The sequence below is a fragment of the Canis lupus genome, chromosome 8, assembly GCF_048164855.1.
Source record: "Canis lupus baileyi chromosome 8, mCanLup2.hap1, whole genome shotgun sequence".
NCBI classification, from domain to species: Eukaryota; Metazoa; Chordata; class Mammalia; order Carnivora; family Canidae; genus Canis; species Canis lupus.
Window position 1 is genome coordinate 72,984,241 of NC_132845.1, and position 144,179 is coordinate 73,128,419.

Sequence of the window (144,179 nt, forward strand, 5' to 3'; positions counted from 1 at the left end):
TATCATCTAGAATTTCTTTAACAAGACCCTATGGGATTTCTATCCCCTAAATCCTTACACACTTCAAAATGGTTTTTCCCTCATAACAGCTTTATTTAGTTATAATTAATAGACCATACAATTCACTTAATTTGTACAATTCAATGGTTTTTTTTTATATTGACACTTGTGTAACTATCACTACAACCAAATTTAGAACATTTGGATTGAACATTATCAATCCAAAAAGGAAGGTTGTACACATCAGTAGCCACCCTCTGTTCTCCTCACCTACCTCCCTGGCCCTTATCAAAAAAGAATGTATTTTCTGTCTATGTAGACTTACCTATTGTGGATGTTTCATAATGAAATCATATAATATGTAGTCCTCTGTGACTGGCTTATTTTCCTGGACATATTGTTTGCAAGGCTCATTCACATTGTGGTATTTCATTCCTTTTATGCTGAATAGTATTCCATTATACGGATACGCCATATTTTGCTTAGTCATTTATCCATTGGTGGGTATTAAATAGTCATTCCACTTTGAGTTGTTCTGAAAAATGCTGCTAGGAACACTCACGTACAGTCTTGAGTGTGCACTCTTGTATGTGTGGATATACACTTTCATTTGTCTTTGGTATATACCAAGGAGTGGAATTGCTGGTCATATGGTAATACCAGGTTACATCCCCACCACCAATGTCTCCACATCTTCACCAACACTTATTATGTAACCTCCTCATGGTTGACATCCTAGTGGCTATGAAGTGGTACGTCATCGTGGTTGTGATTTGTATTTCGCTGGAGGCTGATGATGTTGAATACCTTTTTAGGGGCTTCATGGCCATTTGTATCTCTTCTCTGGAGAAATGTCTACTCATATCCTTTGCTTATTTCTTAAACTATGTTATTCATCATTTTATTATTCTATCTTTAGTGTTCTTTATATATTCTAGTGATAATTGTCTTGTGAGATAAATTATTTCCAAATGTTCTCTACCATTTATGGGTTGTCTTTTCACTCTCTTTTAAAGCATAAAACTTTTTAATTTGGATAAAGTCCAGTTTATTTTTCTTTGTGTTGCATGTGCTTTTGATGACATATCTAAGAAATTCTTACCTAATCCAAAATCACAAAGACTTATTTCTATGTTTTCTTACAAGAATTTTATAATTACAAAGTTATTACTTTTAAGTCTTTGATCCATCTTGAGTTAATTGTTGTATATGATATGAAGTAGGGGTCCAACTTCATTTTTTTGCATGTGAACATCCTGTTTTCCCAACACCATTTGTTCAAAAGACTAGTCTTTCTGCCATTGAATTGTTTTAGTACCTTTGTCAAAAATCAATTCCTTGTAATGTGAGGACATATTTTTAGACCTTCAGTTCTAGTTCATTGATCTATATGTCTATCCTATGCCAGTACTAAAATGGTTTCCTTTTGGCTTTACACTTGAACAAAAGTTTTTCTAGGGGTATCATTTCTTACCTTGAAAAATTTTGAGTATAGTTCAACTACACCTAGCACTAAATACGGAGAAAGGCTAAGGCCCATCCAGTGATTATTATCTTCAGAGCCAATGCCTAAAGGATTATTTGTCTAAATGTTCACTACTTTTTAGAATACATCTTGATGCTGAGAGCCTCATGTCAGGTTTTCCTGAGAGCATGTTGTGCTTTCATTACATGGATATGATATTTATTACGTGGAGAGGTTTCTTAAATGCTAAATCTTAAAACACATTATTCTAATTTAAGTATTTCCATCTCTTGGGGGTGACAATTATGACAGATTGGAACTTTTTTGTCTTTACTCTCTACATAGATATGTATAAACAGACGATAGGTAGATAGAAGAGAGATGGATGGATGGATAGAGAGTAAATAGGTAAGATATAGACAATACAGTAGATAGATGGTATAGATATTATAAACATACACTTAAAGAATATATATGTATATCATTTGGTTCTGGTTTTATGTAAATTTCTGTTTCATTTTGCTTGCTTCTCTCAACTCTTTCCTCCATAATAATGACCATGCTTCTCACCACACTATAATTCCCGTCTGTCCTGTCTCTAATGTGGCTTGTAAATTTCTGTTTTTATTTTTCTCTTCTGCTTCCTCCTTACTGGCTTCTTTCTGCCAGCTTATGTTTCATCTCATCCTGTTGCCTTGCCCTATATTCTCTGTGCGCTTATATTTCCGCCTCAAGCTTTATTTTTTTAAAAAATGTTCCCTCAACATCTTCTTTCATGAATGAAACTACAGTGACACTCTTCCTCTGTTCAAAGACTGTTTTTCCTCTAGGCGTTTCTCATGTGCTATTTTCTCGTGCTGCTTACCTCCTGTCTTCTTGTTCAGTATTCATAAGGTTCCAGTCTCGATCCCTTTTCGAGTACACTTTGTCTTTGATTGAAGCGAGTTTTTTTCTGGACATACCATGTGTGTAAGGATTTTGTGTTGGGAGGGTGGGGGTGGCGCCATGACTCAGGCCTAAAAGAATCCTCCCCTCTATCCCATGAAGCTGTCGGGGCTCTTGGGCGCCAGGTGAGCAGACCCCGACTCCCTTCAGCGGGTGGAGGCATGCTCCCAGTGCGTTCCTCTTGCCCCATCCTGCCTACTGACTTCTTCCTGCAGTTGCTGTGCACCTGCCCCCGTGTTGATCATTGCTGCGTGTTCCCGAGCACATCCAGAAAGAGAGTCTAACAAAACAGCATCTGTGCTCTCTGAGATGCTGTGCTACGGGGTGCTTTTATCCTACTTGTAGTCTCGTTGTTAACAAAACTGTATATTCTTTCCATAATCAGCAAGTGCGTCATATTAAAAACAGAAGGTTCATATGGCTGCAGGGGGATGAAAGGACCTGGGTGAGTAGGGAGCTGGATATACCAGCCAATCCCTCTGAAGTGTACCACACTAATAGCTAATGACAGGGCAACTGAGGGGGCCGTAGGGTGAGGACCTGGCAAGGTAAGATGGGTCACTACAGTTAAACAAATCACCAGGTCAAGCAGGAAAAAAACCCTGAAACAAGGCCAGGCAGAGGGGAAGTCTTATACATCCAGATTATTATTACAACCAGAGAACTCCCACCTTGGAGGAAACTAAGGCTCAGAGAGGTTGGGTCAATTGCCCAAAGTCCCTCCATCGTGAAAATGCCGATTAAATCATGCTCTTCCAATTCCACATCCCAAGGCTTTTCCTCTCCTTTCTGCCTCCTTATTAGTTCTCTAGCCAGGGTGACTCAGTGTAGGGTATTGCTATTAACTGGGAGTGGGAGCACAAGGGAGGGAAGGAGGCAGCTTGCAGGGAGAGATAATGAGCTCTGTTTTGGACATGATGAGTTATTGTGAGCACAGCACTCACAGCTCTACTGTTGGAATAACATGGAGGCAGAGGCATCATTTCATGTGAAAGCCCACTGTTCCTGTCACCTCACTCCTGTCAGTCAAGCAAGGAAAAAAATAATGTTTCTAGAAACCTGCTGGTGGCTGTCTTTCTCCCAGAATGAAACCACCTAGTACAGATGACACTGGATCTCAAGGAGACGAGGCTCTGACAGCGCCTGCTCTGAGTCATCCGAGGCCCAAATAGCATCGGGATCATCTCTTGGCATCAGGATCATTTCTTGGCATCCATCCGGCTCAGGGCTCTTGAATGGGGCCTTCCAGACACCTTGAAGGTTGGAGGGGGTAGGAGCAGTGACAGCCTTATTGAACCACCCAGGAGCTTCAGAGATTCACCTTCTCCACTGTGGTCTAGGCAATCAGCCTCAGGGGAATTTTACCAGGGTCGTTTTCCCCTTAGGACTGACAAGCACGGCATCCCGAACTTTTATCTGCCTTTGTGCATAGGCCAGTTTGTCAAGACTGACAAGGTGGCGGGGGTGGGGGTGGGGGCAGGTGTCCAACAACAATAACAAAACCACCACCAAAATACATCCAGTCAAACTAACTAATAGCAACTTGGGTGAGATTAAATTTTTGAACAGGAGGTAATTGCTGATTCTCAAACCTATTTTACAAGTGTACCAGTATGAAAAATGAGGCTACCCCATTTTTTTTTTAATCACAAAGGACTGACTTACGTGTGTCAGATTTAGATTCAAATCCAGACTTTACCACTTAGCAGTTCTGTACCCTTTGGAAATAATTTAGTTTCTAAACCTCAACTTTCTCATAATAAAATGGACAGGATAAGCAATCTCATGACATTCTTGCTAGGATTCTATTAAATGCGATAATGTGGACAAAATACCCAGCTGGAGCATAGCCAAGCATAAAATAAATGGCAACTCTCATCAATATTCTTTCACAGAATACAATACGCAATTCCCCACAAAAAAAGTGTACCACGCACATGACTCCAGTGTGATGGTAGCTCATAAGATGTGGCTCCAATGGCGCATTTGGATGTCTGGTTTGATCCTCCTTTACAACAGTGCAGATAAACTCTGTGCTCCGGCATTCATGCAAATGGGACCTTTATCAATACACAGCAGTGACAACGTGTTCCAGTTATGGGTCACCTGCAGAGTGTCGGCAGAAGAGAACAGACACCCTTTTTGTTTTATGTATCAATAGGTCCCCAGCATCGAGTACCTAATAGGGTCTTAATATACATTTTAGATGGAATAAATGAATTGCCTATTTGCCCAACACCATAGGAGTAGCTTTGCAGACTTTGCTTCTTTTAATTCTGGACCCCCGTGAAAACTAACAGAGCCTGTATCTGTCAGGATTGGCTAGGTTATGCTATAGTAACAAATATCCCTCCTGTCTTAGCAGCTTATGAGTTTCTGATTCATTCATTCTACATGTCTAATGATTCAGCTGGCAGCATTGCTCCCCAGTTTCCTCAGCCCCAGATCTAGATAACAGAGCAGCCACCTTTGCCAGTCTCAGGGCACAGAAAAGGAGCAGGGAGACTCACAATCTGGCTGGTGGCTCCCATCCCGAAGTGATGCGGGTTTCTTATGCTCCCCTGTCACTGGCCAAGCGTGCCACCTGGCCCACCTAAAATCAAAGAGGATGCGTTGGAGGTAGTGCAACCTTTGTCAACTGCTTCAGAGAAGCAGGCAATGTTTGGGAATGGTTTCTCCACAAGGGAAATTGAAACTCTTGGTTAAGCAACTAAGCCAGGTGTAAGGAAGTGAATCATGGTCTGTCTGACTCCAGAGCACATTGCGTCCCATTTGTCTTTTTGGTCTGCCTGCTTCTCATGTTTTCATGGAGCCAAATATTTGGTCTCTCCAGGAAATCTGCTTTTCCCTAGATTTAAATAGACTGAGCAAATAGAACCAGGTTGCTAATTCAGATAACTATTAAATTCCGGCGAACTGACTCCTAGGCAGAAAGACTCTCTCCAGAACCCAGGAATAGCTGGTTGTCAAGGCCCCACATGTCACCCAGAAGCTGGCCTTTGTCACTCTGATGTGGCACAGATTTCCAGGCCAAGTGCCAAATGCTGTCAGGATTTGTGGTGGAGACGTCCCTGCAATCCGGGCAGATATTCTACTGGTAATCCAAATCCAGGCCTGCTTTTCCCAAATGGCTTGCTAGTCTAGTTTCCTGAGCAATCACTGCCTTGCAAAAACAAAATGCAGATCTTGTTACTGATGCTCCCATTCCAGAAAACTCATAGAACATCTCTACTTATATAAATGTGACGGAGGAAGAAAGAGCATATACCTCTTTTTCTTTCTAAAACATTGAGTAACTCATTTTTCACCAAGTGACATTTCCAAAAAGAAAAGTTGTTTCAGTTCAACCCTTTTTAATTTTTTTCAGTCATGGAGTCGGAGTTTGGGTTCGATTAGGTAAAAGCACTATGGAAATGTACGTGCAACACCGAGGTCTGGAATCACTAGCCTCCGTGTGTTCAGCCCCTGAAGCCTCATCTGAGCCACTTATGAGAATCTGAGGCTTAGCCACTGCTTTTAGCTTTTTCTCTTCCTAGCCTTCTCTTATTGATGTGTTCAAAGAAAATCAAATGGTCACAAGTGAGACAGAAGAAGATGGAAAAGGTGAAAAAGAAATGTGAATCCATTCAAGACTTAATTCAGTGGCTCTCAACTAGAGGTGCGAATCTGCATCATTTGCACACATTTTATAATATCTATCTGCCCAGGATTCATCCCAAACCAATGAATCAGAGCTCTAGGTATGGCACCCCAGACCCTTCTATTCTCAAAGTCCCAGGGTGTCACTTTAGGGTTGAGAACCACTGAATGAGATCATCAAACTTTGAGTGGTTGAGCCGGTGCCTGTTCCTAACCTCCCTGCCTCCCCTTTATTACTTTACATGTTTTGTTCTCATCAAATGAATGATGCATTTGTAGATGTTATGTTGAGGTAAGGGTATATTTATTATGTTAAACCCTAGAAGCTTCTGGATGCTAATTAAGGTCACTTTCAATGTTTGTTCATAAGTCTGCTAGAATAATAACCCTCACTTGTCAAGCAGTGTGGCCTTATCACATTCCCTGTGATAGGTGTGGGAGGGGATGGTTGTCTCACACGTGACTCCTGCCACATCCAATACCTCTGCCTGGTTCAGCATCTTTATTTGGGTCATCTGCACGGGGTACGGATCTATCCCTCAGCTCTGGATTTTCTGGCTCTGGCAATGCTGCATGCCCCACCCCCACCCACCTCCAGATCCCTGGCTTTGACCTTCCTTGCTGGCTTGCAGGAAAATGATTCTCCCTTTCTTATTGGTTATTCATTTTGGAGCTGAGGGTGCGGGGAGAGGGCATGTAGGTCTCCAAGGCTGAGTTGCACTGAGTGTGAGAGACCCAGCATTCCATGTTACCCCGCAATAATTCTTTCCCTGCTACTCAGGCCCCGACGGTCCATCCAGTTGGACTATCATGCCCGACTCCTTCATTTGTGGCATTTTATCTGTCCTCCTCCCTGCAAGTGAGTTTCTGTAGCTTTTCCATATGTAGGCTATTTCAGGACCTTTCTTAAACCTACATTTTGGATTCCATTCCCATGATGTGGTTTGCCTCCAGGGAAGGCAAGGAGGCAGGATCTTTGCTGAAGATGAAGGTCTCCACAGTGTCAATTCCCCAGACTCACAGGGGTAAAGCTGGTAGCACAGATTGGAAAGTGGATTCATGGGGAGGGCTCTGGCTAGAACTGAGACTAGGATTTTCCTTTGACACTCTTCTCCAAAGGACTCAGTGTCTGGAGAACTTTTCATCGTAGAAGCACCATGGCAACTTTCCCAGGAAAAGGGAACAGTGGAGCAGGAAAGCAGAGTGTTGCCTCCTGCCTCAGTTTCCACTTTGTAACACTTGGTAGCTTTTCATTCTAAACTGAGCTCTGAGATAAATCTGCATATACATAAATTTAAAAGGAAGCTGGGAGAAGCTGTTCTATGGCTTTGCAGATCCAGGGTACCCAAGAGGCAGAGTAAGGTGTGATGGGGAAATACTCTGGAGATGGATCCTCACAAAGGGCTGTGGAGCTGAGTCTCATCCCCAGAGGAGGTGAGGTAAAGGGGGCTTTAAAGCACCATTTAAGGCTTACAAATGTGCTCCTGCTTTCAGGAAACACAGGAGACTGATGTCTGAGAACAGGAACACGGATTGTAGACTGCATCAGATTTCCAACCTGAAAGGTCACAGGTGGAGATGGGAGAGGATGACTGGCCCTTTGCCTTGGTGGTGGTGCCTGGGGTAGATGGCATTGGGACTGGCCAGCAAAGGGTCTGCAGGGACATGGGGAATATGAGTGTTCCGTGGCGCAAACACAGGCGACACTGCACAAAAAGAAACCATGGGGTCATCTTGGGTCCTTTTCCATCAGGCTACCCAGAGGGACGAGGAATCCCAGCAGAAAGAGGTTGGAGAAAAAAAAAAAAAAAAAAAAGAAAGAGGTTGGAGGACCACGGCGGGATGGCCAGGGATGAAGAAAAATGGTAAGTCATGACGTGGGACAGAAACATTCACCCCATGGGCAGCTCTGGTTGTGCAGCTGTTTAGCGCTGCCTTTAGCTCAGGGCCTGATCCTGGAGACCGGGGATCGAGTCCCAGGTCGGGCTCCCTGCATGGAGCCTGCTTCTCCCTCTGCCTGTCTCTGCTTTTCTCTCTCTCGAATAAATAAAATAAAATAAATAAAAGAAAAGAAACATTCACCCCAGTCTCCGGGTCAAGGTAGCCACCCAGTCTTCTAAAGAAGCAACAACTAGAAAATGTGAGCAGACACAAAGCAGAAACCAGATGATGTCAGAACTAGTTCAAAGAACACCTTTCCAGCCCGTCTTTCTCCTGGATGCACAGACACTGCAGCTGTGGAGGCCAAGGGTTCGGGGGAAGAGAAATTTGAATCCACTGGCTCCTGTGCCCCCCTCCTCCTGTAGGCTTCCAGACAAGTCCAGAGTCTCTATTTAAATTATGGTGTGGGCCTTTATTCGAGTTTCTGAATTGATCTGTATTTGTGATTTCAAGCAATATTTAGATGTTCTACTATCTGAGAGTGAGCAGAGAAAGCAAAGACTTGCCTGCCCACTAGGAGAAATATCTAAGATGACCCCATGAGCTAAAGTTTAAAGGGACAGTGAGAGACAATAACATTGTGGTGTGCTCACCGACCTACGTGTCTCCATACAATTTTTGACAGGAATCCGAAGGCAGAAGTCAGCGGAAACCCATATGCTCTGAGCTGTGCTTCTTGATTTGCCTTTTATGAATTTCACATATTATTTTTAAAAAGTAAATCAAGGGGAGGGACTCCAGTCCACGCTTGTACTAGAACTTGGAGGAGTCGATTGGAGGGTTGTAGTGCCCCCAGAGGGACAGGCTCATGAGTCCCAGGAATGAGGTGAAATTCAAGGCCTGGGGGCCCCATTTGGACACACACTTCCTGGTGGTAAAAATCTATACTTTGTATGTGTGGCCTCTGTTGGTTTGCTAACCCCTCAGGAGCTTCCTGGGTATGATCTGAAACCAGCCCCTGTTCTCAGAGAGGAGGGAGAGACCAAAGAAAGAGGCAGGCCACTCCAGATGGGTAGGCGGAAGGTTTTCTAAGCAAGAGGACTTACCTACCAGGCTCATCTTGGGCTCTGCATCAGCCCAGTACCCGAGGGAGTATCTAAGTCAATACTACTGTAGTAACATTGTGTAGTGACAGATGGTACCTACACTTTCGGTGGTGAGCAATTGTTGAATCACCACGTTGGACGTCAGAAACTAATATAATATTATATGTCAGTTATACTTCAATTAAAAATAAAAATTGAAAAAATGTGTAAAGTTTATATAGAAACCTTAACTGGGTTCCGTAGCAGGTGCTCTCAAGGCTGTGGCCCCCTGAGCAGCCTCTGGGAGTGAGAAAGGTGGGCAGGAATGCACATGCCCAGGATGGGACAAGGGGCGAGGAGCTTCCCTCATTGCTTGGGTCCCACTCGTGGGTCAGCCGGTGATCACCTCTTCTGGAAGACTTCGTCCAACAACCTCCAGTAGAGAATCAAACTGTCACTTTAATCAAACTTTCCCAGGAGGCCCCAGGAATCATACAGAGAGCACAGAGGCAGAGCTGGGGGGAAGGTAATGTTCACCTGGAGCTCCACTGTGGAGGATGGCACGGATGCACCAGCCACCTTGAATGCAGCTGCACCCCATCGGGATATTTATGCATTGTAAGTTTCACTGGGTAAACAGGTTGGAAACACAAACACTATTAAAATCTAATCAGTAGAAAACATAGCTAAAGGGCAGATTGACTTCAAGAGCCTCGGTTAAGTATACAAAATTGCAATATGCTTTTGGTTTGTTTCCACCTCTTGCCCAGAGCTAACCCATGGACAATGTCATCCTGTGGTGTCATTTGGGAGACGATTTGACTTACATTGGAAAACAGGTCAATGGTATTGATCTGAAACTTCGTGACACTGCCCGTTGTTACTGATAAGCAGTGTGCGGTCAGACTTCTTTCCGGCGGCTGCCCTTTCAGAACTGTGGGGTGGCAGGCAAGTCTGGCGTGGCACAGTGCCCCAGAATTATGGACTTCTGCTTGGAAGCTTCTACTCCATTAGGAGAGGCTCTTGCTCTTGCAACGGTCTGGGCAACTCTGTGGATGCTGTCTTTCAGCAAGTGGCCTTATGAACTTGGAGGGACCTTGAGATCAGAACCCAGTAGACTTGGTCTGAATTTTGACTGCCACTGACCTAGCACCTAATGGTGCTGATTCTCTACATGGCTGCCTCTAAAGCTTGAAGGCTTGAAGTCTTGTTCTGAGGATTAAATAAGTTTTATATTCGAAAATTTTTTGCACAGTGCTTGGCACATAGCAGGCCTTCAACGGATGATAGCTGATCTTTATAAGTCTATTTTTATAACAACACAATAACTCTGGAAGTTCACTACTAAGATGCCCTATCTCATAAAGAAATAATTTTAAGATTTTATTTATTTATTTATTTATTTATTTATTTATTTGAGAGACAGCATGAACAGGGGAGCAAGGGAAGGAGAGGCAGAGAAAAAGGGAGAAGCAGGCTTTCCACTGAGCAGGAAGCCCGACACAGGGCTCAATCCCAGGACCCTGAGATCAGGACCTGGGCTGAAGGCAGAAGCTTAACCCACTGAGCCACCCAGGTGCCCCTAAATATATCATTCTTGAATAGGAGTCAGTGGTTGTGAGTTGATGGATGATCAATCCCCAAACTACTTAAAGTCCAGGAAGTAAAAAATTGGCAGCATTGTGCAATTAAAGAAAACCTAACATCCAGCCCATTTCAGAATGCTCACGGGATCATATTTCCATAAACACTAAAATTGGAGAAAGATTCTTGAAAGTTCTGTCTCTACTGTTCCACTCCCTTTCACCTGGCAGCCAGCCTTCTTAAATATGCCTCCACTTCTCATCTTCCTTTTGAAAGGTTTGTTGAGTGAGCCACTGACATTTTTAAGGCAACCCTGGAAACACCCGAGTGGGCAAAGCACAGTGTTACTAACAGAGGGTATTAAACAGATAAATTGTGGACTGAGAGAGATAAAATTATATGTGAGTGTAAAGGGAAAGTTGCCGTGAGAGGTTATTTGAAGCATTTCTGTAGAGCCTGCAGCTTTTCAGGTGTCGAGCAAGAAGAGGCTGCAAACAACCAAAATGTTTACTTGGGGTCCCAGGGATTGCCATCCGGGAGACAAAGGGTCGCAGGAAATTGGAAGTGTGCTCAAAACTGCAAGCAGGCAAAACCCGCAAGGTTACACAACTTGTTTGAAAGAATTGTGCTCAGCAATGACAGAGTTAAGCCACCTAATAAACCCTCCTTACCTAAGCTAACAGCTGTTACATTATCTCTATTTCAGTCCAGGCAGAAGGACCTGCTCCAGTAGGTGGGCGAGTTGCAGTTGACAAAAATCAAAAGTCCACATGTTCCAGAGATCGAAACAGGAGATGTGCCTGGTCCAGCTTCCTCAATATCCCCGGGAGCCTATTTTGAATGACTTTTAGCCATGCTTACTTCACTTTGGAATCTCCTTTCGCACAGCACAAGCTTTCCAGCTGGGAGAACACTTTTTTTTTTCCCTCCCTGCAGTTCCTTAAAAATGTTCCTTATGTAATGAGTTAATTCCTCTGCCAAGAGCTCTCAGGAGCAGATACTCACTGCAACAGCTGCCAGCCTCCGTCTTCCAAATCAGTGTCATGATTTTGAGCCCTTCTCCCCTTTGATCGCTCTGTCCTGGAGCCTCCTGAGCTTCTCCACGTCCCTCCTTCTCGCTCTTCCATGTGGGCGCCAACCTGTGTCGACATGGCTGGGGTTTCCGTGGACTCCTGTTGACTCTTAAGCCTGGGGTCCACACCCCAGCCCCAGCTTGATATGTCAACAACCTTTCTCTTCAAAAACTTAAAGGCAGCCCTTTCTGTTTATCCTCATCATACCAGCGTTTCATGACTGTAGCCGTGTTCCAGACTCTGTATCAGAGGTTTTACATTGGAGCGCCAGGGTGGCTCAGCAGGTGAAGCACCTGACTCTTGACCTCAGTTTAGCTCGTGTTCTCAGGGGCATGAATTCAAGCCCTATGTTGGGCTTGGAGCTTACTTTAAAAAAGAAAAGAAAACCATTTTACATTTGTCACCTCATTTAATCTCTAAACCAGGAGTTAGCAAACTGTTTCCATAGAGGGCCAGACAGTGACTCTTTTCGGTTTTAGGAGCTCTGTGGCGGCTACTTACCTGTGTCACCTTAGCACAAAAATAACCATAGACAGTAGGTAAACAAAGCATGGCTTCGTGCCAATAAAACTTTATTTAGATAAATGTTCAGCAGCATAGTCTTGGCAGACAAGACTCCTCTAAATGACCCTTTGAAGTAGGCATGGTCTAGAACACTCTAGAACGAGAAGACTTGTTCTACAATGGAAAACATGAAGCATAGAGAAAAGATTAAGCAAATTTCCAAAGATCATGCTGGTTGTATGTGGCCAGCCAGAGTGTTTTTGATTCCAGCACCCATGTACACACCACATGGAAATCTCTGCAAATAATGAAGACATGCACCTCAAGAAGAGAGAGAAGGAAGACAGATGCTCTCCCCCACAACCTGCCCCTTCGGCATTATTACAGGCTTCTCCCTAGGATCTCTTCAGCTCCACACTAGCCTCTATTTTTTCCTCATGGGATGGAATCCTGCTCAGGGCAGCTAATTAATTGCTCTTGGTGCTCTGACATGGGTGTCAGACTGTTGCTAGCTATTCTGCATTGAAATGCAACTTCCAGAAAGTTTTCCAATAAACACAACAGCTTTTTCATACTTTGCCTGGAAGTTGAGTAATAATTTTTATTTTTTAAAAGATTTTATTTACTTATTTGAGAGAGAGAGCACAAGCAGGGGGAGCAGCAGGCAGAGGGAGAGGGAGAAGCAGGCTCCCCCACTGAGCAGGGAGCCTGACACGGGGCTCGATCCCCAGGATCATGACCTGAGCTAAAGGCGGACACAACCACCTGAGCCACCCAGGTGCTGCAGTAATATGTTTTAGTGCATATGTTAATGGCATTTAGGAATTTAAGAAATTCTGAGTGTATGTGCATGTGTGTCTGCATATACACAACAGACATGGAGCTTAGTCCTGGGAATGCACTATAAAATAATGAAAACTTCAGACCTTGTTCCTGCCTTGGTGAAATACCATCTAGACATATGTGATTGACTCCATGTTGCTTAGATCTATGCAGTTTGGCCCTTGTCTGCATTACGTGGATTGACCCTCACAACCTGAACGAGGCATCAGTTACCCCATTTTAATGGTAAGATCAGGCTGGGAGATGCAGAGACCTGGCACACAGTGACGACTTTGATGGTGGAGCGGTCTTTGGCTTGGGGCTTCTGACCCCTGCCCTGTGCCCCATCCAGCACACCTTGCAGCTCTGCTTCTCCCAGAGCCATGCTCTGCACCATTCGGCTTTACTCCTGCACCCCCAGCTGGCAGTGTCTTTGTCTGAACTTTATATAACCTGGCTCCTTTCCAGGCCCTCTGGCAGCCTTCCCAGTTCTTGGTTTCTATCTGCCCAGCATCTCCCAGGTTCCCTTCTGAAGCTCTTATCCTTCTCTGGCAGCCAAATGCCCTCTATTTTATTTTCTCCCTAGGGCACACTCATAGGATGGAGAAAAGCCGAGAGATTGTTCACTTTCTTAACAGGAGCTGCTTTCAATTCAGCCACAGCTGCTACACGTTTCAGAAGTAAGATGGATCCCAAGACAGATGGCTCAGCAGCGACTATTTTAAGCCCGAGAGTCACAAGAACAGATCCAAAATAACTCAGTCCAGCAGGGGTCAAACACAGAGCAGAGCTGCTGGCTTTGGAGAAAGCGTGACCCCAGGTTTTTGGAGTCACCAAGTGAGTCAGCCCTGGTGTTTTCTAGTTAATAAGACTTCTTCGGCACAGTTCTTATGCTGATGTTTCAGGACTGAGTCAACTCTATGTTCAGCTGCTGCTCTCAAAAAATCTGCCTCTGTTGGCTTCAAAGCTCTTATTTGAATATTTGTTACTGCTACTGAGATTCCTACCAGGGGAAACTCTGTTCCCCTGTGTATCAGTCAGCTAATTGTAACAATGATGCTGTGTAAGATTCTAGCAATGATTATTTATTCCCTTTCATGTGCCTGAACTTGGCTGGGGTTCAGCTGATCTGGACTCAGCCTAGTTAATCTTGGCTTCAGGTTGCAAATTTGCTTCTGCTGCAACACCCACCTTTCATCCTTGTTGGGCCAGAGGGTAGAAATGCAAGAGGAAAAGTCTCACTATCTCACTATGCTTGCTTGTTTCAAGCCTTCGTTTGCATATGTCTGCTGAGAATCACATTAGCCAGAGCACTTCATGTGGACAAGCCCAATATCAGTGAGGTAGGAAAAGACCCCACAGATGATGGAGCAGGGAGGGCCTGTGAGGTCACAGGTGTGGCTAGGAGAGTGAAGAATTAGGAGCAACATTGGTACCCATTACCCTTGGGCTGCAGAGCACTTGGCAAAGAGGGCTGTATAGAGGGGCAGCAGAGAAACCTGGTGATCTTTCCCTGTTGAGCAGCTATGGCTGCTCATTTTCCTTATCACTCAAGAGTCAGAGTGGAGTCAGAGCCATGACAGATTGCCTGACTTCTCCCTTTGGGATGGCCTTAAACTATCTCTGCCCTCTTTTGTAAAGACTGGCCTTCTGACCCTTGAGTGGGCTGCCTGATGCTGTTGAAGGAACATTTTAATAGATTTGGTAAGTCCAGAGATACAAACAGGATGAGTGAGTAATTGGAGAGCCTGTGTGGTACAGTCGGTTAAGCATCTGACTCATGCTTTCAGCTTAGGTCATGATATTGGGTTCATGAAATCAAGCCCCGTGTCGGGCTCCATGCTCAGCACAGCCTGCTTGAGATTTTCCCTCTCCCTCTGCCCCTCCTGCTTGTGCCCTCATTCTCAGTCTCTCATCAATCAGTCAATCAATCAATCAATCAATCAATCAATCAATCTTTAAAAACAAATGATGGGTAAATAGAGGGTGATTTAAAGTCTTGAGTTCATTTATTTGCGTACGTCTTTCCCTGCACATAAAAGAATCTTGAGTTTCAATGACTATACCAGAGAAGTGGGCTTCCAGGAGCTTGCTGGAGATGACAGCACATTCAAGGTGAAGCTATCTTGCATTTGAGGCCATTATAACGGGTGCAGGCTGGCAATGGGGGCAGACATTCTATGTATAGTATTTTCACATATAAAGAGCATATAACACTAGTCAGTGGCATTGATAGAATCACACAGAGCTTCTCACTGCGCCTACCCCTGTCCAGCACACTGAGCCTTGGTGAAAGGGGCATTTGGCTTCAGAGTCACGGGGGCAATAATGTAATGCCATCTGCCTTCCATTACTCCCTATGCCACTGCCCTCCTTTACACGTTTATGGCATCTGTCACTGTATGACATGCATTTGTGTATTCACTTATTGATTGCCTGGCTCTTCCACTGCTCCTCATGGGCAAAAACTCCATTCATCTCGTTCAGGATTATATCCCCAGAACCTAGACTCTGACATGTAGTATTAGTCAAAAAAGAGTTCAATTAGACATTTGTGAAATAAATAAATAGTCTTGCCTCATTGTGTGAAACAGAGTATTCATTTCCTCCCTTCCTTCTTTCTCTCTTTCCTTTTTTCCTTCTATCTGTCCTTCCTCTGGATGTATGTTGAAGGCCCCATCTAAGACTCTACTTCATCTTTCCCAATGTGCACTGTAAACTTCCTTTTAGCTATATCAACATTTAGGGCCAACTAGTGATTTTAGAGGAAACAAATCAGTCTTGGCTCATGGAGGCCCGACCTTTGGAAACTCAGATGTGAAGACATTAAGGTCTCAGGAAGAAGGGGATCACCATTCTATCTATAGATCTGTCTATCTATTTATCTATCTAATTATAGATTTTATTTATTTCTTCGAGAGAGTGAGAGAGAGAGAGCATGAGCAAGAGGAGGGACAGAAGGAGAAGCAGACTCCCTGCTGAGCAAGGTACCTGCCATGGGGATCAATCCTGGGACCCTGGGATCATGATCTGAGCCAAAGGCAGCCGCTTAACTGCCTGAACCACCCAGGCCCCCCTGGATATTGAGAAATTGTCTCTCTTTTCCTTCATAGAGAAATATTGGAAGTGAGTGAAGAGCAGAGGCTTAGCTCTCCCAAATGCCAGCATGGTACACAGAGCAATGGCCCCTCCGTGATACCCACAGTCTAATCACATTCAGATCCTGTAAATATGTTAGATCACATGGCAAAGAGGGAAATAAGGTTGCAAATGGAATTAAGTTTTCTAATCAGTTGACCTTGAGATAAGGAGATTATCTGGATTATGTGAGTGGGCCCAAAGTTAAAAATTGGGTGGATCCAATTGATAAAAAATAAAGGATTTTGATGGGAAAGAAAGAGGCAGAAGATCAGTGTCAGAATGACATTGTGTGAGGATGATTCAACTAGCCATCTCTGGCTTTCAAGATGGGAGAAGGCCCTTAGCCTCAGAATGTGGAAGCCGGAAAAGGCAAGAAAACCGATCTTCCTCTAAAAACCTCCAGAAATGTACATTGTTTTTTAAACTTAATGTAAGTTTTGAAGGAAAAGTTTTAAATTCTGATGTAGGTCAATTTTTTTTTTTGTTTTGGCACTTGTGTTTTTGGTATTAAATACATGAAGGCTTTGTCTATCCCAAAGTCATGAAGATGTATTCCTTTATTTTCTTCTAAGAATTTTATAGTTTTAGTTCTTTTTTTTTAATTTATTTTTTATTGGTGTTCAATTTACTAACATACAGAATAACCCCCAGTGCCCATCACCCATTCACTCCCACCCCCCGCCCTCCTCCCCTTCCACCACCCCTAGTTCGTTTCCCAGAGTTAGCAGTCTTTATGTTCTGTCTCCCTTTCTGATATTTCCCACACAATATGATACCACTTTATACCCTCCACAGCTATTAAAATAAAAAAGATAGACAATAACAAATGTTGTTAATTAAGGATCTAGAGAAATTGAAGCCCTCAACATTCCTAGATGGAATAAAATGGTGCAATCACTTTGGAAAACAGGCCAAACATTAAACACAGAGTTACATATAATCCAGCAATCCTATTCCTAGGAATTTACTCAAGAAAATTAAAAACATATGTCCCCACAAAAACTTGTAAACTAATGTTCCCAGCATTTATAATTGCCAAAAAGTGAAGACAATTCAAATGTCCACCAACTGATATGGATAAATAAAACGTGATTTCTTCATACAAGGGAATGTCATCTGACAATGAAAATATATGAAGTACTGATACACGCTACAACATGGATGAATCTTTAATACATGGAAAGAAGCCAGTTTCATGTGATTCAATTTATATGAAATGTCCAGAATAGGCAAATCCCTAGAGTCAGAAAGTAGATTGGTAGTTACCAGAATCTGGAAAGGGGTTGGAGGAAAATGGGAAGTGATTACTAATGGGAGCAAGATTTGTTTTTGGTTTAATGAGAATGTTCTAACACCTGATTGTGATGATGGATGCACAACCCTGAATATACTAAAATTATTGAACTGTATTAAGTGGGGGGGACATTTTATGTACATGATTTATATCTCAATAAGGCTTCCTTTTTAAGGAAGAAGAAACTAAAAAAGAAAGAATGCACCCTTAAAAAAAAAAAAAACTGAGCTAAGAAGTAGAACAAACCTGAAGAATTATTATGTTAGAGGGTATTGTTGTGCCCCTGGAATGTAAGAGACCGTCCTGATGAACCGTCAATATATTTAATTTTAGAAAAAAAATAAAAAAAAATAAAAAATAAAAAAAATAAAAACCTCCAGAAATGAACGCATCCCTGTTGGCACCCTGATTTTAGTCCTTTTTGGACCTAATGGCCTCTAGAACTCTGAGATAATGATTTTGCACTGTTTTCAGCCACTATGTTTTTATGGTTTTAATTTTTTTACAACAGCAATAGGAAACTAATATGCCGGTTTACTGATGGGATGAAATTTTAATCTTTAAAACCAAGGGGACTGAACTCGATGGCACCAACAATTTTTCCGGTTCTAATTTCCTCTCATTAGAAAACTCTTCATTTCTGTAAACTGTCAAGGAGGCATAACAGGGAAAGGACTGGAAGTTGGAGTCAGGCCGAGCCAGGGTGACTTGTGTTCCTTAGCTCATTCCGAGCCTGTTTGCTCACTGGGAACACCATCATCCCCTTCCCATGGGCATGGTGTAGAGGTCATCAACCATGGCTCAGGCCTTTTTACCTGTTTCTCTTGCTGCTTCCTGTCAGTCTTCCTTTCTGTAATAAAGGTAGAGGGATCATGGTACACACATATGGGACAGAAAAGACACTGGCTTAAGCTTAGCTGAAGGAACCTCTGTGGGTTTGGTTGTTGGCTTTGTGGGCTTCACACTATCTCTATCATGTCTACTTCTTGTTGTCCTTTCTGTGTCAGAACAGGGTGGTCAAGGAACATCCCTCTGGGCCAGACTGTAAGACTCTGACTTCCTCCAACTGTAGTTTCTACTTCAAAAAGTGCTCCATATACAGGCAGGGGTGATGGCTGGGATCCTTGGGGAGACACTGATTCAGGAGAGAGTCCAAGGCTCTCACCTTGGAACCGTAGGCAAATATACTCAATGGGGTTGTATCTATTGCAAGGCTCCTGGTTGGGATCTGAACAGAAGAATATAAGGAGAGGAGGTAATTCACACTGAACAAGGAGGGAGTTTGGAAGGTTACAAACCTTCAGGGTAACCTCAGTCAGAGGCAAATGACCAATCGACCACAGGGTTCAATTTGATGAACTACAGGGAAAGACTCCCAGGGCACCTGGGTGGCTCGGTGGATGAACATCTGACTTTGGCTCAGGTCGCAATCCTGGGGTCCTGGGATCGAGTCCCACATCGGGCTCCCTGCATGGAGCCTGCTTCTCCTTCTGCCTGTATCTCTGCCTCTCTCTGTGTCTCTCATGAATAAATAAAATCTTAAAAAAAAAAAAAGACTCCCATTCCAAGTGATTCCTAACTCTCTGTGCTCACACTATTTTTTATTTATTTTAAATTTTTATTTATTTATTAAAGATTTTTTCTTTATTTATTCATGAGAGACACACACACACAGAGAGGCAGAGACATAGCCCGATGTGGGACTATATCCTGGGACCCTGGGATCTTGCCCTGGGCCGAAGGCAGGCACCAAACCATTGAGCCACCCAGGCATCCTTCACTCTATTTTCTTTAAAGTACTTTTTATAAAAGTTAAAATTTTTAAAGTTCATTTTCCTTTTTTTTAAAGGTTTTGTTTTTTTATTCATGAGAGACACAGAGAGAGAGGCAGAGACACAGGCAGAGGGAGAAGCAGGCTCCCTGCAGGGAGTCCAAAATGGAAATCGATCCCCAGACTGGGGGATCACACCCTGAGTCGAAGGCAGGCACTAAACCGCTGAGCCACTTAGGCATCCCTAAAGTTCATTTTCCATCCAAAACTAATTTATATTTTTTGTAGGTACTTTACACTATCTAAAGTTGTTCTGTACTTTTATTTAACAGACAATAAAGGCTGATATTTTATATTAGAGATCAAATTTAACATGAGAATACTGCACATACTTCCGAAAAGGTGGCCCAGCTAGCTCAACCCATTAAATAGTTGGGATGTTATCCTTGCTGAGAGCTAGAAACTTGGGAGGGCAGATGCATGCAGATTCTCCAAAAAATGAGGAAGTTTGACATACAGGATGAAGGAAAAGGGGGTTGCAGAGCTGGGGGGACAGAAAGAAGACCCCTCTGGGGGCCAGGGGCTCTCTCAGCCAGCTTTTCCATTAAGGAGCCAAGTCCACCTCTCTCTGACTGTGGCAGAAATTATACCACTTACATTCCCCAGGCCTCAAGAGACTTGCCACTTCATCTCTTGCCATTCTTGGGAAGCCTGCAGCCATCACTGTGGGAATCAGTCAGGGTTAACCTGCTGACTGACACGAGTGTGTGGCTCAGTTCCTCTGACCCCTAGCCAATCACCAGCCAACCACGTCATGCAACTGAAGCCTTCTATTGTCTGCTCACCGTAAACATGAAGTGAGCCCAACCCACAGCCACAGAAGTGCCCAGCCGCACTCAGCCCAAAATGCCAGCCCATGTGAGCTATAAATGATGGAGGACTTTATTTTAAAGATTTTGTTTATTTATTCATGAGAGACACACAGAGAGAGGCAGAGGGAGAAGGCAGAGGGAGAAGCAGGCTCCCCATGGGAAGCATGATGTGAGACTTGATCCCAAGACCCCTGAACCAAAGGTAGGAGCTTAACCAACTGAGCCACCCAGGTGTCCCTAAATGATGGAGTTTTAAGCCACCAATTTGGAGGCTTAGTTTTTTAATACGGCAAAAGCTAATTGATTAACTTGCGACTGCAGAAGGAAACCTGGAATTTTTGGGGTTTTACTTACAAGGACATTGTCAAGGACACTCAATGGTTAACTGAAGTTCTCCCAGGGGCCTCGTTTAGAGCTGGGAGAGGAAAGCTGTGCTGGCTGAGTGTCTGGCCCAGGGTGGAGGGAAGCTGTTTGAAATTCCAATTCATTCTCTCCTACTGGTGGACAACAATGACCCTGTGCTCTTAGCAAACTGTGCTTTTTTTCATTAGAGTAGTCACTGAAACGGTAGAAAAATCAACACGGCCTCAAGTGATGGCTTTGCTCATTGTTCACTGCTGAAAGAGGTTTCGCCTTAGAATATACAGGCTGAATATCCCAATCTGAATTCTCTGATTAGAAGAGAATGTCTCCCCACCAACAGCCCCACCCCACCCAGCACTGTGCCAGCAACGTTGGGCACCGCCCTGGAGACAGTGAGTGTTATTGGCTGGCGAGCCTGGAAAGAGATTTTTCTGAAGCAGAGACCCTGGCTCTCCATTTCTAGATGCAGGTTCTTGTGTCATTGCTTCTTTTTTGGAAATAGAGCTCCCATTGACATCAAAAAGAATCTTTCTCAAAGTGTGGAGAAACCGCAGGGCGGGCAGCGGGGTTCTCCCAGCGGCAGAGAATCAGCTCCTGATGCATTGACTGGAGATCAAATTGGGTTAAATGCCCCCTTCCAAGCAAGCCTGGAAAATTCTCCAACACGAGGTCTTTCATGCGTTAGACCTCGAATGAAGGGCAAGCCTCAAAGCCTGGCCTAGTTCTAAAATTAGATCAGTAATTTTATCCGAGAATGCAAGCGCACAGTGAATACTTCTGGTTTTCCTTCTCGTCTCATGCCCGAGTGGGGAGGATTAGGGCTACATTTGTGCCTTGACAATTTTGAGAAGGTGTCATGTGGATATTTCTCAGTGAAAAGAGCAAAAGTAATAGGAGACCAGCTTAAAATGTCAAGTCACATTATTGGCAGACACCTAAGGTGATCTTTGCTGCTTTTTCCCTGCTCTTAATTCAAGCAACATTACATGTGCTATGACAACAGAGAGCAGTTTGGAACAGACTGCTTGATCTCCGCGAGCTGGCTGCCGCAAGGACAATCTGAATGGTCCTTCATGCATTTTATCATCCTTAAAGGGGTGCTTATTCTCTGGGGGTCGCTTTATATGCTCTAAGAGCCATAGCAACAGAGAAGGAGTGAAAGGCTCTTGGTGTGCTTAGAGTTGATTTTAAATATTTTAAAAGTTAAATGAATATATGCATATGTATGCGCGCGCACACACACACACACACACACACACACACAAACACACACACCCCAAAACTCCACATTCTAAAATATCAGCTGCCTTTCTTTGGGGATTGAATTATTTCAGCCCATCCTATCAAATGTGGAAAAGAAGGTCTAACTGGGGGGCGCCTGGGTGGCCCAGTCAGTTGAGTGTCTGACTCTTGGTTTTGGCTCAGGTCATGATCTCAAGGTCGTGAGATCGAGCCCCGAGTTGGGCTCCACACTCAGCGTGGAGTCTGCTTGAGATTCTTGCTCCCTCTCCCTTTGCCCCTCCCCCTCTACTCTCTCTCAGATAAATAAATAAATCTTTTTTTAAAAGGTCTAATTGGCAATCATCTATCTATCTATCTATCTATATTAATTTAATAAAAAAGAGCAAAGTAATTAGTGGTTAGGTTATAAACACAGTGTGTTAAGGTCTCAGGGAGAACAAGCAGGACTCGCTCACCCAGCTCTGGAATTCAAAGGCCCCCCTGAAGGGGCACGGGACTGGCCAAGCCAGCAGACTGAATGGCCACATTGGGAGAGGCCAGCAACTCTGTAGTGATTTTTCAGTAGAGTCGCTGCAGAATGCAGATGTTTCGATGAAGATTTTCAGAACAATCCACGTGCTCTTGAGGCGAATCTTGGACTTACCTGTCTCCCTTATAACCTGAAAAGCAAGGCACGGGGGTTTGATTGAATTGCCTAGTAATTCTGTCATGAACTGCACTGCTTTTTTCTCCCTTGAACACATTACTGATGGTAACAAGGGAGTTATTTTCAATCAAAGCATGCTCCAACGAAAAAGATTTCTCCTAACATTGTGATCCCTTCCTCTGAAATCCATTTCAGATTGGCGGATAAAATGTGATTATATTTACACTTCCCTGACACAATTCAGGCAGCAAAATAACAGCCTGCCGGAGACATTTTTCTCCTTCATATTTAGATCTGTCAGTGCTGTAGTGGTGGGGGAACGGGGAGGGGTGCCAGAGGCAGCTGGGGTTGGCGATATGGTTTCGTTGGCTCACAAATAGAGACGTCCTGGGCACTGCGTGTCTATCTCTTTCTCCCTCGTCTCAGAGTTCCTTGAACACCATCCTGAATAGCGTTCAGAGTGATGATACAGCGTGCTAATCAATAGTGCTCTATGCAAATCAAATTTCTCATTTTTGCCTTGACACAGCCCATAAATTATTTCAACATAATACGTTAATTGGTTCACACTCATTAGGGGACGTACGATGTATGACTCACCAGTTTCCATGTAAGTCAGTTGCAATTTGTATTAAAAAAATCTAGGCTTCCAGATTGCGAGGTTAGAGTGGAGGATGGGACAGTGTAGAACAGGAGAGTCTTGAGGTGAGGGGAATCTTAATTCCTGTTCTCGACCTGCAGGGATTTACCGTATATAGTATTAGCCAACTCATTCAACTTCTTTGAGCCCAAGTGTCCTCATCTGTACAATGAGTGGGTTGATTTAGGGGGTAATCAGGATTTTATGTATGTGAACCCCCTGCCTATAGTCCCCAGAGTGGCAATGTCAAGCTTGTGTCCCAGTCTCCACACTCGGGCAAAAATGGACATTCCATTTCAACAAGATTATAAAGATCATCAGGGATCTCACAGACATCACTCACCCTGGACCCTTCCTGAGGAACCATGTTTCTAACTAAATGCAACACTGTCCCTCTTGAATCCAGAGAGGAAGGTGACCCTCCTCTTTCTCAGGTCTTCTCTGAGCTCTGGATCTGTGGTGGATATTGTGATCTAGGAATAAAGGCCTTCTTGGCTCCACAGCTGGGAGCGCTGCCAGCAGATAGCAGCAATTGGCTACCTTTGGGGATTCCCTTAGCAGCAGAGAGCAGAGCCCATAGCCCCTTCCTGGAACAGGCTGCATCCAGTGACAGATGGATATGGAGGAGTGAAAGCTGGGGCTTCTCACCTCAACCTGGGACAGCTCAGAAGGGTCATTCCATCTTGAGAAATCCCCAGAAGGTTGACCGAGACTTCCGCAGACACTACATCGAAGTTCAATGTCTTCCTCTGCCCAGTGTTGCTTCTCTCCCTCCCTTCCCAGAGCACTCACTAATAAACTTATTACCTGCTGAGCTCCATCTCAGGGGCTGCATCCAAAGGAGGCCAATCTGTACCGTGATAAAATGTGTTTCCTCTAGGACCGAAAATTTAGATATCTTCCATCAGCCATACAATGTGGATCCCAGACCCAAGTTCAGTAGCCAACCTTCGAAAACTAGGAGATATTTCACCAACCTACAGATTTCTTTGGAAAATGTTGGAGGTCTCTGAATGTTGAGACAAACACAGCAATAAGCTGAGGCTGAGTAGCCTTGTACCCCTGAGATGGGACCTATCTCTTCTCCCCTATTTGCTATGCCCCCTGCAATGCCCTATTGCTCTCCAGTGTGAAGCTGACTGCAATGATATTTTTGGTGCCAAGTTAGTGACTCCTTTTCTCACCTTCTTCCAGATTGGTAATTTCTCTTTTTATCTGCTGATGCTTGGACACATGGAGTCCAAAGTATCTTGAAAGCACCTATAGTTTGTAGTTTGGTGGACTCTTGCTGTGTCCTCTAGTAAGTATATCTACTTTGGGGGCTAGCCTACAGAAGCCAGAATTTCAGGAATAGAAAATACAAAGTCTCCCAGGGGCTCAGTGGTTGTGATGATAATTAGGAGCAAATTGGCTTCTACCCCATTGTTCCTAGACCCATACAGTCTTCTTATGGAACACAGTTATCAAATAAAGGTCTCTGATTTAATTGTGAATGTATATTTTTAAGGATACCTTCTATGCTTTCCAAGTATTCCTTTCAAGATGGTTGTTCAGCTGTGCATTTAGAAGTCTATTAAGCATTCTTTGAGGCCATTTCTTTCAGGATGGCATAGAATATCATATGACCGTGATAGACAGTATGCCCTTGCTCAAATCTTTACTATCAAGTGGGCCCCTGGCCGAATGCTATGTTGTGTAGGATTCTATCTATGAACCAGGCATTTGTAAGTTCTGTGGAAAAAAACAAAACAAAACCGAATTGCTTGTCTAGACACATAGCCCTATAAGGTGGAACTCCTGGCCCTTCATGGATGGAGGGGGCCTAATGTAGCTAGGTTGCTAACAATGGTCTGCTGGTCTCATTGAGGAAGATTTCTTTATTGGCAGTGGTATGCTGGGGTCAGCTTGTACCAGCTACCGGAAGTTACTTGTGTACATCTTTTCCAACTCTGTGTGAAGGGACATCATATTGGTAGCTTGAAATTTGCCATGGTAGAGTATTTATATCACTGAAATTGGAAAACACCACAAATGAGAGCCACTTATTAAACACTTCCCAGCATATCACTGCTTATCACTAAACTGCTATACACACTGCAGAATTAATTCTAACCCTCACCCCAACTAGGCATTTTTGTTGGCTTAAATCTAAATCAGTGAAGGTTTCTATTTCTACTTATAATGGGCATCTTCTCTTAGAACTATCATCTCACTGAAAGCAACTATGAATTTTTGATGAAATCCAGAAGCAAGCACATTTGAAATGTCTTTTTGATGGCATCAGTGCACAACCAAGGCAACCATGTCTTGAGAAACCATATGAACAGTGCTTTCCCTTGCTTAGGGAATTTGCTGAGTCCCAGCCTGGAGCCTATATGGCCATCAGGAAACATCAGACTAGAGCTTTTAGCACTATCATGGGGATGGGATAGAAATGAGAGTTCAGGGCTCCAAAGGCTTCCAGGATTTGAGAAATCAAAATCCTGGACAAAAGAGCCTACAGAGACATTCTGTGCCGCTTTTTTACCTCATGGTATTTGCTGAATCCAGAGTTGAGCTGGACAAAAAGCCGATAAATAAAGCAGAAAATGGAAACTTACGGCGGAGGTGGGGGGAATCTATAAGCAGAGCTTTTAGTCTCTTGAGGTGCTAGGAATACAAAATTGAACTTCAGAGAGAGCCAGGAAGTTGGCTAAACCTTCATGGGTGAATTTATTTGAGACCCATAAAAGGCTATGCTCCAGGAGTCAGTATGGACCAAAAATAGACAAGCCCATATGGAACCTTAAATCTAGTCCTGAATCATCTTGGCCCCTGAGTAGATGGAGATTGTCCCTGAGAGTCAGGAAAATTTTAAATTCTTTCTGGAAGAATATAAAATTATCCATTAGCCTACAATTTTTTATGCAACATGTCTGGCATTCAATAAAAAAATCATCATGCATGCCAGGAGACAGGAGCAGGTGTCCAAAAGCCAAGAGAAAAAGCAAAACAGAAGAAAGAAACAGACCTATAGGTGATATACATTTTAAGGTGAGGACATTGACTATGATGAATATGTTTAAGAAAACAGATAAGGTGGAAAATTTCAACAGGGAATTAGAACATATAAAAATAACCAATTAGAAATTCTAGAACAAAAAAATAGTAATGGCTAAAATTAAAAATTGATGACTTAATGGTGGATTTGACACAGCAGAGGAAGGAACTCACAGATTGGAAAGTAATATATACAAAAAAATACAAAGTGGTCACAAAGAGAAATAATACTGACAAGTAGAGAAAAGAACACATAGGGCATGTAAGGCATGATCTGTAGGCTAACATGCTTAGAATTAGATTCCTGGGAGGAGGAAAAGCTAGAATGAGACAGAAGCACTATTTTCAGCACATTGGCTAAAAAATTCCCCAAATTGACAAAGGGCACTAAGCCACACATTCAAAAAGCTTAACTGCTCCTTACAAGCATAAATACAAAGAATGTCTTACTAGGCACATCATAATAAAACTCCTGAAAACCATATTGAGACTCTTGAAAAAAGTCATTGACAAAAATACAGATTGCCTTCAAAGGCACAATAATAGTTTTTTAAAAGCTTAAGAGCTGGGTTTTTTTTCTACAGAAATAATGTAAACCAGAAAACAATAAAATGTGCCTATCAAGGTGCCCCTTCCAAAATTATTTCTAACCTAGAATTATATATCCAGTGAGAATATCCTTCAATAGCAAAAGTGATATAAAAACATTTTCAGACAAGCAAATATTGACAACATGTGTGCCCAGTAAAAGTTCACTAAAGAAAATTCTAGAAAGAGTTTCTTAGGCAGATATTAAATGATCCATATAGACGCATAATTATGTAGCAAATTGGTAAAAAACAAAAACAAAAACAAAAACAAAAAAAAAAAAAAAAAAACCAACCCTGGAAAGAGTATGTCAGAAGACTGAATATTTTGTATATCTCTTATATGTAGAATCTTCAAAAGCCAAATCCTGCAGAAACAGGGAATAGAATGGTGGTCACCAGAAGTTAGAGCAACTAGGGATATGTTATTAAAGGGAACAACACTGCACCTGGAAGATGAGTAAGTTCTGGAGATCTAATGCACAGCATAGTGATAATAGTCAACAATGCTGTACTACATAACTCACAACTGCTAAGAAGACACAGATCTTAAATGTGTTCACCACAAAGAGGAAGTAATAATTGCATGAGGTGTTGGAGATGCTGGCTAAAGCTGCAATGGTAATCATGTCACAACATATAAACATATGAAATCAATACTTTGTATACCTTAAACTTACATAGTGCTGTATGTCAATTCTATCTCACTTTCAAAAATACAATTGATACGAGCACAAGTTAAGATCAAATCCAGACCAATGGAATACCATACACATTAGTCACCTGATCTATGGTAAATATGCTACTGCAGAATTCCTTTTTATATATAAATGTTAATTTTTAATGTAATCTCTATGTCTAACGTGGGGCTCAAACTTATGGCCCCAAGACCAAGAGCTGCATGCGCTATCAACTGAGCCAGTCAGGTGCCCTGCCCAAATGACAAATGATGAAAAGTTGCTCAACACTACTGGTTGACGGGGAGAACTATGTTAGAACTATAAGATACCATGACAAACAAACAAATACAAAAGTAGCGTGGCTAAAGTTAAGAGGAAAAAGTTGGCCATGCTACACATTGGTAAGATTGTGGAGCGACTAGAATTTTCATAGTCTGCTGGTGAGAGCATGGTTTGGTACTAACCACTTTGGAAAACTTCCAATCACATATGGTGAAGAAGGTAGGGCAAAGGTGAAGGCAGAGGTGGCAGGAGGTTTAGTCGTGGCTCTTATTGTGTAGATGCCAAACTATTGGGACTAGGGAAACAGCCTCAAAGTCTTTCTCCCCTAGCTCAAACGTGGGGTTTGGTAAACTTCAGTAATTAATCTTACAAAGAAGCCTCCGATTTTCTGGGAATTACCGTTCTCCGTTTGAATCTTCTTATGCCAACTACAGACATATGACCTTCCAAGAGATCTTTTTAATATACTTTTCTTTCCACAAAAACATGAGATGGAATCTACTTGATACCAAAGCAGTGGCTAACTTAATTTTTATTTATTTATTGGTTTATTTTTAAATTTCTTTATTTCTAATGTATGTATGTATGTATGTATGTATGTATGTATTATTTTTTTAAGCAATGACTTACTTTAGCCAGTTCTGGCTGCTTCTCTAAGTACTGAGGTCCCGGGATGCCTGAGTAGCTCGACTGTTGAGTGTATGCCTTCAGCTCAGGTCATGATCCCAGGTCCTAGGATCGAGTCCCGCATCAGGTTCCCCACAGGGAGAACTACATAACTCACAATTGCTAAGAAGCAATTGGAATTAGACTAGCAGTTCCTAACCTGCCTGAACAAGGATACGTAAGATGATGGCCTCCCTACCTAAACCCATCATGATGTCTTTGGCTGTGGTTGCTGGTTTCTCCTTTTTGCCTGTGAGGATAGAGGTTCAACTCTGAATGTCAGCAGGATACCTAACAATCTTGTTAGCTCCACATTCCAGTGGCCCACACTGGACGGTGCTTCTGCAATAACCACCAGCTATTGTTGGTTGTTCCCTACATAGGCCCCAAAAGATGTTCCGTACCACAGGTAGGTACTTCTGAGCAGAAGATCGTGACAACCCCACTCAACTTCCTATAAATACATTCCTCGTGGACCCCCCCCTCCAAACTTGGCCATCCCACATTAAACTGAACTCACTATATCCCCAGATTTTGTGATTCGTGCTATCTGACTTAACAGGCTCACCACATTTGTGGCCTTCTCCTTCCAGGGTATTTCTGGTATGTGATATGATTCATGGAAAAACTAAAAAAATCTGTCAAACCAGTTGTTGGAATTCATGTGTACTTGTCTGACAGAAATTTAACATTTCAAAGGCTTTAGGGAAAATTGTGTCAGGACAAAGGATACTTAGAATAATAGATGTACAACATCTCTGTTCAGCGCAGCCTTCCTTGGTTATTAGATCTGTAAGTTGTTACTTAAAGATGCATTTTTCAGTTTGATTTTGTTTAAACATTGCCTCTGAAAATTACATTTCCAGAGGCCACAGGACAGTCCATACAACTTAAATAAATTGGGCATATTTGAATCGATAAATAAATGCATAAATAAATAGAGTGTCCACCCACTCCAGTCCCCTGTGCATGGAATATTCTTGGGGAAAGGTCTAAGAAAATCTTGAGAATTACCACAAGACAGCAGAAAAAATCCTTCTGGAGCAAGGTGAAGTGGGACACCCACCTACCCATGAGATGAGTCAAACACATCTCCAAGGTACGGGGCAGGGAATTTTGTGGTGGAGATTTTGAAATCCAATGGATAGATTAGTTATTTTTTTAAAGACTATTTTTAGAGCTATTTTAGGTTTACAGCAACATGGAGAGGAAGGCACAGAGATTTCCCATTTACTCCCAGCCTTCACCCATGCACAGCATCCCTCATTTGTCAACATCCACCTCTGAGTATTATCTTTGTGGTGATGGATGAGCCTACATGGATACATCACAGTCATCCAACGTCCCCAGTTTACTTTAACGTTCAATCCTGGCGTTGCACATTCTATGGGATTTGACAAAAGAATAAATGACATATAGGGACATGTGGGTGGTGCAGTCAGTTGATCAACTGATTCTTGATTTCAGCTCACTTTGCGATCTTGAGGTTGTGGGATGGAGCTCCTCATCCAGCTCTGTGCTCAGTGCAGAGTCTGCTTCAGATCTCTCTCCTCCTCCCTCCTACTCACTCTCTGTTGCAAATAAATAAATAACATCTTAAAGAAAAAAAATAAATGACACGCATCCACCATTTTGGTACCATACATAATAATTTCACTTCCCTAAAAATCCTCTGTGTTCTGCCTATTGATCTCCTCCTCCCCCCCTCCCACCTCCTGCATTCCATTGGTAATTTTACTGTTTATGTAGTTTTGCCTTGTCCAGAATGTGATATGGTCAGAGTCATATAGCATGTAGCCTTTTCAGCCTGGCTTCTTTCCCTTAGTAATATGCATTTAAGTTTCCTTCATGACTTTTCATGGCTCAACAGCTCATTTCTTTTTCTGGGGAATAATATTGCCTCTTGTGGATGTGCCACAGTTTATTTATCCATTCACCTGCTGAAGGACATCATGGCTGCTTCCAAGTTTTGACAATTATGGGTAAAGCTGCTATAAACATCTGTGTTCAGGCTTTTGTGTGGACAGTTTTCAGCTCCTTTGGGTAAATACCACAGAGTGTAATAGTTCAATCATGTAGTAGGACTATTTTTCGCTTGTAAGAAACTGCCAAACTGTCTTCCAAAGTGGCTGTTCCATTTTGCATCCCCACCAGCATTGAATGAGAGTTCCTGTTGTTCTCCACTCTCACCAGCATTTGGTGCTGTTATTGCTTTGGATTTGGGCTAATAGACGTGTAGGGCTTTCCCATTGTTGTTTTAATTTGTAGCTTCCTGACAGCATATGATGTGGAGCATATTTTCATATGCTTATTTGTCAGATGCATATCTGTCACCCTCTTTGGCCTATTATTTAATTGAGTTGTTTCTTTATTGTTGAATTTTAAGTGTTCTTTGTATATTTTGGGCACCAGGCTTTTTTTTTTTTTTTTTTTTTGGCACCAGGCTTTTAGCAGATGTTATCTTTTGCAAATATTTTCTCCCAGCCTGTGCCTTGTTTTCTTGTTCTCTTAAGCATGTTATTTTCTTGAGTTGATGGGTACAAGTCAATGGGGTTTGTGCATGATTAATTTCATGAAAAATTATAAGTTAAAAAAAAAACCATCAAGTCTTTGAGCACTTGTTTACTAGAGAGACTGGAGACCATAGTGGTTAAGGTTAAGTTTATGTTTGTGCAGCTTGAGCTGGGAATGGGAGCCAGCGACTGCTCTGCGTCAGGCTGCTTGAACTCCAATCCCAGTTATACCACTTAATTGCGAGCAATCTGGGACAAACTACATAACCTTCTCTGCCATAGGTTCCTAACCTGTCAAATAGAAATAATTATATGGTAAGCATATTGAGAGGATACAAAGATGTGTTTGACTAGATGCAAAGCACTAAGAACACTGCTAGCACTTAGAAAGTGCTCAGTCAATGCTGGTCACTATTATTATACACCCATTCCCACTGGGGTATTTTTGAGGATGCAGGAGAAAAAGACATTCCTACTCAGGGCCATCATATTATTACATTGCAAAAGAAGATTAAAATGCAAGATAATAGAAGCAAAGAGTAAAAGTGAGCATAGGCCATTTTTGAAAACATTCCACGTCACCTAAAGTCAAGCAAAATGTCGGGAACATAGTGGTTTCTGAATACATGTTTCATTCTTCCATTTATTACTCAACATAAAGGCTTACCTTCGTGGTAGGTAAGGTAGAGACATCGAGAATGAAACCGTCTAAGATGATTTAATGAAAGAAAGTGGGATGGGCCCAAATCCCAAAGGATTCAGCCAGATTTGGATTAGTAAGGGAAGAGGAGAAAAGCATAGCAGATTGATGAATAGTAGAAAGGGAGGACTGTATTCACCAGACATGGGTAGCCTGGCAGCAGAGGAAATTAGACAGGAAGCGAAGGGCCATATTACTTGAATATGAATGACGTCAGCTGCCAATTTCCAAACCAGATTTTGCATGTAGGAATAACTGCTTATAAGAATCAATTACTAGGCTTCACCTCCCCTTAAATCTGCTTGCTGAGCAGCTGCTTTCAGAATAACCAGGTGGTTGTTGAATTAAATGGTTGGGTTCACCTGGGCATTCAAGATCGCATTCACCCACCCACCGCCATGTAACTTAGTTCTCCTTCCTGGGACATCTGTTAAATCTAGTATTTCACTCTTGGGGCAAATGCAGCAAAAAGGTGATTTGAGATTCTCTTCACTTACCCAGCCTCCGAGGCCCTCTGAGAAGCTTCAGGCAAAGTGTTTAAATGTTGAACCGCCCCCCTACCCTGCCTCCCCCCCCCCCCCGCTGTCCAACTAAATGTTTATTGGTTAAAATTGAATTCAATATACAAGGCATCTGAAAACTGGAGGCAACCATGATGTTCTCCTACAGGAGAAGAGAGAAACCCTGGTACACCTGTACAATAAAGTACCATTCAGAATCAATAGGAACAAGCTAGCAAGTCATAAAAAGACATGATGCAGGGGCAGACCGGGTAGCTCAGCAGTTTAGTGCCGCCTTCTGCCCAGGGCATGATCCTGGATTCTGGAGTCGCTGGATTGAGTCTCGCATCAGGCTCCCTGCATGGAGCCTGCTTCTCCCTCTGCCTGTGTCTCTGCCTCTCTCTTTCTCTGTGTCTCTCATGAATAAATAAAATCTTAAAAAGAAAAAAAGACACGGGGCATCTTAAGTGCATATTGTTAAGTGAAAGAAGCCATCTGAAAAGGCTGCATATGAATGACTTCATCTATATGATGTTCTAGAAAAGATGAAACTACAGAGATTGCAAATGCATCAGGGGCTGCTAGGGGGTTCCGGGGAAGGAAGGAGAGGCTGAAGAGATGAGGCATGTGGGATTTTTGAAGATGGTGAAAGTAGTCTATGTGCTGCTGTAAGGGTGGCTACATGATGCTCAGGAGATATTTGTTAAAACTCACAGAACTTTATGACTTACAGAGTGAACCTTAATGTATGTAAATGAAAGGAGTCATGTAGGAATTCTGGAGCTCCCAGGATGGCGTAAAGAATGTGGCAGCAAAATGTCTAGGTAAATTACAAATGTATGAGGAAAAATCCTGATAAAGGGGATAGGGAGGAAGGGTGCTGACCCAAGTACATTTGAAAGAGTAGACATAATGCCCAGCCTTTAGCGATTCCGTGGGGGTGGCCCAGATGCTGAGCAGAATGTAGGTCCACCCACTCCCCAGCACCTTTAGGAAGACTTTGCAGCTCCCTGGAAAGGAGCCTAGCCTTATAAGTTTGCCAATTAACCTTGGTGCCCTGGGTCCTTTGCCAGATAGTAGGCCTATCTTAAGTGTCATAAGGGTGCAAACTGAGGACAGTTGTCCGGACAGGTTTCGGTTATGGAGAAATCCCTAAACTATGCAGGAGTCCTGGGATTTCTCCCTGTGGCCCCACAATATCTTAGGGTGGCAAATCAAGGCAGAATTCAGCAGAAGTCCCTGGCATCCAAGTGTAAGCGTGTTAATTAGCCCGTGGTGCCTTTCCAGGCCATGCATGCCATTCTATGAATTCAGTTAGTAAGCCAAAAGCAGTGAAGTCACACGTCATCACGTCTGTCACCGAGCTACCAATTATTTTGAAACTTACCTGGGATTTGTTCTAATCATGTATGGTAAGATGACAGACATGCAGACAACTGCCTTGAGAATAGAGTTTATTATCTATGATTCCCGGGGGTGGGGCATGCCTCTCTTCTGTGGGGGCCAGATGAGGAAGCCCCAGGGTCAGTCAGGAGCAGAAAGAGGGAGAGGAAATGGTAGACAAGAGTCTTTATTCTGGGGTGGTGGGAAGTTGTTAGCCCTGGATGTCCTCTGTGGGGCGGGAAGCAAAATGCAGATGTTGGGGTTTGCCATTGGAAGGGTTGGAATGTGATTTCTGTGTGCTCAGGCACCACACCTCAGAGATGGAAGGGACATAAACAATTTTGACTCATGACTTCAAGATGTCAAATTATCAGTTCTGGGTGATCAAGGTTGATTATCACAATGGGATCCTGAAGCAAAATAAGGGTGGGGGGGCATTAGGTAAGAAGTAAGGATATCTGAATAAAGCATGGAATTTAGGTAAACGCAATGAAGCAATTCATTCATGAGTTGTGACAAATGTACCACTCTGACGAAGGGTGTTAAGTCTGGGGGAAATTGGGTATGAAGTATATGGGAACTCTCTGTGCTATCTTTATAACTTTCCTGCAAATCTGCAACTTTTCCAAAGCAAAAGTTTATTTCATAAAACCAACTTTGAGAATAATGTGTACATTTTAGTTCTCTCTTTTAAGCTTCTTTTTTTCCCCCCACCTTAGGTATGTGTACTTCCACAGGAAGACAGAAAGAAGAGTTGGTACTCATCCTCTCTCAACGTTTGTTAATTCATTTTTCAAGTGCTTATTGAGCACCTGGCTGTTTCTGGCCCAGTGCTGGGGCCAGATCAAAAGAAAAAAAAATGCTAGCCCTGCTCTGAAGAAGGACTAGCCCAGTTCAGTGGACACTGTAGATGTAAAATCACCAAAGTGCCACACACTGTGACAAGTACAGTGCCAGGATTGTACGCAAGATGCCATGAGATACTTGAGAAGTGTTTGGAGGACCTGGGGAGAACTTCTCAGCAGAGCCAACATTTAAAGACATCTTGAAGGGTAAGGAGCAATCTGAGAAGATGCAGAGGAGAATTTGCATGAGAACACGTCTAAAGGCAAAGACACAAAGGCAGAAAGTCATGGTGTTTGGGCAGGACATGGAGCCATGGTCAGGAGTGGTAGGAGATGCATCTGGAAAGGAGTATTAGGGCTCTAGCTATTAGGAAACAATAAACATTTGCTGATTAACAGAATGAATAAGTGACCAGAAGCTGAAAGGTCCCCTGTGATTTCTAGAATTTAGATTTTACTGTCTAGGCAACAGAGAGCCACCTCAGGTTTCCAGAGGGGGCATAACCTGACATGTTGGTGCTCTTGCCACTTCAAGTATGGCTCATGGACCACATGGTTCATGCAGCATCAGCATGATGTGAATGTTTGCAAGAGCCAGAGAATCTGAGGTCAGACTCCAGAATCAGAATCCTCATTTCATCAAGAACCCTGGGGTTGGGAGCGCCTGGGGGTGGCTCAGTGGATGAGCGCCTGCCTTCAGCTCAGGGTGTGATCCTGGAGTCCCGGGATCAAATCTCGCATGGGGTTCCCCGCAAAGAGCCTGCTTCTCCCTTGTGTCTCTCATGAATAAATAAATAAAATCTTAAAAAAAAAGAACCCTGGGGGTGATTCGTTTCCATGTTTAGATTCCAGGAGAGCTGCTTTAGAAAGATCACTTTGTTAATAGAGGGGGGATAAATAGTCTGGTTTTGTTGTGTTGTGTTGTATTTTGCTCCACACCAAAAGAGAAAGAAAGAGAGGGAAGGAGGGAGGGAGGGAGGGAAAGAAGGAAGAAACAGTAACACACATAAAAGATGTGAACCAGCACTGTTCTCCCTGTTTTCTTCCACTTAAGTCCTGACTTGTGAAAGAAGCAATGTCTCTGATCCCTTGGGCAGCCTTTGAAAGGGCTACTTGGCAATTGGGGAGGGAGCAGGACCGGCTGGACCACTGGTGGCAGAGCGACCAGGGCAACCATGGAACCCTCATTCCCTCTGCAAACAGAGGAAACAGGCACCGCATTCCCAGGAAAGTGGCTGCTGGGATTGCAGCTGAGGGCAATCCAAGGCTCAGCGGGCTTCCAGGATTCACACTTGTTTTGTGTGGCCAGAACAGACGATGGGACGGCAGGGTAAAAATGTCCCCGGCTCTTACTGGTGCACTGCTGTGTAAAACCCATCCCGCGCTTCTGTCCCCAGCTGCGCACTTGCCCAGGGCAGCCCAAATCTGGATTCGTGCAGAGAAAAAAAATGGGAATGTCCCACTCTGCGCAGGTACGGGCTGCTGCATGGAGTGATGCAGCTCCACCACCTCATCTGTCTACATCGCCTGTGCTGCTAGGCCGTCCTCCTCCCAGGGACACTCACGGTGGTCTATTTGCATTTACCCACAAAGGCTGAATTTCCTTCTGATGAGCTATACAGGATAATGGTATCCTTATGTCTCAGGCTTTTATTTGGGCTGAAAGACCCAACAGAGCCTGATTAGAGCCCTAGGGCCAGTGATTATGTTGGGGGAATAGAGGCAGGGCTGGATTTGGGGTTTTGTTCTCTCCCTCCTCTCACCATTGAGAACAGAGCGCATTCTCCGATAAAGCCTGGCGGCTGCTCCCCTGCTCTGTGCCAGCCATGCTCACACAGCGTTTTCCCTTGAAGCTCCTCACAAGCACACTGGAAGGCCAGCCACTTGTTCCTAGTTTACAGACTGGGACATTGATCCTAGCAGCAGGGCTGGGATTTTGCCCAAGTCCGTGTTTTTTCCCCTGCATCGCTAGTGACAATATTCATTCGAGGTCGAAATCCTTTCACAGCCACCATCCTGGTTCCCTGGAGCAGTATGCTCTGGAACAATCCCCCACCCGGGAGAGTGCCAAGTCTTTCATACTAACACCGATAGCTTACCGTTGCTAGAGCTTTGGGCTTTCTGAACTGTTCATCCCATCTTCTCTCATTTGTGCTCAAGAGCATAAGACCTGCAGGCCTGGAGTAGCATTTCCAACTGTTCCCGGAAAGGGACTGAGCCCTGCACAAGCAACAGCATGGCTTAGCGGGAAGCTTCCTGGGAGAATGGAGGGGCGTTGAGGCACCTTACCTCCCCACCTGTGTGCACAGGCTCCGGCCTTCTCCCAGCAGAAACTGGGATGTGAAGTTTGGGATTGATGGGATGGAATTGGAAGGCTGTGACTGTTGCCTTAGAAAATTTGAAAAAAAAAAAAACATTTTGAAAATGGCTAAGAGAAGGAAGCAGCAGCCTTGGTGTGTGTGTGTGTGTGTGTGTACATGTGTGTGTGTGTGTACATGTGCGTGCCTGTGTGTGTGTGTGTGTGTGTGTGTTTTCCAGAAGGCTGTGAGAAGGAGAGAATCCAGCCTCTGAATAGGTCTCTGGCAAATCTGAGTCACCCCACTAGCTCAGGCAGATGCAGTTAAATATGGAGACAGGAGCCCTGAGCTGCACATCTCATGAGAACCAGAATGGCCAACAAAGTGACCAGCTCCCCAAGGTGCCACTTGCCTAAAGATGTCATGGGCTTTGTGTGCACAGAGTGAGAAAAGTCCATGGGGATTATGATCTTCCAAGACTGAGATTCTCAAATCAATTGGGAAGCAGCTCCCTGCCCTCCCTTGCTCCCCTGGGCCACATGATAAAGGTACAAGGTGTGCAACACAGACCTGAGCGGACAGTTGGTTGGTAGCAAGGTGGAAGCATTGGGGCTGGTGTCACGCTTACCATCTTTGAGCGTCATCTTAAGGGAATCCAGCTGAGATCCTGAAGAGAGTGACTGCCAGGATCTGGCAACCTCGGTGCCACAAGAAACTGAGTAAACAGAACCATTGAGGGCTGAGGACTACAAGGAGATGTGTCACATAGTCATAGGGAGGGCCACACTCCATCCCAGTGTGGCTAGCTGGCCTGGAGGAGCTGCCGGAAGCATGTGGAAGTGACATCCACTCAGCCTCCATGGCGTTGGCAGTCCCTGTGTGACCCATGGGCAAGGATGGGAGGGGGAAGAGGCGGGGTGGCACGGTCCAGCTGCGACACCAGAGCCATTAACAGGCCAGGAGGAAGATGGAGTCCAGCCAAGCAGCTGTAGCTGGAGAACTTCAATGACTCCCAGGATGGGGGGAGGGGGGTTTTCTGAGATGATGCCTGAGGGACCCTACCCACAGGACACCCCAGTTCTTCTCTCTACTTGATTTTATCTTATTCAACCTTTAAAACCCAGCTCCAAGGACACTCCCTGAAGTGTTCTGTTCTAGAAATGGGTCATCCTCCTCCGAACTCCTGGAGCTCCCAAAGCTCTTAACCTTTATTACACACGTTATTTTCCATCTTGTACTTGGGCTGGCTGTGGTCCATTTGCCCCAATTAATTTTTCTAGACCATAGCCACCTGTCCTGTGTTCCTCTGTCCTCTTTACATCCAACATCTCCTTTGAGATCAAGAGACCTCCTCTCCCGAGTCCTCCCTGCAACCCAGGCAGAGTGCTTCACACATCACGGATGGGGTGATTTTATTTTGAAAGAGTGACTGCATGCCTAATGAAGAAGGCAAGAGGGAGCCCAGATCGGGGAGGGAGACAGGGTGCTTTTGAGTCCTTTGGGAAAGGAATCGCTGTGGCTTTGGCTGCACTGCAGCCTCGTTTTCCCAGGAGGGGTTAAGTCTTGCTCACAGTGGGTGAGCCAAGAGATGGAGGGAAGGAGACAGCCAGTGCAGGAACATGAGTCCCTCAGTTCCAAGGGACAAAATGCCCTTGACAGGGGCAGCCTGTGCTGGGGGCCCCGCCCTGGGGATGTGTTATCCCAGCTGCCTTCCCAGGAATTAGAGGCAGAGAAGGCATGGAAAGACTCATGGTGGAGGCTGGTGGGTGAAGGGACAGGAAGCAGGGATGCGGGTGGGGGCGGAGAGGACACCTGGGCTGACTAATTAAAGCCTTTGGTAGCTGGCCCCCACCAGCTCAAGCAGATTATCACTGCTGACTCAGCTCCCTGCCAAGGCCAGAGGCACACTCCCTTTTTTCCTGCTTGATTTGCCTAATGGAAGCTGACAGTGAAGTTCAACCCTGATTGTCAGATTTCAGTAGGAACCTCAAGGGGGGAGAGGAAGGCAGACATTTGAGGAATAAAAATAGCTCACATAATGAGATCCTTTATTTAGCTGAACCACTTTTTAATGACTCACCTCTCCCTCCCTCTTCTCTCTTTCTCTCTCTCTCTCTCTCTCACACACACACATGCACACACATAGTTGTCCACACAAATGTCTGATTTTCAAGTAGAGCTTGCCTAGAGCCCATAGGAAAGAGGCTGTCCGTCCCGGACCGTCGGGGTCTGCAAAAGGGGATGTGATCTCATGGCGGAGCAGGGAGACATTTGTCCACACCCCTCCGACCAGCCTTCCTTTTAGTGATCCATTTTCCAATAGGTGACCTAAGAAATTGGTCTGGCCAGCAAAACCCAATGTGTGGGCTGGCACTCACGGCCTTGGCTGCTTCCTTACCCGTCTGTGCTCTGGTTCTCAGCTGAGGTCTGGAAGGTCTAGTTAACTTCTCAAAATCTGAGCTCCTCCTCATCACAATCAGGCTGACCTCTCGTGCAGAGGAACAAAATGGCACAGGGAAACTTCTAGACACCACCTGTCACACCGCATCTGGCAAGAACGTCAGCGCCTTCTCTCCTCTGACGGGCAGTCTTCTGTGACTTTTATAGGAAGTCACTCAGTAATTGTAAGCTTGGGATTAAAAACAGGAAGCTCTAAAACAGGAAGCTGGGTTTTCATAATGGGAGGTTCTGGGCCACCTGGGTGGCTCAGTGGTTGATCATCTGCCTTTGGCTCGGTCGTGATCCTGGGGTCCGGAATCGAGTCCCGCATCGGTCTCCCCTCAGGGAGCCTGCTTCTCCCCTTGCCTGTGTCTCTGCCTCTCTCTCTCTCTCTCTGTGTCTCTCATGAATAAATAAATGAAATCTTTAAAAGGGGCGCAGTCCCGAGGGTTTGTGAGGGCCGGGCTCCTTTCTGAACACTTCATGCACACAAACTCAGGGAAGCCTCCCCACTCTTGCCCCCCATTTTACAGATGAGGCAGCTGAGGCACAGGATAGTGAAATTTCTTGCCCAAAGTCACCATGGCATTCATCCGTGGTGAACCTAGACTTTGTGAAAGAACTGAAGAAATTGCGAAGGCTCCATAAATATAAGACGTTAGTATCCTGGGTCACATGTGTGTAAAGATTCTTTCATAAGGAGCTAATAACAAATGACAAGAGCAAAATTCTGTGTGGGAGGGACATGGGCCCAGATCCTTAGGCCTCATTGTGCTTTGTCCCCTATATGCCTCCCTCACCCCATGCTGACCAGGAGATGCTGAAGGTCACTCTGCAGTGACCCCCTTGTCCTGAAGGTCCAGCTAAACACAAACCTTCCCACACTAGCTAATGTCTCCAGAACAGGCTTCTAGAGAGCAAGTCTGGATCTACTGCCTGAAGCCAACCCTGCCTCAGGTATCGCTGAACCCTGAGGGGAAAGGCAAGCCAGAAGGTCACTCTAGGAAATTTAAAAATTGACTTGTGGAGTGTTTTTCTGAGTGGTCTTTCCCCCCGTTTGGATATAGACCACACTTTCTGCTCCTCATCTATCAAAATATCTACTGAGAGTTAGTTGCCATTTTTCATGGTGATGCTTTGCCCCCATTTGTCAACATTTCCACCCCGTCTCTGGTTTCACAGAGGACTCACCTGAGGCACAGAGAATTGATGTAAGTTGCCCAGGATAGAGGCAGCCAAGGAAGGCCTGGTGTCCAAAGCCTGAACTCTGTTCACTGTAAAATGCTCCCTCCTTATGTGGTCAACATAGAATACGAGGCATAATGAGGCAGGGAGGAACAAAAGAAGAAAACCCAGTTAGTGACCCCAGGACCTTGGAACTTACTGTTCTGCGTTGACTCCTATATTTTTTAACATGCCCATGTGAGGGAGCCACACAAACCACCACCCCAGATGCCTGTATTTCTCACCTCATACATTTTCCTTAAATTTATCTTCGTGTCTCCACCATAGGAGAATCTTCCGTTTGATTCTGAGGATTCTGCACAGCAACTCAGCCCTGGCCAGCCTGCCCACCTCTCCCTTCCGCTCCTGCAAAAGAATGATCTTCATATACATTCACGTTTGTTGTTGAGCAACAGTCTATAAACCTATGCTCTGCTCATTGCCACGCAAAGCAACAAAATCACGCACTTTTTAAGGTTCTCTGTGCAGCTATTCAAATTAATGTCTAGGGGCACCTGGGTGGCTCATTGGTTAAGGATCTGCCTTTGGCTTAAGGCATGATCCCAGGGTCCTGGGATCGAGTTCCGCCTCGGGCTCCCTGCATGGAGCCTGCTTCTCCCTCTGCCTGTGTCTCTGCCCCTCTCTCTGTGTCTCTCATGAATAAATAAATAAATAAAATCTTTAAAAAATAATTAATTAATATTTAACTACTTTTACAAGGCAGGCATGATTTTTATCAATCCCCAGCTTCCCATCGTTGGTGAACTGTTAATTTGGAACATATGACCAAATAATAACATCCATTGAAGGATTCCCCAACTTTTGCTCACTTCATTTTCCATCTGCTCCATGACCAAGTGACTAGAAAAGTGGCCATCAGGAGGCTGGTGACAAGACAGAAACAGCAAGAGAAATCTGCAATCAATAAAACAAGTGGGACTCCTATCAGCTCCTCACCTGCTTGGCTCATTCACTTCTGATCAACACCTGCCACGGGCTTCTGCTCTCTCCCTGTCAGGGGGACAGACTGACCATCACCAACTCTGCCCATGAGACCCCAGATGAATCCAAATGAAATAAAAAGCATGCCCACCCAAACCGAGGGAAGGGGCATGGGAGTGGGTTACTGTCGTTAGTGGTTGAGAGATCTCAAGACAGTGAAAAAAGATGAAAGCCACATAAAGTGTATTGTTGGGTAAAACAGGAATCTTAGCTCAGAATATCTAAAGAGATGCAGGGGTGCAGAAGTTGGCCTTCTGAGAAGAGCTCAGAATAGACTCCGGACTAGAAGGGGAATAGAGGCTGACAGAGGGAGGAGAAACAGAAGCAAAGAACTTAATTGAACATTTCCTTGTCCTCAGAATGGATATGCCATGAACCCTTCCCTCTATGCTTATACTTAGGGAATGGAAATGAGGGAAGTTCTAGGATGGAATCCAGGAAGCACCTGGATTGAGTTTGAAAAGAGAGTTTGGGAGGATCCAGGGAGAGAAACTGGGTGCTCTAATAGGTGGAATCGTTGACAGATGGGATAATTTCGAGGATTTGGGTGAGACATAATATTGTTTTATCAATAGATAAGAGAGAAGGAGGGAGGAAGGGAGAAAGGGGGGAAGGAAATAAAGGAAGAAGGAAGGGAGGGAGGGGGGTGGAGGGAAGGGGGTGTTCCAAGTGGCGGAAAGAAACTCAGCATCCAAATATAAAGTGAAGTAAAATGTGAATGTTTCTGAGTCATTAATAGAGTTTTCAAAAAAAAGGAGAGAGAAATTCTACTTCATCTACATGTTTGAAACCTTTTCCCTGGAGTGGGCATTATGCTCAAGAAGGAAATGTAGTCCTAGTATACAGAAGTGCTTTGCAGACCAGAAACTTTATATAGTTAGGTTAGGGTGAATTGTTTTTCAAGTTTTAGAATTAGTCTGTAGAAAAAGTAAACAAGTCCTCATTTGGGTTATGGAACACCATGATTGTGTTTTTATCTTGATCACATAAAAGTGATATTGTTGGAGAGTGGTCGGAGAACAGAGTTAGGGATGGAGGAAGAAGAGGCCAGAAGGCCAAACTGACGAAAAGGATCCACTCTGATGGCCTAAAGTCAGGCATCTGCTAAAGTCTATGCAAGAAGAATTAGAGGTTTAAATATAGTATTTGGGGGCACCTGGGTGGCTCAGTGGTTGAGCATCTATCTGCCTTTGGCTCAGGGTGTGATCCGGGGATCCTGGGATCAAGTCCTGCATTGGGCTCCCCTCGGAGCCTGCTTCTCCTCCTGCCTGTGTCTCTGTCTCTCTCTGTCTGTGTCTCTCATGAATAAATAAATAAATAAAATCTTTAAAAAATAAGCAAATAAGTATAGTACTTAAAATTGTCAGCAGAACGGTGAGGAAAAAAATCCAAATCATAAATATCAAATGTCAGGACTGAAGAGGTTCCTACTGTATTCCACAAGGAGTAAATAGAGTGATCCTGGAGGGAGAGGGAGGCAGAGCAAGTGACCAACACGGTTTTCTTTTACATTATCAGGTCAGTGTATCTGCTTTACCATCGACAAATTAGGAAATGTTGCTATAAGCGCTTTATCTGGAGGAGAAACAAAACCAAGGGAAGTTGAAAGTTCTAGCTTCTGTGGTTAAGAATGGGAATCAGAAGACCATTTCCCTTCTGTTCAAGAATTTTTGAACTATTTGTTTTCTTCCCCCATATACATCTAATATTGTGATTAAAACTTAAATGAAAAAAATTAGATCATTCTAGCAAATGAAAAAAAAAATTGAAGAACTATCATTCTCCCCTGGGAAATTGTGACTCACCTCAGGATAACAGATTTATTTGCTTCAGACCAAATGTGAGAATCTTAAATTTTGCACATGACTGGAATTTTTGTAAATTCAGGAAAACGCAGCTGTGACTCTCATGCTTTACTTCTAGCTTCTGTCTCACTGTATGTATGAGTTGCATGCTTTCCTGAAGACCTCCTAATCAAAGGTCTAAGGCACCATGAAGTTAGCTTATCAATAACCCTTCATCTCATCTCCCTCATAAAGCTTATCCAGAGCCCATTGCTTAAGATAAATGTCTTTTCTTTTCTTTTCTTTTGAAACATTGGCAGGGGGAGAAGCAGGCTCCTTGCAGGGAAAACCCTCCCCCCCCAATGCTGGACTAGATCCTAAGGACCCCAGGATCACGACCTGAGCCCAAGGCAGATGCTCAACCACTGAGCCACCCAGGTCCCCAAGAAATTCATTTTCTTGTTTCTGTTCTCTTTCCATGTGTGTTACAGACCTTCAGATAGCATATCAGTTCACCTCATCCAAAGACTTCCCATTCCACCTATCGATTCTGCTCTTTCGTGCTCCCTGCAACTGTCTGCTCCTGACCATTATCTGCCTCATCATTGGCAGGTTCATCTTGTATTCACTGTCTTACTTTTACTTCTTCTGGGACCTGTCAGGTAGTGTCCTTTGAAACTACATTGATGGCAAGGAAGGAAACCAGCTGGGAACTCAAGTAAAAGTTTACCCCTTGCTAGTAGTTGATTGTATGGGAAAAGAATATACATGATCCAGAGAACCAGCATCTATTGAACACTCTCAATACTATGGTAGGTGTTCCATAGGAATGATCCACTAAATTCCCACAAGCAACTCATGATAAAGGAATTGTTTCTTCTCTATTACAGATAAGAAACAACTTCATTAAAAGTTAGGCACCTGTCTTGGCCATACTGTTACTATGGGGGAGTGCCAAGTTTGACCTTAGGTCTATCTGGCTTCCCATGTCTTTTAAAAATATAAATCTGATAGTAATTTCATTGTGGCTGGCTTTCCACATAAGACAACTTACAGTGAATAATAAAATGGGGATCAATATAGCTGTATTCCAACCAGCTGGCTTCTAGGCAGTCGAGAACTTGGAGTTGGTGCCATACGTTGGCATCAGGAAACAATCAGCAGGATTGAGGATCCAGGGATATTGGCTTTCATCTAGGCCCTAAGACCAAATAGCTCTTTGGACTTCAATTTTCTCATTTATAAAATAAATCATTTTTACTGGATGATCATTAAGCTCTCCTCTGACACTGTCGAATCTGTATACTTGAAAGAAATAAGGCTCATTAAAGTTATTGTCTAATTCAGATATCTTGCAAATCACTGTGGTGAATGAGGTGGAAAAATGGATTTTTAAGGTTAAATAGTAAGATAATAATTGAACTAAAAATAAAATCCTCACATTCTAACATTTAACTTGTTACTGCATGGAATGGAGTTAAAGTACTATAGTGTATTTGTCAGCTCTGGGCTGCCATGACAAAAAAAAAAAAAAAAACACAGACTGCATGCTGTAAGCAACAGAAATATATTTCTCATACTTCTGGAAGTTGAGAGAGCTAAGAGCAAGGTGCCAACAAGGTAAATTGTAGGTGACCACTATCTCCCCATGTGCTCATGTAACCTCTTTTTTTTTTTTGTATGTGTGCAAAGAGAAACAGAGAGAGACAGAGCCAGGGAGAGAGAGGGAAGAAAGGGAGAAGGGAGAGGAAGAGAGAGAATGTTATCAGTGTTCTTTTCTTACTGTGACACTAATTCTAATCCTATAGGATCAGAGTCCCACCTTTATGTCCTCATGTAACTTAAATTACTTCCCATCTCCAAAGACAGCCACGTGATAGTGAGGAGGGGTTAGGACTTTAACATATAAATTGTAGGGGGACACAAACATTAAATTCAGAGCATTAGAATCAGGAAACAATGGCCTGAACCTGTGAGAGCTGAATTGCCAAATTATCTCCCTCAAAGAAGAGCAAAGGAAATATCCCAATAAAAGCCTTAAGTTGTAAATAATGCAGAGCAGTGCTTTCTCAAACTTTAGCATGCATAAGCATCACCTAGAGAGCCTGTTTAGATGTATAGTTTAGCTGTGAAATTGGCTCTCAAATTACCTGTGAACAGAGCAGAAAGGAAAACATGCTGGTTGTACACTTTTCATTGTCCATAAGAAATTTGATATAAATCCCTTAGGGGAACTAAGTTTTTGCCATTGATTAATTCTAAAATAAATGTATCATCTCTATGATAATGAGAATAAGTGAATGATGCTTGGAACAAAATCCTGACAGTAAGTAATAAAGCTATTTCTTAGAGCATTTCTCAATATAAGTTGAGGCTATAATGTCAAAACCAACTCAATAAAATCATTATTCTGGGATTATGGATTATAGACTATTTCAAAATAAATGTAAATTTGTTTCTTCCAAATGCATAGAGTAATTAAAATTGGGCCAACAAAACATTGTCTAACAAAAATCCTTGGGGGACCTGCTTTAATGAATAGATAACACATCTTCGATAAGCATGATTTAAAAAAACAAAAAACAAAAACCGAAGGTACTTCTGTAAAGCTTGAAGAGTTGTTTGTCTCCTAAGTAGTTTAATCATTCTCCTGGGGCTTGTGTTTATACAATTAATTTGCTTAGGAACACTTTTTTGTTTTTGTAGGCCAATAGGTTTTACCTAGAAATAGGGATGTTAATGAGAGAAGACAGGCTGTATGTATAAGATTCAGAAATCCTATGTCCTATAACTTTTATATCTATTTTATGCAGCTGGCCTCTGATGCCTGTCTTTATGGTGTGGTTGAAGGGCTGGTTGGTAAAATATCCATAAGAGTTTGCTCAAAGATATGTAAGACAACAGATTACATTGGATGGGGCATAGTTCTCTGATCCCAATGCTTCTCCATAATATCACTTAAAAATGCCTCCACACAAGTGTTTTGTGCTAGCCCGGGCACTGTATATCTCATCTCTTTTCTGAGCCAGAGGAGATGTGCAGATATGAGGGGAAAAAACAAAGAGAAAACAACAAAATTTCATTGTGTTTGATTTATGGATTTGTTCTACTTTGGGAGTCTCAGAGGCGTTCTTTTTTGATAAGGGCCATAACCGATTAGAAAGTAATGAACTATGGAAAAGAGTCCAAAGATACTGAGATTAGATCTCCATTGAACTGAAACTGGTAGGACTTGTATGAAATGTCCTCTTGCTGTCAGCTACACAAAATGTGGTTGCCTCCCTGTTGTCATGTTCTTTACCTTCTAAGAGCTAGGTTAGAGAGCCAGAAACACCAGCAAAAGGAGTGAGCATGCCTTTGTGCTTGGCAGTTATGTTACCTATTTTAAGTAATGTTACCTCTATTAAGCCATGGGAGTGGGGTGTATGGTATTACAACCTTCCCAGGAGCAATATTTATACTTCCTATACTTCAGCTAAATGACTAAATCTAATCTAGTCACTGAGATCAAAAGTGTTCACAGATAATGTTTGCCTCCTCTTGAGGTAGATTCACCATAAAGATTTCTGATGGACTCCAAAAACACACACAGAATCATATTGTCTATCTTTACATCACGATTGTCTTGTTAGGGCATGTCAGTGGAAATCCAGCTCAGAATTAATATGTATCAATCACTTCTAACTTCATCAGTCACACCATAGACAAGTTTATACTTTGGTTTTGTGCTATTATATATACCTGGAAAGACATCTTTTCATCCATCCATTTATTCAAAAAGGCTTCAACTTCATACCGAGATTGAAATAGAGAAACTAAAGCTCATCTTATTTGTTCTAATTATTTATCCTACAGTATTTATTTTGAAAAGATAAGCAGAGTACAGAAATAGTTCTAGTTTTCAGGGGCTCTGGTGGGCAATCCCAGCAACCCTTTTCATATCAATATAATTGATAAACCTCTAGGCAGACTCAGAGTGAGGGAGAGAGAGAGAGAGAAGGAGGGAAGAAGGGAGTAGAGGAAAGAAGAAAGTAAGAGAGAGACAGAAAATCCAAATTATCCATACCAGGAATGAAAGAGGTAATATCACTCCAGATTCTACAGATAATAAAAGGATGTGTCAATAATTTCAGCAATTTAGGTAACAAGGGCCAATTCTTGAAAAAGCACTCAAGAGTAAGTAGATAACCTGAAGAGTCTTGTATCTATTATAGAAATGGAATTTATAGTTTAAATCCTCCTCACAAAGAAAACTCCAGGCCAAGATTACAGCATTGGTAAGTTCCAACAAACATTTAAGGAGGAGATAATTCTAATTCAACACAAACTCTTCCAAAAAATCAAGGAAGGGGGAATACCTCCCCATTCATTCGATGAGGCTAGCATTATACTTACTTCAAATCAGACAAAGACATCCCAAGAAAAGAGACCTGTATACCAATATCCCTTATGAACATTGATGCAAAAATTCAAAACCAAATTTTAGCAAATTAAATTTAAAAATAAAAATAAGACATCATGAGCAAGGAAGGTTATCTCAATAGTACAGTTTTGGTTTAACATTATTAAAGGAATCAAAATCAATTCACCATATTAATAGAGGAAAAAAAGGAAACTCATCTGAACATCTAAATAGATGGAGGGAAAAGCATTAAAAATAAACAGCTTATCTGCATTTAAAATAAACAAACCTCTCAGCACTATAGGAATACAAGGAAATTTCTTCAATCAGATAAAAGGCCTCTAAGAGGAAGCATAGACAAGGATATCTTCTCTCATCACTTCCACGCTGTATGTATTTGGGGTTGTAGCTGGTGCAATCAGGTACAAAAAAAGAGTTAAAAAGCATCCAGATTGGAAAGGAAGAAGTTACCAGTCTTTATTCTCAGACAACCTGATAATCTTTATAGAAAACCCAATGGAATCTACAAAAAGTGCTACTAGATCTAGAAAGTGCAAAGTTGTAGGATCTACAATCAATATACGAAGATAAATTGTATTTCTATACGAGCAATCAGTAATTGAAATTAAAGAAGTAATACCATTTAAAATAGCGTCAAAGTACGAAATATTTAGGAATACATCTGACAAAGTGTGCAGGGCTTGTATATTGACAGCTACATAATATTGCCATGAGAATGTAAAGAAGAAATTGATAAGTGGAGAGTTATGTCATATAAGATCTAGAGCTATAAAGCTTTTAGAACAAAATATAAGAAAAATATTTTTACTTTTGCATTCCATACTTTAGATAGGACACTGAAAGCATGATCCAGTTTTTTATTCTGTATGTTGGTAAATTGAACACCAATAAAGAATAAATTAAAAAAAAATAAATAAAAGAAAAAAATTAGACAAATCGGACTTCATTAAAAACTGAAATCTTTTGCTCTTCCAAAGACACCAATGAAAATGAAAAGACAAGCCATGAACTAGGAGAAAATATTTGTCAATCAAACATGTAATAATACATCATATATATTATTATATATAATAATACATTATATTAAATATATTAATATAATGTTCATATATAAAATGATATTAATATGACATAATTACATATATAAATATATTAAGGATGTAATATATATTATATATTATTCAGACATGCAGATAGAAATATGTACAAATAGGAAAACATTTTAAATAACATTAGCCATTAGTGAAATATAAATTAAACCATGGTAAGATGCCTATTACATTGGTGAAAAAAAATAATGACAATGTCAAGTGCTAATGAGCATGTTGAGGAATTGGAACTCTCATGCACTGCAGGTGGGAATGTAAATGGAACAATTACTTTGGAAAGCAGTTTGGCAGTTTCTTTAAAAGTCAAACATACATTTACCATATGAGCCAGCCATTCCACTCCCAGGTATGAATCCAAGAGAAAAAAAAAGTATGTGTCCTTTCAAACACTTACACATGAATATGCTGTGAAGCTTTATTTGTAATAGCTCAACACTGCAAACAACCCAAATGCCTGCTCAGAGGTGAGTGGATAAACAGAAGGTGGTGTAGTCTCACGATGGAATACTACACAGCACTAAACAGGAATGGGCTCCTGCTAAGGCAGAATCATGGATAAATCAAAATAAGTGTACTGCGTGAATAGTGGTAGATGAAACAAGAGTAAAAATACCAGATAGTGAAAACATCACTCCAATCAACTTGCACTGTCCACACTTTGAGGACTGACCATATCCTATTTTGAGCTAATGAGTGATTTTCTTTTTGAAGTTCTTATTTTAATTCCATCTGGTTAACATACAGTGTTATATTGGTTTCAGGTGTACAATAGAGTGATCCAACACTTCCATACAACACCCTGTGCTCATCACCATAGGTGTGTTCCTTAATCCCCATTACCTATTTCAACCATCCCCCTCTCCCCCTCCCTTCTGGTATCCATCAGTTTGTTCTCTAGAGTTAAGAGTCTGAGCTAAGGAGTCTTTAAAAAACAAACAAACAAACAAGCTAAATTTGTGTTAATCTGGAAAGCCATCAACCCACCTTTGATCCTTTGAACCAGTTGGATGAGTCCATGTATCCTAGCTCCTGCCAGGTGACCAAGCTGAGCCCCCTAGAGCTGCAACACCATAGCCTAGAGCTCATGGCTACTGCATGGACTGGGCCTCCCTTTCAGATGCCCTACTCTCTCCCAAATCCTATTGCCACCAGCTCTCACTTGGAGATCCTGGAGTTACAGCCCTGCTTTCCACCTGGTTTTTGGCTTGGAAATTTGCTTTTGCCCTTGGTTTCTCCCAGCATTTGATGCAAACAGTCCTCAACCAGTCTGAGCTGGCTTACCTCTCTGCCTTCCTTGTTACCAGGTTCCTGATCCTGACCCCTACCATGCAGAGAAAGCCAGCCCTGGGTCTCCTGTGATATCAGGCAGGTAATTAGTTAAGAGTGTATGCACGTTTCATCTGAGTTTGTATTGTCTATCAGGTTGTGTGAAATATATATGTTCATCTCCATGCCTATTTAACACAAAGTCCCTATCTCTAGGGGTAATGTGCCATTTTATCAGTAGTTTTCCATCAAGTGAAGATCATAACATCCTAATATTCTCAGTTCTGTTCCTCAGTTCCCCAGGGAATCCCTTTTCTCAGGTACTAATCTTGGCAGCAGTGCTCATTAATATGATAAGGCTCTCTGGTTTTAAACAGCTCTTCAGACCCAAACAGACCATAATTGAATGGAAGATTTAATTGTTTTTTTCTCAGCAAACAATCAGGCCAGGAGAGCAAGGACACTGCAGACAAAACAGCACCGTTCGACTCTGGAATGAAAGGCGTGTGTTTCCATTCACTAATAGGCAGAAATGTCACTGGATTGCAGAAAGGCTGACTCGGGTCTCAGTTCGGAGGAGAGCACTATTGAATGCTCCCTTCTGGCTGGCAGACAGCTCAGCTGAGTGGCTCTCTCTTCCGCTGTCACTCCTGTTGATTTGCCTTCAAGGTGGTCATTCAGAGGGAAAGAAAAGGCCACAGTTTGCATTTCAGGCCCAAAGATTTAGCTGTGACCCCCATCCAGCCTCAGCTTTCAGCTGCATGGCTCAGTGAAGCTCCAGCAGAAGGGTGGCACACCTTGCCTTACTGTTGTCTTTTGTTCGCATTAAGTAAGATCATCACACAGAGGGATAATAACTGCTTCCCACCCACCCACCTCCCCGCCAAAATCCCACAGCCAGGGGCATGGGTTGGATGCATCGGTAGCTAGCCCAGGATCAGCCAATCCCATATTTCACTACACAACAACTTGGTAAATCATCTTTTTAACCTTATTGAGAGTTGGCATCTCCTCTGCTTTATTACCTTCTGCCTGACTTTGCTCTGTTCCTCCGCTGGCACTCAATTTTCCAACTCTTTGCATTCGAGCTGGAAAACTTTGTAAAACCTGAATTTTCAGCTTTTTTTGCTGTTGTTCTCAGACAATGCGAGAGAGCCTGTCTGTATACGGTATAGATCATGTTTGCTGCCATTTTGAGGGACTTAGAATCATAGAGCAAGTTTATAATATAGTTTCAGGAGAGGCATGCCTCTTGAGCAGGGAGCAGAATGGGAGACTGGACATGTTTCTAGCTATACTGGAATCAGATCTCCATATCTGGAGAGGAAACAAAATCCCAGAATATCACAAGTGCCTAGGTCTGTGGTGGAAGGAGTCAAAACACATCTTAAAGCCAAGTGACCAAAAAAAAAAAAAAAAAAAAGTGACTCTGAACATGCCCAAATTCACTTCTAATAGTGATCATTAATGAAAATAAGATCAATTGCCCCTCTGTAGTCTGGTAGAGATTGCTAGAAGTTTGTACAAAGTTTATGCATTGCTAGAAAACCAATATTCCTTTCTTCATGGATATATTATTCAGAGTCCATGTAGGAAAACAATTACATTTCTGTAACTAGTCTCATTGATACACATAACTTTCTTCTTCACTTCCATTCTACTATCCCTTTGTCTTTATTCAGATTCCAAAGTGGTTAGAGTTCTTGACCTTGTTGATGATATGAAACTTCTTTCCTGATGGGTCTGAATATTGAGTGGTCCTGCCCTTCTTTGATTAGTATAGTTTTCTATTGAGCATGGAACCAAAAAATGGCTTCTCTAGAGAATCCCTAGTTTGAAGAATGATCTGGAATGTCCCTCTTATGTGGCTGCAACCCTAAAAAAAATCAAGATCTATCGGGATCCCTGGGTGGTGCAGCGGTTTGGTGCCTGCCTCTGGCCCAGGGCGCGATCCTGGAGACCCGGGATCGAATCCCACGTTGGGCTCCTGGTGCATGGAGCCTGCTTCTCCATCTGCCTGTGTCTCTGCCTCTCTCTCTCTCTCTCTGTGTGTGTGTGACTATCATAAAAAAAAATTTAAAAAATCAAGATCTATCACTTCAGTCAACAGAATAGCAGCCTTCTTTGTCTATTGGATCAATGGCATAAAGATCCCAAAATGGGGGCACCTGGGTGGCTCAGTCAGCTGGGCATCTGCCTTCAGCTTGGGTTGTGATCCTGAGGTCTTGGAATTGAGTCTTGTGTTGGGCTTCCTGCTCAGCAGGGAGTCTGCTTATCCTCCCTCTGCCCACTTGTGCTCTCTCTCTCTCAAATAAATAAATAAAATCTCTAAAAAGAAAAATCCCCAAATGGCCAGAAGGTCAGCTAAACTTCGTACTTAATGGAACCCTAGGCGTGTACTTTGTTGGAAGTATGGGAATTAAGCCTAGAATGGCAAGGATGGGAAGCAAATATTTGCAAATTGGTCATTTGGTATGTTAATTCCCAGACCCATGTATTAAGGCTATGAGAGAAACAGCACTGTACATAGGTCACTTCTTGAAAGTACACTCTACATCAGGTTTTAAGAGTTCTTTCTCCCAACTGGGACTATAATCAACTCTTAAATAAGCAATTTTCCCATCTATCTGACCAGCTGCTTCAGTGTAATGTGATACATGGTAAGACTAGTAAATTCCATGGGCATGAATCCATTGTCACACTTATTTTGCTGTGAAATAGGTTCTTTCATCAGCAGTAATGTTGTATGGCACACGGCGACTGAAAATAAGGCATTTAATAAGTGCTAGTGCTGGCACAAGCATTGAAAGAAAAGAAGGCATGTATGTATCTATCCTAGTATGAACGAATCACTGCCTTCTTCATGCCAGAAGGAGACTGGAGAAGTTAATTCACCACCATGTAGCTGTCTGGTCACCCTGGACAAAGGCACCAAAGCAGGGCTTAGCCCTGGTCTTTGCTGTTGGAAGTTATACCCTCAGACCACATTGGTGAGCCAATACATAGCCTTTGTCTATGTCCTTCTGGGAACTTTGCACATCTGACTTTGCACACGTGACATCTATAGAATGTGTCATCTTGTCCATGTGATTATTGAGAGCCTCCTCTGCAGTGCACAGCCTTTGCTTGGCATTAACATGGAACACAAATATGTTGACACGCTGCTCATCCAATACCTCTTCCTCAGACTTGTTGTTGCTAGTCTTCCAATTTTGTGCCTTCTGATGCCTGACCAACGAGCCAAACACTTAGCAACTGCACATGAATCAGATACATCCAAATTGCTCATCTCTCAGTCCAATCAGAGTAGAAAAACAACTGCCCAAAGTTTTGCCATTGGGAAAGATTTGCCTGTATCTGTATCTTGACCGAATATTCCTGATCAGAGCTGTAATACCACAGCAGTTCATTTCAGATTGTGGCAGCACATTGTGCAGAGCAATCTGTGAACCAGATCAAGCTTTTTTTTTTTTTTTTTTTTTTTTCAGTAAACCAGTCATCTTTGAAGCCATAGATGTGGATTGAGAGAAAGGAGTGTTTGCAGGAGGGATAGATGAAGTAGGAATTGGGGCCTCCTGTTCATGCATCTTACCTCCCTTTCAGACCTGCTTAACCCCGAGCTCTTTCATAGCATTCTAACTTGATGAGAGATGGTTGCTGTGCATATCCAAAGGTGGTGAGTCAGTTAATAGCCAGTTCATAGTTGGTAGAGTAACAGATGCTTTGGTGCTCTGCCCGGATCTTGACACTCATCATTTCGGTACATGCCAGTAGCGTTCTGCTGTAGTCATCAGCAATTCTCTACTTGACAGCTTTCTGGGCACATGGCACACCAATGTGCAGAGCAGTTAACAGCCCTGGGAACAGCTCTCAGCCAATGACAAATGGGAGGCAGAGAGTCAGTACACCAGCTTCCTCATCCCTTTAGGTAGAATGTTCCAAACAGTCTCCCAAGGGTTTCCAGTGGGATTAACCACTGTGAGTTGCTCACAGTTCAAAACTCATGAATGTGCTCATAGTCCTTTGTTTCTCTTCCCTGCCTCATATCTCTACTACTTTTCTTTACCAGTGCTTTCTGGGATCATCTTTCAAACAAACTATATGTATTCAAGTCTTGTCTCCAGGTATGCTCCCGGGAGAACCCAGGATATGACAGCTCAGATGGCACAGAACTCGATGTCAGGTGCTCAGGTTCTTTTCAAAAATAATCAGGAGCTTTACCTCAGGAAAAGGATATGTAGATGTGAAGGCATCCACGACTTAGCTCTAAAACCTCTATCTGCATGTAGGTAGGAAACCACACTTCCCACCTCCCTTGAAGCTCAGTGTGGAAATGAATCTGAATTCCAGTCAATAGGATGTGAGCAGAGAACTGTGTGCTACTTTTTAGGAGCCTTGCTCATAAGCAACAACAACTCCCATGAGTACTCACCATGCTCTATTTCCTTTCAGGCTACCTGCAGTGGCAATACCTGATTTGTCACTGGGAAGCACATGATAAAGCTAAGAGACTTGTTAGCCTGGGTGACTGTATGGAACACTCCCTTCCTCAGCTTCCTGGGAATGGCACTAAACTGGTATATGGGTAAGTAATGAACTTCTGTGTCCTTGAGCCAATCAAAGCATAGATATTATTCTACCTTCACCAATATATATAAACCTCAAAATATATAAACCTCAGAATTATTATTTTAAGTAGAAAAGATGAGAAACAAAAAATAATGTTTCAGAGAAAATCTTTTTTTAAAAAAGATTTTATTTATTTATTCATGAGAGACACAGAGAGAGAGGCAGAGACACCGGCAGAGGGAGAATCAGGCTCCATGCAGGGAGCCCGATGTGGGACTCGATCCTGGGCTCTAGGATCATACCCTGAGCCAAAGGCAGGTGCTGAACCACTGAGCCACCCAGGGATCACCCTGAGAAACAAAAAAATAATGAGAAGTTTCAAAGAAAATCGAATCACTATAGTAAGCTTGATTTTGTTTGGTCCACATCAAAGCTGCTCAAAAACAAAAGAAAATAGAGAAAACAAATCTATAGAAGTTCATCAAACCTGCATCCAACCAGGGCCCACTGGTCACCCCAGAGTTATGCAAAATCATTTTGCTCTCTCTCAGAACAACTTCCCATGCCATGTAACTTTTGCCCACTTCATCAAGGGGGAAATCTTTGTTCTCTCCTTGAATATTTTCTACTCAATTTGCATTCCTGTTAGGCAAATGCCTTTTCCAATGATCTATAGAGGGTCTCCAAATATTCCACTCCCTCATTTCCCCATTGGGCTGCCCATACCACCATTGAGAGATTCAAATCACAAGTAGGAAGCCTCTCATTAAACAAATGGATTAAAGACAGAATAAATGGAAGTTCCAATTCTTGTAACTGTGAAATAGTTTTTATCTGATTAAATTTCATGCAGAAAACAATGATGAAACTGGGACAAACAAAACAAAACAAAAAAAGCAAAGAGGGATGTTTCTATTGGTACTGGAGAACGATCAAAAGCAGGCAGAAATTGGAATGGATTCAACACTTGAGTGAAAGAAAATGCACTGGGTGAGAGCTATGTTTATATAGCTTTTCCCCTGAGGGCTTCTCCAGTATGCTCAATGTAGGTTGCCTAGAACTCAAACTACTGTATCCAGCCTTTTAGTCTGAAGTATCAGAAGGAAGAATTTGGTGCTTCCAGAGTAGTTGAAAATTTAGGAGAAGAATGTTTAAAAATAAGGAGCTACAGAAAGAGAAGACCCCACATTTACATGTAAACTCCCCTCAAATTCTTGATGTCACTTGAATTATATGTAAATGAGGGGGAAGCAGTGCTGCCAAGACACTCAGCAGAGAGCAGAAACTGGAAAGTTGAAAAACTTGAGCAGAGAGTTCAGTTGTGACCTGCTTGAGGAGTGATAGAGTTCAGAGTTTGAATCCCATCAAGTTACAAAGTACTGGTCAACATGTCAGGTTTCTACTGATTTTCAAGGACAATGCCTTCATGACTCTTTCCCAGAACTAAAGAAAAACTACATCTGACCCACACTAACAAAGGATAAAACAAAACATCTACAAGTTCAAGTTAACTAGCTAGCAATTAGATCACTGGCTAGAACAAAAACTGACTCATTCAAGGAAGATGAGTTTCTGAACATCTACAATATCCAATACACAATAAACAATTAGTGGACATGGAAAAAAAAAACAATTAGTGGACATGGGAAGAACAGTGCAGTGTGATCCAAGAGAAAATTCAGTCCATAGACTAAGATCATAGATAAGTATGTTGTTATTAACAAACAAGGACTTTGAAGCAGTAATTAAATATATGATCAAGAAAGTAAATTAAAAGATAGTTATAATTAGTGATCTGAAGAAGAATACCAACAGAAAAATACGAACTATAAAAAAGAACCAAAATTAAATTCTAGAACTTGAAAAAATAATATTTGAAATGAAAAATTCACCTGATGGGCTAAGTAGCAGATTATATATGGTATAACAAAGTCACTATGAACATGAAAGAGGAAAAAAATGGGAAAAAGTTCAATAAGTTCTCAGGAACATAAAGGACAATATAAAATACTCTAACACAGGTGTAATTGCAGTCCCTAAAGGAGAATTTTTTTAAAGACCAGAAAAATATATGAAGCAATTGTTGACTTTCCAGAATTTGGCAAAAACAATTAACTTATATATCCAAGAAACTCATAGAACCTTCAGCAGGATAAATATAAAGGAAACCATAAGTTGATAATCATATTTACACTGCTGTAAACCAAAGAGAATAAAAAAAAATCAGAGAGACATGACACATGATGTACAGGGGAACAATACTTATTATAAATAACTTCTCTTTTGGAACAATAGGGATCAAGAGACAATGGAATGTCTACCTAGAATTCTGTATCTAGTAAAAATAGTCTTTGAACATGAAAGCAAAATGACATTTCAGATAAACAAAATTTGAGAGAATTCATAGTCAGCAGACCTGATTTTAAAGAAATGCTAAAGACATTTCTTCAGCCTAAAAGTAAGTGAAACTTGATAGAAACTAAATTCTGTAGAAAGGAACGAAGAACATCAGTAATGATAAGTCGAGTCAGTCCTCATTATTCAGGGATTCTGTATTTATGAGTTCACCTATTCACTAAAACTTATGAAGGACATGTGCCAAGTGGTGGAAAATGTGAGTTGTCTGATGTGCATGTTCCCAGCTGCAGTGACACTCTGCTTTCTTGCTTCAGCTCTCATAGTGTAAATAAATGACTTTTTAGTTTTACTTAGTGCCGTATTTTTCAAATATCTGTGCTTTTTGTTGGTGATTTTGCCATTTAAAATGACTCCTTCAAGGGGCACCTGGGTAGCTCAGTCAGTTAAGCCTCCAACTTTTGGTATTGGTTCAGGTCATGATCTCACAGTTGTGGGATCCAGCACCATGTCAGCCTCTGAGCTCAGAGTGGAGCTGCTTCACATTCTCTCTCTCTCTCTCTCCCTCTCACTCACTCACTCTCTCTCTCTCTCAAATAAATAAATAACATATTTAAAATAAAATAAAATAATAAAAGTGGCCCCTTTGGGGCATCCAGGTGACTTAGTTGTCAAATTCTTGATTTCAGCTCAGATCATCATCTCATGCTAATAAGATGGAGCCCTGAGTCCCTGCTTTAGATTCTCCCCTCCCTCTTCCTCTCCTATCCTCGTTCCCTCTCTCTTTAAAATAAATAAATAAATATTTAAAATGGCCTCTTCAGTGTAGTGCTGACGAGCTGTATAGTGTTCTTAAGTGTAAGTGGGCTATGACATGACATGTGTGTGGGTAAGCTTCATTCAGGCATGAGTTACAGTACTGTTGTCCATGAGTTCAATGTTAATGAATCAACAACATATATTTTAACTAAGGTGTCTTTAAACATAAACACACATAAAACAAGGTTAGGTATTGGTCACTTGATGAAAATGTTGTGACCAGAGTCTTGAAGGAACATTACCCTGTATTTCCTATAGAAGTGAGAGCTCAGTATTCACTAACTCACTATTCATAGAACTTGATGGAACATTACTAACAGAGTATCAGCTGTATAGAACATTACCATGAATAATGGGAAGAGGAGTCAATTGTTCCTTATTAGCTTCCTTAAAGACACATGACTAACACAAAAATGTTAATACTGTTTTGTGGGTTTATAAAGTATGTAGATGTAAAATACAAAACATAGGTAAACAGTAAACGGAATCGTATTGTACTGTCGCAGGTTTCTTACATTTTATGTGAAGTGGTATAAAATTAAATCCAAATAGAGTATAATAAGGATGCATATTATAATCCCTAGAGCAACCTCTACAAAATTGATATGAAAAAAATTATAGCTTAAGAGGCTATTAGTGAATTTAAATGGAATATTAAGAGTATTTGATTAGTTCAAAGAGGTCAGGAGAGAAGGAACACAGGAACAAAAATCAGATGGGACAAATATAAAACAGATAGTGAAATGGTTGACCTAAATACAACCATGTATCAGAATACACTAAATGTAAATACATGAAACAGATTGAAACGTAGAGAAATGTCAGACTGTGTTGAAAAAAAAAATGAGTGAATGAACAAACTATCTTGAAAAATGGGTCAAATGGGACTAGTGAATATGTTGTCCTTACTGGAAACCATTTAAAGAACTAGCATCCCCCACCTTCATTCAGTTCACCCAGTGTAATGGTGAGTCTAACCCTATCTGTGGCTTCCAAACTGGGCATATAACCCAAACCTGGACAGTCATAGCATAGTTTATCCCTATCTATAGTGACTGACTAAGAAACAGGCATAGTACCCAAACTCTACTAATGAGTCACAGCCAACACTTTCGCTGGTATGCTGGGGAAGAGAAGTTATTTTTTCACAAGGTTCTAAGCTGATAAAATGTAAACCTGGGACTTCCATTTTTGTCAGTTTAATGATGACAGTAACACAGAAAAAGCAGAATTGAAAAAAACATAAACAGTTTTCTGATGTTATCATTTTAGCCATTTGCGTTCAGGTGTGCCTGTAGCCATATATACTCTGTCTTTTGAGTCATTAAAACAAAAACAAAAAAAACCCTCTTTTAGTTTCTATTATTTTCAACCAAAAGAGACCTGATTAAGATAAGTAGCAAACCAACTATTTTCCAAATAATCCTGAATATTGATTGAAACGAGATATGCCTGTTAAATGAGTTTGTTTTTAATTTCTGACCCATTTTCTTCAACCCTGAGAAATCCTTGCAAACTCATAAACCAGAAATGATATAGAGAGCTGCCTTCAACTTTTCACAATTGATGGATATTGTTCATGAAAACGTTGTGCCCTCGAATTTCCACATGACATGTTAGTAGGCCCCCGAGGGTGTGCTCTCAACCATCATCTATTCCCTCTAGGGTGCTCCCCTTGGAAGAATTCTTTACCTTTTCCCCAGATGATTGGCTCAGTGTCCATGACTATGGGTTTATGTATAGGAATATTAACCTCCTCTTCCCACAGCATGGAAATGCTGTTTACATATACTGAACCTAGAGCTAGGTGGATTTCAAGTAGATCCCTACTTGCCTATCATTGATGAAAGTTTTTATGAAATTAAAAACTAAAGGGATAATCTATGCTGTTCTGTACTTTTAAAATGTCTGATGTTTGGGGGATTTGTATGATTAGAAAGGGAAACTATCCCTTAATTTTCGTGAATTGCCTTCCAAGTAATTGACTTTCTCACATGTCTTTTTTTTCTTAAGATTTTATTTATTTATTCATGAGAGACACAGAGAGATTGGCAGAGACATAGGCAGAGAGAGAAGCAGGCTCCCTGCAGGGAGCCCAGTGCAGGACTGGATCCCAGAACCCAGGATCACGCCCTGAACTGAAGGCATATGTTCAATCGTTTAGCCACCCACATGCCCCTCTCACATGTCTTTAAATGTGACATTTCATCTGTAATGAAAGAATGAGTTTTTAGGGACTTGTAAAACTAACAACTGTTTTTTAGGATCTTCCTCCACAACTATCTACTGTCACACATATAAAGAACAAGTCGGCTGCCAGTGGATTAATAAATGTACACCAACATAGGCATGATATATTGATCAGCACTCAATTCAAGAAGCTGTTGTGGGAGGTAAGTGCAAAATGGCTTAAGTGCTACTTGTTTATTCATACAACATGGTAAATTCTCAATAAATGTCCCATGGATTGAATTGAATATATGCTGGAACAGACTTGTGTGCAAAGCGTACTGGCCTAAAGAGGACGCAGACAGAGCCGGGACAAGGGGGATAAAAATGAGAGCCTAAGGAACAGAAGAACAAAGTACACATGACCCTGAGAGTGGATAGCTCGAAGATGAGCCAGAGATGCCTCACTAGCTTTGCCCTGGTCCTGGCCTTCAGTGTGGGTCATGCATTCCAACCAAGAAGGATGCAGAAAGTATTCTAAGCATAGGGAACAATGTGCACTACAGATCAGAAACATGGAAACAGGTGTAACTAGAGGAGAAAGAAGTAGTCCTTTTAAGTATAGCCAACAATGTGGAAGGGAGAGGGAAGAGGGGTAAAAGATGAGTCTAGAAGAGTGGGCTGTGGCCAAATGGGGAAGGATCTTATGTGCTACACTGAGGACTTGATCATGGAATGTGTCTGATGAGGAAAGGCCACATGTAACTCCATGGTCTCCAGGATGAGCAAGTGGGTGAGTCTGCCCACGAGGAAAGACAAGAGAAAGGGGCAATCAAGAGAGTAAGCTGGTAACATTGAGTTCAGGGCACGTTTGAAAACATTCACCTTGTGTGTTAGCTCAGCCTGCTGTAACAAAAATACTGTAGCCAGGGCAGACATTTATCTTGAACAGCACACATTTATTTCTCATGGTTCTGGAGGCTGAGAAGTCCAAGATCAAGGTACTGGCAGACTTACTTCCTGGTGAGGGCTTTCTTCCTGTCTTTCGGACATCTGCCTTCTCGCTGTGTCCTCATATGGCTTTTGCTTTCCTTGGTGCAGGCACGCTCTCCAAATATCGTAGAACAGAAGAGATAGACGGATGGAGGAAAAGCTTTCTGATCTTTTCATGTAAGGCTAGGAATCTCATTACAGCTCTACCCTTGTGATTTCATAACTACTCCCCAAAATCCCCAGCACTACATACCACCACAATGGGAGTTAGGGTTTCAACATATGTATTTGGGAACACCAAAGGAAACTCAGTCCAGAGGAGCTCGGAGAACTTTTTGATTTCATTGGCAGGAAAACTGGACTCCATTCCTTGGCACTCCATAAATACAGTCAACAGAGCTGTCTCTAATCTATTTTTCACATGTTCACAGCTGGCCACCAGGACTTGATGGGCAAATGAGATCTCACCCGTGACTTGAACCACTTTAGCTCAGGAAATATAAAGGCAATTCCCAGTCTTACTTGGAAAAAAAATAAGCAAGCTTGTCCTGGAAGCCCAGTGCTGACCCCACAGCCCCAGCTGACAATCTTTTGGCTTTGGAAATTTGTGTAAAGTGTCTCCTGGGCCTTACCATTTTTCATAACCTTTATTTTCAAATCAACCCCTAGTTCCTGATCCCCTAGGCCCCTGCTGGAGAAAAGTTGATATATCTTAGAACCAAGGTGTATACATGCAACACTTGCTACTCTACCATATTTGCCAAATGTCAAATTCCCCTGCTGCCTATTTTCAAAACTAACCTTTCATCTCCTCCTCCATCAGTATCCCCCCCAAATGCCCATATTATTATTATTTTGACATCTCTTGGGTCTTCAGATTTAGATGAAGGCATAGCATGGCTCAGGGGTGGTTTCAAAAGCCATAGATCAAAATCCATTTTTTTTTTCATTCCACCTTGTTAGCAGAAAATTACACACACGCATACATACACACGAGAGCACACTTCATTCTCAATTATTATTTTTTATTTATTTATTCCTGAAAGACACTGGAGAGATTGGCAGAGACACAGGAAGAGGGAGAAGGAGGCTCCTCACAGGGAGCCCGATGTGGGACTTGATCCCAGGACCCTGGGATCATGACCTGAGCCAAAGGCAGACGCTCAACCACTGAGCCACCCTGGTGCTCCCATTCTCAATTGTGAATATAACAAGAAGACTCGGCTCTCCCATCCTGGACAGAGTGTATAATTGTAAGAAAACTGGCTTTATGTTCGTAGAGAGGCTTCAGACAGCAGAAGGCACAGGTGCATGTTCCATAAGAGCCTGTTGCTGAATGAGTGAACGATGGATTTACAGGCCCTCCTGGGTATTGAACAAAATGCTCCTCATCTGAATAGCAAAGTGCTCCTACCAGCGGGGCTTCTCTGCTGTCTGGCACAGTGAAGGCCCTGTTCTCTGTGTTAACAGAGGGTTACAGGACAGCAGGTGGGGATGAGGGCTACCCAGAGCCCAGGTGATAGAGCAGTTTCCAGGTGAAGGAACCCCTCGTTCTGACCATTTTGTCCTGAGCACTGACTACAGCAGCCAGCTGGCTGTGGCTCACCCACAAGGACCTTCCTTCATCTCCCACTCAATGCACTCCCCAGGAGGCTGTCTGCAGTCTGGGACCCGGGTCACGAGAAAGGCACTCTCCCCACAGCTGCCATATTATTTACTTGGAAGCTCATAAGATCCAGGATTGCAAATTCCAATTCCGAAATAGCCAGGAAAGCAATTACAGCAGGCCACACTGATGCTCAGTTTTAGAAAAGACATGTTCTCTCCTGATGCATTTGAATGCGCTGTTTCCTCCGTGGACCTCTACTTTGTCACATGCTCCTGCATTCAGTCAACAAACATGGCCAAGTACCCACTCCCCATGAGCCAGCTCTATCTCACAAGTCACTCTCTTCCGTGAAGCCCTCCCTGGCTTGCTCAGCCTGAGTTAACAATTCAGCAGCACTTATTTGCCATTCATTTCAACTGTGTATTTACTGCTTTCACTGCCCACCTCCAGTATGCCATCCTCGAGGGACACTGAGGCACCCAGCATGCCCACTGACCCACAGGAGCACAACAAGCCATCACGTGGTGTTCAAAATCCCACATTGGCTACAAAATCCCACTCTTCAATACCAGAGATTTTTCCAGGATAAATACTACATATTTCTCCCTACAGGGTTCGAGTAATGCACTTAGATTTTTCGGTTGTTTCTTTTTGACACTAGAAATAGCTTCTTGGGACACCTGGGTGGCTCAGTGGTTGAGAATCTGCCTTTGGCTCAGGTTCTGATCCCATGGTCCTGGGATCGAGTTCCGCATCGCGCTCACCACAGGGAGCCTGCTTCTCCCTCGGCCTGTATCCCTGCCTCTCCCTCTCTCTGTGTCTCTCATGGATAAATAAATAAAAGCTTAAAAACAAAAAAAGAAATGGCTTTTTTATGAATAGCTTGGCTGTTGTACACCTGCGTTTAAGGTGGACTTCACACCACAGTCAGGATTATCAGAGAATAATCTCACACGGAGATCTCCGAGTATTGGGTCCCAGAAAGAAAACAGACAGACAAACAACAACAAAACCCCACTTCCTAAGAGTGCTTAGGGGTTAAGTCTGGACTCCATAAGAACTTCAAGGCCCTGAGGACAAGCCAATAGTTCAAAATCTGTGGTCGTTTCTCAGCCAGGTGTTATGCTGGAATATCCTGTGTCCCAGGTTTCTGAAATAAATCATTGCAGTCCCAGCCAAATGTCCTAAATACTACACATTATTAATTAGTATGACTAAAAAGGCCAGCACGGGCCAGCAACATCCCCAAATGGGACAGAGTGTTGAATAACACAGTCAGTGATTTCTAAGGTATCCGGCAAAAATAGGAATGTGCTTGCTTGTAAAACCAGCAAAGTAAGCCTTATTAAGAGGCAGTGCTTTGTTGGTGGTCCTGCAGGTCAAATAGCTAGGCTATCTGCAGACAGACAGCAGAGGGTGAGAAAGAGAGGGGACGAGGGGCAGAGACAGAGACAGAGAAGGGGAGAGAGCTGATGCTAGAGACGCTGCTGGAGGGAGGCTGGGGGCAGAACAGTTCTGTGCTTTCTGCTAATTTATGTCTTTGGTTCCCCACCGATTCCTCCATCGACTGAACCCGGATAAAGTCTGGGAGATGCAGTGTGCAGGCCAGGGCCCACAGACAACGCAGGCTGGGCTGGGGAAGGCGAGGCAGGCTCTGACGTCCCAGAGACCCAGAGCAGGCACAGCGGTTCTGGAGCTGCCACGGCTCCACGGGACCAAGAGGTGAGCATGCAAAGAGCAATGAGTCCCACGCTGTTTTCCAGGGAGCCACTGCCTGTGACTAATGTTAAGCATGTTCCTGAAGGTCTTTATTCACCTCTGTCACATGATAGAAAGTTAACCCCAATACCTTGCAATTCCTCTTTCCCTTCATGGGCAGGTGGGTGTTGATCCCAGCAATTTGCCCCGTGTGTGGGAAGCAGCCTGGATGATCTGAGCCCTCTGGGACTCCTGAGCTGCTGAAACATTGGGTGACCCGTGAGAAGGAATCGCTGAGCCCGGGCCAGCACACACTGTCCCCTGCTGGGCTCATAAGCGCTCCAGTCAGACAGGATCTATGAACAGCTCAGATGACGGTCTACCCAGGAGCAGACACAGTGAGAACCTGTGTCCTGTCTTCCTCCCAGTGTGTGTTAGTGTAAGGGAGACAGAAGAGGAGGAGGGGCTTTAGCTTTAGTTAATATAAAAGACAGAAGACGCTTTCCAGAATCTTCTCCTTGGCAGAATGAGAGGCTAAGAGCCAAGGGCCACAGGTGCTAGGCACACACAAAGCTCCTCGACTGGGCCTTCAGCTCAGGACCCACGGACCCCACATGCTGCAATCACAGAGTCACGGGGCTAAAGTGACTTTCTGTCCAGGAGACAGTCAACTATTAAAGCTGCTTGATTCGGGAGAGCTAGCTGTAAACCTTGGATCTGCCATTTATTTGTTAAGGGTCTTGGAGGCAGGTGACACAAATCTCCTAGAGTCCCAGTGTTCTTGTCTGCAAAGTGCTATTCCTCACTGCATTGCTGGAAGAATTAAATAAATAAGATCTCCGAAATATGAGAATCCTAAATAAATGCATGTACATGTTTCTGTTCCATTTCGAAGAATAAGATTGTGACAGCTACTCTTGATTTGACTTAGCGTAATGATGACCATGATTTCTATAGCTCTCGGGATAGGAGCAAGAGAAATATGTCTCTACTTTTTGATTTAATAAATTGAAGCTTCTGAGCATAGGGAGAGGGAGTGGATGCTGCTTCTGGGATGGGATGGGGGCTGTCAATCTTTTCGGCTTCTCCTGTTCTTTCCTCAAAAGAACATTGCCTTGTTCACAACGGCCTGGGGGAGGGGAGTGGATACGTTGTTGGGTCCCTTATGAGGTGACTTGAAATGAATTTCTACCATTGAACAGGTAGCCAGGTAGCTTCTGGCTGTCTCTCTGGCTGGTCCCCTCCTGCTGATGCCCCCAGAGCACCTGTCTACCAGTTTCCATGGCAGCAGCTATAAGAGTAACAAGCTGGACCACAGGGAGGTGATGGTCACGTGAGATGTCAAAATCTGATCACCTTGAATCCTGCTCCCAACCATTTATTCCTGAGCGTCGCTCTGTAGGCAGAAGCCTAAACCCCTGCTCCTACCTTCCCTGGTGTCCATTTCCCTTTGTCCTTTGTCTTTTTATTTGTCCCTTAAGGCCTCCCCCATGTTATCTGTTCAGTGATATATCTGGAAGATGTTCACTTGATCCATTTCTCCTGTCTTCACCCTAATCCAAGTCACAAACATCTCTCAACTAGAGTGTTGCAGCGGCTTCCTAACTGGTCCATGGGACTCTCCTCCAGCCCCCATCATCCATTCTCCAGGCTGCAGCCAGAGAGAGCTTTTAAAAACACAAATTAGGTAGTGGTATCCCCTTCCTGACTCTCTTTAATGGCTCCCCATTGGTTGGAGGATCAGAAGAAGATTCTCAGTGCAGCTTCCATAGCCTTGTGAGGTATGGCTGACACCTCCCATCATCCGCAGTCAGCCACACCAGCCTTCTGTTCTTTCAGTGTAGAGGTCTTGTCCCTTAGGGCCATGGCATGTGCTGTCCTCACGGCCTGCAAACTCTTCAAAACCTCCCCACCTCTCTTCTTCTTGAGAATGCCTGCCCACCGGATCTCAGCTGAACTGTCTCTTCTACAGGGAGGCCATTTCTTCCAGGACAAGCTCACTGCCGCAGCCAGCCTCTCTAAGACACGCTGGAGTCCCATGTTCTACACTCACCCAGGCTGTTGTTCTTTGTCTTTCAGAGACATTATCATGGTCATAACTACATGGGATCTCTTATAACTAGGTGTGTGTACTTCATGTATTCAGCCAGTCATTCTTTCTGGTTCTCTACCATAACTCCAAAGGCTGAAAAGGGATTGGCACGTGGTAGATCCTTACTTAATATTCACTGGATGAATGAATGAATGAATGATGTTTGGCAAGAACAATTATCTTTTCTGTATCTCAGTTATACATTCTGGAAAGTAGATATCATATTATAATCATCCTTGTTTTCTAAGAGATGTTGTGTGGAAAACTGGAATTCCACACCACCCCAGCTGGACTCAGCCCTCAGCCCAAGGACCAAAGTGCACCTGCCAGCCTGTATGTGGTGTCTATCCTCATCGCAACCTTTTCACCCCCCACAGACAAGCTGGAAACCAACCCCTGGCACAGGTACTCCATGCCTGTTTGGGATCAATTATAAAGACTGATTAATTCCTAAGGATTAGTCCAAGACGTGACTCCCTTTCCTCCCTATTTCTTCTTCTTTGTCCACTCTCCTGGCATGTCCCATGGTCAAGCCTAAAGAAGCATTACCTCAGCAGAAGTTCCAGGATTCCTGTCCAAGTCAGTGGTGGATCTCCTGCTCATTCATATGCTGCCTCCTTATACCCCATGCTGGGGTGTGAGTGCCCCATCCTGCCCATTCCAGCCTTTGGTGTGCTGGCTAATCCTCAGACTCACTCTGGCAAGACCTGGCCAAGCTCAGAGTCTAGAGCACCCCTGCTTCCAGGGCTGCAAAAGAGAGAACTGGATGTACTTCCTTTGGGCAGGCCTGTCCAACCATGGCACCTGTCACAGGAACTCTCTCATAAAACTCTGAAGCCCGATTTTATCCTAATTTATGTGGTGCGAAGGACAACCCTGACCACATTCACTGGGTATTGGGAATAGAAACACGTTTCTTCTTTGCCAGCAAAGGTCTATTTGACTTTTCAACCTGTGGCATTTAAACCTTTGTGTTCCTTTTGTTGTAAGCAATTCTGGAGCTCCAATGCATCCCCTTAAGATGACATCTCTAACTGGAATGGTAGCTTTGCAAATTGATGTGAATGTACTTGGCAGTGTCTTGAGATGCTGAGTTAACAAATCTGTCCTTCCAATCATCTGAATTCAGTGTGATACCTTTTGGCCCAATGTCAACAAACACTGTGAATGCATGTGGTTTTAGAGACGGGAGTTTACCGCAGCTTGTTTAGATGTAGATCAAAAGAAACAGATGTTTGCATTAAGAATTAGACGTGGGATTGTCCTCTGAACATAACTATCCTCTCTTCCCAATGCATGTAATGCTGTTGGATAATCTATATTTCTACATGGCATTCTTTCTGATTTTATAGATTGACTTATCTTAAGGCTATTTTTAATCATGTTGCCCACAGACAATATATGTAATTCTGACTTTCCTTCATGAAACATGATTGAGATCTAGCTTTGTGCCAAGTCCTGTGTTATGTCTTTTGATAAAGAGATAGTGTTACTATCTGTTTCTGTTTCATTTTCTAGTAGAAGAGACTAAAAAGGAAATGAATGTTGACAGTGCATTATGATACATATACAGATCTTTCTCCATTTACAAGGGGGTTACATCCTAGTAAACCCATGGTAGGTTGAAAATATCATAAGTCGAAAATGCATGTAATACACCTAACCTACCAAACATTGTAGCTTAGCCTAGCCAAGCTTAAATGTGCTCAGAGCACTTCCAATAGCCTACAGGTGGGCACAACCATCTCACACAAAATCTATTTTACAATATAATGTTAAGTGTTGCATGTGATGCATTAAAAGCTATCCTGAATGTGGAAAACCTGGATGCCAAACGTTTCTGAGTTACAGAGGATATAGATGCTGGCGTGGCCATTCTGTAGAATAAACTCTCAATATTTAGTGAAATTAGGAACTTGAATGCTCTCTGGCCAGCAATTCCATTTCTGGGCATCTATCTCCCACGGAGATTTTCATACAAGTCCATTGTGGCATTATTTGCGGTTCTGGGGAGTTAGAGGCAAGCCCTTGCACAGATGATAGTATGCAATGAACTAAAGCTGAGATTAACATTACTCTAAACCTGAGACTATAAAAGGGAAGAGACAGAAACAGATTGAAAATTGGGGAAAGGCATTTCAGACAAAGATAATGAGGCTTAAGAGAGAAAGTGTGTTACTTCTTGAATATCTCAAACACTAGCACTTCTGTTGCATTGGGTGTGCCTGGAAGGCAGTGGAAGAAGGGTTGGACAGGTAGGTCGGGGAGAGAATGAAGAGGTCTTGTAATCATGCTAATAAAATACTTTATAGTCAAGCTATATGCAGTTGGGTTATAGATATGCCCATATTTGGATATTTAAGCTAATCACTCAGGTAGCAGTTTGAAAGAAGAGCTAAAAGGAGGTGATGTGTCACGTGCCAAGGGCCAATAGAATCCTATAGTAATAATAAGGAAGTTCTCAATTTTTAGCTACATTTTCCCTTCCATAGATAAGTGAAATGACAATGACTTGTGAAAAGTGACACCACACTTGAACATATTTAGTCATTCATATTTTAAAAATTTATTTTGGGTGGGGGGCGCCTGGGTGGCTCAGTGGTTGAGCACCTGCCTTTGGCTTAGGTTGTGATCCCCGGGTCCTAGGATCAAGTCCTGCATCAGGTTCCCTGCACGGAGCCTGCTTCTCCTTCTGCCTATGTCTCTGCCTCTCTCTGTGTCTCTCATGAATAAATAAATAAAATCTTAAAGAAAAGAAAATTGACACGAAGGTGCCTGGAACCCCAGCTCTGTCAATCTCTTAGGTGCTTCTTCTAATTCTTCTCAGAGAAGTCCCTACCCTCTGAACTCCATTAAACAACTTTGAACTGGCTCAGTGCAGACAGCATCCCAGGACTGACTGGTGGCTTGGTTTTCACCTTTCAGACTGAAAATTTTTCTTCCTCCCACCCACACTTGCTCTGGTTCAAATTCCTCCTCCCTCCTCAGGAAATGGAGGGGAAGAGATGATGCCTTGTCTTGGTAACAGGAAAAGACTCCCAAAGGAAGTCTTTCCTGGGCCTTAACATTAGCAAATCAATCAATGTGTTTTACCACATTAACAAACATCCCTTTTCTGCATTCTGAATGCAGAAAAGGCATTCAACAAAACCCAACATCCACTGCAGATACAAACTCTCAAGAACCTAAGAATAGAGGAAAACTTCCTCAACTTGACAAGAACATTTAAGCAAAACCTGTAGCCACCTTAATTCTTAGTGGTGGAAGGGTGAATGCTTTCCCTGTCAGGGACAGGAAAGAGATGGATTCTCACCAGAGATTGTAACAGTGCAATCAGGGAAAGAGGAAGGAAAGAAGGAAAGAAGGAAGGAAGGAAGGAAGGAAGGAAGGAAGGAAGGAAGGAAGGAAGGAGATAGAGACAGAGACAAAGAGAGAGAAAGAGAGAAAGTAAAGAAAGATTGAAAAAATGAAGTGAAACTACTCTTAATACAGACGACATGATAGTGAAGGGGATCAGAATATGCCACCCCAAAGTATACCACTTTGGTATACAGGTTATTTTGAGCTGAAGGCAAATGAGAACCAACAGACACTGTCTGCGGAAAGGAGCCTTCTTGGAACTTCCTTTACTCGACTAAAACCAGAAACTTCTGAAAAATGAGGCTGCTATAAATTCCCTCTCCAGGGGATTTTTATGGCCATGAAGAAGACAGGAAATTGGCATTGAGATGAATCTGCACAAACAAGCCTAACTAAAATAACCTTTATCTTCCTTGTTTCTCCATATAGTTGATTTCCCACAATTTACAGCTCCTAGAAACCCAAGCTCCCCTTTCCTTTGTCTAGTCACTTCTTACCACACTTTGTTAAAATTGTATGAAAGCTTCAAAGTCCACCTACTTCTTTGGGTTTTCACGTCTGTGTATTTTCCTTGCATATAAAACTAAAGAACATTAAGGAAATTTGTTTTCCTTTTTCCCCATTAATATTCTTTTATCACTTTTTTTTTTAATTCACTGGCCCCAGTTACAGAGCCTAAGGAGGTAGAGGAAAAGCTTTCCCTCTCCTAAGATAAATGATGCAGAGAAGAGGATAAAAATCTCTAAAAACCTAATAAGCAAGATTAGTACGGTTGCAGGATACAAGATCAATATACAAAAGTCATCATAATTCTATGTACTATAAGTGAATAATGAACACCTGAAATTAAAACATCTTTTACAGGGATGCCTGGGGTGTCTCAGCAGTTGAGCGTCTGCCTTCAGCTCAGGTTGTGATCCCGGGGTCCTGGGATTGAGTTCCACATCGAGCTCCCTGCAGGGAGCCTGCTTCTCCCTCTGCCTGTGTCTCTGCCTCTCTCTCTGGGTCTCTCATAAATAAATAAATAATAAAATCTTTAAAAAATAAGTATAAAACATCTTTTACTAAGCATGAAAAAATATTAAATGCTTAAAGAACATATGAGAATAGAAAAGATCCACATACCAAAGAGAACAGAACACTGAGAAAGGTCAAAGAAGAATTGAATACATGGAGAAACTACTGTGTTGGTGGGTCAGAAGATTCAATATTGCTAAGATGTCCATTCTTCCCAAACTGATCTATGCATTCAATGCAATCCCAACTGAAAACTCGGTGAGCCGCTTGTAGAAATTGACAAACTGATTCTAAAATTCATATGGAAAAGCAAAAGCACCCAAAATGGCAAAAAAAAAAAAGTCTGAAAAGGAACTAGAAACCATTACTTGATTTCAATATGTCTTTTAAAGCTACGGTAATCAAGGTCTTACGGCATTCATGTCAAAATAGGTGACCAGATCAATGGGACACAAGAGTCTGGTAATAGGCCCACATTTATATGGAAAAGTGATTTTCAACAAAGGTGCAAAGCAATTCAGTGGGAAAATGATAGTCTTCAACAGATGATATTGGAACAAGTGGATAACCACACACACACACACACACACACACACACACACACACACATCTTGGCATCCTTTTCAGCATACAGAAAAAATAACTTGAGATGGATCATACAACTGAACATCATACCTAAAACTGTATAAGATATAAATGAAAACATCAAAGAAATTCATTGTGAACTTGAGTACCCAAAGACTTCTTAGATATGATACCAAAAATGCCACCTATAAAAGAACAAATTAATACACTGGCTTTGATCAAAATTAAAAAGTTCTGTTCTTCAAAAGACGCTATTAAGAAAAGGCACAGACTGGGAGAAAATATTTGCCAAACATAGATGCGATAAAGTGCTTGCATCCAGAATATGGGAAGAACTCTCGACATTCAATTAAAAGAAAACAAACAAAAAATTGGCAAAAGTTCTGAACAGACACTTCATCAAAGACTATGTAAGGCTGGCAATAAGCATGTGAAAATATGCTCAACATACTAGTCATCAGGGAATGGAAATTAAAACCACAATGTGATACTACTACACACCTAATAAAGCAGCTAAAATTAAAAAGGCTGACTACACTGGTGTTGGCAAGGCTATGGTGGACCCAGAACTTTCTTCACACCTTGCCCATGGAAGGTAAAAAGGCGGAAGCAGTGGTAAAGACAGTTTGATAGTTTCATTAAAAATCAAACATGTACCATATGTTCTAGTCATGCCGTTTCCTAGGTATTTACTTGAAAGATCTTTTAAAAAGTCCACACAAAAACGTTTTTTTGTGTGGCAGCTTTGTTTGCAATAGCCCAAAACAAGAGACAATCCAAATGTCCATGAACGGGCGAAGGGACAAGCAAATTGTCATCCATCCATCCATACAACAGAATTCTAATTAGCAACATACAGGGGTTAACCACTGATAGAAGCACAACAGAAATGGATCTCAAAATAGTTCTACTGATCAAAGAAGTCCGACAAAAGCAAGTGTGTATTGTATAAAATTCCATTTAGATAAAATTCTAGAAAATGCAAAGTATTGCCTTAACTCAGTGAAGGAAAGCAGATCCGTGATTGTCCCGGGGTGAGGGTGGATAGCTGGAGAATATGATGGGATACACACAGACACACCCAATAAAAAAAACTCTTGGCAATGATGGGTCTATTCATTGTCTTGATTGAGGTGATGGTTTACCCAAGCATATTCATATGTCAAAACGTAATATTGTGTACTTTGCTGTTTTAAATATTTTATTTATTTATTTGAAAGAGAGAGAGCATGAACATGAGCAGGGGAGGGAGGGGCAGAGGGAGAAGGAGAAGCCGATTTCCCACTGAGCAGGGAACCCAAAATGGGGTTCAAGGACCCCCCATCAGGACCCCAAGATCATGACCTGAGCCCAAGGCAGACGCTTAACCGACTGAGCCCCGCCAGGGGCCCCAACAGGGGTGTATTTTAAACATCAACAGATAGTTATGTTAACTGTACCTTAACAAAGATGATCAAAATAAGCTTTCTACATTCTAAAAATGGAAAAGTAGTGGTCAGAGAGTACAGGGACCAGCAGGTGGTGGGTGATAAAAACCCAAGGGAAGATAGTGTCTCAGGAAGGAGAGTGGGCAGGAGCTGGAATGCTAATAAGAGAACCAGTCAGAGGAGGAAAGATAGTGTCCTCTTGTGTAAAATGAAGCCAGTAAACATCTCTCTCCCAGGGCTGCTGTGAGGATTAACTTCTGTAAACTCTCTGTAAAATGCAATGACTGTTAATATGCAATCAATAAATATGAGTCATTAGCACTAATGAGATATCCAGGTAGAGCCACGGCAGTCAGGATCATAAAATAATATCCCACAGAGAAGAGGGTAGAAATCAAGGCAGGCTTCGTGAAGGAGGAGTCATTTGATCAAAGGCACAAGCAGTATATGCATCATTATTTAAATTTTCATGTCCCGGTGACCTGCGTGCACAAACACATAAACTCTCTGTGGAATATTCAGCTTTTTATATCTTTTCTCGCCAGCTCATCTCCAGCCACCAGCTCGGTGCTCAACAGTCTTAAGCCTTCAATGAATGAGAGTCACAAAGTCATAGAATTTTAGATTTGCGAGGGACCTCAGAGATCAGCTAGTTCAAATTCCTCATTTTATAAGCAATTGAATTGTATTTTAAAGCAGCCAAGCAAAAAGGAGAGACAGTGGAGTAGAAGGCAGGTTTTTTGACCTCCCAGTAGCCTCAGGCTAACCTCTTAACCTTTGCAGGCTTCAGAGGTGTTTTATATGTAAAACAAGAGCAAAGGTACTGCCTGAAGACAGTAGGCTAAACCCCCATATTTCCCTTCCTTCCTCAAGGTAACAGCATGAATTCTTATATCTTTCTCCTTTTAAAGTTCGAAGAACATTGGAGGTTCGGGACAGAGGTTACTTATCTTATAAATCGTCACACACACACACACACACACACACAATCTACAAAAGAAGATGCACAAAGTCAGCTCCTGCATGCAACTTTGTGGTGATCTTGAGTATGTCAAAGCATGCTCAACCACTTATCTTTTTAACTGCACATCCTCACAAAGAGATCCTGCGATATCAACAAATGAGCCTCTTGTCCTCACCACCACAGAGGACCACACACCCAGAAATGTATCCCGGGTGCGTTTGTAGCATCTCTGATCGTGCACTAAATATTACAGTTAAATCTCACTATTCGAAGCAGTGACATGCTACAAGTGTCCGTGAATGCTGAATTAGCAAGTCCTGAATCACTGCTCCTAGGGTACATACAGAGCTAGGTTCCTATGAGCTTCTGGATACAACATGTCCATCAGCTGATCAATGCATAACTTTGTTTTATATGTGCTTCTGTTTAAACACACCTTAGTTAATACATACTGTGGATTCATGACCTTCAGACAGCGCCGTAACTTGGGCCTTCACCAAGTGCGTTTAACACATCATGACTGTCTCACCTCAGCACTGTGCTTGGGGGCCATTTTATATAACATAATTAACCACCACCACCCCCAAAAGCTCAAAACTGTAAAGAAAATGGCATTGAATAGATTATGAAAAAGATGCTCATTTATTGTGTGTGATCTGACACAAGAAAACAGAGCATCCCCTCGTTCAACCTTGGCTGGAAATGTGTATATTGGGATGAATCACCTTTTTGGCTGCTCTGTGCATATCTGCAAATGACCATGAAAGCACTTTGAATATTGTACTTTGAAAATTCACAAATAAATTTTGAGGGAGTGGGTGAATTTGCAAATGCAGAATCCGTGATTACCGAGGGTAACTCTTGGTACTCAGTAGCATCTTCTCTTGGTACTCAGTAGCATCTTCTGCTTTTAAGCTCTCCCCATACATTGGCTGCAAGGAGCCCAAGAACTGTATTCTTAAGGCTCCCTTGTTAGTTGAATTATTATTGAGATTCTGCCAACAATGGATATGGAAGGTGGGAGAAAAACAGGAACAGTTATAATCCTCAGACATAGGTGGGCAGGGTGTGGGTTTCAGCAGAAGGCTGTGTGCTGTTTTATGAGGTTTTCCATTTTCCTGTGAATTGCCTGCTCTGAGTGGCAGTTTCTTATAGTTTCTCTAATGCCTGATATCTGGGTGATTGGCACCATTGATGATTCCCCTGTTTGTACTCCCACCCACCGCTTTGCCAAAAGTTTTGTGGGGCAACTGCGATATTACGATACATAATAAAATATATATTTCATCTTTGTCCTTGACACAGAGTTCCTGAAACCTTTGTCAGTTCATAAGAGATAAGAACACTAGGACTATCTTTTATTCTATTGAGGTGAGTCTGGGTGAGCTCTGGGTTAGGGGCTGGTCACCAGAAAGACTAACTCAGGATTAGAAGCTTGAAATTTTCAATCCCACCTTCCATTCTCCAGAGAGAGGGGAGAGGGGCTGGAAATGGAATTAATAATTGATAATTGATCATGCCTGTGTGAAAAAGGCTCCATGAAAATTCTAATAGTACTGGGTTCAGAGAGCTTTCAGGTCACTGACCACATCTACACTGGGAGAGTGACATACCCTGTTTCCACAGGACAGAACCTCCTGTGCTCAGGACTCTCCCAGAGCTTGTCCTGTGTATCTCCTCATTTGGTTGTTCTTCTGTGTCCTTTATCACATTCTAAACTGGTAAAAATAAGCTACTGTTCTTGTGAGTTCCATGAACCACTCTAGCAAATAAATCAAATCTGAGAAGGAGGCTCATGGAAACTTGTGACCTATAGGCCATCAGCCAGGAGACAACCTGGGTGTGCAATTGACTTCAGAGAAGGAGGCTGGTCTTATAGGACTGAGCCCTTAACTTGAGGGATCTGATGCTATCTGCAGGTAGATAGTGTCAAAGTTGGAGTAAATTAAAAGATACTTAGCTGCTGTTTCAGAGAATGGCCTGGTAGTAGTAACATGAGAATAAAGAACACAGAAGGGAGGAGGGACTGGGGTTTTATCGTTTAGCACCTAATTCTCTACATTCAATTCCTTCCTGATGATAACATCTTGAGTGCTTTCTGTGTCTTTGCCCAAAATCCCAACCATATTGCTTAGAAAGACTGGAACTTACTGATTTATTTGAAAATAATACATTTGGGGACAAAGGTTCCCACTGATCACCCAAGATGCAAATTCCTCTCTCATGATTTCAGTTTTTTCACCTTGATGGTCGTGTTCTGAAAAGCATGTTGGATGATTTGTGTTATTACATATTCAGGTAAGGCTGACATCAGAATGTTGCTTATTAGGTCCTGGGCATGATGCTAAGCACGGTAGAAAAGTGACCTGATTCTATCATTACCACAACCCAGTGAGGAAGACAATATTAGCTTTTATAAATGAGTCTCATAGAAGTTCAATTCCTTGACCAGGGTCATGAAAATAGCAAATGGTGGAATAGTGGCTGAGTACAAAGTTTCCTATAATGACCTCACTGGTGCTTCTGACAGCTGCATCCTTCCATATGATCCCATATTCCCTCTCTCCCCACCATCACGTCAATCCTCAATCTGCAATTAGTCTTTAATAATCTGGGGAGGGGATTTAATGAAGTCCGATTTTGAGGCTAAAAAAGAATAGTTTGTGTATTTTATATTTTATCTGATGTTCACAATGATAGGGGATCATTTTCTCAATCATGGATACAATAATGAAATGAACATGTGCTGGGTGCAACAACCCTGGCTTGCACATCTTTCCTAGATTAGTCAGAAAATGGTAGTCCCCTTTTCAAATGTACAAAGTGCAGGTGGGTGTGGAGACGGTCTCCCCTGGATAAATCTTTGTAAAGTGCATGATCTCAAACACTTCTTTGCTGACTCTCAATTCTGTATAGGCTCTGGGGTCACATCACTAAAAAGCTCTGAGTTTAATAAACTTACCACCCATTTGACTCTTAACCATCTGAGCAATGCTACAAGCTGAATACCACATATTCATTTAATAAACATTTACGAGCGCCTCCTGCGAAATGGGCTCCATGCTTGTGTAAGTAGATGTGCTCTTGAAGTGGGGGGAAGACCATTTTCGTGGATGGGCATCAACACCTCCTCTTTGCCGTCTGGTCTGCTCCTTTATGGGACTCTTATAATCTTTCATGGGAGACATGGTGAATGAGACTTTGGGCTCTTCCCATCCTAGAATGAATGAGAAACCTATTGTTAGTGTCTTGAATGTTTTCTATCCTCCTAAATTCATCTGCTGAAGCTCCCAGTGAGGCTGTTCTTCGGAGATAGGGCTTTCAAGGAAGTAGTTAAGGTTAAATAATCATAAGGATAGAACCCTGATTCCATAAGATTAGTGTCTTGCTTCCTGGCAGGAGGACTATAGAAGACACTTTCTATTCTCCTCCATGGCTATGCCAGGCTTGGGTTTCCAGGGAGTCAGCCCAGAGTCTAAAAGGAATTCACACAGGAGAAAGGAGCTAAAATGTCTGAGATAGGAGAGGGTGTAGGTAGCTTGTTTTAATTCTAAAGCTTAGAAGATAAGGTTGGGGAAATGACTGTAGCCTCCTCCCCAGTGTCTGGCATTTCTGCACCTTCAGCTCTTCCCACACAACCCTGAGATGTTAGACATGCTGGCCTGATGGCCCCCAATTCTCCCTACTTGTCCACTCACCTACACCACCACCAAAGAGGCCCTGTTGTTTGTCAAAAATGACTCTTCTAAGTGGTACCGGCCACCCTCTACTTCTCCTCCCTATTCTTAAACTCTGTTGTCTTCTTGCTAAATAGTCATTAATTGAATGAACATTTACTGCTTCCCTATAATGTGACATGTTGGAAAAGGGTAACTCCACACAGTTGACCTTGCCATTAACCACCCCACCCCAGGAACTTTGCTTGCTTGCCTTTCTCCTGTGTAGGAAAGTTGGAGTCAAAGTATGAATATCAAATTTATTGACATTTCTACTGGCGGGGCTGGGGGTGGGCAGGGTTCTGATGAGTTTGCCGAGTTGAATGCCATCCTGCCTAAAACACTTAGAGCAGTTTTGGACTTTCCCCAACCAACACCAACAAACCAAAAACTAAAATTTTCAGATTTCTGAGTGGTCAGATTGGGATGGAACATTCCCATGGAATTTTCATTCCTTGGTACTTACTCTTTTGTGTGTGAACCAGGAGCCCCTAGGGTCTACCACATTAGGGGAATCAGTCATGTTATCTGGCCTCAGTTTCCCCAGCTGTTACCAATGTTCTAGAGCTGTGTTGTTCAATATAGTAGCCACTGGCTCCTTATGGCTTAAAAAAATTTTTTTAGAGATTTTTATTTATTTATTAGAGAGAGAGAGAGAGAGAGAGAGAAAGCACAAGTGAGGTGAAGGCAGGCAGAGGGAGAGGGAGAAGCAGGCTCCCCACTGAGCAAGAAGCCCGATCTGGGGCTCCATCCCAGGACTCTGGGATCATGACCTGAGCCAAAGGCAGATGCTTAACAAACTGCACCACCCAGGTCCCCTAAACTAATTATAATTTAATGAAGCTAAAAATCCAGTTCCTCAGCTTCTTTAGCTGCATTTCAAGTGGCTGGCGGTTACTGCATTGGATAGCACAGGCTTAGAATATTTCCCCCATCATAGAAAGGTCCACCTCACAGCACTGAAGCTCTAGCAAGGACCACAGCAGAGATTTGTACAGAGACAAGTTTGTCCAGTGCTTAAGAGCAAGGGTTTGGGCTCTGACAAGCTTGCACCGAAATTGCAACTCTGTCCCACTCATATTAACTGAGTGACCCTGGGGAGTTGCTCACCTTTTCTGAGCTTCAAGGCCCTCCTCATCTGTTGTATGGCAATAAGGGCATTCATAGGGTAAACTGTGAAACTTCCATGAGGCATGAGAGGGAAAGGGCTAAACTCGGACTTCCATACCTGCAGTCTTTGCTCTCATGTAGTTCAGGTGTGTTGTGGAGGAGGAAGAGTGGGTCAGAGGCACCCAAGAGAATGAAACTCAGGGGCTTCCCTGTGCTGCCTGCACAGTGTAAGGTGGATCTGCTGTTGAAGGTCATTTAGGTACGGGTTTGCCCCTCTGGCTGGCTTTCTGGGCAAGTCAGTTTGAGACCTTTCATTTCTGAAAGGTAAACAGCATGGAAGGTCAGGAGCCTGGCACTTCCTCTATGCAGAAGATGCCTGCTGGCAGCAGAGCCAGCAACCTGGGGTTTGTGCAGGACATCCAAGCGAGTATGAAGACATAAAGAAGATGCTATTACATCTAGTGTATGGCTGTAGAGTTTGTATCCTTTTCAAAATATCTGGCTTTTAGGATTCATTAATCATTCATTCAGCCCCCATTTGCTTTCATGTTGGTTGCATGCCTACTTGACGCCAGTGGTAGCTTCTGACCTTGTGCATATGTGAGGGGTGGGAAGGTAGGCGGGTGGGTGGGTGAGTGGAACGGTGGGTAGGTGGTAGGTAGGTCAGATTCTAGATGCTTAAGAACAGGATGAGGATGCGCATAAGAGTCAGCAGACCTAGATTTTGTTCTCTGGATGACTGTACCTTGTCCATGTGGTCCCTGGAATACCATCATTTATTTAGACTTTCTGCTCCATAGGTAGAGACATCTATAAAATGAGGCTGTTCATTTCTGTTCAGCCTATCCCAGGTTTTTATTGAGAATCAAACAAACTTCTGTGCGTGAAGGGCTTTGAAACTGTGGTCTCTCCCTCCAGTAATACCCTTCCACGCCCGCCTTCCCTTTGCCTCTGCTTCTAGATGGTAAGTTCCCTGAAGGCAAGGAAAAGGACTCTTTCACTTGGTACTCTTGCTACTATGTATCCAATACCATCCCTCTTTCTTCCCTACTTAACAGAAGCCCAAGAGGAAACTTGCCAGCTTAATACGACAAAGCCAATCATGACAGCTCTGTCCCCTGCCCAGGTTCCCTTGCACCTAGGAACGGACCAGTGAGTAATTTTGTCTTGACCAATGAGATACAAAGGGGGCATTGGCTGAGAGAAAGTGATGTGGAGAAGTTTTAGGCTTTCTCAATGAAAATATCATTACGGCTGAGTTAGCCTTTCTTTTTTCCTGCCTTGAAATGGAAGCTATGGTTGGAGCTGCAGCAGCCACCTTGAGATCATGAGGAAGGGGCTCAGATATCAGAACTGTCATCCCAAACATCATACAGCCTATTCACTGATACCAATAATTATCTGATACCAGCCTTCTTGATATAAAAGAGAAAGAAAATCCTTCTTTATTCAAGGCAATTTTGTTTGGTTTTCTGTTACTGGGAGAAGACTAGAGTCTTAATTGACATAAAGTTCCAGCTCAGCACCTACCAGTAACTGGTCAATAGCAGGTGCTCAAAGATGTTATTGTAAGAATGACTAGATAAATACCTGAATGAACACGTGAATCATCAATCTTCATGCCCTCTGCAGCACTTAGCCTGGAGCCTGACATCCGATAAGCACATGATAAATATTTGTTGAATTCAATTGCAGAACCCAAAGTTATCATTTAGCACATGGAGGAAAGGAGCCAGAAATACTTCTCTGAACAACTCAATTGCCCTTTTAAATAACACAACAAAAACTGCCGGCTCTCTGAGTTGAAGGAAATACAAAATTGAGAACATCTAGTACCCAAAAGCAGTGCTCCAATTTAGAAAGCCTAAAATAATACCACTCATCACTCTTGTCTCCTGGCAAAGTACAAATTAGTGGCTTGGAAAATTCATCCAAGCTCAAGGGTGACACAGACATTAGCCTAACTAGGAAAAGCCCTTGTGGCCTGCTAGGTCTGCTTTCCAGGTAGGGTTTCTCAGGCTCCACCAAGTCCAGAAAATCACAGGGCACCTCATTTAAAACAATCTCTGCAAAGAGTCAGATACAGCAATGTCAGAAGCACAGAACATTCTCAGTGCAGGCAGAGGCTGCTCCTTGCAGCATCCCTGGCTCCCAGCACCGAGTATAAAGGGGTTGCTAAAGGAGGGGCTGGCATTGCCTCGAATCCCCCCTTGGTCATTCCCCCACTTTTAGCAGAAGAGACTCAGACCCACCTTGCCCTCCATGGAGATGGCTCTGCAGACAGCCTCCTTCCAGGAAAGCATCATGTCTGGTCTGCTTGGGCCTCCAGCAAGAAAGAAGGATGGGAAAAACACCAGGCAGATTACTGAGCATGAATTATTAATTCTTATTAGCATATGAAAATGCTGTCGGTGACAAGCACTGCGAGATATTGCTCATGGCAGCTAGGCCCACGTGCATGGAGCCGGCTAGACTCCTCTGCATGGAAACTAAGCATATGTTCAAATAGAGCAGCAATGATTATGGAGTGGCCACTCTGCCCCAGATGAGGCATTCATCACGTAGGCACAGGGGCAGCACAGTATGGCTGTGCGCGCACATGTGTTGGAGTCAGACAGACAGGATTCTGAGGCCAGCCAAACCGTCTGTTAATTCATTCCTTCTATCATCCAGTTTTCTCATCGATACAATACATTTGATAGTATTTAAGCCCAAGGACAAGATATGGCTATTAAATAAAATAATGTAGATAAAATGCAATGCTGCATGCCTAACCACTTACGTGAATGATACATATGCACACGTGTGCACACTATGCTTATGCAGACACTGCTCTTTACCACGCTCCCCAGAAGAGGAAACCCAGTCTCCGAGGGGAAATAAGCAAGCGACAGAGCTAGCAGCAAGCTGTCAACCGGAGCTGGAGCCGGAGTCAACCCTCCCTGCCATCACAGCCTAGGTTCCCTCTCTGGGACCTCTCACAGGAGGCGGGGGTTTAGCAGAGAATCATGCAGGGAGAATGTCTTACAGATCCAGTGCTCTAGAACATCCCTGCAGTTCTTTCACTCTCCTTCCTTGTCCACAGCCCAAGCCTTCATTCTGGATCTGACACCTGAACTCAGGAATGGCTCACCTCTTCTGGGGGGTCCTCGGGGCAAAGTAGCTAGCTGAGCCAGATCTTGTGGAAATTCAAAAGATCCTCAGGGACTGCTGGCCCAAGCTTCATAAAGACCTAATGAAAATCTGTCAGGAGGTTGAGCACAGGTGCTTATGAACTGCTTTTTCTTTTTCCTTTGTGGCAGTCTTTTATAGGATCCTATGTCTGGAAAGCCCAGGGTCAGAGGCTGGGGCCAGCAGGCTGGGGCAACTACAGCCACAACCAGGCTCTGTGTTCTGATGTGCAGGTGTGAGTTCAGGGAGCATCATAAAAAGATAGAGCACAGATCACTCGGGCAAAGGTCACCTCTGAAATGAATGTGACTGGTGATCACCTGTCAAACAGTAAGAGCATCATTTATACTGTGCACTGTTTGATGAATGGGGGAAAGAGAGAGGTCGGTGGTAAGAGGGATCTAGCATTTATTATGAATGGACTCTCTAAATAAATCTGTGGGTCCTGGTCACTTAATTCCCATCCAACCACCACAACCATCCCCTTATAAGACCTCTGAACCTCTTGAAGATCTTAGACCAAGGAGTCCAGTGTAGCGGACACTTGTAGAGTTTGTGGCTGTGTAATGTCCATTTTGCCTTTGATACTGGCATCCAGATTTCCTTTTGGGAAACTGATTCCCTCCCACGAGATACAGACTGGATAAGCCAAGAAGCAGAGATGTGGCACCTGAGTAGGATCAATCAGACCCTCTGCAACAGGGTGTGAATCTTGAGCAGTGACAATGAGGATGAAGGTGATACATGCTTGGTTATTCCAGTAGCAGTGTTCTGGTGGGACTGTCAAAATCCATGCTACCTACACCCTTGAGTTTCCTTGTTCCTCACTCTTCAATATTCCTGTCATTTCCTGGAGTTCCCCTTCCTCCGAATTATAAGAAATAATAGTAAAGCTGCTAATTACATTAATGCCCATAATCATCTAGAATCACACAATCTCTGTGGATCAATCAGACTGGTTGCTAAGACAGACACTACAATGGACACAAAGAAATGTAGGACGGGAAGCGAGGGTAGTTACAATTGACAGGGACTCAGAAGGAGCAAGACCAGGATACTGATGACCAGGCAGCTGGGGGAAGAAATATGTGAGATGGAACTTTTACATGGGCCAGAGTATTAGAATATTTGTATCCAGTGTAAATGCTCACCAAAAACTACCCCCTTCCCCACTGAGGATGGACAGATGGACTCTTCCTTCAATACCAATCACCTTCCTCTGCAAATACCCAAGTACCAATGAGAGAACCTAGTGACCAAAATGGCAGCTGTGGGACTAAGGATAAAGGGTAGGAAAAAGCTCAACAATATGGACTTCCTCTCACCAAGGACCTCCTGTCACCTGCTGTCACTCTAGAATGACCAGTATGCTGACATCAGTAACAAACTGTGGACATGAGGGAGTAGCACTATGATAAAATCCCTCCAGGAGGTCATCCAGCTGCCTGGTGGCAGGTTAATTACACTAAGCCACTCCTGTCACAGGGGCCTCTGTAATTTGTCCTGTTGGAACAGACCTCCATTCTGGGTTTTTTTGCTTCTCCCTCCTGGCCTGTCAGGCCTCCGCCAGCACCGTCATCTGTCAAGTTACTGAATACGTTATTCACTGTCTCACACAACATTGCTTCTGGCCAAAGAACGTACTCCCCAGGCAGAGAAGAAAGGCAATGAGCTGATGCCTATGCAATCCACTCTTATCATGAATCCTATCAGCCAGGAGCATCTGACTTCACAGCTTGGTGGACTGGCTTGCTGATGGCTCAATCACAGGGCAAGCTGAAGACAATATTTTCAAAGTTGGGGGCTGTCTTTCTGAGGGGTGTGCATCAAAGCCCAGAATATGGTCCAGTTTCTCCTATGGCTGGAGCACGTGAGTCCAGAGACACAGAGGGGAAGGTGGGAAGGGCATTGCTCATGAACATACCCGATGATCCATTTGTAAGTGATTTTCTTCCTGTATACATGATTCTGTCTCTCCTAGGAAAGATAGTGGAATTGGAAGCAGGAAGTGCCACCCAGATATTCCCTGCTACATTTCACTGGGACAAAAGTGGTTCCCCTGCTGGCTGGGACGATTGGCTGAGTAGTAAAGGGAAACTGGGCCCCTGTTACACAGTGGTGAATAGGAAAATACTCAGGGCATCCCTAGGGCAGTCACACCATTCTGACCTGTGACAAAGGTCCATAGGAGATGCCAGTCACTCTATGTGGGCAGGTACACCAAGGGCTCAGAGCCCTCAGGATGCAGAGTTGGGTCTTTGTAACTTGCCCAAGAGCACCCCCATCCCACCATTTTCTGCAGTGCTGGAACAAGGTGGGGGAAAGTGGAATGGATATTGGAAGAGGGAAGCATTATAGATTGATGGGACAGCTGCCATGGCCCCATGAACAGTTCATTCATCGATTCATTCATTCAATAAACATTTATTGAGCGCCTCCTACATGGTAAGCAGTCTCTGGGCCAAGGGGCAAAGTAATGAATGAAACAGACAAAATTCCCTTTCTTCATAGAGTTTATGTAGATAATAAGCCCCATAAATAAACAATATATATTGTGCTCGAATGTAATAGGAAATATGGGTCCAAAAAAAAGCAGAGGAGCAGAACTGTGTGTTGGAGGAGAGTGTAAGTCTTATGGTTGGGACCAGTCTCCCTGAAAAGGTGACATGTGAATAAGGACGTGAAAGGCTTGCAAATGAGCAAGGTGTGTGGAGTCTTCCAAGTAGAAGGGATGACAGGTGCACACATGCTGTGGTGGGGACAAACCAGCCATGTTGGAAGAGTGAAGGGGCCAGAGTGGCTGAAGTAGAGTGAACACAAGGGATGAGGCCACAGGGTCAGGGAAGCATAGAGGCCAGATCATGGATACTCTACTGGCATGATGATGAAGAGTCTGGTTTCTAGCAGAGAGTACTGAAAGCCACTGGGGGTTAAGACAGGATGCTGTCAGGTTCATTCTGGCTGCTGTGTTGAGAATAGACTGTAGCAGGGCAAGAGAAGGGACAGGCACGCTGGTTGGGAGGTTATGGCAGCAATCCTAGCAAGAACCAGTGGTGTTTTCAAGAGGATTTTATAACAAGGAAGGGATACAGAGTGGTTGGATTCCCTATGCACTTTTTAAAGTAAAGCCAATGAGACTTGCAGACAGATTTATACAGAATGAGAAAAAAAGAGGAGGTCTAGGATGTCAAATGTTCAGGTTTATATTTTAAATAATTTCCCTTCTTTTTCCTCTTTTGTTTGCCTCACTTCACATGTAGGTTGGGTAGGTGGTGGTTAAATTAACCATCTACTTCATAGACTGGAAAATATCCAGATGGGCTCACATATAAGCAGAAGTGAGGTAAATATGAATCAGAGATTCTGGACATGGACCTGGAGGCATGATTGATAAGAGTTTAATTTGCTGCTTTTTGGTAAAGGGGTGGGAATGTTTTCAGTTGTATCTGGAATATCAAATTACTTTAAGTGAAGGTGTTTTGAGAAGTGCATGGCAGGGGGTTGGGGGGAAGAGTGGCTATAGACACTGCACTGCAGTGGACACCTGTTTGTTTCTGGCTTTTCAGCACCCATCCTACCTTTCTCCTGCATCCTTCTGGGAAACTTTTCCCAAATTATGGACCTGCGGTCTCTCTTATGGGTAATGAGGATGATGATAGTCCTTGAGACCACATTCCAGGTCTGCAAATTCCAGCTCTGGGAATCTTGGACCAGCCTCCCAGTCTTGAAAATGAGGATTATAATACCTTGGTGAGCCCCAATCTGCAACCTACTGACCCTGGTCTATGTGTGGAGCATTGGTCTGGCTTGCCTTTCCCTCTGGATTGGATTTACTGTTCATTTCCCCAATGGACAAACCCCTCGCCCTGAATCCAGTCTAGTTGCCTGTGGTCTTGTCCTTCTGACCTAATTCCAACCAAAATTTTCCATCCAACCAACATAGTATTAAACCCTTATGTTCTTTATTGGAATTCACTTTCTTGGAAGGATCCTAAAGGATCAGGGCAAATAGAGATATGGAGTCAAAGTTTATGCCTGGAAAGAGTCATACTGGGCAGATAAACATCCTGACAACTGTGAAATCCAGACTGTCGTGAGAGCAAAGTAAGCCTGAGGTGGGTAGCAGAAACCCAAGAATAAGCAAAGGGCTCAAGATCTGGGGAGAACGAGTAGGCAATGTCCAGGATGATGGGCTCATGGGGGCACAATGGGGATACATGCCAGAGGAAGAAGCAGGGAGGTGTTGCTACTGGCTGGCCTTATTCTTCTTAACACTGACTCACATGGATAATCTGGAGCCATTTAAGTGCCCAGACGCAATAAATGCCCGTGATCTCCATTGGAGTTGTTCTCTTGGGTCTAGCATTTTGACAGCCCTCTGATGATAAGACTCATGTTGCCTGAAGCTTCAGAAGCCACATACTCCCTACCCAGATCTTTCAAAACTGCACCTAGACCAAAAGCAGCCATGTTCTTTGCACATGGAGTCTTGAAATCTTGGCATCAAAAGCTAGTGAGACCAGTGTCACCTTGTCCCTGTGCTATAGTGGCCCTAGCTCAGTGCTATCCTCACTGTCCCCTCCCTCATCACCTTGGAAATGAACCATATGGCTGTCAATTTCCTGTCCAGAGTGACTTTCAGAGACGTGCTGGGGAGCATTTTATTGAAGTCGGGAAATTGGAAAGCATCTCAATTTCTCTTGCACCAAGATTTTATTATTTCCTTTGAAGTGAATTTTCAAATACACCAGACAAGTCTCCTCTCAAATGGAAGTATGAAAATGCATGTAAAAATCAAAAAGAAGTTTTTTTTTTTTTTTTTTTTGGCTTCTCCCATTTTGTATCTTCCCTGCACTTGCTTGCCTGTCTCGCATCTGTTAGTGGAAAGCTCACCTCTACGTACCCGAAAGTGGAAGGCCAAACAGAGCGCTGAAACGCCAGAGAGAAAATGACAGTGAGATTTTTAAGGTCTTACTTCATCACCAGTTTTAGCTATTTATCATGCAGGGATGACAGTCATCTTCATGAAATGATGCTTATTTTTATTAACATTTTTTCTATATGCTCCATGATGAACATGTATTACATTTAAAATAAAACAACAAGCTCCTTTAATTTTGTACCATAGGCCTCAGCTATGTAGAATGCAATAAAGAAATAATAAGTTTGGACTTGGAAGTGACGTTTTAGGTCATCAAGAATCCTTTTGTAGCACCTGTGACAGATTAGGATCCTTTCAAAGGAAACTCTTAAATTCTAGTAGGTCAGAGGCAGGAGGATTTTGTTTGGCCATGACTAGCCTTCTGGATCTAATTAGAAAATGTCTCCATGACAGGGTCAGCTCACAGACATTTCCCTGTGCTTGGTATATGGAGGAATGCCGCAGGCGAAGCCAGCGGAGGTCTGGGTCTGATTGAGCCAGGATGACACTCAGCAGCCTCAGCCTCAGTGTCCAGTGACGTCTGGGACAAAAGAACCTGTACTAGACCTAGGATGGGCTCCTCTGTAGTCTGGAAGTCATAATTTGTCCTACACACCTAGCCTAGCTAGCATCTGCAGGCCAAAGCTTGAATCCCGCTCTTATTCCCAGCTACCCTGCTTCATGTCCTAGTCTTTTAAGGGGCTGCGAGACCTTTCTGGAATGCCAGCCCACTGTAATGAGATCTCCATCCCTCCCTGACTCTTGGAGTCTTTTCAGGGCTCAAAGGTGGCCCATTCCTAGAAGCTTGTTGGATCTTGCTGTGAATGAAGAGAATCCACCTAATTTGGACCCACACTACCTGATTTTTCACACACGTCATGTCATAGCTGGTATAGAAGCTCCTGCTACAGGGGTCTGCTCAACCACAGCTGAGCCCACCATCACCTTTAAACACCATGCCTCAACTTCCAAGGCAAATTTCTGACATTGGCTCAGTCTCTGTGACATCTGAGTCCAGACTAGTGTTCAATCCTGGCTGCCCCTCCTCCCTCAGTGGCCACCCATGCCTCGCATGCCGAATGCACACATGAAACTTTTCAGATATGTGCACACAAAATCTGATCTAGCTCAGTCAGCAGCTCTTCAGTATTGACCCCAGGCATAGACATTCCATGCATCTCTTGTTCCATGGATGAACACCTAGGCAGCAAGCCCTCTAAGATTTTGAGGGAGGCTCATTTCTCAGCAATTACAGACCTAATCCCTGCTCAAGAATGAGACAGCTTCCCCTGTGCCTGGAACTGGGACTATTCACCCTCCGGCCAGGACATCAGAATCCAACCTTTGGCAAGGATAGATTGATGCTGTTTCAAGTTCATTTGTTGCTATCAAAGTCCCGACTCAGTCCACCTGTCATCATTTCTTGAGAAGTCAGCATTTCAGCACTGGCCTTGTTACTGTTCACACATATGCTAGAAACTCCATCCTACACAAGAAAGGAAGCTACTCTTCAATTGAAGAAGCAGAGTCCATTTGTGCTGTCATAACTACATCTGGCTCAAAAAAAATGAATGGAAGGTCAGGGCAAAGCTTAGGAACCCTTAATCCCTGATAGATCACCTAAATAATGCTTTCTGTTTAGTTGAGGTGGTTCGGGTGGCAACAGGTCAGGAAACCTCACAAGGGGAGCCTGATGTCTTCGGGAAGAAGAGCTTGCATTCATTCTCCAGAAGAGTGCTGCCATTAAAGTCCCCGTGGAGTCAACATCTTTCCCGCTTTCCACGGTGGGCGTATTTCATTAAACCAGAACTAGAACTTGGCTGTGAACTTGGAGTTCACATACAGGCGTGGAAGCACCGGTTCACCAAGATGGATCTGATGGGCCCGCCCTGTGTGCTCAGGAAACCAGCAGGGCATAGTTAAGGGAAACAGATGCTGTGCAATGTCACCATCTCAGCATCCTGTGGGCTTCCGCACATGGGCACTCACAATGAACACTAGCCATTATCTTGTAGGTAAAATGCTTTCATAGTGGATGCATTATATTATTATCCCTAGCCTCGCCAGTTTATTTGCCTAGTCTTTGTGATAAAATCTCAACATTTTTTTTTATCTGATAAGTTGCCTTTACTCTAATCCATAGTGGCTTGATTGAATGGAGAGCTAATGAAAAGCCAGGGAGTACAATATGATAAAATCAGCTACTCAAAACTCACCAGTGCTAAATACTGTCACAAGTACAAAGATCCTACCTCATCACCCAGCATCCAACGTGCTCTGTGATCTGCCTCTGGCCAACATTCCCAACCATGTCTTCTATACTTGTATTTTGTATTTGAAGCATCTATTATTTTATTGCGCCACACATTTTTTTTTAACTTTATTCTCGGAAATATGCTTCATATTTTATCCCTACCCCTCCTCTTCTTATCCCAAGCCCAGAATGTGGGTTTAGAAGTGATATTCTTATTCTTACAAATTCTATGCTTTTATAAGATCCCCCATTGGCTTCTCTATGGACAGTATCAGTATAGGAGTGGACACTCAACCTGAGCTGAATTCTTGCACCGTTCTTTAGATCTTGACCCAGGATCTGGGAATTGTACTAACAGGGGACCGGCACCATTGTTTCCCTCCAAGAGGAGGCAGATAGTCTAGAAGATTGTAAATGACAAGCTAAGAGATTCAGAGACAGAGGTGGTCACAGTGAGTCCTGGTGATTCTCAAGCTATCTGTCCCTTTTGTTGTTATGATACCTATTCCCCTACTGGCCCCACAACTTTGTGAGCCTTACTGTTAGTTTCCATTTTTACCTGAGCTATGGCAAGTTGATTTTTCAGTCACTCGCAACCAAAATAATTCCAACTAGCACATAGAATATGTGCTTTTTCTACCCATTTGCCTGCCTCTATGGGTCCTGCTTCCTCTGTGAATCCATTCCCTTATCTCTAAGGCACAGAGTCCTACCTTTCTTTCAAGACCAAATTTAAATGCCAAAATCTTAATCAAAAATGGCAGCCAATATTCCCAGCTGAAGTGATCACACTCTCTCTGCTCTACTGCTCTCACCACTTCTTTACATTTGTGATGCTCTGCCTTAGAATGAAATGATGCAGGTATTTGTCTGACCTTACCTCTTATTCTCCATTAATTGCAAAGTTTCCTGAAGCCACAGATTGTATGATCATTGGTTTGTTAATCCCTACCATATTTAGCACTGGACAAGTCATGTGAGAAGAAATACTCACTTAGGTTTTTTTCTTTCTTTCTTTCTTTCTTTCTTTCTTTCTTTCTTTCTTTCTTTCTTTCTTTCTTTCTTTCTTTCTTTTTTTTTTCAGATTGTATCTACACCTGATTCTTCCAGGTCATGGGAGCCAAGTTGTGGAAGTAGTTAAATTTCCTAATCAAGCAAATTCCACCCAACAACACTGTGTTCTAAGCATGAGTTTCAGGCTCCTGGAAAAGGCACTTTCCATATCCCAAGGCTGCTTGACCTACAGCCACTCTTTTTAGTTTTTGCTCAAAATATGCATGCAAGCATTAGCATTGCTGCAGAGCAGCATTACCCCAGGGGACCTCCCTTCCTTTTGAGCCCCTGTGATGTCATGAAATGATGTTGTTGGTGGGCCAACGAAATAGTCCCCCTCACTGACTTTTGAGCCAGGATCACAACATAAGATCAGCGCAGGACCTGGAAAGTAACATGAACCAGCAATCTGCAGGAGCTGCTACCCTAAGGGGTCATCAAGACTGCAGAGCATGAAACATCGCTGCTGGAGATTGAACATAGCCATGTGTTTAATTGTAGTGTTACTTAGTCTTGGAATGGCCCATTCCAATCCACCTTCCGTGTCTATTGGAATATATTTTTTTTTATCTTTCAGGGTACTCTCAAAACCCGTCTCCCTTTAGCTCTCCCTCTGCCTCCTCCCTACCACTGGGAGCATTTCACCTTCTCCTGCCTCTCCACAATACTCCTGTTCCCCGCTCTTAGAGCTTTGAGTGATGAAGGGCAAGCATCTGCTTGGCTTATATTTGTACCGCCCGAGTCTGTCTCCCCGGCTAATGGAAGGCTGGAGCTTGTTCCTTTTGATGTCCTATTTCGCAGCATGGAGCCTGGCACAGATTAGGTTCTCAGTCAATATTTATTGTTGGTATCATCCCATAATTAGATGATGACAACAGGAAATATTTATCTTCTCGCATCTAGGTAAAACTGAACCTGATTAAGCAAGGCAGTTATAGGTGTCTGGGCAACTTCTGTGGCCTTCCAGCGGAGGAAAAATTTATAACTCATCTCAGCAAACACTTATAACACTGGTGCAGTTTGCTCAGTGATGATAAATATGTTGGCATTGTCATTTTGTCTGTCATCTGCTGTTTGTTTCTCTTCCTGGATTGCGGCGTCTCGAGATACACTTATTACCTTTCTTCCTAAAACTCCACTGCATCTAACCTAAGACAATAAGCGGAGTGGACAAGTCATAAATGATTGATTAGTTGATTGACTCCATTAATAAACATTTCCTGGGCTTTCACTGACTGCCAAAGATGCATAAACTGGGATGATTTTCCGTAAGGCTCTTAGTCCAGCGAGGGAGACATTGCATCCAATTGCAGCTTTTTGTTGATGAATGTGAATCACAATGGAGACATTTACAGGCCAATATGGGAACAAAGCAAGGGGTGAGGAATCCTGCCCCAGAAAGTGCTTCACAGAGGAGGTGATATTTGAGCTTCATTTTGCAAGTGTTTGGGCCACCCAGAAGAGAACAGATTTGAGGCTGAGGGTCATAATTAAATGTCATAATTTCATGCCTCCATACGGCATGGCTGTTTGCCCAGCAAAACACTTACACCACAACTGACTGGGTCCTGACCCTGAATCGAGCATGAAGAAGTAGAGACAGCCAGCTACAAAGCATCCACATGCCAGGTTCCAGTCCCAGGGACAGAGCTGCAAGGACAGCTGGCCCCTTTCTGAGCCTTAGTGTTCTCACCTGTAAAGCAGGTGTGATCATCTCATTCCGATGAAAATTCAAGTTTGAAAGTACTTCGAAGCTCTGTGATAGTCCCTACTCATTTTTTTTCTTTCCTTTGCTCTGGTGCAAGTACTCTACTGTTCTTTAAAGTCCATCACTTTATTCCTCTCCTGCAAAGTGTTCATTGCTTTCATGTTGAAAGAAAAGCTACAGCGCCCCTGCTAACCCAAGGAGGAGTGGACGGAGCAGTGGTACAGAAGAAGCAGTTAAAATATAAAATAATAGCAAGGGGCTGGGCTTGCCCCTGACTGCCCATTGGTGCTCTAGTTTTTATAGTCCATTAAAACCTACAATCACTGTAATGTTTATGCATTATTGGGGAGATAAATTGCATAATTTTCATTTTGCAATTTAAATGTAATTATGATCTTACTAATGACTAGAACCTGAATTTGCTAGACTATCAGTTTTTCTAACCCTTGCCAAAATTATAGGTAATTACTTAAGGCTTACAATAATTATAAGTCCATCTCTTAAATAATTAATGTGCACTTTCATGGTACAAAACAGCTAGTAATCAAACGACCTCCGCTTATACCGCAAACCCATGCAATTAGGCCTATTGTGAGGGTCTGCAGAAATAGACCCATTTGTAAGGGGCCCTTCAGTTGGTGAGCTGAAATGCGGGGTTGCTGTGTTTTATAACATCAAATAAGGCAGAGTTCCCCTGGGAAAAATGATCTGCGAAACGGTAGGAATTCAATATTAATCTGCAGGATGCTCGAGTAGTTGGTGGGAGTTAGTCTGAGAAGGGGAAAGAAAGGGAGGAGTGCTTTCCGTGTTGGGCCTGGAGAAATGGGGGATGAGCACAAAGCACCTAAGCATGGTGAGTTTGGGGGGGTATCATCTACCTTTTGGGCTGCCTTTCTCTAGGGGACGTGTCCATTCTGTCATATGACCAATACAGAAGAGCATGCTGGGCTTTGGAAGCACAGGATAAACTAGACAGGTTTTTGGCCATAAGGGATATAATCCACTGATGTGGACAAGCAAACAGAAACTGAGACTGTATTCTGAGAAGTGGCACGATTTCCACCTAGTACTGGCCGATCTAAGAGCACCGAGCCCTGACCAGTGCTTCTCACTGTTTATTATTATCCCACTCACAAAGAGCTTTAAAAATTCTAGAGGGGGGAGTGGGCCAGCAAGAAACCTCCTAAGGGCCTGTATGCCTTCACACACCCACTCCTGGCCCAAGGTTATGCTTCACAGTGAACATGATGACCGTGTCTTAGTCACATTGGCAGATGTTCTTGATTTAGGAAATGTTGGAAAACAAGCTGCTGGAGGCATCTCTTCCTCAATAGTCTGTGTTCTCTGTTTTCCTCCTCAGCTCTTCCTTTTCTTTTTTTTTTTTTTTTTTTTTTTTTTAAATTTTTATTTATTTATGATAGTCACAGAGAGAGAGAGAGGCACAGAGACACAGGCAGAGGGAGAAGCAGGCTCCATGCACCGGGAGCCCGACGTGGGATTCGATCCCGGGTCTCCAGGATCGTGCCCTGGGCCAAAGGCAGGCGCCAAACCGCTGCGCCACCCAGGGATCCCAGCTCTTCCTTTTCTAATTACACTCTGTCCACTCCCGTCTCCTCCAAGAACTTCTCCAAGCACTACAAACCCTTTGACTTTTCCTCTTTGTGCGACAGTTAAGCTTATTTGAAGGGTGTTGTGTTCATTCATTTTTATGTGATCAACTTGGCTGGGCACAGTGCCTAGATATGTAGTCAAACATTATTCTGCATGTTCTACAAGGATGTTTTTTGGAAGAGATTAATATTTAAATCTGTTGCCTTTCCCCATGTGGGTGAGCCTCAACCAATCAGTGGAAGGCCTGAATAGAACAAAGTCTGATCTCCCTTGAGCAAGAGGGAATTCTGGACCAGATGGTCTTTGGATTTGAACTACAATGTCCTCTCTTCCCTGAGTCTTCCACCCTGCAGATTTTGGGACTTGCCAGCCTCCATAGGAGCACAAGCCAATTCATTTTTTTTTTTTAAGATTTTATTTATTTATTCATGAGAGATACAGAGAAAGAGAGAGGCAGAGACACAGGTGGAGGGAGAAGCAGGATCCACACAGGGAGCCTGATACGGGACTCGATCCTGTGACCCTAGTATCATGCCCCAGGCCAAAGGCAGGCGCTAAACTGATGAGCCACCCAGGGATCCCCACAAGCCAATTCTTTAAAATCTCTTCATCTCTTCCTCTCTGTATATATGTATATATATACACACACACATATTTTACACATTTAAATGTTTGTATATATAAATTATTAATAATTATTTATAATTAACAATTCTGTATTATACTAGTTAATATGTGTTTATATATAATTAACATATTATCATATATTATACTATTAATATTTATTAACAATGCACAATATTTTATTATTATGACATGATTATAATATTAATATATTATTATACTGTATTTTAATATTATAGAATTATATATTCACATACATTTCATTGGTTCTGTTTTTTTTTTGGAAAGCCTAATACAGGTGTCTTAGTCTAATGTCAATAAACTTAACTATTAATTATATATATATAATATATATATAATATATATATATAATTATAGTCTCCTGCTCTGGAAAGATGTGGATCTAAGGCCTTGCCCTCAACCACTGGAATCCTCATCCCTCATCCCTTCAATATTGACTAGTATGTGCTTAAAATGATGCCATCCCAGAGGCACATACTCTGCAAAACCAAAACACTATTAAGATTCAAAGCGTGGGCTGAGTAATCAGTTTATTTAGGGGAATAGTGAAAAACAGTGAGGCAGAAAGCCTTGTCCAGTTCCTGCCCAGATGGAGCTGGCTTCATGTACCCATGTTCTCCGAGAATCATGGCATTCTTCAATGTGGCAATGCAATATTTTTTAAAAGATGTATTAATTTATTTGGGGGGGCACATGAAGAGGGAGAGGGGAAGCTGACTCCCCACTGAGTGCAGAGCCCAACCAAGCCTAAACCAAGAGTCAGACACTCAACCGACTGAACCACCCAGGTCTCTACAATGCATCAATTTTTAAGTGTAATATTTTTATCTTACCCATCTCCCAGTGAGTCTATAAAATTCCAGGAGCATAGGGACCAACCATATTTGTAGTTAGCTCAGTGGTTCAATAAATACACGCTTTCTAAATGATTAATCAATTCCATCGTAATGGTTAGGCTGAAAATCTGTGATAATGACATTTCTTTTTAATGATCTAATTCAAGCTACCAACCTACCTCTACAACCACCACAATTTCCCTCTATCCAAACCATTAAAATTCTGGCCAATCTGGCCATAAAATAAGAACCCAGAAGTTTGGTTCAGGAAGGCTTCACCAAGCCCATCTGTTCTGCTTTATGCCTTGCTCATCCATACTCTTGCCTCCCACCAATGGGCTAAGTGGAGTCCAGTCCATGAAGAATGCACCCTCTAAGGGCAAAAGTGACCCAAATTGTGAGTGATCCATGGTCCTATACATGAAGGATACTCTCCCTGAACCATTTCCAGTCAGATCTTCTCCACAGAATAAGGATAATCTTTAAAAACTTCACTGGGGTAGCTGTCCAGTGACGTGAGATTCGAGGGACCTAGCTACAGTCCTATCTTCCACCTCCATGATAAAAGACTTTTCAAATTAGTTAAGACACACCTCTTCTTCATGCCAGAGTAAGGGAGACATACATGAAGACATATTTTGCCCATTTTTTTCTTTCTAAAATTTTTATCTTTCAATCTGTGATTTAAGTAGTATCATGTGTGCCAGAGGGGCTGGTGGGGTGTTATTTGTACTCTCTCCTTTGGATTTCTGATGGAATTTATTCTTTTATGTCCTTGTACTTACCTGCCTCAGGAGCAGAGTATGAGTGCGGAGGGTGGTTGTGGAAGCAGTGATAGTTCTCTTTGATTCTGGATATCCTGGCAATGACAAGGAAGTGAAGGCTGATAAGAGCTGGCACTGGAACCTCAACTCTAGCCTGACAGTAAGAGGACCCTGTGCTTAGCTATGATGACAAAATTAGACCTGAAAGCCTCCTTCTTGGGATGCCCAAGTTGAGAGGCAATCGCTTCACTGAAGCCAAGAAAGTGAAATCCAGGATCCCAGATAGAAGTGACAGACTGTGGGACCCAAACACGGATACTCCACACCCTTGCTTCACCTTCCTCACTCAGTGAATTTATAGAGTTCTTGATGGATGTGGTATGATATGGTGTGGACCCTTTCTCTTAAAACAGCAGCAACAACAACAACAACAATAATATTCACTGATATTCAGGGCCTTAAGGGATTGAATTCCAACCCAAGTCCTCCACTCACTGCTGGGTCCTCCTGTGAATGTCATCTTCTCTCTCCGGCTTCACATATGCACAAGTAGAGTTAAAAGGCTCAAGACTCGGCAGACTTGGATTCTGATATCTGGCTCTTCGCACCAGATACCTCTGGTAAATGGTGAGAGATTTACATTTCTTAACTATAATCAGCAGTTTCGTGAAGACATCGTAGCTTTTGCAGTCGGGAGATGTCATATGTCCTCACCCTGCCATGTTAGGGATTTGTAGGATGTGAGCATGTAGGATTACGTGAAATCTATTTTTTTTTCCTGAAGAAGCCATCCCACACCATCTCAAAATCCCCCAAAGCACCTGTCGTTGTATCCCTGACCTCTTTGGCAAAGACAGCAGCCCTGCAACAGTTGTTCTCAAAGTATGCTTGACAGATTTTATCTTCTCTGACAATAGGGCTCCACACAGGCCTTACTGAAATTTAAGAATCTGTGCAAAGTATCCATATCCACACTATCACCTTCACACCCCATCACCCTCAAGCAAAGGGTCTGACTCAAAGGACAGGAGACTCTGTTGCCAACTACAGCAGGCAATTGTCCTCCAAGATATGCTGAATTTCTCAGCACTCAGCACGTTATTCCCCAGAGGGAATCAGCCCCCCTTGAATCCACAACTTGATGGTATAAGAGACCCTCGGAGCATCTTCTTCTGAAGTCAGAGGAGTGCAAACCAACAGTCTTTGAGTGCTCCAGTCCCACCCAAACTCATAGCAGAGATTGGAAAACCACTAGGTTGGCACGCCCAGTCCTTGAGCCACTGGGAGCCTGCCAAGAACAGGCAGTGGATTCTGGTAGCAGATGGGGGATCCCACTGCAGGAGGCCTTATGTGTGCTCACTGAATTCTGACATCCTCTGTGGATCCTCTGTGGATGATCACTCCACTCTCTCAAACCCAGAGTGCAAGGACACAGATTTCTATATGAAGGAGAGAAAGAAAGCGTGGCAGAAACAATGACTTTGGACTCACATGCATTTGGTTCAAAAATCTAGCTACGATATTCTAGACTCTAAGATCGTGGGCACGTTGCCTAGTATGAGAGATTGGGGTAACTTTCTGGTGCAGTTGTTAAAAGGTGGGAGGGTATGGCACATGGTTTGTGCCTAATGCACATGAGGAATCATAATCACTTCTCTGTGTAGACACTTAGGAGCTCTTTGTAAGTCCTACTTCCCAGCCATCCAACAGGGCTTTCCTTGCCTCTTTTGATGTGCTCTGACAGCTTTGCCATTGCCTTCCATGTAATGCCCACCCTCCACCCAATCAAGACTTTGGTTGATTTAGTCTGGTTGCATCTCAACTCCAGATTCGTCTTTGGATATCACCTTTTAAGTCTCCCTAGACCGCACTCTGAAATGTACAGGTCAGGTGTTCACACCCTCCAGGTTTGGTTCCCAGACTTTAGTCTATTGGGAACTCTAACCACCAGTCTGGCTCCCTCTTTGTAGTAGATTGTTTTTTTGTTTGTTTGTTTTTTTGTTTTGTTTTGTTTTAAGATTTTACTTATTTATTCATGAGACACACAGAGAGAGTGTCAGAGAGACAGGCAGAGAGAAAAACAGGTTCCTCATGGGGAGCTCAATGCAGTTCTTGATCCCAGGATCCTGGGATCACGACCTGAGCCAAAGGCAGGTGCTCAATGAGTGAGCCACCCACGTGCCCCTCTTCTTCTTCTTTTCTAAAAATTGATTAACATATAGTGTATTATTAATTTCAGAGGTAGAGTTTAGTGATTCATCAGTTGTATATAACACCCAGTACTCATTACATCAAGTGTCCTCCTTAACACCCATCACCCAGTTATCCCATTCCTCCCACTCACCTCCCCTCCAGCCTGGCACCCCATTTTTAACCAGACCTTCTCGGGAAGTGTGAGCCTATTTCTTGTACATTTCCCCCTAGCCATGTCTACTGGTCCAAACCAGACACCACCTGTTGTTTGACATCATCCCAAGTATCTGCCCAGCAAGAAGGACTCTGTCTCAAGGGCCCACCAGCTGCAGTTGAAGCGATGTCAATATGGACACTGCTTCCTATAAGCCGGAGCTAAAAACACATATGTGCACTGTTGGTCCCTCTCCCGGGAAACCTTTGGCCAGGTTTAGCCCTATCTTCCCCCCTCTTCTTTAAACCCAAACTGCTGACGTTGTATATGCTATTTGCAAGCCCAGGAGAAATATGGCCTCTCTAGGCTATGTAACTTCTCCGCTATAGCAGCATGAGAAGGCAGTCGTGATTTCTTACTGGGAGAGACCAATTTTAAACCTCCATTGGGTTCTGCAGCAAAGGAGCTGATGATTTCACCAGGCACCTCTATTTATTTTATAAAAGAAGACATAGCAGACCGACTGGGGAAATCTTGTAGAATAGAGCACCATTCATTATATAAATGGATGAGATTATTCTCATGCATACAGCTGGAAAACATGTCTCTTCTGTTCTCTGGTCTGCTACCAGAATTGTAAGCCAAGACACAACATTCTCTGTGAAACCCTTGTGAGAGTCTTCAAAGAGTAAGAAAATATTTCTAGAGACATTGAACTCTAGGGCGTATGCAAGTGAGCCAGTCATTTTAAGCAGTGTCTCTGGGTAGCAAAAATAAAGGACAAGCTTCTCTGCCCAGCCTTTGTGGCCTTCGCCTGGCTAGAGGTGCAAGGAGAATGCAAAACCCCTTTGCCTTGAACTGCAGGCAGCTGAGATACTAAAGATAATTTAGAGAGTGACTTTTTAAAAAATAGATGGATTATCTTCATAGAAGAAATCTGCCTTTCCCAGCCTCCTTTGGAAACCCACTCCCCCACGTAACCGACCCTTCGGCTACGCTCCCTTTTGGGTCACTGTAGTAACTTCTAGTGACCTTGGTAGAGGTCAAGTCTCTCCAGGCTTTGGTTTCCCCTCTCAGGTGCCTCAAGAGGCAGCCCTCATTCTCTTCGTCATCTGGGACTTATGATGGTCACCATGGTGGGCTCCCCAGGGATGCTGATGGTCAGTCAGTAGCAGGTATAGAGTCTCCCAGCACTGCTAGATACAGCGTCAAGAGATCCGGCGGCAGTGAAACCTGCACACCAACTCATTTCCAGGCACCTCTTTCCTCTCTCTTCCCTTCTCTCGCATAGGAGCCCCCACCTTCCTGTCTGCGGCCCAATGAGTAGCTCTTGGTCCAGTGAAACCAAGCATCCCTTCATGGCCTTTAATGATGATTAGATTGGCTAATGATGATGATTAGATGGGCTTGGAATAGCAAGCCAAGTCATTGATTCTCATTTCTGTGTGTCACACACTACGGAATGTGATGGAAGAATTAAGGTTCAATTATGGAATCCCTTTATACTGGGCTCCTTCATGGGTAGTGAGCACTGTGGACAGAGGGTCAGGGTAGGGGGTCATTAACACATGCTGTGTATACACGATGGGCCCAAGTGCTTCCTGGAGCTTCAAATACAGGTTTCCACTTTAGCAGGGAAAAAAAAGTAATTTGTTTCAGAGTTGGATTCTCAGGGCAGTGTTAGAAAAAAAAATTAAAGAAAAGAAAGACAATAGTAGCAGGACTGCTTGTGAGCGAGGCTGGGGAAAGCTGTGACAGGAGGACCTGCAGACCCCACCCCCAACCAGAAGGGGGATGTCACGTTCTACCACATTTAATTAGGTTTAACTCTATATTCAGGTTCTAAATTGTGACATTGAAAACTTGAAACTAGGTGTGAAACATTTCCATTTGTCATAAAAGTGCCAATCTGTATAAGAAACGGAAACACTCCCCGCACTGCCAACCTCCGCCCCCAGAACTCTGCAACTGTCCCTTTAATTAGGCGTTCATTAATAAATCTATCTCATTCTCAAATCCCCACGCACTTGGTACAGTAGTTCATTAGCACAGGAAGAGGCAATTTAGATTTCCTCAGATAATAGCATCTGTCGCTAATCAAATTAAGGCAGGATGTGCAAATGTATCTAACGCTGGACAAGCCAGTGTGGGGTGAGGTGGGGGGGTCACGACAGAAAAGATCATCTTTAAAACTACAGTCCTGCACCCTCAGTGTATGAGGAGGCAGTCCTCATGCCAGCTATCTTGCCTTATTTTTTCAGTGAAAGCACTTTTATTGATCAGAACATCCATGTTGACATGAGGCTCATCTACTCTTGACACCATATCTAAAAGCAGTGGAGTCACTACCAATGGACTCTCTGAAATCCGTTCATTCATATATGTACTGTGTATATCTGAATATTTATGTGTGCATATGTATGTATATACACAATTATATATACCATATTATATATACATTATATTATATAACAATATAGTGTATATATGTATATAATATGTATATTATATTATAATGAAATTATAATAATATTATATTATTATATAATGTATATATACATATATAATATATATGCGTATATATACACTAACATAAATATATACATAATACATACATGTGTATGTGGATATGTGTGCATATGTGCATGTATGTGAATACTTACGTGTGTATATGTATATATATTTCCATAAATATATACAATAATATATACAAATATATACAATGAATATATATGTGTATATGTGTACATATATAATATAATTACATATAATGCAATTAATATATACTAATAGTATATATATATCATAATTAATATTGATTGAGCTTGTGCCAGGCCTTGGGATGTGGAAGGAGGAGAAAGACACAGGGAATGCATTTACAATTCTGTGTCTGTGAACATGAATGCAGGTGGGACCATATGCATGCCCTCTGCCGACTGCCACCAACGTGGGCACTAGAGATCCAGCATGAACAAACCCATGTCCCTGCCCTTGGGGAGCTGATATTCCAGGACTGGTACAGGGATGGGGCAGACCAGCTAGATGCTATGAGGTAGTGATGTTGGTATGGAGACAACAGAGCAGGTAATGAAAGAAACTGAGAGGGGCATGGAGCAAAGAGAGTCCTGATCTTCTTGGAGTGACTAGGACAGGATTCTGAGAAGATGACCTTTGAGCAGAGACCATAATCATCAAGTAAGGGCACGAGCCACAGATCTGAGAGCCATGAAGAAAGACCCTAAAGTCAAGGTTAGGGATAGAACAATGACAGTTTGGTTTTAAAGACTGTGTTCTGGGGCACTTGGGTGGCTCAGTGGTTCAGTGTCTGCTTTGACTCAGGTCATGATCTTTGGGATTTGGGGATCGAGTTCTGCATTGGCTCCCTGCAAGGAGCCTGCTTCTCCCTCCGCCTATGTCTCTGCCTCTCTCTGTATGTCTTTCATGAATAAATAAATAAAATCTTTTAAAAAGAAAAGGAGACTGTGTTCTTACCCCCCATACTATCCTGCCCATCTTGTTTTGCCATTTGAGACAACATGGATGCACCTTGAGGGCATTATGCCCAGTGAAATAAGTCAGACAAAGAAATACACATATTATGTAATATTATGTAATCTCACATGTGGAATCTAAAAAAAACAAAAAGGACTCAAAGATACAAACTAAATGGCAACAGATGGAGGAGGCAGGAGTGGGGGTGAGGGTGAAATGGGTGGAGGACATCAAATGGTACAAACTTCCAGTTATAAAATATATAAGCCCTGGGAGTATAGCATACAGCATGGTGGCTATCACTGATAATACTGTATTTTATATTTGAAAGTTGCTAGGAGAGCCAATCTTCAAAGATCTTATGAACAGGTTCCCATTATAAGAAAAAAAATTTATAACCATGTATGCTGATAGATATTAGCTAGACTTACCATGCTGATCATTTTGCAATGTATCTATTGAATAATTATGTTGTAGACATGAAAATGATAAATTTTATATGTTAATTACAACTTCGTAAAAGAAATTCATGCTCCCAACTGGCAATGTTGCAGTGATATCCCCCTGACCCTCAGGACAGCTTCCAGAAGACCAAAGTCTTTGGGTTTCAGCAAGGGGAGGGTATGATTGCAGAGCTGAAATGTAAAGGGAACCACCCTGAGGTTGGGGGGAACTAGGACAGCGTGGTGACCCTGAACCCTGGTGAAGAGGGTCGCTCCAGCCAGAAGGCGAAGCTGTGCCATGTGCTGCTGAAACCTTGAGTCAAATAACAAAGAGAAGTAACTGGTGGATCCAGCAGAATGAAGATTTTTGCTGACTTTGGCAAGAACAGTTTCTATGGGTGATGAAGACAAAAACCTGACGATGGTCGTGATTTGAAGAGAGACCACGAGACAAGTAAGAGGGGGCAGCAGGTGGAGTCACTGTTGTGAGGAACTTGGCTATGACAGCTGAAGGAGGATGCAGGCCCCAGGGAGAACATTGTTCTTAAAAGATGTGAACTGCTATGATATTGTCATAAGCTGAGAGTAATGGCTCTGGAGAGAAGGAGAAGCTGATGACGATGAGAGCATGATCATTGTGGGGGGCAGGGGCGGCTGTTCCAGTAGCGACACTTGTCTTGGCTATGTGCAATACCATTTCATCCACTTTAAAGAGGGGATGTAGAGAAAGTGTGTAAAACGTAGCCATGTGAGTAGATTACATGGTGGCAAAGTAGGCTAGTGAGTGGTTCTCCCACTGCTTCTGTTTTCTCAGTGAAATATGGAGTCAGACCCATCGGTGGAGCAGGGGGTATGAGAGGTGAGGAGGTATGAGAATAGACCCTGAAAATGTCGCAGGACACCTGGGAGGAACACCTGAGGTTCCACTCGAGAATTGTAGTCATAAATTAAAAAAAGAGAGGTATCCATCTTGTAGGATGGTTTTCTCCAGTCATGTCCAGCAGCTTGGCTCAGGGGAGAGGTTAAAATTTGAGTTGGGGGCAATTAGGATGGTTGGAGGGTGAAGTGGGGGTCGTTAAGGATGTGTGCAAGGGAGGGAAGGTAAGGATGGAGTGTGGACTCTAAACTGGGCCAGGAAGGTAGTGGACACAGAAGCAGCAAAAAAGAAAATTGGCAACGATGATTGGAGGACCCAATGCATCAAAAAAGGAGTGTGGGAAGTGAGTGGGAAACATGGCAGCAGTTGACCTTGGCGACTGGAAATATCCTTGCATCTTAGTAGTGACCCTGAGGCCTGGCATTGTCTTGTCCACATTACCAGGCCTAGTTGAGGATAAGGAATAGACTCAGGACTAATGGAATCCTGGGAAGTTACTGGCCAATGTGGGGAACCCTAGCAGGTTAATTTTGACTCACTTCCACTAAGAACATGTCATAGAAACTAAAATAAGTTAAAGTAGAAATAAGAAATCTGAGTTACATCTCAGGACAAGAGCTTGGTACCAAATGAGAATCCAAAGTGCATCCATAGCAGGGATCATGAAGTTAGAAGTGATTAGAAATTAAGGAGTATATAAGCAGCATGTGGTGTAGACACAACCATGTGTATACCTGTCATTACACAAAGGCCCAGAGAGAGTTTTCTGAATTTACGAGAGTCCCTGCTGGTTCCACATTCAGATGTCTCTGCCCTTGGATCCTCAAGGTAAACAGTATGCCTTCTGATAGCAGTAAGGTATCGATCTCCCATGGATGGTGAACAGTATGCTGGGCTACAGGATCCCAGGTCACTGTCCAGTGGTCAAGGTTACACTGGGCTGTGTAGCTGGTAGGATAGTGATTCTTTCTGAGGGTTCACTTTAGAAACAGACCATCTTCTCCACTTCTCCCAACTCAGTGTTTACAGAGCAATGAGAGAGTCAAGGTGATTTAGCAAAGGAAGGACAGTATTTAGGGGCACTGGGTTCTAGATCCAACTTTGCCACAAAGTAAGCAGCTAGTGAATAATTTAACTTCAGCAGATCCAATCACTGCCACAGAATATTGGCGGACATTATGGTCTAGAACAGTATATTTCAAATATCCATGTGCCTTAAGAATGACCTGGCAAACTTGTTGAAGTATAGGTTCCTTGACCTGGTGACTCTGATTTCGTGTGTCCGGAATGGGACCCGTGCATTTCACTTCTAACCAGCTTGTAGGTGATGCAGAAGCTACACCACACTTTGAGTAGCACTGGTTGAACTGTAATGATGGGAAGAAAAAGAGGAATCAGGAGCACAGTTGGCCAAAGGATACAAAACAAAGAGGAGAAGGCTGAAGAGGATGACCAGGGGAGTCCCCATTTCTTTGTGAAGTTGGGCTTGTGGGAAGGTAGAAACCCTTCCCAAACTCAAGGTAAGGTCGGTTCACGAAGGCCTGGCAACCATATTGATGTTTGGACTACCTCCTCCAGGCAGCAATTCCTGTGAGTAGAAGTGATGACAGGATAAAAACCATATTGCAGGAATATTATCATGGCAGGAGACAGGGTCACAGGAAAGACTGAAGCCATCACAAGGGAGACCAAAATAAAGATTATCATTCACTGAGAAATCAGGGGTAGGGGTGGGATGAAGACCATAGAACAGAAGGAAAGCAAGGGAAGTAGGAAATTGATGTTCAATCTGAGAAATGATACAAAAGAACAGTAGAATTGAATGAAAATTAGCTGTACAGGCAGAAATGAGGAGATGAGCTTTCGAGACGCTGAGGCTTTTTGACCTTCTGGATCTTTTATCTTTGGGACAGGGGCAGAAAAAAATCACCAGAAGTAGATCTTCTTCTATGTCGGCATGGAACGAAGTTTGATGGATTCTTACTTTGAGTGGAAGAATCAGAGACAAACATCAAGAAGTTAATTTGCGAAACACTCTGGTTTATCATCTAACATAATAGTTTTTTAAAGTAACACCCCATAAAATTACTCATTCTACAATTAGTCTGTTTGCTATGGAACATGGTTTTCTGACATGATTATCATATCTACAAACATGACGTATCCTTAGACATCACACTTGTAAAAGTCAGAGATAAACTTGTTTTGTTGTGAGTCGGGAACGTACAGGAAGCGCTCAAGGATGACCTTGTCACTTTTGGTTCTCTTGGGTTTTGGAAGGTTCTGTTCTGGGTTTTATTACTTTGGTTTTGTTTTCTGATGGTGGGATCTGTGAAGGGAGATTCCAAAGTGAATTAAGCATCGCAAAAAGTCGTTTAAAATGGGGTGGGGGTGGAGGACATCGAGGAAGCTAGACCCAAGCACATCTCCTATTTCAATTTTTGAAACTCTCCGGACCTTTGTCAGTTGCGATGGTCAACTATAAATCCACCATCTCCTGGAACACGTCCTCCTACTTTGGACTGAAATAGAGATAATGGAGCATCCATTAGCTAAATAGACAATTGTTTATTTGATGATCAGTTGATATCTTCCAGAACCAATCATAATTCTTTCAGAACAAGTTATACAACCCTGTGGCTTTTGCCTTTATAAGTCTATACTCCCCACATGGAGTTCAGAGCATAATTTCGATTATAGTCCACTCTGTCTCTGAGATTGCCAATCCCTGAGACCCCAAATAAACGTTTTTGGTTGCTGTGTAGGCTCCTCATCTTCTTGATGGACAGACCTGATGTGCATGGTAACTGGCACCAGTGCGGGTAGTGTCTGCTTTGTTTGCTCCCTTTCCTACACCCTTATTCTGACTAATGAGACAGCGAAGTCCGATGGGAAGAGCATTGGCTGGAAGTCCAGAAGACCTTGCTTGGGGGGAATTAATGACGTACCTCAGGTCCTCTCTTAATAAGGCTTCAGAAACTCCCGGGTAGCTTCCAGAGCTGACAACCAATATGTTTGTAGACCTGTCACTGATGTCTTAGTGGATATTCCTTTCTAAACACATCCCCTTTCTCCAGAACACACCAACCTCAGCATGAACTATACAAGACTCCTTCCTGGGGAATGCCAAAGTCCCTCCCTTCCCCTCTCTCCCTTTCCTCCTCTCTCCACTCCCCACCATCTCCCTTTCCCCATCTCTCCTGCAGCTCCCTTATCTCCCCTCCCCCCCCACAGTCTTCCCTCCCCTTCCCTTCTCTTATTTTCTTGTCTTCTCTTCCAGTCTTTTCTCTCTCCTTTCCCTCCATCTTTCCTCATCCCCATACCCCTCTTTCTCTCTCTCCCCCACCATAGATACACTTTTAGGCTTTCTCTTGCTCTCTCCTTCTGCACAAGAAAAATAAATATTATTCATGTACGTGCCTCCCCAAATCCTCCCGTATCTGAAGCTTTCCTTTCTAAATTTTTTTTAATTTTTAATTTATTTATGATAGTCACAGAGAGAAAGAGAGGCAGAGACATAGGCAGAGGGAGAAGCAGGCTCCATGCACCGGGAGCCCGACGTGGGATTCGATCCCGGGTCTCCAGGAAGGCGCCCTGGGCCAAAGGCAGGCGCTAAACCGCTGCGCCACCCAGGGAGCCCTGAAGCTTTCCTTTCTAAATCTGCCCCCAGTAGGTGAAATGCCAACATTTGAGATCCATTCCTTTGCATGAGGACACTCTACAGAAGCCCTTTATAAAAACACACGTCATCCTCCAAAGGGTGATGTCAAAATTAGCAACTGTGAATCCATCAGATATCCTTCAGTCATCTCACTGAGCGCCAATGACTGGGGGTCCAGATGAGAGAAGCAGTGACTCTGAACAGAGCTGGGCTCAGTAGGGTGGGTAGTACTGGACCCTGGCCAGTCACGGCCACAAAGAACTCCTGTTTTCTCTTCTGGAGAGAGGAGACAAGTTCTAAGCCCATCTGTTGTCCATTGTGTAACCCAAAGTCACCTTTTTCTGGGGTCTTTGCTTCTTTGATCGTAAAATACGATGTGGGAAATGGTTGCCATCAAGCTCCAGAAGGATGGCTTCCAGAATACCAGGCAGAGGAGAATAGAGCACGAGGGAAGGGAATAATGTAAGCAAATCTACTTCACAGCTTCTTCCAAGACCAGCCATGTGGAAGTACAAGTTCCTCCCAGAGGGTAAAGAGATGCAGTCTGGATATATGCCTAGGATTCCAACTTAACTGAGTAATGTCTCCTCCACTTTCAAAAGGATCATAATGTGGGTCAAATATTACTGCTCACCCATTTCTAGTGAATGTTCTCAAGGATAGAAGAGCAGGAACACTCCTGTCTCTCCCATGAAAGCACTTCACAATCATTTATTTATTTATTTTTTTGTTAGCTGAAGCCAATCCCATCTAGCCCACCTCGTTTGACTTCTATCACACCTACAGAGCACTTACGCAGAGAGTAGTGGCAGCTATTTATTATCCCAACTCAAGAATCCTAAAGGCTGGGATCCCTGGGTGGCGCAGCGGTTTGGCGCCTGCCTTTGGCCCAGGGCGTGATCCCGGAGACCCCGGATCGAATCCCACATCGGGCTCCTGGTGCATGGAGCCTGCTTCTCCCTCTGCCTGTGTCTCTGCCTCCCTCTCTCTCTCTCTGTAACTATCATAAATAAATAAAAATTAAAAAAAAAAAAAGAATCCTAAAGGCATTCGTCCGTCCAGAGCCTCACCTTAGAGAACTGACATTGACCTTTGGGCTGTTGGCCTCAGGGGACCACATATCCCAAAATATCTAAAGCAAAACAAGCATTATGCTTTGAGACTAATGTGGATGGAATCAGCTTAGGACAAATAAGCTTAAAAAAGAGAGAGAAAGGTTTCTACATCAGGTATTAATGCAGAAAAGCCTGACAAACGTTTGGGGATTTCTTACCCGAGGCCCTTGTGACCCATCTGCCATGATGACCATCACCCGCAAGGTGGTGGGTGGGGAGGCATCACTTCCCTGTCCTGCAGTAGCAGAAGTTCTCCTGAGCCTTGTCATTGGTCCACACAGAGGCATCCTCTCACCCCCTTCCCACTCTTAAGAATGCTTTTCCCCAGTAGGACAATAATTTTCTCATCTCGGCTCTGCAAGACCTCCATTTTATGAGATCTTGGAGGCTCAAAGCAGCTATCTACCATCCAAAACAGCCGGCACGTTCATCCTCAGGACATGATCTCCAGCCCTTTTTCAAACAAGCATTATTACAATCATTTTATAAAACCCAGACAGAGAGAGCTCCCTGGTGTGTCTTTGTGGTGTAGGCCACACACAAGAACCTTGCGTTTCCTCCTCCCTACCCACTCCTGGAGGGAGCCAGGAGGACAAGAAACCCAGTGCCTGCAAGCCACAAGCCAAAGGGAAGGCAGTCAGGAGAGAGCCATAAAGGACAGAGGAAGGGTAGGGGTGGCTGAAATCATGGTCCTCAAAGCTCTGTCCACGTCTTGATCCCCAGAACCCATGAGTGTTTCCTTACTTGGCAAAATCACCTTTGCAGATATAAGTAAACTAAAGAGCCTGAGATGGGGTGATTTTTTTGCATTATCTAGGTGGGCCCTAAATGTGATCATATGTATCCTTGAAAGAAGGAAGTACAGAGATTGCAGACACACACACACACACACACACACGTATGCATGTGGCACACATGTGGGCACACGAAGAGGGGAAGGTAAAGTGACCACAGAGAGAGATCAGAATGATGGGGCCACAAGCCAAGGAATGCTGGCAACCAACCAGAAGCTGGAAGAGGCAAGGGACTGATCCTTCCTTAGTGCCTCCAGGGAGAGCACAGCCCTGCCAGTATCCTGATATTGACACAGTGGAACTGATTTTGGAATTCAGCTTCTAGAACTCAGAGAATACATGTGCCTGGCCTTAAACCACCCAGTGTGTGGTGACTGGGTACAGCAAACACAGGAGGCCAACATAGGTTGTCACTGCAGTGTCCAGGATACAGAGGGGTATGGGGGGTAGAGGACAGGTCAGCCGAGGGTTGAGGGGCTGGAATCCACTGCATCTTACAGGCACTGGCTCTGGGACCAAATAGCAGTGAGTGCCACTCACTGGCTGCACGATGCTGGGCGTCCCAGAGCCTCAGCCCCCAACCTTTGACACCTTTGACAAGAAAGTAATAATATCCCATTTCCAGCATTGTGGTGATGGATCCAAGAGCTAAAATAGAAAAGAAAAATGTCTTACCTATGGCAGGTGCTCATTTGAAAAGTAATGACTATTGAAAAAGCGTGTTCCTGAAGCACCTGGATGACTCAGGTCGTGATCCCGGGGTCCTGGGATCGAGTCCCACATTGGGCTCTGCACAGAGAGCCTGCTTCTCCTCCCTCTGCCGATGTCTCTGCCTCTCTCTCTCTCTCTCTCTCTCTGTCTCTCCTGAATAAATATATAAAATGTTTTTTTTTTAAAGAAAAGATAAAAAATAAAGAGCGTGTTCTCTGATACCCACTTCTACAGGATCAGCTGTGACTCACCTGCAGTGAGTTCTCTGCTCCACACAAATACCCTGGATTCACCCACTGGGGAAACAGGGCCTGCTTTGCCCATGTGCTGCCTCTGGGTAGAGAGAAGGGAACAGCCACTGCACTGTGACATGGGGAGGTACAGGAAATCAGAACAAGAGAGGCCACAAGACACACATGCGTAGCTGCTTGGGGATCCCAGAGATTTTGCAGGAGGGGCATTTTGCACCTTCCTGCTGTGGGGCAAGGTGACACGTCAGGGCCGGAAGACCTGGGAACTCCACCAGGTGAGTACAGTAGGAGCTACATTCTTATTAACGTCGTGTCCTGAATGCGAAGCCAAGCGGGCGTCCACACCCCAGGGTGCTGGACAATGTGTGGGGTGAGTGTCGTTGTTGGTGAAGTCACTGTGTTTGTTCTTGCCCGCTGGGCTGGAACAGCCAGAGCGCTCCGGGCACTAGCCTGCCTGCCTCCATCCAGTCCCCACCAGCCGCCAGCCTTTCCTCCCCTCTGGAGAGGGCCCCTGCTCACCCAACGGAGCCTGCCTCCTGGGCCCTTCTTGGAAATCCTCCCACTCTGCGCCTGTGCCCCTGTGTGACCTTGGCCTTGCAGGGGGGAGACCGTGAGATCAAAGGAATCAAAGCGCTCCTCTCCGCACTTCAATCAGGGAGAGAGGCAATTAAAATATGAATTAATCTAAGTGAGATGAAAATGCAGTTGTAGAACAAGAGCATCTCTATCACCTTGAACCTGCACTGAGCACAGTTTAGCTTCTGTGATTAAAGGCATTTTCATGCCATTAAAAGCCATCCCTTTTAATGTGGCAAACACTGTCAAACTTCCCTGCAGCCTTGGTGGAGACTGCCTTCTCCTCATTTCTGTCCCTTGATCTTTCCAGAGTACTGGGAGCTGATGGGGAGGGGGTGGTGGTGGCTCTTAGGAGGGGACATGGAAGGCTTGGGGGATGATGAAAGTCCAGGATCCTGAGCTACATGGAAAGAGCCATCATCACCTGTGTCCCTTCTTAAACAGGTCTCTACAGAGCTGGGAAACCCCATTCCTGGCTCTCCTTGATCCCTTTGGCCCTTCTGGGTTCCCAACTGTCTCTTTGAAGGGAGGGATAGCTGTAGTATTTACTTCCAGAATTTTCCTTCTGCTTCTCTATTGCCTTAAGGATCCAGGATCCTTAAGGGTTGTCTTAAGGAGGAGCAAGGCTGTGACCCCAGAGGAGAGGATATATGTGAGGGAGTGACTGGCACATTGAGCCATTGGATCTTCCAGGCCAGCCATTCATGCCATGGCCTTGGATTTGCTTACTTCTGTTGACACCCTACATCCGACTTTGGCTTTTTCTCCGATTTCCAGCTGTATATTCTCTTCTTGCTTTCATCCATAGTATTTGTCAGTCTCGGGGTTTGAAGCATGGAACTTAAACAAACTCATCCTGAATCCCCTTTTCCAAAGCAAACTGCCCTGCTCCATCCCGCCCTTGTGGATTGCTGGCCTGTCCTGATCTGAATTTAAGAGGGTCTCTCTCTCTTCCCTTCTCTGACTCTCCTTAGGGACGAACTAGTGGAAATTAGAACCAACAGCAGTGCCTGCTGTAAGAATAACTCGGGAAAGACCACCCATGGAGGTTGGGAGGTGCACTGTAGGTGGGATAGTGGCCCGCGGGAGGTTGGTAGCCTGAATCTGATGGCTAATGCAGCTTCTTCTCTTGCTGTCTCTAGAAACCCCTGCTCAGGCCATGCAAGACACAGGTCCCGAGGACACCTCCGGTTTAGCAAACAAATCATCTCTTACTCCAAGGCCTGTAAAGAGATGCCCAGAAGCTTCATATTCATACACACTTAAAGTACAAAGGGCAGCACTCTGGTCTACACTTGCAAACAGTGTAAGGAGCCCCAACATTTTGAAACGTCCTCAGAGTTGGCCACAGCATTCTGATGTAGACCATGCAAGGCAAAATCCTTTGCATGTTTTGTCTCAGTCTCCCCAACATGCCAAGAAGCAGAAAGTGCCCTACCGTGCTGCCGTGTCACACTTCTTTGGGCCTGCCCCTCTGTAGGCTGCTACTCTTTCAAATTCATTCCCCGTCGATGTGTTTCACCGTAGACAACATCACAGGCAGTTAAACCCAAAGCCCCAGAAAACCCCCGAGCAGCCAACCAGCTTCTTGTTTCCACCCCAGACCCACCCTGCCTGGCCCCTTGGGTCTTCAGGGGGAGACAAGTCTTCTAGGTAGAAGACAGTGCCAGCCGCCAGGAGAGGTCTACGAAGGACCCTCCTCTTTCATCTGGAGGCTTAAGTAGAGTCTCCAAAATTCTTGAAGTTACAACTCGAGGAAGGAGGAGAGTATGGGGCTCCTCGGTGTCCATTCTAATCTGTGTGCCCATGTTCCCACTTGCCCCCTCAGTGCTACTGTATCTTAGTAGGTGCAGGGGGCAGAGGTGCCTTCCTAGGTGCTCTGCTTCCTGCTGCTGGGTTAGAAACCCTAATTCTGCCAACCTCCAGTTTTGCTTTCCACTTAGTGTCTTCGAAGGCCACCACATATAATCATGATTAATGAGCTTCATTGTGATCCCAACTTCATTAGTTGCAGTAGCTATGTGTCCTTAGCTGGAGGATAACAGTGCTGCCTACCTCGAAGGATTTTTTTTCTGCAAATTAAATGAGACAATATATGTAATATGCATATGTATATTATGTAATGTACATAAATGTGAGCTATAATTACTGTTATTGTATTATTGTTACACTCACTGCTACTTTGACCATGACCAGGTCCTCCTCTTGGTAACTGATTTCTTTTATCAGTGTGGGGTCCTATCTCTTGGTTTGGGCTCCCAAGCAGGGTGCCACCCACCCGTTCACCCCTGCAAATGACCCCACCTGCCCCTATTTGGTCTACATGTCACTACTGGTCTCTCTGTCACTGGCCTGGCCACTGCTGCTCACAAACATTATAGCACCTAGTGGTCAGCTGGCTCGAGTCGTGCAATTTTGTGCATTTCTCATCCATTGGCTTTGTGTTTCGGTCCTCTCAGCCCTTCATGACCTGTCAGACTCAGCCTTGGGAAATCACTGCATGAGGAGCCCTGCTTCTTTCTTTAGGACACTGAACTCTGGGAGAGTAGATACTCTGCCTCTGAGATTGGGACCAGAGCTTTAGTTCCCACAGGTTGGGTGGCCTTCTACCCATGTCATAGAAGGGTAGTGGACACAGAAGGACCTGGAATGGAGAACACTATCCTCTCTTTTCTCTAGCTATGAATAGAAAGCCGAAACCTGATCAGTGGCTAGCTTGGAAGGATCTGGCATTCTAGAAGCAGCAAGTGAAATGTGCCAACATCACTGCAATTGATAACTTGCTTATCATTCATCAGGAAACCAAACCTAATCTACATGGATTTCCTGCAACACGAGACTCCAGCCACTGCACCCCACGTGTGCATGTGTGTGTGGATGTGTGTAGACACACGCGTGCACACAAGTACATGCGCAAGTGGGCTATCCGAAAAGGAGGATGCTCCCGTCATCAGTGAGATAGATTGGGGGCCAGAATTGATTTTCCATAGACAAATGCTTTACATTTTGGTAAACCCTTTGTAGCATCTTAGTCAAATTAAACCAAGCCCTCTGAAGTCAGATTTATAGTCCATAGGATTCCACTTAACTGAGACAAGCAATCCAATTTAAGGGCAATTTAAAGAGTATTTCATTTGGAGACAGAACCAATCCTTGTCAAGGCCCTGGAGGTAGCAAGAAATCTTCCTCCTCTCATTTGCTGAGAAGCAAGTGCTGTCCAGGCCATGGGGGCCGAGCAACCCCTGAAGCGCAGTGAGTAGCTCAGTGCAGTAGATTTTATGCCTCATGTTCACTAAAGAGGAACTGATCAAAAAGAGGGGATAGGAAAGAAGGCAGGGCCTACCTCCAGCACTCAGAGCTCCCTAACATAGGAAGGGATGTTCAGTCCAAGTGCACAGATCACTGTGAGATGCTTCCCCAACCCCGGCTGCAGCTCCTATCAGAGCACAAGACTCAGGATCTGAGCACTGGCTGGATTGCCATCCCCATTTGTCCCCCTGAATGGCACCCGTGAGCAAGGTGCAACCTGTGCAACTGTGCACGGCAGCCCTGGGCAAATGACATCAGGAAATTTACATGCACATGTTACTTTCCTTAATGCTCACCACGCTAGGAGGTTTTAATTACGGCCCCCATTTTACAAATACAGATAGCTGGGAGAGAGTAAGCACGATGTTCATACAAATGTAGACTCAGCTGGGATTCTAATCTAGGACTTTGTGATTCTAAATTCCAATCTTTCTCTCCTAATTCACCATGGACTGGGAGTTCAACCACAGGGCTTGAAATTTTTTTCCAGGGAAAAAGGAAAGACTGGAAGTTCTGAGACTCAAATCTTTGGAGGTGCTTTTGAAAAGAGGAAGCAGATATTGTCAGGTTGGCCATCTGGCTTCTGCTACAAGGCTCCTAGTTAGTCATAAGGAACTCAGCTTTGCTGTCTACAAAGTTCTGCCTTACGTAAAGCTGAAACCTTCCTCTCCATGACCCAGACAAATGACAAGATTAGTGCCCATGGATTGCAAGTCCATTTTCCAGAACTCATGGCAAAGCTGAACAGAGAGAGAGAACTGAGACAGCCACTGCTTCCCCTCCCTGTCTTGGTTCTGCTCTGGAAAAATACAGCAAAAGCCCTTTTCTTCCCCATCCTACTGGGTGTGAGCATCAGAGATGAAGCAAGTGCATGACCACACTTGCAACTAAAATGAGGAAATTAAGAAAATATATTGAGTTTTTAGTTTTATAAGTTTCTGTTATCCATTGTCATATATATACAACAGTATATTGTTAACATGTTTACATGCAAGTTTTAACACATTGAGTTTTCAATATATTAATTTTTAAGAAAATTTATTTCATTTCAAGAAATTTTATGCTGAGATTAAAATTCTTTTGGGGCATCTGGGTGGCTCCTTGGTTGAGCGTCTACCTTTAGCTCAAGATGTGATCCCAGGGTTTGGGATAGAGTCCTGCACTGGGGTCCCCGCAGGGAGCCTGCTTCTCTCTGCCTGTGTCTGTGCCTCTCACTCTGTGCCTCTCATGAATAAATAAATAAGTAATCTTAAAAAAAAAAACCTCTTTTACTGTGTTGTTTTTAAAATCCCTTTATTAAAGAAGGTAATCGATAGCTGTGTGTATGTGTGGTTTTATTTTAGCTTATTTGTGTTTTGTAAATCCTGTACTTTGAAGAAAGTTATAGTTGTCAAGTTTTTGTCAGTATCAAAAACATGTGTGTATGTGCGTATGTGTGTGCTTTACACTTACAGGCCTATGATTCTAACATCATAGGAATCATTGTCTTTGACGTACAGAATTAACATTTACTGACTGCCAGCCCTATTATTTTAATACATCACTGAATTCTACTCCAGAAACCAATATTGCATTGTTAGGTTGTTAGGTTCACTAACTAAAATTTAAATTAAAAAAAATAAATTAAAAAAAATATTCACAACAGCCCTGCAAGATTAGCATCTCTGATTCAAGATAATGCCATTTCTCAAAGAATTTGTGCATCTTTTTAAAAAAAGATTTTATTTATTTATTTAATAGAGAAAGAGAGCAGAAGCACAGACAGTGGGAGAGTGAGAAGCAGGCTCCTGAGCAAGAAGCCTAATGTGGGGCTCGATCCCAGGATCTTGAGATCATGACTTGAGCTGAAGGCAGATTCTTAACCCATTGAACCACCCAGGAGCCCCAAATTTGTGCATCTTGTCCAATCTCTCATAGTTATGGAGCTGAAGATCTGAACGCAGGCCCTCATGGTCCCCAAACACCAGCCTCTTTCATTTGTTCTTTTTGTTGTTTTTCACTTGACCACAACCTTAATACCTTCCTTTATTCCTGTAGTTCCACAGTGGGGTACTCAGAGGAAATTTGCTGGCGTCAAATATAATCAGTAAATTTTCATTAATCCTTTCCCTGGGTGTCCGCGATATTAAATATATATGGCTGTAGAAAACATATCTGACCCAGTCGGACAGATGTTTTGGAGTCTGTAATTCAATGCAACCGAAAAAGAGTTACTGGCAAATTAAAATCCCCTTCCATAGGCTTCTTGGTTTGCTTAGATCAGTGATTCTTAAAAATGTTCAGGTCCACTGGAAATTAGACAATTTGCCCACAAAGACAGGCATTTTGTCTTGTTTTATTCACTGCTATCCTTGCTATACCAAGACCATAGTATAAACACTCAACAAATAGCTGTCGAAAGAATGAATAAAAATAGACTCATTTGAGTATCTGATAAAAGCTATGGACTACCTTCCCAGAAAATTGCAGAGAGGCCCATGGGCAACACAACACCATGCATGGCGTTCAGGTTCAGTGACCCCTCAAAGCCTCTCCATGAGACACAAAAGCTTTAGACTATACTCTCATGACGAAATAGCTCTTGACATTTTCTATGATGGAGAAGAGGACGGCCAGTGGGCTCTGGACTCTTTCTTCCATGCTGATGGGCACCTGAGTGGTGTGAGGCCATCCACGCTTTGGATCACTCCTTCTTGACCTATTTGATCTGAACATCCTGGGCCCTTCTGAATCTAGAGTAAGAAGAGGAATAATAGCCACCACTCAATGAGATTTTATAATTTGCCCGGCACTGTGAGATGCATTTTACATATGATTGATCTGATAATCCACCTGTCAACCTTACCAAGTAGATCTTGTTAACCCCATTTTTCATTGTTTAAATTTTTATTTTACCTTTCAATTTATTTTTTATTTATTTTACCTTTTGAGGTACATTGACATACTACAGTAGTTTCAGATGTACACCATAATGAGTTAATATTTGTATGCACTGTAAAATGATCACCACAATAAGTATACTTAACACATCACTGTGTTGCAAAAAGTTGCAAAAAGGTTTTTTGTTTTTCATTTTTCTTGTGATGAGGACTTTTAAGATATGCTCTCAGCAGGGCTCCTGGGTGGCACAGTCCATTAAGTGTGGACTCTTGGTTTCAGCTCAGGTCATGGTCCAGCATCATGAAATCCAGCCCCATGTCTGCAGTCAGCTGAGAATCTGCTTAAGAGTCTCTCTCGGACCCTCGATCCTGGGATCGAGCCCCACATTAGGCTTCTTGCTCAGGAACCTGCTTCTCACTCTCCCACTGTCTGTGCTTCTGCTTTCTCTATTAAATAAATAAATAAAATCTTTTTTTAAAAAGATGCACAAATTCTTTGAGAAATGGCATTATCTTGAATCAGAGATGCTAATCTTGCACCCCCTGCTCACACGTGCTCTCTCTCTCTCAAATAAATAAATCTAAAAAATATATATATACCTGTAGCAACTTTTAAACATGTAATACCATTACTATTATCCATATTCACTGTGCTATACATGATATCCCCATGACTTATTTTATAAATGGATGTTTGTACTTTTAGACTCTCTTCACCCATTTTGCCCTCCCCATCCCCAACAAACCACCAATCTATTCTCTGTTTTTTCCCATTTGTTTTATTTTCTTAGATTTCACATATAATTTACATCACAGAGTATTTGTTTTTCTGTCTTATTTCACTTAGCATAATGCCCTCAAAGTCGATCCATGTAGTCGCAAACAGCAGAATTTCACTCTTTTTTATGGCTGAATAATATTCCTGTGTGTATTTGTGTGTGATCATATTTTCTTTATCCATTCATCCTTCAATGGACACTTAGATTGTTGCTTCCATGACTTGGCTATTGTGAATAATGCTGCAGTGAACATGGGAGTGTAGCTATCTTTTCAAGTTAGTGTTTTCATCTTCTTCAGATAAATACCCAAAGATGAGGGACACCTGGGTGGCTCAGTGGTTGAGTGTTTGCCTTTGTCTTGGGGTGTGATCCTGGGGTTCTGGGATCTAGTCCCTTATCGGGATCCCCACAGGGAGCCTGCTTCTCCCTCTGCCTGTGTCTCTGCCTCTCTCTCTCTCTCTCTCTCTCTGTGTCTCTCATGAATAAATAAATAATATCTTTTAAAAATAAACAAATAAATACCGAGAGGTGGAAATGCTGGATCATAGGTAATTCTAGTTTTAAATTTTTGAGGACCCCACAGACTGTTTTCCATGGCAGCTGTACCAATTTATTCCTCATAAAAGTGTACAAGGGTTCCCTTTTCTCCACATCCTTGCCAAGAATTGTTATTTATCTCTGTTCTTCAGATGGAGAAACTGAGGCCCAGAGAGTTTAAGGTTAAGAAATCTTGTGAAGACCACACAGCTAGAAAATGCTGGCAAAAGATTTAGGCCCTTGTCTACCCAATCCCCAGCCTTTGTTTTTCTTGGCATGCCTGATGACCTTGGTGCTTGCAAGCTGTCCAGAAACTGGAAAAGCTCTAGGTCATCAAGTCTAGGAGGTGGAGAGTACAGATGTGCTCCCTGACTAGACATACAAGCCAAATAAGCAGATAATTGAAAAAAACCAAGTAAGCAAATGAGCTGTTTTAAGGTACAAAATTTGGACCTTAAAGGTGTTACGTTTGTATTTTTTGAATTTTTTTTATCTCTCCTTTTTTCTTTTCTTTTTTTTTCTTTTTTTTTTTTCTTTTTTTTTAGAGAGACCGAGAGCATGAGTGAGGTACGGAGAGGCAGAGGGGAGGGAGAGAGAGAATCATAAGCAGGCTCACTGGGCTCCATCTCATGGCCCTGAGATCATGACCTGAGCTGAAATTAGAGAGTCGGACACTTAACTGATTGAGCTGCCCAAGGTGCCCCTGTTTCTTGGATTTTAAATGTATTTTCACTTGTGCTTTTCTTAAAAGTCCTATATAAAAATTGTAGTTTTAGCTGTGCTCAGAAGAACAAAAGAAAAGCACTACCATCATTTAGGAGGAAGGTGGCCACGGGACAAGTGAGGCCAGTGCAATAAGATTTAATCTCCCACAATTCTGGCTTTTCAGGATGTGTCCAAAATCCAAAGTATGTTGTTCGAAGAGATGCAGTACATTCAGACTCCATGGTCAAGGGGCTCCAACTCAATGGGTGGGGCAAGAGTCAAACTGAGGAGCCTTGTTCCCTATTTGAGCACCTGGGTTCTATATCCTCATTCCTGGGGAGGGAGATGGCCAAAAGCAAGTAAGGTATCAGAGCCCCCATAAAGATGGCTGGGAACAAGACCACAGTTCCATTCTCAATCAGATCTAATATGGAAATCAGATGACATGATTGGGGCACACATGTTGAGGGCTATGGATGGATGCAGCTTCATAGGCTTTCAGCTCCCCAACCAAGTTATGCTAGATACACTAATACACTAACAAAGATGGTAAGACCACTCCTGTTATTGAGATCTGCTTCCTAAGGTGCAACATGTCCTAGTCTGGGCTGGTCAAGAACTGGGCAGAGCTAGGAATTCAGGTTCTGGGCCCCAGGAACTTCCTCTGAGGCAAAGCCTAGGCTGGCAAGGATAAGTAGGTGCACCTGCTTATCAGATCCTTTGTTCTGCACAACCCCAGAGCACTGTTCCTACTGGATTCCATCTGTACCTGAGGCAAGAAAGGGAGATTATTGGAAGATGACAAGAAAGAAGGCTAAAAGGCAAGAGCATTTCACTGGAACATATTTGATAGTCAGACCTTGAAAATCCAGAGCCAGTTGCTTCCATGGCTTGGCAAAATAGTGAAAGTTGAAGAACACCAGGGTCCAATGTGTTTTGTGAACTGGGGTCTCCCGACAGCCATTCTTACAGTTAAGAAGAGTTCCACAGAGATACAAAGGGAGTCCCAAAATAAGATTTGGGTTCAAATTTGACTTGATAGATTGCAGACTTATAAAGTTTTTATTTTTATTATGAAAGATTTCAAACACATACAAAACCAGAGGGCCAACAGTTCAGTGAAGCACCATGTTGTCTCAGGAACCAATAGATTTCTGTCAATCTTGTTTCGTCACCCTACTATATTTTTATTGCAATTTTTAAGAACTTTTTTCTTGATGCCTTCAAATGCATCCCACAGAAGACATCCCAATAGGGACAAGTTGACTCATGTTTAACATAGCCATCATCTTTTTATAGTTGAAAGAGCAAGGAATTTGTGGACAATATAATCTGATCCTTTATTTTCAAGAGAGTGCAATTTTGAGTCATACACATGCAAAGGAGAGAAGGGTCACCACCGGCACACCAAGTAGACTTGAAAAAGTCTTTCTTTCAGTCTGGCAATGCGGGTTTCCTGGGATGTGTTGAATCAAGCTGTATTCCCCAAAGTACTTGGGTCTTTTATATTAGTTTCACTAGGGTAGTTCTGGTTCATACTTGTAGCAGAGCTTGGTAAATGAGAGGCCACCTGAGAAGCAATTAAACTAAACCAGGAAATCTTTCCTGTTCATTTCATCTTGTCCTTAAATAGTTTACACATCAATTGAACTGGGAAGAGCTCATGGTGCTTTATGGTGATTACTCCAGTAGGGGTCAGCGCCTAATGAGTTGGGTACTTATCTGTGACCCCGACAAGATGACTGTAAATGAACAGATAAGAGGACCACTGGGACTCATTCTCAAAGCTGCCCATGGAATGAAGATAACAGAAGCTGATGGAATTAGGTAGACTGAAAAGCAGAGCTGGTGAAGTTAGGTAGTTTGAAACACCTAGGGTATTTTAGTTAGAAAAATAAGGTGCTTGATTTACTCTTGACAAATTACGAGATACCTATTTGACACATTCTTGCTTTTGGTACCACACCTTCCTTGTCTTTCTTCACAGTACCTGGTAAACTTGTGGTTCCTGTCAAGTGATTCTATGGAGGTGGGTATCTTTACTCATTACAGAAGATGTGTGTCAATTTAATGGAACTGACTGCATGTACCTTCACAGCAGCTGACTGAAAAGGGGAAAACAAAACAAAATCTTAGTGGGGCACTGTGTGGCTCAGTCAGTTAGGCATCCGACTCTTGGTTCCCACTCAGGTCTTGATCTCAGGGTCGTGAGATGGAGCCCCACATTAGGCTCTGTGCTCAGTGCAGTCTGCCTGAGATTCTCTTTCTTCCTCTCCCTCACCTCCTCCACCCTGGCTCACTCATGTGCTGTCTCTAAAAATCTTAGTAAAAGTGTGTTTACAGAGTAAATGATAAAATTGTAGCAACACATTGTATGAGATGATCAAAATTCTCAATAATTGGCAAAATAGACACACAATCTCCTCCCCCCGCCCCCATTTACTAGCTATATTATCCAGGTCATTTGGATTTTTTTTCCTGTGAGATGTTAGTATAACAACCAAACAAATCTCAGTGGTTTGCAGCAGCAAATATTAGTTTCAAGTTTATGGGTTGAAGTTTTGCTGTGGCTTGGCTGATCTTAGCTGGGCTCAGCTGGGCTACATTACATCCAGGTTTGCTCCCTGTATTTTCATCCCAACATCTAAGCTTAAGGAGCAACAGCTTCCTGGGGCCTATTTTTCTCATTACAGAAGGCAGATGTTCAATAGGGCTGGTGGAAATTTGATAACTTCTTCAACCCTCAGCTAGTTATCAAAGTAAATTGCATGGTCAAGTTTAAAGACGAGTATCGATGTACACACTCTATAGACTCCAGTGGAAGCTACTACAAAGTCATAGGCCAAGAGGCATGGAAATAGAAATTCCCTTCTGAGAATGAGGAGTTGGGAACACTAATTCAACCTCCCACAACCACCATAAAAACAGCCAATTTCTGCCAAAATTGGCAGAAATCTGTGTTGGTGTCTCGACACAACTTAATCGATCTGCTCACTTGTGGCCATTTTGGTAAGACAGAGTGCTCTCCAGGTCTGGGTAGCCTTATCCTCTGGCTCCTTTGACAATGGCACCAATGATTCTATTTACACGCCATCAGCATGGAATGAGGATGGGATTTTCCTCCTCTGCAACAAAGCATCAATTATGGCTCTCACAGAGAGAAATAAGTCAGGTAGCAAGCACACAAGAGTCACAAAAGCAGCACTACTCAGGCTAAAGTACATTATTTAATAGAAAGGGTGTTATTTTAGTTGAAAAGTTTGAGAATGCAAGGGCTGGACTCCAGTGGCAGTTAATTTTCAAGATAATATTTGCCTCTTCCTGGGTGACTAGAGAGAAGCCAGCAAGTTCTACAGGCTTGACACCAGGGCCAGAGCCATTTCATCTCGTGCTTCATTAACTGGTGCCCGGTTAGAGAGAAGACGTGAGGCAGGTGGACTGTGGGGATGGGCTAGAGTGACAACTTGTGTGCTCGTCTGCTCACCCCAGGTGGCTCATCTTGCCTGAGACGCAGCTCACACACCCAGGTGCCTTCAGCTGCCAGAGCTATAAGAAGACTGAATGGTGCTGACTGGGCATCAGGAAAACTGCTGCAGAGGCATGACGATTGTTGGCCACTGACACTCAGCCTTGGTGTCAGGGTGATGGTACAATGGGGGGTAGACTGAGATCTCATGGAAGGCACAGGCCAGTCCAGAAGACAAGCCTTTCATTAACTAGTTTCAGCTACCTACCAAGTGAAAATCTGAAGCCTCTGTTGCCAGATATTAGAAATTTCCAGGAGAAGCCAGAAATCTAGATGAAATCTAATTTTTTAAATGTTGACAAGGATAATAAATTTAAAAGAAAGGAAGAGAAGAGAAGAAAAAAGAAAGAAAGAAAGAAAGAAAGAAAGAAAGAAAGAAAGAAAGAAAGAAAGAAAGAAAGAAAGAAAGAAGAAGAGAGGGGGGAGGCAGAGAGGAAATCACTTGGCAGTCAAAAAAACGTCCTTCACAAGCCAAGGACAGCCAGGATGGCCAGTCTGTGACTTCAATGTATGAGGTGACACCTGTACCCCTTTGAGAGCTGGAAATAGGGAGACACTGAGGAGGGAACCATACAGCGACTCCCAGCTTCTCCTGAGTCAGACCATCACCCTGTATCCTCATTATTTTGTAAGAAGTGACATGAATCCCATAAATAGCAAACCCGAATTCAAACATAAATACACAAATGCATTTGAAAAGAAAAGCATCCATGATTAAGTAACTATCCACCCTTTGAATTACCCACACTACTCCTCCCAGGAACGGGGAGAACAGAATTTAAAATCAGTATTTAATTTCGGATCCACTAGCACCGTGAGAAGAATGAGCATGAGTTTATGGAGTGTCTAGTGTGGGTCCACACAGCGCTAGGCACTGCGTGGACTATAGGGCAAGGGCAGGCTCTTCACGTCCCGTGGGGACCCCAGTATAAAGGACCATGGGGACAGCTAGCCTTGGCTCCATTCACATTGTCCCCTCCTAGGCTGTGTGCTTCAAACAGGGACCTCATCTCCTAAGCCTGCCCTTCCTTACAGCAAGCTGAGGAGTTCTTAAACATGTAGAATGAATTCATGATAGATCACTACAAGCCCTAGTTTCATACCTGATACAACACCGATGAGAACTTTGTAACATCTCTGTGCCTCAGTTTCTCATCTACATAGAGGAAGAATAATAGTTTCTGGATCAGAAAATTGATAGAAGAGGGTGCCTGGGTGGCTCAGTTGGCGAAGCATCTGCCTTTGGCTCAGGTCATGATCCCAGGGTCCTGGGATTGAACCCCACATCCAGCTCCCTGCTCCGTAGAGAACCTGCTTTTCCCTCTGCCCCTCTGCCCCCATTCATGCTCTCTCTCTTTCAAAAAATAAAATAAAATATTAAAAAAGGAAAAATGATATAAGAAGCAAATGAGATAATGTGCCTACAGTACTTAGAATGTAGCTCAACGTATAGTACTACTCAATATGTATGTATATTGAGTAGCTAAATATATATAAACATAGTAGCTACTTTTTCAATACTTATTACTATTATTATGTAGATTCATTACAGGAGGAAAAATAGATCAACACTGTAATGGTCTTTCACGTCCCAAATAAGATGTTTTTCATCAACAGAATGCTCTTTATAATCCCAGGACCTGGCTGGACCTTTGGCTCACACCTTTCCTGTGGGTGGAAGTAGTAATTAAGTGCTTTGGTTTATAAGAGAGAAAATGAGACCACCTTCTCTCTGGCTCTGCCCTGTGCGGATGGAGGTGGTCACCGTAGAAGCATAGGAATTACTGTGAGCTCAAAAGAGCGGAAGCCGCATGTATGCTGTCTTCTCCCACACCCGGAGGACCAGACCTACGGAAGATGTTCTCTGCGTCCATCCAGACAAGCGCACACACACACAAGATGAATGGACTAAGCAAAGATAGGAGCCAAGAGCGGGAAGGAAGGCAGCCTGGCCTCCCCATATTCCAGCGACCTCCCGCTCCTGTTCTTCTGGAGGCCGGTTCTACACTGGAATTGCAGAAGGGAGGACCCTTGGATGCTCAGTGCATACAGACCCTTGGGAGGAGGAAGAGGAGTTGGTCCGGGAAGAAGGGCAGTCAAGGAAAGAAGAAGAAAAAGAGCTCCGTGATTGTGCGACAGCCTCACTTCTCGGCTTGGAAATTGCGATCTTTGGGAAGGCTGGGCTCCTCATGTCATCAGCCACGTGTCTCGGGAAAAGGCTCAATTTCACTTGGTCCTCAGTTTCCCCATTGACAACAATCCCATTTAATTGTCTGAAAGGTGCTTGGAGATTCCTGCAAAGAGTGGCACTCCATAAAAACAAATGATTCTCATTATCCTGTGGGCTCTGCGCTCCCGGCATCCAGGCAGCTAGTGCAGTCAGTGTCTAGATGTCTGGGATGGATGTGGCCTGGGAGAGCAGTTAAGGAGGAGAGCGCAGGGGAGGCATGCAGGCTGCTAGGGCACCGAGCAGAATGGCAGTTTTCTGGTACTTGCTTAATCGAGAGCCCCTCCTGCTCCTACTCGGGAGGAAAAGCTGGCAAAAAGCTTTGTGTAATATGAACAGAGTCCGCAGAACAGTGAGGGGAGCTATGACACAGGCCTAAGTGGGGCTCAGTCTGGGGGAGGGTTCAGCGGAGACACGGGGATGCCATCTGCTGCCTCCCTTCCATTACCTGGCTGAGAAAGGGCTCCCCATGGTGCACAGCCTGTTCTGGAAGGAAAAGTCTGAGAAACAGCTGTGCTCCACCCTCCTCAGGCAGCCGGTCAGCTCCTTTCCCTGGGCCCCCTGGGAACTGTGTAAGCTGCCCTGCAAGGGGATGGACCCGGGCATGTGGAGGGGTCAGGGCAGGTGGGCTGCCGAGTTGCTAAAGCCTCGGAGAGTCTAACTCCAGAATGCATCTGGGTCAGTGGACAGAAAACGAACAGGAATAAGAGAGGTGATTGCAAATACAGGCACACGCGTGCACACGCACTCCAGGATGCGTGTCTATGCAAACAGGAACACGTGCATGCACCCAGACTGGGAACGCATCTGCATGCAGAGTTGCAGAAGGTTATGGACAAGAAAGGGAGAGAGGAGTTACAGAGCTGTTGAAGTATTTGCAAGGTATTTTGTTATTCAGCCTAAAAAAATTTCAGGAACCAAAAATTTTAAGTTAAACAGACATTTTTAAAATAGTGCCCTCGACCAATGCACTTTGCACATAGTTGAAACTCTATGTTTTTAGAGGGCAGGGAAGGGCAGAGAGAGAGGGAGAGAGAGAATCTTAAGCAGGCTCCACACCCAGTGCAGAGCCCAACTCAGGGCTGATCTCATGTACCTGAGATCACGACCTGAGCCTAAAATGGAAGTTGGACGGTTAATGGACTGAACGACCCAGGCCCCCTGACACTGTGTTTATTGTACGGATAAACGGGGTAAGGAAGAAAGAAAAGAGAGGGGTGGGGGAAGTCTGGCTGATTTCAAAGCGGAAAATATTCTAGATGATATAAGGATGGTCATGACAGTCGAACTGCTCTTCTTTCTACATCTACTAGCCACAAGGTAAGTCCCATCTATAGAAATATTAAAAAACAAAAAAGAAAATATCTAAGAGGAGAAATGCTCTCTTTCTTTTGGGGGGGTGGGGTGGGTGGGGCAGCAGAGTTAGAACCTTTCTCTTGGGCCTTGGCTTCAAGATGTGGCCAAGAAACCCAGCTCCTGTGAGCAGGTCACAGCAGAGGAAGAGGAGCTGGACCGTGGAAGGTAAAGGACCCACAGAAGGAGACTGAACAGGAACCAGAACTCTGGAACCAGCGCACAGACACCTGCCCCAGAGTTCCAGACTGTTTTTATGCCTCTATTATTTTTCTTTGTTTCTCTTTTGCCTTTCTTTGCTGTTTCGTTAGGTTCTTTTTAACATCTCTGGCCACCTCGGCTACACTAAGGAAAACCAGGGAACATTACTGGCATCCACACAAACACACATACACACATCAATGGATTGGGAAGGATGTAGTTCACTCAATGGGGCCGGGGTGGGGGCGGGGGGAGGGATGTGTTGGGGAAGAACTGGGAATCCAGACAGAGCCCCTCCACCTGCAGAGGGAGAAACTTCAGGAAACAGTAATTTGGACAGCTGTGGTTTCCTTCCTTGAGCATTTCCTCCGCCCTAAACAAAGCCTTAAGATTCTGACTTTCCTTTAAATCAGGGTGGCAGTGCTCGGATAAGGAGTCCCAGAAAATAAGAGAGCGTTGGCAAGGAGCTGCAAGGAAACACAAGGCTAGAAAAATAAAATCAACCTCAAAGAGTTGGTGCCACCTGTAGCCCAGCCCACAAGCACCAGCGGCGGAGATGCAGATACAACCAGAAGACGCGCTCCCTCCGACAGCCACAAAGCAGAGGCGACGGTCAGGATGGGGCCCACACGGCCTGTGCCCTTTTGGCAAACATCTCGTGGGAATAACAAGCACAGGAAAAACTGGACAATTATTTTCCAGGAGATGAGGAGTCGAGTCTCTGCCAGCACTGTCTTGGTCCCCGAGGGCCACCCATCTCCACAGCAACCACCACTTGGGGAGAACACTGCCTTCAAGTTAACTATCCCAGGAAGATATTTAGGCAGAGCTATCAACTCTGCACGGGCAGAATGAGCACAGAAGACGAGCCACCGACCTCGCCAGGGTTTCGGGAGGTTGCAGAAATTGGTTCTGTGGTTAGTGCATCAAGGCAGCTGTCAGCACCAATGTGGAACTCCACCTGGGTGACTCTCTGCTGAGTTCCTGCTGGTCCTGTGCCCCGTGAACCCAGGTCCTCGTCCTGGCAATCTGACGGTGATGACAATCATGATAGCAATAGTGACAAGGATGATGGTAAAAGTGGCAGCGATCGTAACAGACACTAACTGCTGAGTCTTCACAAGTGTTTTCTTATTTTGCCTCACACATGCCCTACGAAGTCCATGCTATTCTTGTCTTCCTTTACTGATGAGGGAAGAATGGCAGCCCAGAGAGGTTAAGCAGCCTGACTGGAGTCACAAAGCCAGGAAAAAGGACCTGATATATGAACCCAGCTCTGGGTAACACCAAAGTCACTTTTTTTTTTTTTTTTTTTTTCCCCAGAAGCAAGGATGCTTAAGAAATCAGATTCTGCAACAGACTACCCCAGTTCAATGCTGGCTCAACCCTTCCCAGGTTGGGCAAATCGCTTGATCCATCTGTGCCCAAGTGTCATCATCTGTAAAATAAGAGCAACAATCTCCGCTCCCTCCTGGGACTTTCTGTGAGCATTTAAAGAGTTAATGTATGGAAAGCAGGACGTGGCAAGCTCTCACCTGCTTATAAATGACCTGGGGATCTTGTTAAAATGCACTTTCCGTTTGTTAGGTCTGAGGTGGGGCCTGAGGCTCTGCATTTCTGGGGAGCTCCCAGGTGCCATCAGTGGCAGACCACATGTCCCAGCCAGCAAAGCTGTCAGGCACTTGGACTGGGTTGTGATAATCAATAACGAAGTGTTGGCTGTTACTGTTACTTATTTTAGCCTCCCCCAGCCAGGCCACGTGACTTGTTCTGAGGGTTGTATCCCAGAGCACCCCAAGCCCCTGGGAAGTGCTGGCTCATTCTTCATATGCAAACATAGAGACCGAACAGCCACACAGTTGCAGTCAGCATGGGCAGGCTCCTCCCGTAAACAGCCTTCATCTTCAGTTACCTCCATGAATTACTTAACCACGCACATGAAGATGCTTTGGCCCCCAAAAGAAACCAAGGGGACATGTCTGCTTTTGTTCCTCCTGACCTAAGCAGGAGGGGAACAGGGTGACTGCGTCCACAGTGGGCACAGGGACGTGAGTGGGCAGCAAGACATAATGCACAGGTGTCCCTCTAAGTAAGCTGGGGTGGCTGCCGGCAGGCTGCCCCCACCAGGTGGCCACTTCCCAGTCGTCTCTGCTGCAGCATGGATATACACTTACCCAGGGCGCTCTTTGGCCTTCCTTGGGCCATGTTATTTCCCATAGACTAAGGGTTCTAGAGGTAGAGGGGATAACCCACTGGGAATCTATGACCCTTGACTCTCAAGATCATGATCCAAGAACATTGAGTCCTGGTATTGCCTGCCTCAGTTTCCCATGAATGCTTCCAGGGCTACAGGGTCTCTCCTCTGAGGCCATTTTCTCAAAGGCAGATCTCAACTACAGTGTCCATACAACTGCCCTGCTGTTTGTGGAGTGGGTAGGCACCTGGGAAGATCTTGAACATGACATTAGGGTGTCCACATATGTATCCACAAAGCCCCTCACAGTGCAGATGGAACTGGGGAGGGAAACGTAAGGAGGTCAATGGCCAGGAGCCTAGGGCTCACTCTCCCTGATACCAAGTTCTTGAAAGAAGCCTCGGGAATCCAAGAATTGTAAGTTTATCCAACTCATTAGGAAGCTGTATCTGTCAAGATAGGAAGATTGAAAATATTTAACAGTTCATTAGCTTTCTTTGTGACTTTTACATCTGTAGATGCATGACATATGGGCTTTGGGTTGGACCCTTGTCCTGGAGGCCCAATACCCAGATCTACACTTATCAGCTCATCTGAACATACCAGCTCCCGACTTAGGATAACCCCATTGTTAAATGGGTGGAAAAACAGTAGCTCATGCTTGTTTTAATCTGCATTCTAAATATATTTGGTCATTCATATTTTAAAAGTTTATTTTTTTTGGGGGGTGCCTGTGTGGCTCAGTCCATTAAGCGTCTGCCTTTGGCTCAGGTTATGATCCCAGTGTCCTGGGATGGAACCCCTCATCGGGCTCCCTGCTCAATGGGGGGCCTGCTTCTCCCTCTCCCTCTGCCCCTTCATCCACTTGCATTCACGTGCTCTCATTTGTGCTCTCTCTCTCTCTCTCTCTCAAATCTTCATCCACTTGCATTCACGTGCTCTCATTTGTGCTCTCTCTCTCTCTCTCTCTCAAATGAATAAATAAAATCCTTTAAACTTTTTATTTTTTTTTATTTCAAGTATAATTGAATTTATGTTATATTAGTTTCAGGTATACAAGATAATAATGTGATGAATATATAACAATTCAACAATTCCCTACAATACTCAGTGCTCATCATTCTTAATCCCCTTCACCAAGCTCACACTTCTCCTCACCCACCTCCCTTCTGATGACCACCAGTTTGTTCTCTATATTTGAATCTGATTTTTTATTTTTCTCTTTATTTTTCTCTGTTCATTTGCTTTGTTTTGGGGTCATTCATATTTTCATTTTGTTAATGATTTATATCTTTGTTTATTTACCGGGGCCTCAGTGCTTTTCTTGTAAGTTTGTAAAGACTGTCTCTATATTAAGGATGGTCACCTCCATCTGTGTAACAGCTAATCCTAGAGTTAGGTACATGGTGTCTGTCCAATTCCGATCCCCAAGAATAACTACCTGTCTTTAGGAGGAGCCAAGATGGGCAGAGAGTAAAATAAAGTAGTAAGTGAAGAGCAAGTAAAATCTGAGAGATCTCTGGGGGCCTCACTTGATTATAGACATTAAGAGGGGAGTCACTAATACAACAAGGGAATTGGAACCAATTCAAACCAGGAGGAAGAGAGCAAGGAATAAAGACCACAGTAAGGTACCCTGACAGTCCTGAGAGTGTCAACAAATCCCTGCGCCGGTGATTCATGTAAGGGTCCTGCTCCTGGGCATGTACTGGCAGTCAATACCTGCATGAAGAATTGGATTCTCAAACTAAGCTGGAATCTAGCTCGCCGAATGTCCAAAAGCAGAGCCAACTCCTCCCATAAAATGGCCTCCAATCAACAAGGAGTTGATCTTGTTCAATTCCAACCAGCAAGTCACCACCGCAGGGACCTTCATCCCATTTTCTTCTTCAAACACCTAAGCGGATTCTCTGCATTTCTTTCCGATAGTTGGCCAGTAAATGCTTTAATTACAAGTTGAAAGGAATAAAATAAAATCATCTGGTGGAATGGTTTTAATTAGAATTTAGTGAGTCGGGTAAGCAATTAGTGAATCTATGAATAGAGACTATACACACATATTTGTCTCCATTGAGCTTCACTGATTTAAATGAACATTTGACTCCAATTCCTCAAGTTAAACAAAGGCCATTATAATGGTACTAATACTAATAATGTAGCCTGAGCCAACAGAAAAGATGGTTCAAGCTATCACTTACTCCAGGCCCTCCCTGATCCCAGTGCTGGGACTTCAGGGCAGTGACACCAGCCTTAGTTTTAAGACAGCCATGAAATTCTTAAGATTCTTAAGATTGCTGATTCATTTTAAATTAAGCATAGGGAGAGGAGGGAAGAGTGAAAGAAGAGGAGGGGACTATTGTGTCTGAACACCTGCTGTATGCCAAGTACAGAATAAAGAGGGCATGTTCATCTTCCCCCTCCTCCTTCCTCCATGCACCAGCCTATGCCAGAGGCTTTTATTATAGACACAATAAAAAAAAAAAAAAAAAAAAACCTGCAGACCAGAGATGAAGTCATTTCCCAGCTAGGATGGTATTAAGAGCAGAACACTGGGTAGTCCAAATCCAAAGTTCTGGCACTTTCCAAGGGATTTGGAATCCCTTTGATAGATGATAGATAGATAGATAGATAGATAGATAGATGATAGATATCTTTCAAGTAAAATTATTTTATATATATATATATGAAAGAAAAAATGGAATTCCTCTTGGAATACACCAATTTTTACATCTCAGGTGTGACCTCTCCCTCCAACTTGGAGGTAAGGGCTACGGTTTCTAAGAGTGAACTTGGTTCTTCCCACGGGCCAAGCAAGTGCCATGCCACTGATTCTCAATCTTGACTCTGCACTGGAATCACTGTGGAGCTTCAAAAAAACCTAGTACTGGGCCCCCACCCCTGGAGGTTCTGATCTTACTGGACATGGGCCTTTTGTGAAGTTCCCGGGGTGTTGCTATTTTATGTTCAAGGTTGAGCACCACTGAGCCCCATGCACAGCCTATGTTGAGACAGGGTTGGGGAAGTCCCATTTAAGAGACAAAATGTTTCTACTCTGAGCTTTGCGAGTTTGTGGCCACGATGCTCATCTCAGCACATTGGGATCCAGGAGCCAGGCACAGTCTCATACTGGCATCGTGATCTTGACCTGGCAGGTTAATCTGATCCTTAGTTCTATAAAATGAAGACAAGATCTGGTCAGACTAGCATGAAGATTTAAAAAATAGCATTTCCTAGCATGATTAGCAAATGATATTTGCCAATCAATAGCCGATGATGAGTTGTGTAAATGGTGTAGATCTTGAAGGCAGAGACCATACGTGTGTGAATCTCTCTCCACCTGCAGTACCTGGAATATAGTGTAGACTCAGTTCGTGATGTAGTTAATACTCCATCCCTGAATTTTCCTATAGGAGAGCCCCTGCGGGAGAAGAGTTTATGCTCTAGACCTCTGGAAATGCAGTCAGCATCAGTATATATCCCTCATTAACATCTTGGTCCAGTGTTTCTTTGTTAATAGATCTTCTAGAAAACTAAAGCACATTGGTTTAAGATACATCGTGTGCTATCATCTGCTGGAGTCTCCCTTTTGGAGAAGCACAAAACCGATTAGCATATTCAATCCTTGATTGCAACACTTCTTGGTATTGAATGGAGCTAACATTCTATGGGATTCTTGTCTGGGGAAACTCATCCTCGGTTAAGCCCTGCAGTAAAAAGATATTCACAGGAAAGAGGCCAGGGAAATGGCTAGCCACCTGGGCAAGACCTTGCAAGGCACCTGTCATTTGACACAGCTTGGCAAGCAGCTTTCCAGTTCAGACAATCGGTTTTGTCATTTACCCACAGGTTAGCTTTTTCTAGGAAATGGGGTCACAAATACTAAAAGCAAAAGAAATGTGGTAAGGCATAAAAACTCTTCTGATTTTCCTTAAGTCAATCCCATTGCCCTAGCTCTAGAAACCTCGTCTGTAAAATGAGAACAGTATGGCCAGCTCTTGAGCTAGGCATTATTTTAGAAACTGTGGGAGCCATGGGTGCTCTTGGTGCTTTGGAGCAAATACTTCCCACTCTCTGCCTTTTGGGCACAAGGTAGGATCCTGTGTCGTGGCTCCCTTGGGGCAGGATGGATCCCTACAGCTACCACGTTACAAGCTGTGAATGGTATAGGCTGGGCATAGGCCACTTCTGGGCAAGCAGGGCATTGCTGGCGTGTGCTCTCCAGAGCTTCCTTTCTGTCTAGAATGGCCAGCAGTGACATGCAAGATCAAGGCTGTCCGGCCAGCCCGGGTCCCACAAGAAGCAGAGCCCCGCCTGCCGACTTGTGACCAACGTGTAATGTGAGCAAGAAATTAACTCGCCATGTCTAAGCCACTGAGGTTTAGAAGTGATTGCAGCAGGGTCCAGCTTCACGTATGCAACTCAGGAGTCAAGTGAGAGAACACAAACCAAACACGGTCACGGTTCCTGGCTCCGAGGAGGCATTCTTCCTATTTTAGATGAGGAGTGGGGCGCAGTTTCCTGGATCCCTCGCAGCACACATTTGAACACAGATCGCTCCACCCTGGGCAGCAGGTACAGTCAGGAAACAGATCACAGGGCATCAGTGGGGTGCAGAGCATTATATCCAAAGTAGTTGGAAACATTTGTGTCGCAGGGTTTGTCCTGCCTGCCCTCCCCTCTTCCTCCCTCGCTTCCTTCCTGCTTGCCTCCCTGCCTTTCCCTCGGCTTTTCCCTTCCTTCCTTTTTTCTTTCAATGCATGATGCTCCTAGGAAATGTTTAGTAAACTGAACTGGATTTCATACCCTGGGCATCACCTAATCCTGCTGTTTCTCAGGACAAAGTGAAGAAGGAACACAGAGCAGACACCAAAGACCCCAAACCGCAGTGAGCCTTCCCCATCCTTCCCCATCCTCCTTTCTCCCCCCCGAAACGGTTCTAGATTTAGCGCGTCATCCCATTTTACGTAATTAGCCGCATCTTTGCCTCTGACGTGGGATGACAGCCCAGCCCTTGTTTGCATGAGCTTTACAAACACAAACTGGAAATGTTTCTCATTAGCATGCGCTCGGAGCTTCAGAGAAAGGTGAGCTCCACGGAGTCTGTGCAGCAGCGCTGCTGGCTCATTTGTGCAGACACTTGACCTGTCTGTCTTTCCCACTGGGGACCCATGGCAAACCTTTGTTGTCTTAACAGAAAGCACCGGCTGCTTCCACTGGAGCCAGGATGGGCAAGCCTGCCTCCCTGCCTCGCGCCTTCCTCTACCTGCAGCTGGGGCTGCAGATGTCCACCTGCAGATTCAGCCCACCTGTGGTTACTTCTCTGCGCTAAGGGAGACCCAGAACCAGGGGAGACTGCTCTGGAGTCAGGGCCTGCCCTCCAGCCCCTGCCACATGGGGCTCTGGGAGAGAGTTCCAGCCTCATTTCCTGCCTTGGCTCCAGTTCCAGTCACAGAGTGCCCCCACCTTGTCCTGTGCAACCCCACTCGGTGAGTGGGCCCTGCTCTGTTCTGCTCAGCCCCTCCCGGGGACTGGAATCCCCGCCTTCAACCTTTGCCTCTGTGTGTCCCTCACACCCTAGAGTCTTCAAGGCTGGACTGTAGGGGGCACAGGAGAGGCCCTGTTGACCGAGGTCCCTTCTTGGGCCATCATGTGGTACAATGACCCCAGGACCGGGGCAGGAGGTAGAGCCCGCAGAGGTACATCCTGAGAGATCAGTAACCCTCGGGGGCTCTACCTCTGCTGAACGATAGTAAGCTTCAGTCCCCTCCAAGGGCTCAAAATGAAATCATCTCCAATAGGATAAAGGATTCTCAAGGCAGGTCAGCCTGGAGGCTGTTCCCTTGAGGTCAAAGCTCCCGGCAGGCAGGGGTACCCTCTGCCTTCAAGTGCGATTAGGCCTGGGCTGGGCCGGATGAGGATGCAAAGTGCAGAAATCTGCACGGGGCTTCTCTAACCCTCTCTCTTCTGCTCCAATCATTGTCTGAGTTAGCTAATGGCAGGGTACGGGGACCTCCTACCGAGATTCCATTACCTTGTAATTTTCAGCTTGTTCACTGTTGCAATAAAGCCCCTCTGTCTTATAATTCCCCAGCACTCACGTCTCATCTTCTCAAGAACTGGAGTATAGAAGATGCTTTCTGCTGGGGATTCATTGAGATAAGTTATTGAAGTCAAGCAGAGAGGCAGGCTTCCAGCACTCGGCTATTCATCTCAAAATTTATGTTCATGCTTCCTTTTGAAGGCCTAATGTGATCACAAACAATGTGCTTCCTGTATGTTTAAAAATTCATATGTTTCCTGTACGACGAAGGCAGAGGGGTGAGGAAACCCCCCACCCCCACCCCACCCCACCCCTACAGACACCAAGGGCTCATTAGCAATAAATAGGAAGCTTGGAACAGCTGACTTGATTTTGATGTAATTTCTATGGGACCGAGATGCTACAGTTGCTCAAAGCCACTCGGTGGGGAGGAGTAACCATGTCTACAATGTCTACACATACTCATTAGCCTGGCCCCAGAGGGTGGCCCTGGGATCCATCTACCAGATGATCTCTTTCTTTCTTGAAAACTGCTGCTCCCTCCCAAATCTTGTTCTGTGGTCTCTGTGATACGGCCCTCCTCTCCCCTTTGTGGACGCTGTCCTGAGCCTTAGCCAGGCCACCTTGATGGTCTTCCTGCAACACCCACCCCCTGCCGCCCCCCCGGTCCCTCTCCTTCCACCCTGCTCACTGCCACACTTTGGGTCCTCCCAGAACAGCATTCTCCTCAAAGTTGCCACTCTAATTGCCAGGGAGAGAAGCAAAGTGAAACATCTCAGGGTGGGATTTGAGGCCCAACTGCTCTGCCTCCCCCTGAAATCCAGCAGCACAGGTAGTGGGAGCTTCCCTGTGAGGGATCCCAGGGAGGCTCCCAGAAGGGAACCAAGTGACTCAGGGGGGCCCGGGGTGGTTCTTCCTCAATCGTCCACTGGACAGATTCCCATAAATAACGTGTGGGGTATTATTGAAGGAAGGGGGGTCCCCAAAGCACAAACTGTCCTAATGCAGAATATATGGCACTTCTATTGACAGGTGGGGTCCTTCCTCCCACATTTTGAATCTATGAGGGCTTATGACAGCTTGACCATAGTGTATGACAAAGGTAACCTTATATGTCTTCTGATGCTCTTGGCTTGCTCTCAGGACTCTTGAGGCTCCATGTAAGAAGCCTGACTACCATGAGGCCACCATGTTATAAGGAAGCCCAAGCCCCACAGATAGGCCATATGTAGATTGATATTCACTGAGCCCAGCTTCTGAGGTATCCTATTCCAGGCACCAGACTAGCAAATACAGAAGCTTCTGGATGACTCTAGGCCCCAACCACTGGAGTCACCCTCAGCCATGTAGTACTTCTCAGCTATGGTCCTAGACCTCCTAAAGCAGAGAGACAAACCATCCTCACTGTATATGTTCAAATTTCTGCCCTATAGAATCTATTCACACAGGAAAAGATCATGATTTTTGGCCACCGAATTTGGGGTGGTTACCTGCATAGCAGTGGTTCACAGAATGGAGAAAGGTAGTCCTTTCCCCGTATTCTGGGTGCCTGAAAAGGTGCTGCCCTCCTCTGAGAATGCAATGGGAGAAAAGCCCTGGACCTTATCGCTTAGACTGTGTTCTCATACAGCAGGGGATGAGGGGCTGTGGGACTTGGGGCAGGTGCTGGGTGGAGAGGAGGCTCACAGCACAGAGCAGCTCCCAGGGAGAGAGGGTCCTGGCCGCTGATACTGTAACAAAAGGCCTGGCCATGAGCTGTGGGTGCACAGGGAGAAAGAAAGCGAGGCCGACGCCAGTGATGGGAGGGAGCAGGCCATATAGGCAAGGTTAATATCATCTGGTTCCATTCAGCCCCTGAGTATGAAATATCCGAATCTTCCAGAACTTCTGATTTCAACTCAGTGCTACTCACCTAGCAGGTACCCGGCATCTACTAAGCAGGAGGTCTGGTGTGGAAGGAAATCTGCAGATGAAGAAGAGGCTACATCTTCAAGTCTGGGGAAATGCTTCTCCTCGCTCTCCCCCTTGGAAAATGAATAGGCTATTTAGAATTCTAGATAGGAAAGCCTTTTCAGGAATCGCAGCCAGAGGAAGCCTGGGACATATTCTGCATTAGGGTTCTGCCAATTGCAAGGATCTCTTATTTTGGACAGGAAAGGCTTGGCTGTCCCCTCTCTGTGCATCATGCTCACAGGAGATCGGAGGGGCTCTGTGCATAAACGCCATCCTCAGAAGGGAATCTCGGCAGCACCCTGTGGCTGATCCCATGGCTTTGCCAGCTGGCTGCAGAGGAGAGACTGGAAAAGCCTCGTTAAACCACACAAAGCCAGCCTAAGGAGCGACAAAGTGGGTTACAGCTGCTTCTCGAGGCGGCTGCGCCTGATTGCCTGTGATTGCCCGTGATCCCCACTCAGCCCGCTGCCAGTGCGCCTGCTGACACAGCCTGTTGTGTTGGAGACCTCATGATTGCAAATTCCCTCTCCACCCCACAGAATGCTCGGAAATTGCAAACATGCCGGTCCTCGGCCAGCCTGCCTGGGAAGGTCACTGCAGTGCTGCCGGGCTCTGCTGCCATTTTACTCATTCACACACGTGCAAACCTTAAATACTCAGGCTCGAAACAGTCACCTGCTGCCGCATAATACTGGCCAGAGCCAGGCCGGGCCCTGTGCAGAGGCTGACAAGGCTACATCCCCACAGAGCAGCACCTCTCTGGCAACCCCAGAGATTCTAATTTTGCTGCTTTGGTGTGAGACCCTGGAGGCAGGATTTTTAAAAGCTCCCTAGAGGAGACAATGTGCAGCTGGCTTGAGAACTACTGCCATGAGAAGCAGGGTTATATTCATTGAGCATCTACTATATGCCAGGCCCTCTATATGATATGCTTTCTTGTTTCTTCAGTAAAATAGCATTTGTGAGGATATTTCCTTTCTGAAGGAGTGAGGGAATGCAAGTGGAAAGAAACTAGAAGCAATTTTCTCACACCACTCCATACCCACTAGAATGACAGACATGAAGAAGACTGGTCATACCAAGTATTGGTGATGAGGCAAAGCGAATGGACCTCTCCTTCATTGCCTGTGGGAGTGCAAAATGGTCTGGCCATCCTGGAACACATTCTGGCCATTTCTTTTCTTTTATTTTTTAAGATTTTTTATTTATTTATTAGAGACACACATATATATATATATATATATATATATATATATAGAGAGAGAGAGAGAGAGAGAGAGAGAGAGAGACAGGCAGAGGGAGAAGCGGGCTCCATGTCAGGAGCCCGATGTGGGACTCGATCCCCGGTTTCCAGGATCACACCCTGGGCTGAAGGCGGCACTAAACCGCTAAGCCACCGGGGCTGCCCTGGCCATTTCTTTTAGAGTGAGATGTTCACTTAGGATACGACCCAGAGTTCCACTCCTAGATGTTTACCCAGCTGAAATACCAACATGTCCACTCAAGGATTTGTGCTTGAATGTTCCCAGCAGCTGTATTGCCAGAAATCAACCTAAATATCCATCAGCAAGTGAATGAATAAGCCAGTTGTGTGGCATGCATCTAATACAATGCTATTCAGCACTAACACAGAACAGAATACTGATGCACAGAAAGTGTGGATGAATTTTTAAAACACATCTGGTAAAAAAGGAAAAAAAAAGCCAGAAACATAAGCATATGTATATATACCAAGTAATTCCATATTGATCAAGTTCTAGAACAAGCAAATATATCTTTTTTTTTTTTTTTTTGATGGAAAGCAGATCAGTGTTGGTCTGGGGTTGTATGTGGAGGAGACGGGTGACCGCCGAGGGCCAGGAGCATACTTCTGGGGTGACTATGGGAATGTTCTCCAGCACACTTGTGGTGTTTACACATGTTATAAATCTGTCGGAACTCACCAAATTGTATACTTACTATGAGTGCATGTTATTTTTTATAAATCATACCTCAATTGAGCTGAGTAAAAACTAATTCGAGAGGGTGAAACCATCACCAATTTTCACATGAGGAGATCTGATGTTAAAGTCTCCACCCCTACCCCTGGAGGACCCATGGGGGGATAGCATCTCCCAGAGGGGTGGCCCACTAACTGCTGACTCCAGATGGAATCAGAAGCAAACAAGCAACCATCCACAGATGAATGGACAAGGATGATGTGGCATATATATATGATGGAATATTATTTAGCCACAAAAAAGAGCCAACTCTTGTCATTTTTACCAACATGGATGGATCTAGATGGTATTCCGACGCTAAGTAAAACAAGACAGAGAAAGACAGGTACCATATGATTTCATCCATATGTGGAGATTAAGGAACAAGATAAAAAATGAACAAAGAAAAAAAAGGCACAAACTAAAAAATCAGACTCTTAAGTACAAAGAACAAATTGGCAGTTACCAAAGGGGGAGGTGGGAGGGGCTGAAATAGTAAAAGGAATAAAGGTACACTTGCCTCAACGAGGACTGAGTAATGTACAGAATTGTCGAATCACAATATTGTACATCTGAAACTAATGTAACACGTATGTTAATTATATTTGAATTAAAAAAAATTTTATAAAGCAATAGGGGCTGGGCTCTTGGAAGAGGGGGATGCCCCACAAGACAGCAGAAGGTACTCAGGAAAAGCGCTCCTGATTTCTCAATTGTGGTGAGCACTCTGGATTTCTCCCCATGTCCTTAGGCCTCCTGACATCCCCTTCCTCTAGCAGGGAAGAACAAAGGAGTCTCCAACCTGAAAGGGGAAATTGTTTTTATCAGGGATAGTAGAAAAGTTCTCGGATTGAATCCCATGAGGGAGCTTGTTAAAAATATCCATTCATTGACCTCACTTCTGATCCATCAAAACAGATCCACAAAAATGAGATTTATGCATCTGCATTCTTAAGAGGCTTCCAGGAGATTCTGATAGTGTGGGGAAGCACTCTAATGCCATGTTCCCTCCTAGCTCAGCTGCATTTCACACAAAGATGCATTGCCTCCAGGATATTCCTGGTTTTCTCACCAATAGCATGGAATATTTGAGCTTAGAGAGCTTTCTGTGGCCAACTTCAAAACAGGTCCTGGAAGTAAGCCAACCTCAAGTCTCCCTGTGAGCCCTCATGCCACTGTCCATTGTATAAAAAGTAGCCTCTGTGGTCAAAGGCTGGTGATCAAGATTCTCGGCACAGCCAACTTCTAGATAGAAGTGGTATTTCCCCTGGGGAAACTGTCAGGATCAAGGCCCTGCGGTGCCTCTTTTTCCTTTTACAAAAATAAAACAAAATATTGTAAGTAGATTATTATATCGAGCAAAGTAGCTTGGAATAGGAATCATAGATTGTTATACATAAAAGCAAGAAACCGTGTGTTCTTAGAATGTTTGTCAATTTCTGGGAGAATCAGGTGAGCAGATATGAAGTTAGGATTGTTGCTGAATGAAGGTCAAAGCTCAGGTTCATCAAATCATTTTATGAAGAGTGCAATAGGACAAATCTTTAATGTGCAAATCTGTGTTTCAGCAAAGCAGAAGAAATCCTGTAGCAGCAGGCCAGGGAAAGGAGCACAAACTTCTTGGTCCTAAGGTCTGCCATCCTTCACCCACCTGTGGCCTGGCACTTACCCATAAGCTTACAAACTATCCTTAGATCCCATATCCCTAAGAGAGCTTTGCAAGCAAAACTGCTCAGAAGGCTCTCAAGAGGAGAGAAAAAAAAAAAAAAAAACAACAACGAAAAAAACAGATCTAACCTTCATCTAACAAGATCACTTTCAAAAGAACATGATTAATATACTAAATATTAAAAATATGCTGATGCTCATTGCTACCGTTCTTAAGGTAAAGACCAACTCCTGCAGATGACCTGTCTGAACAGGCCCCAACCTACTATCTATAGCCTCACTTTATAGCCTAATCTCTCCTTCTTTCCTTTGTAGACAGATAGGCCTTTTACAGTTTCCTGCCCCAGGGCCTTTTCCCAAGTCCTTCCAGCTCCTGGGATTGTCCTCTTTTCCTTCTTCACCTGGTTAACTTCTGCTTGTCCTTGAGTTATGTAAGCATGCCTTCTTCCAGGACAGCAGCCCTATTATAATGGTTTACACTTTATATAATCCCCTTTGTGGCAAGAATCATAGCTGGGATCTTAGAAATGTTTGGGTGCTTATTTGATGAAGCTCCATTAGGGCAGAAACTTCAATCATTTCTTGTTCACCTCTAGAGCTTTGCTACATAGCACAGTGCCTAGTGCATATTCATACAAAAATATCTATTACAGGGGAAAAAAATAAATGGATGAATGATAATCTATTGCTAATTCCTCATCTTGAAGTCAAGGGAACCCAAGCCCGGTGATGATAAGTGACATGCCTTAGGGAACCCACCAGAAGTTAGACAGAGCTAAGACCAGCACTAAGGATCATGTATCCCTGAACCCAGACTCTTTCTCTGTTGCCACCACTCCTTCCAAATAAAATAATGACTTAGTTGAAACAAAAACAAAAGATGAGCAGAGTTTTCCACTCAATGGATCATTTTTTGTGCTCAAAAAGAAAGGACAGTGCATAAAAGAAATCATGAAAAGAAGCAAGGGGATATTCTAAGCAAAGTACTTGATATGAATAATAATGAACAAAAACATTCCTGCTTATTGTTTATCTAATTTTGAATTTTAATGAATAGCGGGGATGGTAATTACTCAATTCCTATGTTTATATAAAACCAACACATGAAACCTCACAGTTTGATATTTATGAAGTGTCAGGTTCCCTTAAATACTCAGCTTTGCAATTAGAAGGGGAGCTATTCATTAACATTTTAAACCAGATAAATAAAGAAAGAGTTGTTATTTATTCATTAAAATTTTAAAAACTGTAAATTATCCACTCATCTTTTGGGTATATCCATATCATTTAATTAACTATGAGTCAAAATGCTACTAAGGAGCATGCATCTATACACCTAGAAATAGATATAATACCTATTAGCAAATGGAATTATTTAATCAGGTTAACAATTCAAATTCATCTATGCCTGGCAATTTTGAAAGAACACTGGCTTTGGAGTCAAATGGAGCTGGGTTTCAATTATTTTTCTTCCGAGTGACCTTTGGCTACTTGCTCAAGCATTCTGGAACAAATTCCTACCTCCATAAAAAGGGATTATAATCTTACTTCACATGGTGGTGGGGAGGCATTAAAAGACACAAAAAATAGTGACTGGTTCAGGGTTGGTATCCGGTGAGTCATGAAGAGTAGAACATTGCTACGGAATAAACATCTGGCTTCCTACAGATGGTCCTCTTAGACTCAATGAGATGGCCAGGATATAAAGAGTGGTCACCCGCAAGCTGTTGGTATTTGAGGATGTTAGGAGGCTTTCTGCCAAAAGGTTAAAGACCAGGGCTTTGCCATGAAAGCAACCTAAGCACCAGGAGGGGACCGGATGTGTTTGGCTCATCACTACAATCCCAGGGTCTAGTACCCAGGATGTAGTAAGTGTTCACTGATATTTATGAATGAACAACTGCATGACTACTATTGCATCATTAACACCTCTGGATGATGCTTCCTGTGGTGCTCAACCTACTTCTCTTCCCCACAGGTCACTGTGTCCCCAACTATCTCCATCTACCTGGGGTATTGCACCAGAGGAAGCCTGCATAGGGATCTTAATCAGCTGGGACCTTTTCTGGATGGCTCCGTGCCCCAGGGTTCATGGACTCCCCATTACCCCCGCTTGCTTTGTCTAGTTTTCAGATGACGTTGGGACTTCACAGTATCAGATGGTGTGTGTTCTGCTGTCACTTCGCCCTTCCCAGAAGTACCATCCTCTTAAATCACTACCCAGTGTCTGGGGCTTGGTTTTGCCATGCCAGTGCCAAGATCTGAGATGGGATTGCTTCTACCCCCTGCCTTGCTTGCCATCTGTCCATTCTCTTGCTCTCCGTCCAGCTTTAACTATAATTTCGTTGCCCCATGCCTCTGCTAATTTCAGAGCTTCTCTCTGGAAGCTTTGGCTCCCTTCCCTTCTGACCAATGCACCATGTGGCAGGATCTGCCAACCAAATGTGGGGCTCCCAGGAGTGGGAAGTGAGCGAGGGCACAGAATCACCTTTCTGAAAAGTGACCCGGCACCCCCCAGTACTCTGACAGAGTCTACTGTATCCTATCTGGCAAACTAAGTAGGATGGATCAGTCATGTGCTGCTGAGGCCCTAACTGCCTGTCTGCCCTCTTTTCTGGACATAGGGTCTCAGTCCACTGAGGGGAGAGCGGTTAGAGGTATGGTAGTCCAGTCCAGGGCACTGACCAGTGGTTCACAAGAGTGGGACAGTTATAGATGCCACTGCATGAAGCATATCTTTGTATCCTGATGTTGGGCATCTGGGTCCCTAGTGACCCTACCCTCTTGGGGCTAGCCAGTTCTTAGAGATTGTTAATGACTGTCCTACAATCCTATCTTTCACATGCAAACCAACCAATACAGAACCTACATCCTCTACTGGCTCTCATGCTCCAGACCAGTAGTCCCCTGTCTTAATCACCCCAGGGCCAGGTACCAGACAACTTAAAACAGTCCTTACACCCCAGAGACTGCAGAAACTATACAAACTTGCCCATCCTAAGCCTGTTTACGCTTATGCACATGCACCTTCCCAAGGAAACCACAATAAAGGCTCTTGCCCTTATTTCTCCCCTGCCTTCCAACCAGCCATGATGCTTCCCCATGTGGCCCAAATGGCACTTCCCCTTTTGGGAACTATGAGAAACCATCTGTTTTCATGGGCAACTGTTTCCTGATCTGTCAGCTTCATCCTACCTGAATAATAATAAAACCTACATTTTAAAATGTAGGTATTATCCTCTGCTATTGTCCTCTGCTCTAAGCCCTAGACAACCTCTTCTGACCTTCTTTGAAGAGAGAAAACTCTCAGAAACTAACTGACAGCCTGAGTTGAATAATGAGATAGAGCCTTAGATGCACGACAAGGAAACATTGTGAGAAAATACTTCCTGGGGGCAGATGGGGGGCTTACATGGTGGTAGGGGCAGCAATCTTTCTCCACAGGAATATGATAAAATGCCATCAGCATAGAGCATGAGAAAGAAAGGAGAGGAATGTTATAGGATATTCAGCGGCTCTAAGATTACCCCATATGAGCTACTTTATGGTGGCCCATGGGTGTGATTGTAGCACCTGCCATCTGACAGCATGAAGAACTGAACCAGAACTGGGGGAAGCTAAGTGTCACCATGGAGCACAAGGAGCCCTGTTGAGTGTCATTGATTGATTGCATGTTTATAACAAAGATGCTGTCAAGGGTGGAACTGTGTCCCCCTTAAAATTCATATGTTTAAGTCCTAATCCCCAGCACCTCAGAAGGCAGCTGTATTTAGAGACAGGGTCTTTCAAGGGTTAAGCTAAAATGAGATCCTTAGGGTGTGTTCTAACCCTATGTGACTGATGTCCTTCTAAAATGAGGAAATGTGGATATAGACGTGTATAGGGGGATGTTCTCTGTAAGTCAAAGAGAGAGGCCTTAGGATAAATAAGAAACCAACTCTGATGACATCTTGATCTCAGATTTCTAGCCTTCGGAATTGTGAGTAAATGAATGTATTATTGTTTAAGTCACCCCAAAATCCACAGTACTTTGTTATGGCAGCCCAAGCAGACTAAGGGAGCTGCGGTTCTACTCCGTCAGTTAGGTGTGCTTTGGGAAAGGGACGAACGGGCTCTGCAACACAGCAGAATGTATTTGCTTTTAGGTCTGTTTTTTTCTTTTTCCACCCAGACTGCCAATAGGCTTGCTTACTGCCCTAAATTAGATGTGGATAGTGACAAGTGAAGTCGCCACATCAAAACACGGGCATGAATAGTGGGTGTTTGAGCTCCAGCCCGCAGAGACTCTTATCACTCCCCATACCCACATCCCTTGCTCACAATACTGCCATCATCAAAGCTACTTTTGAAATTTAGAAATGCTGAATCATCCATAAATTCAAAACTTGAATCGACCCTGTCATGCTGTGGCTATGTTAGATGATTGGATGAGTTAAAAGTGTGCACCGGAGCCTTTTAGGCACATGCAAATAAGGCCATCAGACTTGGAGAACTTCAGGAGTTCTTTAAAAGGTAGTATCAGAATAAGAAAAGGCTTAAACCCTCATCCTTTCTGAATACTGAAAAGTTAGTAGGGAGACAAACTCTGTAGATGTGTCTAGCAGGCCTTGTGGCATCCAAAACATGGCTAAATCCAGATACTCTGGTATCTATTTAGAGAGTAAAGAGTAATTAGCCAGATTTCAAATGCAAGACGGTAATGTCTTCATGGCTACAAAGCATGGACAAACAGGATTACTACTGGCAAGTTGCCTGGCACAGCAAGAGTGTTGGTCTTGAAATCAGCAAACCTGGACTCCCCATCCACTGGTGATTCTGGAGTCATTTATTCTCCTTAAACATCTGTTTTCTGTTCTAAAAAAATTCTCATCACTCCATACCCATCACACACATTGCTGAGAGGCTCAAATAGGAAAATGATTGTGAAAACATTCACAGAACTTTTCAGTGCCAAGCAAGGGCAGGGACTCCTTGCTCTTCAAAAGATCATGTCTTCATCCATAGCACAACAGCAACAGAAGCATTCAGAATCCTGCAGAAACATGGCCAGCACTACCTTATGCTCTATGTTAGCTTTGACTTTTCATCGTAAGAGAATTTTAGACTTAGGGAACAGAGTTCCAGAATGGCCTTCATGCAGCACACAGGCCCCACCTCAACATTCTGTGTAACCTTAGTGAAACTAGCAAAATTGAGAAACTAACATGAATACGATGTTATTAACAAAGCTACAAACTTTGTTCAGCATTCCCCAGTTTTTGCACCCATGTCCTGTTTCTATTTCAAGATCGAATCCAGAATCCCACATGGCATTTCGTTTGGCCTCTTTCAATCTGTGACAAGCCTCTGCTTGCTTTTTCATTTGAGACTAAGTTATTTTGTAGACAGATCTTCAGTTTGGATTTGTCGG

The 144,179-nt window shown here is 43.7% G+C and overlaps 3 long non-coding RNA genes across 8 annotated transcripts; 1 reads left to right on the forward strand and 2 right to left on the reverse strand.

Moving 5' to 3' along the window:
* Nucleotides 1-38,500: 38,500 nt before the first annotated feature.
* Nucleotides 38,501-44,661, reverse strand: LOC140637690 (uncharacterized). Of its 4 annotated transcripts, none has more exons than XR_012034750.1 (5): nt 44,489-44,661; nt 43,963-44,213; nt 40,368-40,488; nt 40,090-40,189; nt 38,501-39,088 (listed from the first exon to the last, which is right to left on the reverse strand). It is a non-coding gene; the product is annotated as an uncharacterized lncRNA (long non-coding RNA). The 4 variants fall into 4 exon arrangements; XR_012034752.1 differs by having other exon boundaries at nt 38,501-38,688; nt 38,858-39,088; nt 43,963-44,661; XR_012034751.1 differs by adding an exon at nt 41,080-41,133 and having other exon boundaries at nt 43,963-44,661.
* A 107-nt stretch (nt 44,662-44,768) lies between these two features.
* On the forward strand, nt 44,769-104,384 carry LOC140637692 (uncharacterized). 3 transcript variants are annotated; one of them, XR_012034756.1, is made up of 6 exons: nt 44,769-45,234; nt 49,202-49,257; nt 49,745-49,809; nt 54,159-54,291; nt 59,714-59,842; nt 104,225-104,384. It is a non-coding gene; the product is annotated as an uncharacterized lncRNA (long non-coding RNA). The 3 variants fall into 3 exon arrangements; XR_012034755.1 differs by lacking the exons at nt 49,202-49,257; nt 104,225-104,384 and adding exons at nt 63,804-63,942; nt 89,620-90,690; XR_012034754.1 differs by lacking the exon at nt 49,202-49,257.
* LOC140637691 (uncharacterized) lies at nt 76,370-80,657 on the reverse strand. Its single transcript, XR_012034753.1, has 2 exons — nt 80,442-80,657; nt 76,370-76,580 (listed from the first exon to the last, which is right to left on the reverse strand). It is a non-coding gene; the product is annotated as an uncharacterized lncRNA (long non-coding RNA).
* Nucleotides 104,385-144,179: the final 39,795 nt, after the last annotated feature.